The 142,608-nt window shown below is 51.9% G+C and overlaps 1 protein-coding gene across 1 annotated transcript; it reads left to right on the forward strand.

Moving 5' to 3' along the window:
- The first annotated feature begins 1,878 nt into the window (after nucleotides 1–1,878).
- On the forward strand, nucleotides 1,879–69,320 carry DYSF (dysferlin). The gene is given in 63 exon segments (XM_072335666.1): nucleotides 1,879–2,052; nucleotides 7,650–7,705; nucleotides 7,781–7,802; nucleotides 7,805–7,867; nucleotides 9,250–9,284; nucleotides 9,286–9,327; nucleotides 9,329–9,361; nucleotides 11,262–11,376; nucleotides 11,474–11,546; nucleotides 11,548–11,671; nucleotides 11,786–11,815; nucleotides 11,817–11,882; nucleotides 11,884–11,916; nucleotides 12,121–12,183; nucleotides 13,645–13,695; nucleotides 14,003–14,033; nucleotides 14,254–14,369; nucleotides 14,450–14,573; nucleotides 14,695–14,798; nucleotides 15,581–15,649; nucleotides 15,721–15,735; nucleotides 15,737–15,765; nucleotides 17,226–17,308; nucleotides 18,393–18,434; nucleotides 18,867–18,982; nucleotides 19,248–19,361; nucleotides 19,836–20,013; nucleotides 20,904–21,028; nucleotides 21,450–21,556; nucleotides 23,034–23,226; nucleotides 24,271–24,426; nucleotides 24,595–24,726; nucleotides 25,314–25,480; nucleotides 25,748–25,862; nucleotides 25,947–26,052; nucleotides 26,868–27,010; nucleotides 27,770–27,943; nucleotides 28,366–28,459; nucleotides 28,945–29,022; nucleotides 33,966–34,147; nucleotides 34,721–34,861; nucleotides 35,940–35,969; nucleotides 36,100–36,129; nucleotides 37,256–37,357; nucleotides 38,081–38,242; nucleotides 39,626–39,791; nucleotides 39,956–40,029; nucleotides 41,949–42,011; nucleotides 44,916–45,014; nucleotides 45,646–45,774; nucleotides 46,289–46,444; nucleotides 47,096–47,187; nucleotides 48,897–49,067; nucleotides 49,317–49,459; nucleotides 51,394–51,533; nucleotides 52,752–52,840; nucleotides 53,064–53,159; nucleotides 55,090–55,231; nucleotides 61,271–61,370; nucleotides 62,105–62,283; nucleotides 62,759–62,868; nucleotides 63,423–63,570; nucleotides 67,359–69,320. Coding segments are annotated over 63 exon segments (6,288 nt in total). The 5' UTR covers nucleotides 1,879–1,964; the 3' UTR covers nucleotides 67,398–69,320.
- The last annotated feature ends 73,288 nt before the right edge of the window (nucleotides 69,321–142,608 follow it).

Raw genomic sequence — 142,608 nt, forward strand, 5'->3', positions numbered from 1 at the left:
CCCATATATCCCATATATCCCATTATATGCCATTATATCCCATATATCCCATATATCCCATTACATCCCATTATATCCCATATATCCCATAATATCCCATAACATCCCATAATATCCCATTATATCCCATAACATCCCATAATATCCCATAATATCCCATAACATCCCATAATATCCCATTATATCCATAACATCCCATAACATCCCATAATATCCCATAACATCCCATAATATCCCATTATATCCCATCCCACTATATCCCATATATCCCATTATATCCCATATATCCCATATATCCCATTATATCCCATGTATCCCATCCCATTATATCCCATAATATCCCATTATATCCCATTATATCCCATAACATCCCATTATATCCCCATTATATCCCATATATCCCATTATATCCCATCCCATCCCATTATATCCCATAACATCCCATAACATCCCATATATCCCATTATATCCCATCCCATCCATCCTTATTACATCCCATCCCATAATATCCCATCCCATCCCATAACATCTCATAACATCCCATATATCCCATTATATCCCATCCCATCCCATACATCCCATAACATCCCATTATATCCCATCCCATTATATCCTATTCCATTATATCCCATATATCCCATCCCATCCCATCCCATATATCCCATCCCATAACATCCCATTCCATCCCATCCCATCCCATAACATCCCATAACATCCCATAATATCCCATTATATCCCATTCCATCCCATCCCATCCCATTATATCCCATCCCATAATATCTGACCCCATCCCATCCATCCCATAATATCCCATCCCATTATATCCCATCCCATCCCATTATATCCCATCCCATCCCATTATATCCCATATTATCCCATAATATCCCATATTATCCCATAATATCCCATCCCATCCCATTATATCCCATTATATCCCATCCCATTATATCACATAATATCCCATAATATCCCATCCCATTATATCCCATCTGTCCCATAATATCCCATCCCATCCCATCCCATATATCCCATCCCATCCCATTATATCCCATATATCCCATTATATCCCATATATCCCATCCATTATATCCCATATATCCCATCCCACTATATCCCATATATCCCATCCCATTATATCCCATATATCCCATCCCATTATATCCCATATATCCCATCCCATCCCATAACATCCATAACATCCCATAATATCCATAATATCCCATCCATCCCATTATATCCCATCACATATATCCCATAACATCCCATATATCCCATAACATCCCATATATCCCATAACATCCCATATATCCCGTAACATCCCATATATCCCATAACATCCCATATATCCCATAACATCCCATATATCCCATATATCCCATATATCCCATATATCCCATAACATCCCATTATATCCCATAACATCCCATTATATCCCATCCCATTATATCCCATTATATCCCATATATCCCATTATATCCCATATATCCCATCCCATCCCATCCATCCCATCCCATTATATCCCATATATCCCATCCCATTATATCCCATATATCCCATATATCCCATATATCCCATTATATCCCATTATATCCCATCCATCCCATATATCCCATTATATCCCATATATCCCATTATATCCCATATATCCCATATATCCCATATATCCCATTATATCCCATTATATCCCATAACATCCCATATATCCCATATATCCCATTATATCCCATATATCCCATAATATCCCATATATCCCATATATCCCATATATCCCATACATCCCATATATCCCATATATCCCATTATATCCCATTATATCCCATAACATCCCATATATCCCATCCATCCCATCCCATAATCCCCCATCTCCGCTCCGTTCCCCTCCCCCTATTTCCGCCCATTGCTCCGGTCCCGCTGTGTCGCTGTTATTACTGCGCTGCAGTCGTTATTGCGCCGCAGTGATAGCGATGCTGCGCTGCGTGCTGCTCCGCGCCCAACTGCGGCCGCTCCGGGGCGACAAACAGAGCGACCCCGTGAGCAGCGTGAGCTTCAGGGGTGAGATGGGGGGGGATAAATGGGGCCGGGGGGGATGGGCTGGGAATAGGATTAGGGGCTTTGGGATGGGATGGGGGGTTTGGGATGGCAATGGGGGTTTGGGTGCCGTCAGGGCTGAATGCGGCTATGGGGGGCGGCTGGAATGGGGCTGATCCCATAGCTGGGGGCTGATCCCATAGCTGGGGGCTGATCCCATAGCTGGGGGCTGATCCTATAGCTGGGGGCTGATCCCATGGCTGGGAGCTCCATCCCATAGCTGGGGGCTGATCCCATAGCTGGGAGCTGATCCCATAGCTGGGGGCTGATCCCATAGCTGGGGGCTCCATCCCCATAGCTGGGGGCTGATCCCATAGCTGGGAGCTGATCCCATAGCTGGGGGCTGATCCCATAGCTGGGGGCTGATCCCATAGCTGGAGCTCCATCCCATAGCTGGGGGCTGATCCCATAGCTGGGGGCTGATCCCATAGCTGGGGGCTCCATCCCATAGCTGGGGGCTGATCCTATAGCTGGGGACTGATCCCATAGCTGGGGGCTGATCCCATAGCTGGGAGCTCCATCCCATAGCTGGGGGCTGATCCCATAGCTGGGAGCTCCATCCCATAGCTGGGGGCTGATCCCATAGCTGGGGGCTGATCCTATAGCTGGGAGCTAATCCCATAGCTGGGGGCTGATCCTATAGCTGGGGGCTGATCCTATAGCTGGGGGCTGATCCCATAGCTGGGGGCTGATCCCATAGCTGGGGGCTGATCCTATAGCTGGGGGCTAATCCCATAGCTGGGAGCTGATCCCATAGCTGGGGGTTGATCCCATAGCTGGGGGCTGATCCCATAGCTGGGGGCTGATCCTATAGCTGGGAGCTAATCCCATAGCTGGGGGCTGATCCCATAGCTGGGGGCTGATCCCATAGCTGGGGGCTGATCCCATAGCTGGGGGCTGATCCTATAGCTGGGAGCTGATCCCATAGCTGGGGGCTGATCCCATAGCTGGGGGCTCATCCCATAGCTGGGGGGCTGATCCCATAGCTGGGGGCTGATCCCATAGCTGGGGGCTCCATCCCCATAGCTGGGGGCTGATCCCATAGCTGGGGGCTCCATCCCATAGCTGGGGGATGATCCCATAGCTGGGAGCTGATCCCATAGCTGGGAGCTGATCCCATAGCTGGGAGCTCCATCCCATAGCTGGGAGCTGATCCCATAGCTGGGGGCTGATCCTATAGCTGGGGGATGATCCCATAGCTGGGGGATGATCCCATAGCTGGGGGCTGATCCCATAGCTGGGGGCTCCATCCCATAGCTGGGAGCTCCATCCCATAGCTGGGAGCTCCATCCTATAGCTGGGGGCTCCATCCCATAGCTGGGGGCTGATCCCATAGCTGGGGGGCTGATCCCATAGCTGGGGGCTGATCCTATAGCTGGGGGCTGATCCCATAGCTGGGAGCTCCATCCCATAGCTGGGGGCTGATCCATAGATGGGAGCTGATCCCATAGCTGGGGGCTCCATCCCATAGCTGGGGGCTCCATCCCATAGCTGGGGGCTGATCCCATAGCTGGGGGCTGATCCTATAGCTGGGGGCTCATCCCATAGATGGGAGCTGATCCCATAGCTGGGGGCTCATCCCATAGCTGGGAGCTGATCCCATAGCTGGGGGCTGATCCCATAGCTGGGGGCTGATCCTATAGCTGGGGGCTCCATCCCATAGCTGGGGGCTGATCCCATAGCTGGGGGCTCCATCCCATAGCTGGGGGCTGATCCCATAGCTGGGGGCTCTGGGGGGCTGCATGTTCTTTGGGTGGGGGTCCTGCCACCCCATATATTGGGGACCCCATTAAGATATGGAGCCTGAGGACCCCATTGGGGTTTATGACCCCCTAAGGTCCATGTATGGGACCCTATGGGGCTCCATCCCATAGCTCTGGGGGGCTGTGTGTGCTTTGGGGTGGGGGGTCCTGTCACCCCATATATTGGGGACCTCATTAAGATATGGAGCCTGAGGACCCCATTGGGGTTTGTGGCTGAGACCCCATTGGTGTTTATGACCCCCTAAGATCCATGTATGGGACCCTATGGGGCTCCATCCTAGAGCTGTAGGGGGCTGCATGTGCTTTGGGGTGGGGGTCCTGTCACCCATATATTGGGGACCCCATTAAGGTATGGAGCCTGAGGACCCCATTGGGGTTTGTGGCTGAGATCCCATTGGGGTTTATGAAGCCCTAAGATCCATGAATGGGACCCTATGGGGCTGTGGGCTCTGGGGGGCCCACACGCCTTTTGGGGTGGGGGTCCTGTCACCCCATATATTGGGGACCCCATTAAGATATGGAGCCTGAGGACCCCATTGGGGTTTTATGACCCCCTAAGGTCCATGCGTGACCCCTAAGACCCCATAAGACCCCTCCATGATGGGGGCTGAGGACCCCACAGCCCCCCCCCCACCCCCCCATTGCTTTTAGGGGCCGGCTGGTTGTTGCCCTTGGGGTCCCATCCCCCCCCATATTCCAGGTCCCCCCCCCGGCAATAGGGGCAGTGGGGGGGGGGGGGGGGGCATCCATAGGGGAAAAGGAACCGGAGTGAAGGGACAGGAAGGGGTGGGGGGGGGGGGGCGGTGCGGCCCTTCCTGCTGCGTCCCATGGGGGGGGGGTGGGATGGTTATGGGGTCAGTGGGGTCAGTGGCTGCCGGGCGGCCATATAGGGGGGGGTTGGGATATGGGGGGGTTGGGATATGGGGGGGGTTATGGGATATAGGGGTTTATGGGATATGGGGGGGTATGGGTTATAGGGGGGGGTATGGGATATGGGGGGGGTTGGGATATGGGGGGGGGGGTTAGGGATATGGGGGGGGGTTGGGGGGTATGGTTGTAGGGGGGGTATGGGATATGGGGGGGGGTATGGGATATAGGGTGGGGTATGGGATGTAGGGGGGGTTATGGGGATATGGGGGGGGTATGGGATATGGGGGGGGTATGGGATATGGGGGGGGTATGGGATATGGGGGGGGTATGGGATATAGGGGGGGGATGGATTATAGGGGGGGGTATGGGATATGGGGGGGATATGGGATATGGGGGGGGTATGGGATATAGGGGGGGGATGGATTATAGGGGGGGGTATGGGATATGGGGGGGATATGGGATATGGGGGGGGGTATGGGTTATAGGGGGGGATGGGGGTGGGGGGGGGATAGGATATGGGGGGGCATGGGTTATAGTTGGGGTTATGGGATATAGGGGGGGTTATGGGATATGGGGGGGGGTATGGGTTATAGGGGGGGTATGGGATATGGGGGGGGTATGGGATATAGGGGGGGGGCATAGGATATAGGGGGGGGTATAGGATATAGGGGGGGTATGGGGATATGGGGGGGGGTGCGGGGTTTTGGGGTGGTTACGGGATATGGGGGGGGTGCGGTGCCGGATGGGGCTGAGATGGCTGGAAATCCCAAAATAGGTAAAAGATCTTTGGGAGGAACCTTAAAAAAACCCCAAAAACAGGAAAAAGGAAACGTAAATCCCAGCAGTGCCAGCCCGGCCCTACAGGCGGCCCTACAGGCGGCTATGGGATGGGAACTATGGGATGGGGACTATGGGATGGGAACTATGGGATGGGATGGGAACTATGGGATGGGGATGGGAACTATGGGATGGGATGGGAACTATGGGATGGGGATGGGAACTATGGGATGGGAACTATGGGATGGGGATGGGAACTATGGATGGGAACTATGGGATGGGAACTGTGGGATGGGATGGGAACTATGGGATGGGAACTATGGGATGGGAACTATGGGATGGGGATGGGAACTATGGGATGGGATGGGAAATATGGGATGGGGATGGGAACTATGGGATGGGAACTATGGGATGGGAACTATGGGATGGGAATGGGAACTATGGGATGGGAACTATGGGATGGGAACTATGGGATGGGAAATATGGGATGGGAACTATAGGATGGGGATGGGAACTATGGGATGGGATGGGAACTATGGGATGGGATGGGAACTATGGGATGGGGATGGGAACTATGGGATGGGATGGGAACTATGGGAAGGGAACTATGGGATGGGAACTATGGGATGGGATGGGAACTATGGGATGGGAACTATGGGATGGGGATGGGAACTATGGGATGGGAACTATGGGATGGGAACTATGGGATGGGGATGGGAACGCTGTGGGGTCACTGCTATTGGGGCAGCAGGGGGGGGAACCTCTGCCCTACAGGCAGCAATGGGGTGGAACCACCTGCGGGTCAATGGGGGGGATTGGGGGTAATGAGGGACGGTGTAGGGTCAGTGGGGGACATTGAGGGACGACTTATGGGGTCTGTGGGGAGACTGAGGGACAATGTGTAGGGTCTGTGGGGGAACTGAGGCCCAGAGTATGGGATCTATAGGGAAATATGCACGGTGTATAGGATCAATGGGGATGCACAGTGTATAGGATCAATGGGGATGCATGGTGTATAGGATCAATGGGGGAAACAGGTAAATGGGGAGCTGAGGCCCAGCATATGGGGTCAGTGGGGGAACTGGGGCACTGAATATGGGATCTATGGGGAAACAGGCCTGGCATATGGGATCTATGGGGTACAGGCACAGCATATGGGGTCAGTGGGGAACTGAGGTGCAGAATATGGGATCTATGGGTACTGAGGCACAGTGTGTGGGTCTATGGGAACACAGGCCCAGCATATGGGGGTCTATGGGGAACTGAGGCTTGGTATATAGGATCTATGGGGAAACTGAGGCACAGTATATAGGATCTATGGGGAAACTGAGGCATGGTATATAGGATCTGTGGGGAAACAGGGCCAGCATATGGGGTCTATTGGGGAAACTGAGGCTTGGTATATGGGGTCTATGGGGAAACTGAGGCTTGGTATATAGGGTCTATGGGAACACAGGCCCAGCATATGGGGTCAGTGGGGAAACTGAGGCACGGTATATAGGATCTATGGGGAACTGAGGCTTGGTATATAGGATCTATGGGGAAACTGAGGCACAGTATATAGGATCTATGGGAAACTGAGGCATGGTATATAGGATCTGTGGGGAAACAGGGCCAGCATATGGGGTCTATGGGGAAACTGAGGCACGTATATAGGATCAATGGGGAAACTGAGGCATGGTATATAGGATCTGTGGGGAAACAGGGCCAGCATATGGGGTCAGTGGGGAAACTGAGGCACGGTATATAGGATCTATGGGGAAACTGAGGCGTGGTATATAGATTATATGGGAAAACAGGATGAGCATATGGGGGTCTATGGAGAAGTGAAGCATGGTATATAGGATCTGTGGGGAAACAGGGCCGGCATATGGGATCTATGGGAGCAGGCACAGCATATGGGGTCTATGGGGAACTGAAGCATGGTATATAGGATCTGTGGGGAAACAGGGCCAGCATATGGGGCCTATGGGGAAATAGGCCCAGCATATGGGGTCAGTGGGGAAACTGAGGCTTGGTATATAGGGTCTATGGGGGAAACAGGCCCAGCATATGGGGTCACGATGGGAGAACCCCATTGCTTTTCCCACTGGTGCATGGGGTGGGAGCTGAGTTTTAGGGCCGTTCCCATGCAGCCCTTGTGTGTTATAGGGGTGAAGAAGAAGACGAAGGTCATTAAGAACAGCATCAACCCCGTATGGAACGAGGTGAGTCCTCACCCCTATAGGATCGGGGCGACCCTATAAGCGGATCCCGACCTCTGTGCTCCCCTTTCTTTATAGGGTTTCGAATGGGATCTGAAAGGCGTCCGCTGGACCTGGGCTCTGAGCTTTGCGTCGTCGTGAAGGACCATGAGACTGTGGGGCGGAACGGTGAGGATTTGGGGTCAATGGGGTTTTAGGGGGTTGGGATCCTATTAATTTCCCCCCAATCCTATTAATTTCCCCCCAGTCCTATTAATTTCCCCCCAGTCCTATTAATTTCCCCCCAATCCTATTAATTTCCCCCCAGTCCTATTAATTCCCCCAATCCTATTAATTTCCCCCCAGTCCCTATTAATTTCCCCCCAATCCTATTAATTTCCCCCCAGTCCTATTAATTTCCCCCCAATCCCATTAATTTCCCCCCAATCCTATTAATTCCCCCCAATCCTATTATTTCCCCCCAATCCTATTAATTTCCCCCCAATCCTATTAATTTCCCCCCAATCCTATTAATTTGCCCCCAATCCTATTAATTTCCCCCCAATCCTATTAATTTTCCCCCCAATCCTATTAATTTCCCCCCAGTCCTATTAATTTCCTCCCAGTCCTATTAATTGCCCCCAGTCCTATTAATTTCCCCCCAATCCTATTAATTTTCCCCCCAATCCTATTAATTTCCCCCCAGTCCTATTAATTTCCCCCCAATCCCATTAATTTCCCCCCAATCCCATTAATTTCCCCCCAGTCCTATTAGTTTCCCCCCAGTCCTATTAATTTCCCCCCAATCCTATTAATTTCCCCCAATCCTATTATTTTCCCCCAATCCTATTAATTTCCCCCCAATCCTATTAATTTCCCCCCCAGTCCTATTAATTTTCCCCCAATCCTATTAATTTTCCCCCCAATCCTATTAATTTTCCCCCAATCCTATTAATTTCCCCCCAATCCTATTAATTTTCCCCCCAATCCTATTAATTTCCCCCCAATCCTATTAATTTGCCCCCAATCCTATTAATTTCCCCCCAATCCTATTAATTTTCCCCCAATCCTATTAATTTCCCCCCAATCCTATTAATTTCCCCCCAATCCTATTAATTTTCCCCCCAATCCTATTAATTTCCCCCCAGTCCTATTAATTTCCCCCCAATCCCATTAATTTCCCCCCAGTCCTATTAATTTCCCCCCAATCCTATTAATTTCCCCCAGTCCTATTAATTTCCCCCAATCCTATTAATTTCCCCCCAATCCTATTAATTCCCCCCCATCTTGGCTCTGATTTGCAAAGCCTGGGGCGTGCACATTGCAAACCAGAGCCAAGTGGGGCGGGTTGCGGTATTTAGGATCAACGTTGTGGGATGGGAAGGTGGGAGGAGAGTTATAGGGCCAACAACAAAGATCGGGGTTGTTTGCTGCCCTCCATCCCCCTCCTCCTTTTGCTCCTTGTCTGCGGAGGAAATGAAAGGAGACTGGGCTGGGGGGAGGGAAGGAAATGAGGGCGGAATTGCCATTGGGATGAGGGATTTGCAACCCCCCCCTTTTTAACCGCTATAGGTTTTTGGGGGAAGCGCGGGTCCCGTTGCGGGGATGTGTTGGCATCAGCCAACCTGGCGGCCTCCTATGAGGTGCCCTTTGTTGGACAGCAAGAAGCAGAACACTGGGGTGAGGGCACGTGTGGGGTGGGGGACACAATGGGGTGGGCAATGGGATGGGGACGTAATGGGATGGGGATGTAATGGGATGGGGATGTAATGGGATGGGAACATAATGGGATGGGGACATAATGGGATGGGGATGTAATGGGATGGGGATATGGCAATGGGATGGGGATATGGCAATGGGATGGGGACATAATGAGATGGGGATATGGCCATGGGGTGGGGACATAATGGGATGGGGGACATGGCAATGGGATGGGGACACGGCAATGGGATGGGGATATGGCAAGGGGATAGGGACATAATGGGATGGGGATATGGCAATGGGATGGGGGCATAATGGGATGGGGACACGGCAATGGGATGGGGATATGGCAGTGGGATGGGGATGTAATGGGATGGGACCACAATGGGATGGGGAAGTAATGGGATGGGGATATGGCAATGGGATGGGGACACAATGGGATGGGGATATGGCAGTGGGAATGGGATGTAATGGGATGGGGACATGGCAGTGGGGATGGGGGACACAATGGGATGGGGACATAATGGGATGGGGACATAATGGGATGGGGGACATGGCAATAGGATGGAGACTCAGTGGACTGGGGTCATGGCAATGGGGTGGGGACTCAATGGGATGGGGACATGGCAATGGGATGGGAACACAATGGGATGGGGACATGGCCATGGGGTGGGGACGTAATGGGATAGGGACAAAAAGGGATGGGGGACATGGCAATGGGATGGGGATATGGCAATGGGGTGGGGACTCAGTGGGATGGGGATGTGGCACAGGGATGAGGACTCAATGGGATGGGGGACATGGCAATGGGATGGGGACGTAATGGGATGGGGACATAATGGGATGGGGATGTAATGGGATGGGGGATATGGCAATGGGATGGGGACATGGCAATGGGATGGGGACATAATGGGATGGGAAATGGTAATGGGATGGGGACACAATGGGATGGGGACACAATGGGGATGGGGATATGGCAATGGGAATGGGATGTAATGGGATGGGACATGGCAGTGGGATGGGGACACAATGGGATGGGGGACATGGCAATAGGATAGAGACTCAGTGGACTGGGGATATGGCAGTTGGATGGGGACACAATGGGATGGGGATATGGCCATGGGTTGGGGACATAATGGGATAGGGACAAAATGGGATGGGGCACATGGCAATGGGATGGGGATATGGCAATGGGATGGGGAGTCAATGGGATGGGGACATGGCAATGGGATGGGGACGTAATGGGATGGGGACACGGCAATGGGATGGGGACATGGCAATGGGATGGGGGACATGGCAATGGGATGGGGACATAATGGGATGGGATATGGCAATGGGGTGGGGACATAATGGGATGGGGACACAATGGGATGGGGATATGGCACAGGGATGGGGACTCAAAGGATGCGGATGTGGCAATGGGATGGGAACATGGCAAATGGGATGGGGACATAATGGGATGGGAATATGGCAATGGGATGAGGACTTAATGGGATGGGGACATGGCAGTGGGATGGGGACGTAATGGGATAGGGAAATAATGGGATAGGGGACATGGCAATGGGATGGAGACACAATGGGATGGGGACATGGCAATGGGATGGGGACGCAATGGGATGAGGATGTGGCACAGGGATGGGGACTCAATGGGATGGGGACATGGCAATGGGGTGGGGATATAATGGGATGGGGACATGGCAATGGCAATAGGATGTAGTAATGGGATGGGGATGAATTGGGATGGGGATGAATTGGGGTGGGGACACAGTGGGGTGGGGACGCAGCACAGTGATGGGATGTGTGACGGCGATGGGATGTGTGACGGCGATTGGGATGTGTGACGGCGATGGGGACGTGTGACGACTCCCCTTTTGCCCAGGCTTCCCTCATCCTGCAAGTCTCCTACATCCCCCCTCCTGGCGCTGCCCCCCTCTTCCCTCCCCCAGCCCCCCCCGAGGCAGCCCCGGCGGCGGCAGAGCCCGACACGCTGACTGGTAATACGGGGGCTCCCCGGGGGGACGCGCCCCCCCATTGCCCACCCTATGGAGACCCGGGACCCGCAGCAACCTCCCTGCCTCCCACCCCGCGCAGAAGTGGCCACGGAGGAGGAGGGGGAGGACCAGGACCGGGCGGTGCCGGGGGACGAGGTGGAGCCCCCACCCTCGGGGCCCGCCGGGCTCCGAGCCCCCCCAGCTGCCCCACAGAGCGCTGCCCCCCCGCGGCCGTGGGGTGAGGCGCAGGAGGAGCTCGCCCAACAAGCCGCTGTCCAACAAGGCGCAGGACTTCCAGGTGTGGGTCGGGGCTGGCAATGGGGGTCCTCACCGACAGGAGACCCCCAAGGTGTCGTCCCCCCCCTCTCTAGGGCCAGGTCAACCCTTCTCCTCCTCCTTTATGCCCCCCCAGATCCGGGTGCGGGTGCTGGAGGCGCGGCAAGCTGCCCGGCGTCAACATCCGCCCCGTGGTGAAGGTGACGGCGGCGGGACAAACCAAGAGGACCCGCCATCCGCAAAGGGAACAGCCCCCGCTTCGACGAGGTGAGGGGGGGCTGCTGGAACCCACCTGCACACAAACGGCCTCCATCTCCATCACCAGGCCCGGCCTCACCCCCCAACAACCCCAACCACCCCAATGATGTGTGGGGCCGGGGGGGGGCCGCCTCCATGGCACAGCACAGCGCCGTCCTGGCTGTGAGTGCCGAGCCGGGAGTTGCCGCGCTCCATCAGCCCCCCTCCCCACAGACCTTCTTCTTCAATGTCTTCGAGTCGCCGGCCGAGCTGTTTGACATCCCCATCTTCATCACGGTGAGCGCCCCCCCACCATGTCCCCATCTTCATCACGGTGAGCCCCCCCCTGCCATGTCCCCATCTCCATCACGGTGAGCCCCCCCCCCCCCGTGTCCCCATCTCCATCACTGTGAGCCCCCCACCCCATGTCCCCATCTTCATCACGGTGAGCCCCCCCCCCACCAAGTCCCCATCTCCATCATGGTGAGTCCCCCCCCATGTCCCCATCTCCATCATGGTGAGACCCCCCTTGCCATGTCCCCATCTTCATCACAGTGAGCCCCCCCCCACCATGTCCCCCATCTCCATCACGGTGAGCCCCCCTTACCATGTCCCCATCTCCATCATGGTGAGCCCCCCCACCATGTCCCCATCTCCATCATGGTGAGCCCCCCCACCATGTCCCCATCTTCATCTCAGTGAGCCCCCCCCCGCCATGTCCCCATCTCCATCACAGTGAGACCCCCCGCCATGTCCCCATCTCCATCATGTTGAGCCCCCCCCCCCTGTGTCCCCATCTCCATCACGGTGAGCCCCCCCCCCCCGTGTCCCCATCTCCATCACTGTGAGCCCCCCACCCCATGTCCCCATCTTCATCATGGTGAGCCCCTCCCCCATGTCCCCATCTTCATCACTGAGAGTCCCCCCCTATGTCCCCATCTCCATCACTGTGAGCCCCCCCGCCATGTCCCCATCACCATCATGGTGAGCCCCCCCCGTGTCCCCATCTTCATCACGGTGAGCCCCCCCTTACCATGTCCCCATCTCCATCATGGTGAGCCCCCCCCCGCCATGTCCCCGTCTCCATCACGGTGAGCCCCCCCCCGTGTCTCCATCTCCATCACGGTGAGCCCCCCCCGTGTCCGCATCTTCATCATGGTGAGCCCCCCCCCTCCATGTCCCCATCTCCATCACGGTGAGCCCCCCCCGTGTCCCCATCTTCATCACGGTGAGCCCCCCCCCCCGTGTCCCCCATCTCCATCGTGGTGAGCCCCCCCGCCATGTCTCCATCTTCATCATGGTGAGCCCCCCCCCCCATGTCCCCATCTCCATCATGGTGAGCCCCCCCCCACCAAGTCCCCATCTCCATCATGGTGAGGTCCCCCCTCCATGTCCCCATCTTCATCACGGTGAGCCCCCCCCCGCCATGTCCCCGTCTCCATCACGGTGAGCCCCCCCTGTGTCCCCATCTTCATCATGGTGAGCCCCACCTCCATGTCCCCATCTCCATCACGGTGAGCCCCCCCCGTGTCCCCCATCTTCATCATGGTGAGCCCCCCCCCCGTGTCCCCCATCTCCATCGTGTGAGCCCCCCCGCCATGTCTCCATCTTCATCATGGTGAGCCCCCCCACCATGTCCCCATCTTCATCATGGTGAGCCCCCCCCCCCCTCCCCATCTCCATCACTGTGAGCCCCCCCCCCTATGTCCCCATCCCAGCGCTGCTCTGCCCCCACCCTCACTCACTGCCGTCCCTCAGGTCGTGGACTCACGCTCCTTCCGGACGGACGCGGCCATCGGGGAGTTCCGGGTAGGGCTCTGTCCCCCTCCTGATGGGGTGGCGCTGTGTTTGGTGGTTGGGCTCCATCTTCTCCAGGCTCTGATTCCAGGCTGGAGTCCTGGAGGTGCTGGGGGGGCTGGTTGGACTTGGTGACCCCAGGGGGGGGGATCTTCTCCCACCTGTAGGGCTGTGTGGTTTCTGCGGGTGCTGGTGGTGGATCTCAGGGGTCCCTCCCCCCTTTTTCTCCCCTTTTTCCCTCCTTTTTCCCCCTTTTTCTCCCCTTCTTCCCCCATTTCCCCCCCTTTACCAACGCTGCTGCCGCGGTTCTGTCTCCCAGGTGGACGTTGAGAGCATCTACTCGGAGCCAAGTGAGTCCTGCCCCCCCCCACACCTTCCATAGGAAAGGCAGAGCTGTCCCCCCACCCCACACCCCTTCCAGGAGGGGCACCCACACTCATTCAGTGTGGGATGAGGGCCGTAACGAGGGGACAAAGTGACACCCATTAAACATTTCCCCATCCCCCATCCCCTGCTAAGCGTGATGGTGGAGCGCAGCCGCCCCCTCACAGCCCCCCACGTCCCCCCCAGGACACGCCATCCTGCGGCGCTGGCTGCTGCTCTCCGACCCAGAGGACTTTGCTGCGGGGGCAAAGGGGTACCTGAAGGTCAGCCTGCTGGTGCTGGGGCCCGGGGATGAAGCTCCTGTGAGTATCTAGAGCTTGGGGAGGGGGCTTCCAGCTGCTGCCATTGGGGTCGGTGCATTAACCCGTCGGGCATCCCACAGGTGGAGAAGGAGGTGTCTGAGGACAAGGAAGACATCGAGGGGAACCTGCTGCGTCCCACGGGGGTCACCTTGCGAGGGGCTCAGTTCTGCCTCAAGATCTTCAAGGCGGAGGATTTGCCCCAGAGTGAGTGGTGGGGCCGTGCCGTGGCATCGCGTGGGGCTGTTAGTGTTACTCAGTGGGGCAGAGCACCCGTGGGTGCTGCACATCACAGCCCCCATCCATCAGACCTTTTCCCCCCCTGCAGTGGACGACGCCGTCATGGACAACGTGCGTCAGATCTTCGGCTTTGAGAGCAACAAGAAGAACCTGGTCGACCCGTTTGTGGAAGTCAGCTTCGCGGGGAAGACGGTGAGTGGGGCAGAGTGGGGGTGGGGTGGACACTGCGCCGTGGTTGTCCCTAATGGGGTGCAGGGATTCCCAGCACTGGGAGGAGACCCATCCCTGCTCCCCATCCCTGCCCCCCCATCCCTGCCCTCCATCCCTGCCCTCCATCCCTGCCCCCCATCCCTGCCCTCCATCCCTGCCCCCCATCCCTGCCCTCCATCCCTGCCCCCCATCCCTGCCCTCCATCCCTGCCCCCCATCCCTGCCCTCCATCCCTGCCCCCCATCCCTGCCCCCCATCCCTGCCCTCCATCCCTGCCCCCCATCCCTGCCCTCCATCCCTGCCCTCCATCCCTGCCCTCCATCCCTGCCCTCCCATCCCTGCCCCCCATCCCCTGCCCTCTATCCCTGCCCCCCTTCCCTGCCCCCCATCCCTTCCCCCCATCCCTGCCCCCCATCCCTGCCCTCCATCCCTGCCCTCCATCCCTGCTCCCCATCCCTGCCCCCCATCCCTGCCCTCCATCCCTGCCCCCCCATCCCTGCCCCCATCCCCTGCCCTCCATCCCTGCCCCCCATCCCTGCCCTCCATCCCTGATCCCCATCCCTGCCCCCCATCCCTGCCCTCCATCCCTTCCCCCCATCCCTGCCCCCCATCCCTGCCCTCCATCCCTGCCCTCCATCCCTGCCCTCCATCCCTGCCCCCCATCCCTGCCCTCCATCCCTTCCCCCCATCCCTTCCCCCCATCCCTGCCCCCCATCCCTGCCCTCCATCCCTGCCCTCCATCCCTGCCCCTCCATCCCCCTCCAGCTCTACTCGAGGATCCTGGAGAAGAATGCCAACCCGCAGTGGAACCAGTGCCTGACGCTGCCCGTGATGGTGAGCGCCGTGCCCACCCCCTCACCTCCCCGCTGCCCCCGGCGCCGCTCACCACTTCTCTCTGTCCCCAGTTCCCTTCCATGTGCCGAGAAGATGAGGATCCGGGTGACCGACTGGTGAGTCACGGGGAGGGGATGGGGCAGGGACCCTATAGAACAGGAGCTGTGTAGGGGTTGGGGTAGGGACCCCATAGAACAAGAGGAGCTATGGAGGGGATGGGGCAGGAACCCCATAGAACAAGAGGAGCTATGTAGGGGATGGGGCAGGGACCCTATGGGACAGGAGGAGCTATGGAGGGGATGGGGCAGGGACCCCATAGAACAGGAGGAGCTTTGTATGGGATGGGGCAGGAACCCCATAGAACAAGAGGAGCTGTGGAGGGGATGGGGGCAGGGACCCTATGGAACAAGAGGAGCTGTGGAGGGGATGGGGCAGGGACCCCATGGAACAAGAGGAGCTATGTAGGGGATGGGGCAGGGACCCTATGGGGACAGGAGGAGCTATGGAGGGGATGGGGCAGGGACCCCATAGAACAGGAGGAGCTTTGTATGGGATGGGGCAGGAACCCCATAGAACAAGAGGAGCTGTGGAGGGGATGGGGCAGGGACCTATGGAACAAGAGGAGCTGTGGAGGGGATGGGGCAGGGACCCCATGGAACAAGAGGAGCTATGTAGGGGATGGGGCAGGGACCCCATGGAACAGGAGGAGCTATGGAGGGGATGGGGCAGGGACCCCATGGGACAGGAGGAGCTATGGAGGGGATGGGACAGGGGACCCCCTAGAACAAGAGGAGCTGTGGAGTGGATGGGGCAGGGACCCTATGGAACAGGAGGAGCTGTGTAGGGGATGGGGCAGGGACCCTATGGAACAGGAGGAGCTGTGTAGGGGATGGGGCAGGGACCCCCATGGAACAGGAGGAGCTGTGTATGGGATGGGGCAGGGACCCCGTAGAACAGGAGGAGCTGTGGAGGGGATGGGGCAGGAACCCCATAGAACAAGAGGAGCTGTGTATGGGATGGGGCAGGGACCCCGTAGAACAGGAGGAGCTGTGGAGGGGATGGGGCAGGAACCCCATAGAACAAGAGGAGCTGTGGAGGGGATGGGGCAGGGACCCCGTAGAACAGGAGGAGCTGTGGAGGGGATGGGGCAGGAACCCCATAGAACAAGAGGAGCTGTGGAGGGGATGGGGCAGGGACCCTATGGAACAAGAGGAGCTGCAGAGGGGATGGGGCAGGGACCCTATGGAACAAGAGGAGCTGTGTAGGGGATGGGGCAGGGACCCTATGGAACAGGAGGAGCTGTGTAGGGGATGGGGCAGGGACCCCATGGAACAGGAGGAGCTGTGTATGGGATGGGGCAGGGACCCCGTAGAACAGGAGGAGCTGTGGAGGGGATGGGGCAGGAACCCCATAGAACAAGAGGAGCTGTGGAGGGGATGGGGCAGGGACCCTATGGAACAAGAGGAGCTGCAGAGGGGATGGGGCAGGGACCCCATGGAACAAGAGGAGCTGTGTAGGGGATGCGCCTATGGTCGAGGGGCAGCCAGGGTGCGCTGAGACGTGGGCTTTGTTCCAGGGACCGGCTCACACACAACGACGTGGTCGGCACCGCCTACCTCTGCATGTCCAAGATCTCTGCGCCCGGTGGGGAGCTGGAGGGTGAGTGTGCGATGGGCTGGGGCTCTGTGCATGGCCATGAGCGTGCTGTGCTCACGGCTGGAGCTCGGCGCTGGCTGGGAAGGGGGAACAGGCAGGGTGGGCTCTGTCTGGTTCCTGGGGCTGGGGGTGAAATGGGGGCATGGGTGGGGGCATGGTGGTGGCTCTGTTCATCCTACATGGTGGTGGATCTGTCCGTCCCATGGTGCTGTCTCTATCCATCCCATGGTGCTATCTCTATCCATCCCATCATGATGGATCCATCCATCCCATGGTGCTGGCTCTGCCCTTCCCATGGTGGTAGCTCCATCCATCCCATGGAGTTGCCTCTGTTCATCCTACATGGTGGTGGTTCTGTCTATTCCACGGTTGTGGCTCCATCCATCCCATGGTGTTGGATCCATCCATCCCATGGTGTTGGCTCCATCCATCCCATGGTGTTGGATCCATCCATCCCATGGTGTTGGCTCCATCCATCCCATGGTGTTGGATCCATCCATCCCATGGCGTTGGCTCCATCCATCTCGTGCTGGTGGCTCCATCCATCCCTTGATGATGTGTCCATCTCGCATGGTGGTGGCTCTGATTAACCTTCATGGTTGTGGTTCCATCCATCCGGTGCCGGTGGTGGTTCCATCTGTTCTGTATGGTGGTGGCCCCATCCGCCCTGCATGGCAGCTCTGTCCATCCCCTGGTAGTGTCTCCACCTGTCCCGCACGCTGGTGGCTCTGTAAGTCCTATGAGGTCGCTCCACCCACCCTGCATGGTGGTTCCCCACACCCCATGATGGTGACTCCATCCATCCCCATCCCCCTCCTGCCTCGTGGTCCTGCAGACCTTCATTGCTGCTGTGGCCATAGGAGGAAGCTGCAGCAGAGCTGCATTGCACGTCAGGTTTTGCATCCCGTCTCAGTCCGTGTGCGCTCTGCAACCTCCGCAGGGGCTGCATGGTTGCATTGCAGCCTCCCCGCTTCTCTGTTGGCACCAAACCCCCCCAGCAACAGCTTTGCTTTTCCCATCGCCTCCTCCTGTCCCGCAACCTTCCCTGCTCCTCCTCCTCACCTCTCTCCATCTCTTTGTGCTCCAGATGCGTTTCCTGCTCTTGCGAAGCCTCTGAAGGCCTCGGACTGTACGTCCCTTTAGAGCCTCTTGGTTTGTGGGCCCTCGGGTAACTTCTTCAGGGTGTGTTGTGCCCAGGGAAGGGCTGCTCCCCATCACCCCCCGCTGCCTTTGGGGTGTCCCCGTTGGGCAGCGGTGCTGCTGGGGGTCTCAGGGTAATGAGGTGGTGCTCATGGAGCCATCGGGGTCTGCCGTAGTGCTGGCAGCTCAGTGCACACAGGTCTGGCTCTTTGCTGCTCGTCTGCCTTTGTTATCCATTACCGAGTGTTGCTCGTGGCTCGCTCTGCCTCGTGGCTCAGGGCAGCCCCGAATCCGTGCAGCTCCAAACCCAGGGCTGCTCTGCACAGCTGCCAGCGCCTCTCCCTGTTGAGGCAGACGGTGTTTGCAGGACGTGGCTCCGTGCCCACACGGCCCTGACATCCCCCTTCCCCCTGCCCTGCAGTGGACGACGGGCTGGGCTTCCTGCCGACCTTCGGCCCCTGCTACGTCAACCTGTACGGCAGCCCCCGCGAGTTCACCGGCTTCCCCGATCCGTACGAGGCGCTCAATTTAGGAAAGGTGAACTCAGCTTCTTCCCGGCACGGCCCAAAATAAATTAACCTTCCTTCCTTCCTTCCTGCTGCTGCTGCTGCCGCTAACCCGGCCTGGCTTTGTTAGCAGGAGCCCACGCTGCGCTCTCTGTCCCCGCTGGCTTAACCAACCTCCTGCCGGCACCGAAGTCGCGCTCCTGCTCCTGCTCTGCCCTCTGCCGTGAAGCCGACGGGAGCGGAGGCGGATTGGAAGGACGTGGCTGGCTGCTCACCCTGTCCTGCTCTACCCCAAGGGCGAGGGCGTTGCGTACCGCGGCCGCGTGCTGCTGGAGCTGCAGACCAAGCTGGAGGAGCACGGGGAGCTGAAGGTGGAGGACATCTGTGCGGACGACGTGCTGCGGGTGGAGGTAACGGGGCTGCTGTTGGTGCTGGCAGGGGGACGTCTGGCAGCTGATGGGCTCCTGGAGGGCATCTCCTGCTGCGTCTTCATCCCAGCCTTCGTCCGCCTTGCCCTGTGTGAGCAAACCACGCTGGATGTGGATGGGCAGGAGATCTGCCTTTCCAGAACAGCAGGCCCACCTCCAGCAGGCTGGACTCGGTGATCCCCATGGGTCCTTTCCAGCTTGGGTTGTTCTGTGACGCTGCAACCCGGTGCTGTTGCAGATGCACTCCTTCAGAACTCCCCTTTTTCCACACGGGCAGCCCCAGCCTTCTCCTCTGTTCCATTGTCCCTAAGCATCTCACCCAGATTCTGCTGACACGCATCGTGTTCTCCTTCCCTGCATTAATCTCTGCCTCAGAGGCCTTGCCGTGCTGCCACATAGTGGGTCATGGCAGGAGAGCAGCGGTGGCATCTCCTCCCATTCCTGTTCCTCTTGCAGAAGTACCTGCGGCGGAGGAAGTACTCCCTCTTTGCTGCCTTCTACTCAGCCACCATGCTGCAGGACGTGGATGATGCCATCCAGTTTGAGGTCAGCATTGGCAACTACGGCAACAAGTTTGACAACACCTGCCTGCCCTTGGCCTCCACCACGCAGTACAGCCGGGCCGTGTTCGATGGTGAGCAGCACCAAGGGTCTGTCTGTGTGCTGGCGAGGGGTGGCTGTGGGGTCTCCATCCTTGAAGGCCTTCAAAACCCAACTGGGGGTCTTCATACACAACCGGAAACAAAACCGAGCTCATCAGAACCCGACGGGAGGCCTTCGGAACCCAATGGTTCCAACGGAAGACCTTCATATCTCAATTGGATGTCTTCGAAGCCCAACAGGGGGGGCTTCCTCAACCCAACTGGGGGCCTTTAAAACCCAACTGGAGACCTTCATATCTCAATTGGAGGTTCTCAAAATCCGACTAGGGGCCTTCAGAACCCAACGGGGGGCCTTCAAAATCCAACAGGGGGCCTTTAAAACCCAACTGGAGACTTTCAGATCTCAATTGGAGGTTCTCAAAATCCAAGCAGGGGCCTTCAGAACCCAACAGGGGGCCTTCAAAATCCAATGGGGGGCCTTCAAAACCCAACTGGAGCCCCTCAAAACCCAACTGAAGGTCTTCAAGTCTAACCGAAGGCCTTTGGAACCTCAGCCAACATGCAGAGGCACCAGCACATGTGGGAAGAGGTGACTGGAAAGAAGGGAGGCAGCCATGAATTAAGCATTCCTGTGGAGCCCCTTGGCCCTAACAATGCCCCTTTCTTCTCATGGGAGAACTGGTACTTTGGGGTGGCCTTTCCCTGGCTCCTGTGAGGCTCTGGGATCGGATGCCTTCAGCACACGGGGGTTGTGCCGCTGTTTCCCAGCCCACAGGAGCAGCTGCAGATGGGTCCACGTGCACTTTTGGACCTCATTGCTCACAGGGTCTCCAAAAGAGCCAGGCTTTCAGCTCCTGCCCCAGCCAGGTGGTGCCTGCTGCCAGCCTGGTGCCCCGAGCTCAACCAACACGGTGTCCTGCAGGTTGCCAGTATTACTACCTGCCCTGGGGCAACGTGAAGCCCGTGGTGGTGCTGTCCTCCTACTGGGAAGACATCAGCTACCGAACCGACGCTCAGAACCTCCTGCAGCACGCGGCGGACAGGCTGGTGAGTGCCCCAGTGCATCCCTCTGTGTTGTGCATGGGGGCTGGGGGGAGGCAGCCCATCCCCAGTGGGGTTGGGTGTGCTGTTTGGGGTGAGCCAGGTGTTACGTTTGAGGTGCTGGGGGGTGGCAATACCTCTTCCGTGCACCCCCAAAATTGGGCTTCTTCTTCTCCTTCATGGCTTCCAGCCAGCGCGGTGCTGGGTGGGAAACGGGGGGGGGGCACCCTCATCCTGTGGGGTGACAGCAGGATGCTTTACCCAAGTGTGGAAGCAGCGGGGGAAGCATTGCTTCCTTCCCCTTCGGAGCGCTGGCTGGGGTTTCTTGCCAGGCTATGGGAGCTCCAAGAGGAGCCCACCAGGCAGGGCTGGGCTCAGTAGGAGCAGCAGGGAGGTGGGATGTAGCTCTGACCCCCTTGTTGTGCAGGAAACCAACCTGGAGCGGATCCACGTTGCGCTCAAGGCCGGCAGCGCGCCGGACGAGCTGGAGACCCTGGGCAGCCAGCTGCTGGACGACATCATTGCAGACTGCAGGTATTGCTGCCACCCCTCCTATTGCTTCTCAGGGTGATTTGATGCAGGAGTGATTGTTTGTCTTGGAAAGGAATGGCCGCTATCCCCATTTATCCCCCTGGTCTTCATGGTGGGGAGGTGGTGCCTCCTTTTGAGCCTCCATCCCGCTGTGCAGAGCTCTGGGAGGATGCTCTCACCTGGCCGTGTCTGTACTCACAGCCCCCACTGTTTGCTTCTGAGCATCGTAAAGGAGATGTGTTTTGCCACACACACGGTTGGACTTGATGATCCTGGAGGTCTTCCCCAACCTTACAGACTCATATGGTTCTACTAAAGAGCAGCCCTGTGCGGCCTGACCTCTTTGTGGTCCCTGTGTGGGATGCGGGGCTGTGGTGGGACACTTGGGGCTCATTCAGAAAGAGCTTGGGCTGGATTTTGGGGCAGTGGGACAGCTCTTCTGCCCCCAGTGCTTCCCTGTCCTGGTGGAAAGGCTCAAGTGTCCTCCAGACCTTCTAACAAGGAGGTGTCAGAATGTTCCTTCCTGGACAGGAGAAGGGCTGGAAGTGGCACTGCAGTGGGTGCCCCAAGCACTACGTGCACCTGGCTCAGGTAGCTCCCTTGTACCGAGTGGCTTGGATTGGAAGGGTCCTTAAAGAGAGCCATGGGATGGCTCGAGTTTGGGTTGGAAATGTCCTTAAAGATCATGGAACCATGGAATGGTTTGAGCTGGGAATTCTGAAACCTTCCTTCAACCAACAGCTCGAATCAATCAATGATGTGTGTGCGTGGCCTGGGTGACCTGGTGGGCAATGGTTGACCAGCAGTTAACCAATGACTGACCAGCAGTTAACCAATGATTGACCGGCAGTTAACCAATGATTGACCAGCAGTTGATCAATGAGTTGGCCAGCAGTTGGCCAATGGTTGACTCATGATTGACCTGCAGTTGACCAACAGTTGACCAGTGGTTTGCAAAAAGTTGACCAGTAGTTGACTAACGACTGACCAATAGATGACCAGTGGTTGACTAATGATTGACCCGTAGTTGACCAGTAGTTGACCAGTGGTTGACTAATGATTGACCCGTAGTTGACCAGTAGTTGACCAGTGGTTGACTAATGATTGACCCGTAGTTGACCAGTGGTTGACCAGTGGTTGACTAATGATTGACCCATAGTTGACCAATGGTTGACTAATGATTGACCTGTAGTTGACCAATGGTTGACTAATGATTGACCCATAGTTGACCAGTGGTTGACTAATGATTGACCAGTAGTTGACAAATAGTTAGCCAGTGGTTGGCAAAAAGTTGACCAGTAGTTGACTGACGATTGACCAGTCGTTGACCAACAGTTGACCAGTGGTTGACCAACAGAACCTGCGGTAGGGGGCTTGGACTGGGGGCTCTCCAGAGGTCCCTTCCAGCCCCCCATGGTTCTGGATTGTGGGAGGGGGGTGAAGCTCAGGATTGCTGCTCACACCAAACCTCTGCCCGCAGTGTTCCGCTGCCCGACGTGCTGGGGAAGGCGGCCAGCACACACCTGGACCAGAACCTGTTCCGCTTCCGCAGCACCAACCTGGAGCAGGTGGTGCAGGTGGCTCTGAGGCTGAAGCACGAGGAGCTGAGCCTGCAAGCCGTGCTGGAGCAGGCAGAGGACTGGCTGTGCCGGCTGCGTGCCATGGCTGAGGAGGTACCTAGCAGCGGGGTTTCGTGGGGCCGTGGCACTCCATGTAGAGAGGCCAATGGGGTCGGTCTGAAGCTTCACCAAAGAGCTGTTGGTCAAGGCAGAAGGTCTGATTCTGTGATGGTCTTTTAGACCTTGGTCTTTTAGAGGTCTGTTTTGCCTTGGTGTTGAAAGAGAGAGAAAACATGTCGGGTTGAGAGGCATACAGTCATTAAATGCCAGACACCAACAGAACACCCACAACACACACTGTTCTTTATGCATATGGGAGAGACGGGAGACAATAAGTATTGTTTGGGGGATCATCATAGAGTCCTTTGGGTTGGAACGTTCCTCCATAGACCGTCCAGTCCAACTCGCTGCCAAAAGTCATCCACCTCCGACCACAATCGTTACCAAACTGCAGCCACAGATTATCCAGCACCTCACAACGCTGGGTTCTGCTTCCTGGTCCCATTGGCCCACAAAGCTCTTGGCAGGGGGGCTTCTTGTGCAGAATCAGGGTTGGGGGATCTGATAGAAGGCTGAGGGAGGCAACTTAGCGGGGTGGGTTTCAGGTACCTCACTCAGTAATGTGTCTTTGGGGTTCTTTAGCATGACAGATTCGGGTTTCTTGTTACATGGCAGACTCTATGGAGTCCTGAAAGTCAGCGGGGCTTCACGTGCCAAAGAGATCCATGACCACACACAGCAGGGGAGCTGTAGCAGTGAGCAGGATGCCGGCAGTGGTCAGCAATACATGATGTTCACTCGCTCATTTTATTTCCTGAGCTCTCTTTGACACATCCCATCCCACAGCTGGTCTTAAAGCCAGAGGTTGAATTGTGGGTCTCCTGAGATCCCTTCCAGCTGAATGCATGAGAGCTCGGTGAGCCCCGGCGGTGTGGTGGTCCATCCTACTCCCACGTGGCACTCTGCGTGGCATTGATTCCCATTGCAAATAGGGTAGCTGCAGCCTGGGTGGGATGTGGGGCTGGGGCTGGCGGTGGGGCCTGGAATCCATGGGGTCGGGTGCCCCCATTGATGTGTAACACCTGCACCCCTCCGCAGCCCCAGAACAGCCTCCCAGACGTGGTGATCTGGATGCTGCGGGGTGAGAAGCGCGTTGCCTACGCCCGCGTGCCGGCACATCAGGTGCTCTACTCCCGTGGCGGCCCCGGCTGCTGTGGTAGGAACTGTGGGAAGCTGCAGACCATCTTCCTGAAGGTGCGTGGCCATTCTGTGTGCACATACAGACCTCGGTGCGTGGCCATTCTGTGTGCACATACAGACCTCGGTGTGTGGCCGTTCTGTGTGCACAGACCTCGGTGCTGGTGCCCCCCAGGGTGGCTCCCTGCGACCGCTCCCCTGTTTACTGCATGCCTTTTGCTGCAGTACCCCCAGGAGGAGGCGATGGGGCCACGAATCCCAGCCCAGATCCGCGTCCAGCTCTGGTTTGGGCTCTCTGTTGATGAGAAGGAGTTCAACCAATTCGCTGAGGGGAAGCTCTCCGTCTTTGCTGAAACCGTGAGCATCTGGCAGGACCCCTCCGTCCCGGGTTCCTCCTGCTCCGTGGGTCCTCCTGGAGGGGCAGGGTGTGGGGGGGGCCCTGGTCAGGGTGTGGGTGCTGTGGGGCTCCCGGTGGCCCCTTCTGGCCTTGAGAAGAGCTGATTCCACCATCATCTGGGTTCCCATCCTCCTCCCTCCTGTTAGGGGTGGGAGCTGGGGGTGCCTGCAGGGGGGCTGGGGGCTGCTGGGTGGCTCTGCCCAGGAGGTTGGCGCTCAATGTGGTTGTGAGTTCATAGAGTCACAGAGTCCTTTAAAGGTTGGAAAAGCCCTCTGAGGTCAGCAGGGCCAGCAGCTGACCCAGCACTGCCAAGTCTGCCGCGAAACCACGGCCCTAAGCATCACACCTTCGTGCCCTTCAAGTCTTCCTTAGAACTGTGGGGTAGTTTGGGTTGGAAGGGCTCTTAAAGCCCATCCAGCTCCAAGCCCCCCACCGTGGGCAGGGCTGCCACTTGTTAGACCAGCTTGCCCACAGCCCCCCTGTACCCCAGGATCTGCCCCGCCGCTCTCAGCCCACTGCTAACACCAAATCTCTTTTGGGCTCTCAGTACGAGAACCAGACCAAGCTGGCACTGGTGGGGAACTGGGGCACCACCGGCCTGACTTACCCCAAATACTCCGATGTCACCGGCAAGATCAAGCTCCCCAAGGACAGCTTCCGGCCCTCCACGGGCTGGACCTGGGCTGGTGATTGGTTCATCTGCCCGGAGAAGACGTGAGTGATGTCGTTATTGAAAGCCCCTTGCGTTGGGTGGGAGACCCAGAATGTGGAGCTGGGGGTGAGGACAGCGGGTCGCCCGGTGGGAGTTGGGGGGTGAGGATGCTCGGAGCATCTCCAGTGTGCAGCGATGTTGATGGGCAGCGTGTTGGGTTGGTGCTGGGTGGCGACCCAGATTTGTGGCCCCAGGTGGGGGAGCTGGGCTTGGTGCAGGGGCTCTGGGTGCTCGGGGTCCCCCCTGATGGCCATCCCTCCTGGGTGCAGGATGCTGCACGAGGCGGACGCGGGGCACCTCAGCTTCGTGGAGGAGGTGTTTGAGAACCAGGTGCGGCTGCCGGGCGGGCAGTGGATCCACATGGCTGATGCTTACACCGATGTGGTAAGGGCTGAGCGGGTCCCCAAGGTGCTGCGTGGGGAGGGGGGCGATGGATGGATGGATGTTGTTCCTCGTGCTGTCCCACAGAATGGGGAGAAGGTTCTGCCCAAGGATGAGACCGAGTGTCCGCCGGGCTGGAAATGGGAAGACGTGGAGTGGGACACCGACCTCAACAGAGCTGTGGATGAGAAAGGTAGGAGTGGGCAGATCCGGGTGTCCATGTCACTTCACCCTCTGAACTCTGCCCGTAGGGGGTTTCTTTCCATGCTCCCATCTGGGCATGGAGGCGTCCCCCTGTGGCTGTGCCAGCTGCTGTGCTGGCAGCTCAGGACAAGGGCTCAGCCCTGGTTGTTCACCATCCCTGTGGGTCTGGCCCAGTCTGGGTCTGTGGGGCAGCATTTTGCTGCTGGAAAGGCAGCATTCTTTGGGTACATCTGGGAGAGAGGGCTGGAGAGCATCTGAGATCACTGAACTGCTGCACGGGTTGGGGTTGGAAGGGTCCTTAAAGATCACAGGACCATAGGATGGCTTGGGTTTGGGTTGGAGGGATCCTTAAGGACTGTCAAACCATAGAATGGCTTGGATTTGGCTTAGAAAGGTCCTTAAAGATCATAGAACCATAAGATGGCTTGGGTTTGGGTTGGAGGGGTCCTTAAGGATTGTCAAACCATAGAATGGCTTGGGTTTGGCTTGGAAAGGTCCTTAAAGGTCATAGAACTATAGGATGGCTTGGGTTTGGTTTGAAATTGTCCTTAAAGATCATAGAACCATAAGATGGCTTGGGTTTGGGTTGGAGGGGTTCTTAAAGATTATAGAACCGTGGAATGGCTTGGGTTGCGTTGGAAGGGTCCTTAAAGGTCATAGAAGCATAGGAGGACGTGGATTGGGGTTGGAAGGGACCTTAAAATTCACCCGGCCCCCTTCTGATGTGGATGGATGTGAAGAGGGGTGGGAGGCGAGCTGGGGGTTCTCCTCCCACCCTCACCATGCTGTCCCCATGTCCCCCAGGCTGGGAATACGGCATCACCATCCCTCCGGACCGCCGGCCCAAGGCCTGGGTGCCGGCTGAGAAGATGTACCACACCAACCGGCGTCGGCGCTGGGTGCGACTGCGCAGCAGGGACCTGGCACAGATGGAGGCCGTCAGGAAGGTGGGGTGAGAGTGGGGCAACGGGGCCGGGAGCAGCTCGGGGCTGCATCCTCACACTGCAGGACATGCTGGGGGTCACGCAATGGGGGTCTGAAGCGGGGAAGCTCTGCGGTTTCCTCTGTGGGGTCAATGTCTCCTTGGGGTGGTGGCATCTCTGGGTGTTGGTGGTTGTGGGGTGGGAGACGATGGGGCAGAGCTGTGCTGGTTACCTGGGCTCTGCGCCCTGTCCCAGCCCTGCTCCCCTCTAGGTGGTGCCATTGGACTGTGAAAGCCTCCTTGCAGCGAGGTTCCCGGGAACGGTTTCCCTCATTTTCTCTTCTATAAAGTTTGGGATGGAAATGTTTGGGGTCCCCGTCCCGTTTCCCAAAGGGTGCTGGGGTGAGGGCCGACAGAAAAATCCCTTCTTGGTTTTGGGACAGTTAGCCTGGCGAGGAGGTCACAGAATCACACGGCCATGCAGGTTGAAGACCTGTAGGGTCACCAACCCCAACCCACTGAGTACAGCCCCCATCCCACAGCCAAGGATGGTGACCCCACCACCCCCATGGGCAGCTGTGCCAATGAACTGTAGGATCACAGCATGGCCTAAATTGCAAAGGACCTCAATGATCATCTGGTTTCAATCCCCTGCTGTGTGCAGGGTCACCAACCCCAGGCTGCCCAGAGCCACATCCAGCCTGGCCTTGAATGCCTGCAGGGATGGGGCATCCCCATCCCTCCCCTGGCTGTTGCTGAGCCCCCCATCACTCTCCCCCCGCAGCACAAGCAGGAGGAGCAGGATGGGGAGGGCTGGGAATACGCCTCGCTGCTGGGCTGGCGCTTCCACCTGCGGCCGCGTCGCACCGATGCCTTCCGCCGCCGCCGCTGGAGACGCCGCATGGAGCCCCTGGAGCGCACTGGGGCTGCTGCTGTGTTCGCCTTGGAGGGGGCCCTGGTAGGTCCCAACCCCAATAACATTGGGTCGCTAACCAAGCGTGGCAGCACGGAGCTGCTGCTATGGGGGCTTCCTCCCTTAGGGGCTTTCCCTCACCCCACCGTGAGTCGCCATGGGGTGAGGGTTGGGCGGCCCCATGGCACTCGCTCACCTTGCAGCCGTGGGGTGCTGTCCCCACTGGGGGGGTCCCAGCTGTCACCCACCCCCACAGGTCCAGCTGGGACACCTGATGTCACCAACCTGGTCTGAGGTGCTCCGTGTGGGGTGGACCCAATGGGATCCCATACCCTCCCCTCCCAAAGTGAATGGTTTAGGGGCAGGGGATGCTCAGCTCACCCCATGGTGACAGGAGGCGATGCCCCCCAGGTCCCCTGGGCTGCCCCATGGCGTGCAGCCCCCCACCCTGCTGCTCTCTCTTGCAGGGAGGGGTGACGGATGATAGAAGTGATGATGGCAAATCTGTCTCCACTCTGAGCTTCGGCGTCAACAGACCCACCATCTCCTGCATCTTCGACTGTGAGTCGCAGTGGGGGGGGGACAAGATTCAATGGGGGCACCTCATGGCCAGGCATTGCCCCACATCCTCTCTGGGTGCCATTGGGTGCCATGGGGTACCATTGGGCCCCATTGGGTGCTGTGGGGCGCCACTGGGTACCATTGGGCACCATTGGGTGCTGTGGGCTCCATTGGGCTCCATTGGGCTCCATTGGGTGCTGTGGGCTCCATTGGGCTCCATTGGGCTCCATTGGGTGCTGTGGGCTCCATTGGGCTCCATTGGGCTCCATTGGGCACCATTGGGCACCATTGGGTGCTGTGGGCTCCATTGGGCGCCATTGGGCTCCATTGGGTGCTGTGGGCTCCATTGGGCTCCATTGGGCTCCATTGGGTGCCATTGGGCTCCATTGGGCTCCATTGGGCTCCATTGGGTGCCATTGGGTGCCATTGGGCATGGTTGGGGTCACCCTGGGTGCTCCTCTCACCCATTTCTGAATCCATTCCAGATGGGAACCGCTACCACCTCCGCTGCTACATGTACCAGGCACGGGACCTGGCAGCCATGGACAAGGACAGCTTCTCGGGTGAGCCCCCATGGTCAGGCAGGGACAGGAGTGTGGCTGTGGGGAGGGGGACGTGCTGGGACGGTGCTTGGTGGCCCCACAGCGTCATCCCCATGGGCTGTGCTGCTCTTCTGTGCTGCCTTTGTGCACCCCCAGCTGTGCATTGCAGCATCATTGTGAGGCAGGAAAGCAGCAAAGTGGGAACCCCTGCAGCATCCCCTATGGCATCCCCTATAGCATCCCCTATAGCATCCCCTATAGCATCCCCTATGGCATTTCCTATAGCATCTCCAATACCATCCCCTATAGCATCCCCTATAGCATCCCCTATGGCATCCCCTATAGCATCCCCTATAGCATCCCCTATGACATCCCCTATGGCATCCCCTATAGCATCCCCTATAGCATCCCCTATAGCATCCCCTATGGCATCCCCTATAGCATCCCCTATAGCATCCCCTATGACATCCCCTATGGCATCCCCTATAGCATCCCCTATAGCATCCCCTATAGCATCCCCTATGACATCCCCTATGGCATCCCCTATAGCATCCCCTATAGCATCCCCTATAGCATCCCCTATAGCATCCCCTATGGCATCCCCTATAGCATCCCCTATAGCATCCCCTATGACATCCCCTATGGCATCCCCTATAGCATCCCCTATAGCATCCCCTATAGCATCCCCTATGACATCCCCTATGGCATCCCCTATGACATCCCCTATGGCATCCCCTATAGCATCCCCTATAGCATCCCCTATAGCATCCCCTATGACATCCCCTATGGCATCCCCTATAGCATCCCCTATAGCATCCCCTATGGCATCCCCTATAGCATCCCCTATAGCATCCCCTATAGCATCCCCTATGACATCCCCTATAGCATCCCCTATGGCATCCCCTATGGCATCCCCTATTGCATCCCCTATGGCATCCCCTATGGCATCCCCTATGGTATTCCCTATGACATCCCCTATAGCATCCCCTATGACATCCCCTATGGCATCCCCTATTGCATCCCCTATGGCATTTCCTATGGCATCCCCTATGGTATCCCCTATGACATCCCCTATGGCATTCCCTATGGCATCCCCTATGACATCCCCTATAGCATCCCCTATACCATTTCTACAGCATTCCCCACAGGACCCCCATTCCATCCCTGTAGCGTCCTCATACCATCCCTATACCATCCCCACCGCATCCCCTATATCATCCCTGCAGCATTCCCTATAGCACCCCACAGAACCCCCATTCCATCCCTGTAGCCTTCCTGTACTGTCCCCACCACACCCCTATACCATCCCTGCTGCATTCCTGTGTCATCCCTATAGGGTCCCTGCAGCATTCCCTATAGCATCCCTGCAGCGTTCCCTATAGCTTTCCTACTGCATACGTATATCAGCCCCACAGCATCCCCTATAGCATCCCCTATAGCATCCCCTATGGCATCCCCTATGGCATCCCCTATGACATCCCCTATGACATCCCCTATAGCATCCCCTATGGCATCCCCTATGGCATCCCCTATGGCATCCCCTATAGCATCCCCTATAGCATCCCCTATGGCATCCCCTATAGCATCCCCTATAGCATCCCCTATGGCATCCCCTATAGCATCCCCTATAGCATCCCCTATAGCATCCCCTATGGCATCCCCTATAGCATCCCCTATGGCATCCCCTATGGCATCCCCTATTGCATCCCCTATGGCATCCCCTATGGCATCCCCTATGGTATTCCCTATGACATCCCCTATAGCATCCCCTATGGCATCCCCTATGGCATCCCCTATGGTATCCCCTATGACATCCCCTATGGCATCCCCTATTGCATCCCCTATGGCATTTCCTATGGCATCCCCTATGGCATCCCCTATGGCATCCCCTATGACATCCCCTATAGCATCCCCTATACCATTTCTACAGCATTCCCCACAGGACCCCCATTCCATCCCTGTAGCGTCCTCATACCATCCCTATACCATCCCCACCGCATCCCCTATATCATCCCTGCAGCATTCCCTATAGCACCCCACAGAACCCCCATACCATCCCTGTAGCCTTCCTGTACTGTCCCCACCACACCCCTATACCATCCCTGCTGCATTCCTGTGTCATCCCTATAGGGTCCCTGCAGCATTCCCTATAGCATCCCTGCAGCGTTCCCTAGAGCTTTCCTACTACATACTTATATCATCCCCACAGCATCCCCTATAGCATCCTCACTGCATCCCGATGTCATCCCTATAGCACCGCTGCAGCATTACCTATAGTATCCCCACTGCATTCCCCTACCAACCCCATAACATCCCTGTAGTATCCCTGCTGTGTTCCTATAGCATCCTCACAGCATCCCCTACATCATCCCCACTGCACCCCTACATCATATCATCCCTGCTTCATCTCTGTAGCACCACTGCAACCCCAATACCATCCCACCAACGTCCCTATAGCATCCTGCATAGCGGCCTCTATATCATCCCCTATATCATCGCCCATGGCATCTGTATATCATTCCCTATAGCATCCCTATATCATCCCCTATGGTGGATGGTTGCTCATGGAGATGATTGGTGTGGTTCCTTATGGGGTTTGGAGGTGGTTCCTTATGGGGTTTGGAGGTGGTTCCTTATGGGGTTTGGAGGTGGTTCCTCATGGGGTTTGGACGTGGTTCCTCATGGGGTTTGGAGGTGGTTCCTTATGGGGTTTGGAGTGGTTCCAAATGGGGTTTGGAGGTGGTTCCTCATGGGGTTTGGAGTGGTTCCTCATGGGGTTTGGAGGTGGTTCCTTATGGGGTTTGGAGGTGGTTCCTTATGGGGTATGGAGGTGGTTCCTCATGGGGTTTGGAGGTGGTTCCTCATGGGGTTTGGAGGTGGTTCCTTATGGGGTTTGGAGGTGGTTCCTCATGGGGTTTGGAGGTGGTTCCTCATGGGGTTTGGAGGTGGTTCCTTATGGGGTATGGAGGTGGTTCCTCATGGGGTTTGGAGGTGGTTCCTTATGGGGTTTGGAGGTGGTTCCTCATAGATATCAGGGCTGGTTCCTCATGGGGTTTGGAGGTGGTTCCTTATGGGGTTTGGAGGTGGTTCCTTATGGGGTTTGGAGGTGGTTCCTCATGGGGTTTGGAGGTGGTTCCTTATGGGGTTTGGAGGTGGTTCCTCATGGGGTTTGGAGGTGGTTCCTTATGGGGTTTGGAGGTGGTTCCTCATGGGGTTTGGAGGTGGTTCCTTATGGGGTTTGGAGGTGGTTCCTCATGGGGTTTGGAGGTGGTTCCTCATGGGGTTTGGAGGTGGTTCCTATGGGGTTTGGAGGTGGTTCCTTATGGGGTTTGGAGGTGGTTCCTTATGGGGTTTGGAGGTGGTTCCTCATGGGGTTTGGAGGTGGTTCCTTATGGGGTTTGGAGGTGGTTCCTCATGGGGTTTGGAGATGGTTCCTCATGGGGTTTGGAGGTGGTTCCTTATGGGGTTTGGAGGTGGTTCCTTATGGGGTATGGAGGTGGTTCCTCATGGGGTTTGGAGATGGTTCCTCATGGGGTTTGGAGGTGGTTCCTCATGGGGTTTGGAGGTGGTTCCTTATGGGGTATGGAGGTGGTTCCTCATGGGGTTTGGAGGTGGTTCCTTATGGGGTTTGGAGGTGGTTCCTCATAGATATCAGGGCTGGTTCCTCATGGGGTTTGGAGGTGGTTCCTTATGGGGTTTGGAGGTGGTTCCTTATGGGGTTTGGAGGTGGTTCCTCATGGGGTTTGGAGGTGGTTCCTTATGGGGTTTGGAGGTGGTTCCTCATGGGGTTTGGAGGTGGTTCCTCATGGGGTTTGGAGGTGGTTCCTTATGGGGTTTGGAGGTGGTTCCTTATGGGGTTTGGAGGTGGTTCCTTATGGGGTTTGCAGGTGGTTCCTCATGGGGTTTGGAGGTGGTTCCTTATGGGGTTTGGAGGTGGTTCCTTATGGGGTTTGGAGGTGGTTCCTCATGGCGTTTGGAGGTGGTTCCTCATGGGGTTTGGAGGTGGTTCCTCATGGGGTTTGGAGGTGGTTCCTTATGGGGTTTGGAGGTGGTTCCTTATGGGGTTTGGATGTGGTTCCTTATGGGGTTTGGAGGTGGTTCCTCATGGCGTTTGGAGGTGGTTCCTTATGGGATTTGGAGGTGGTTCCTTATGGGGTTTGGAGGTGGTTCCTTATGGGGTTTGGAGGTGGTTCCTCATAGGGTTTGGAGGTGGTTCCTCATGGGGTTTGGAGGTGGTTCCTCATGGGATTTGGAGGTGGTTCCTTATGGGGTTTGGAGGTGGTTCCTCATGGGGTTTGGAGGTGGTTCCTCATAGGGTTTGGAGGTGGTTCCTCATGGGGTTTGGAGGTGGTTCCTTATGGGATTTGGAGGTGGTTCCTCATGGGGTTTGGAGGTGGTTCCTTATGGGGTTTGGAGGTGGTTCCTTATGGGGTTTGGAGGTGGTTCCTCATAGGGTTTGGAGGTGGTTCCTTATGGGGTTTGGAGGTGGTTCCTCATGGGGTTTGGAGGTGGTTCCTTATGGGATTTGGAGGTGGTTCCTTATGGGGTTTGGAGGTGGTTCCTTATGGGGTTTGGAGGTGGTTCCTCATAGGGTTTGGAGGTGGTTCCTCATGGGGTTTGGAGGTGGTTCCTCATGGGGTTTGGAGGTGGTTCCTTATGGGATTTGGAGGTGGTTCCTTATGGGGTTTGGAGGTGGTTCCTTATGGGGTTTGGAGGTGGTTCCTTATGGGGTTTGGAGGTGGTTCCTCATAGGGTTTGGAGGTGGTTCCTTATGGGATTTGGAGGTGGTTCCTCATGGGGTTTGGAGGTGGTTCCTTATGGGGTTTGGAGGTGGTTCCTTATGGGGTTTGGAGGTGGTTCCTTATGGGGTTTGGAGGTGGTTCCTCATGGGGTTTGGAGGTGGTTCCTCATAGATATCAGGGCTGGTTCCTCATGGTGTTTGACCTTCCATGTCCCCCCTGCAGACCCCTACGCCATCGTTTCCTTCCTCCACCAAAGCCAGAAGACGGTGGTGATCAAAAACACCCTGAACCCCACCTGGGACCAGACGCTCATCTTCTACGAGATAGAGATCTTCGGGGACCCCAAGAACGTGTCTGACTGCCCTCCCAGCATCGTGGTGGAGATCTACGACCACGACACCTATGTGAGTGTGTGGGCACCAGATGGGCCCTCCTGGTGGGAGGGGTTGGGGTACCACGGGTGGGCTTGTGTGCTTGGCTTTTAATCCCAGCATTCTGGATGGGGGAGGATGGAGGATAACCCCAACCCTCCCCAGACCAGCTGCTGATAACAGCTCTGGGGTTGGAGCCAATCACAGAACCATCCAGGTTGGAAAAGGCCACCAAGATCCCCAAATCCAACCCCAGCCCACCCCATGGCGCCCACCGACCTGCCCCCTTAGTGCCACATCTCTGGTGCCATCATCACACACCTGCAGGATGACTCCACCCCCACCCCTGTGCCCATAACCCCCCTAAACAAACCCTGTGCATCTCACTGATCCCTATGGATCATCCCTTCCCACTCCCATCTGCTCCGCGGTGCCGCTCCGTATCCCACTTGGAGCTTCTGCTGTGGGACGTGGCAGAGGAACCTCCCCCCTCTCTTTAAGTTAAAGGCACAGAGGTGTGTGTGTTTGTGCTGGGATGGGCAGCGCTGACGGCTCTGCTGACAGCTCTGCTGACAGACAGCTCTGCTGACAGCTCTGTGCCCGCAGGGTGCTGATGAGTTCATGGGGCGCTGCGTGTGCCGGCCCAGCCTGCAGCGCTCCCCGCGTCTCTCCTGGCACCCCGTGCTCAAAGGCGGCAGGAACGTGGGCGAGCTGCTGGCCGCCTTCGAGCTCATCCAGAGGGAAAAGGTGAGCTCTCCTCCTGCTCCAACCCTGCAGGGTGCAGCCCTTCTCAGTGCTGCTGTCCCTGCTGCCATCGGCAGCTTCCAGCACTGGAGCGCAGGGGTGGGGGGATGGTGCTGGTCCAGGTGCTGGCTATGGGGGGCTCAGAGAGCTGCTGTGTGTCTCAGTGCTGCTCCTGCAGGGATGTAAGTCCTGCTGCTCATCCTGCACCAATGCATGTCCCTCCTCTCCTCCTGCAGGGATGCATGTCCTTCTTCTCATCCTGCTGCATGGATGCAGGTCCTGCTGCTCCACCTGCACCAATGCATGTCCCTCCACTCCTCCTGCAGGGATGCATGTCCTGCTGCTGCTCCTGCTGCATGGATGCAGATCCCGCTGCTCCTCCTGCACCAATGCATGTCCCTCCTCTCCTCCTGCAGGGATGCATGTCCTGCTGCTGCTCCTGCTGCATGGATGCAGATACCGCTGCTCCTCCTGCACCAATGCATGTCCCTCCGCTCCCTCTGCAGGGATGCATGTCCTGCTGCTGCTCCTGCTGCATGGATGCAGGTCCTGCTGCTCCTCCTGCACCAATGCACATCCCTCCGCTCCCTCTGCAGGGATGCATGTCCTGCTGCTGCTCCTGCTGCATGGATGCAGATGCTGTTGCTCCTCCTGCACCAATGCATGTCCCTCCGCTCCTCCTGCAGGGATGCAGGTCCAGCTGCTGCTCCTACAGGAGCACCCACACTGCCGGCATGCTGCAGCCATGGGGGATGCTCTGGGTCCCAGCCCTGCTGTGGGGATTGGGGCTGTGCCCCACAGGGATGCTGACGTTGGCTTTGCTATTGCTGGCTGCCTCCATGTGTGTCTGCATTGCTGCTGGGATGTGGGAGCTGATGCCTCCCTCCCCTTCCTCACCCCTTGCAGGACCTGCAGGAGCCGGGGTTGAGCCCTTGGCTGGGGATCCTGCTGTGCTCCCTGCTGCAGGCAGAGCCCTGCCCTCACCCGGGGACTTGGGAGCCCAGTGTTGGGGCTGGGGGGGGGTTCTGCTGTTTGCTGTCCCTGGGAGCCCAAATGGAAAACGTGTTTGTTTCCTCCACAGCCGGCCGTCCACCACATCCCTGGCTTCGAGGTAATGCCCTCCCCCTCAGACTGGGAAGGAAAATGGACCGCATCCTTTTCCCTTTGGTTTAAGAGCGTTAGGATGGGCTCGTGGGTGAGAGCTGCTCTCATTTCCTAACCTCCTTCTGTTCCTCATACAGAACGAGCTGTCCTCCTCTGCTCTGGATGAGGTGAGTCCATCCCATCTCATCATCGTCACAGGGGCAGCCTCTTCCCCAACCCATTGTGCAGGGCTGCAGGAGGGAGGTGGGCTCCGAGGGGGGCTCCCGATGGCACATTGGTGATGGTCAGCCTTGGTGGGATGAGCGTGCAACGAGGTGTTGTGTCCCTCCAAAGGAAGCGTGCCCAAGTAACCATCATCTCTCTGCTCTTTCTCCTCCATTCCTTGCTGCTGCTGTGTGTGGACGGGGCACTGCAGCTCTGTGCTCCTGCCTTGTTCTACGAGGGGCTCCTCCGATGGGTACCTTTGTGCTCAAACTCTTCCTCCCCTTCCTTCCTCTGCCTCGGCCTGGAAACCCCACAGAGGGTCCCACACAGCCTGGCCCTCCTGCCCCACAGGGTCCCCATCAGACTGACCCCCCAGGGCTGCATCTGAAGGCCTGACCCCAACCCCATTGCCACCCTGAGTCCGAGGTGCCCTTTGCAGTAACGAATGAGCCGGGTGATCCATCGGGCTCCTTCCTGATGGAAGGATGCAGAGCCCAACCTCTGTTGGCTGTCAGGGAACTCTGGCTGCCCCTCCCTGCTCAATGGGGGCAAACTTTGAAGCCCTCACCTGCTGGCAAAGTGGTGGGCATGTCCTTCCGCCCACAGCCTGCACAGAGGGCTCTACCTGAGCCCAGTCCCTGCAGGCAGTGGGTACCCCAGGGCTTGAATTACTGGGTGCATGGCTGTGGCATTGAGCTCTGGTAGTTGGACCTCCGTGGTGATGCTGTTGAGTGATGCTGTTGAGTGCCTTCTGTCCCACTGTGGCATGATGGTGGTACTTGGGGGGCTCGTCACAGCATCCCTGCCCTGCTCAAGGAGCTGCTCCGTGCTGCTCCATCCCTGCTGTGCTGCTCCATCCCTGCTGTGCTGCTCCATCCCTGCTGTGCTGCTCCATCCCTGCTGTGCTGCTCCATCCCTGCTCTCCATCCCTCCCAGTAACCGGTGCTGGATAGCTGTGGTTTTGATTCCTCTTCCTCCTCCATCAGGATAGGGATGACTTTTAGCAGACAATGTGGGCTCTTAGGGACCATCGTGGGATGGTGATGGGGATGGTGACCCAACCTGAGGCTCTTACTCTTTGGTTTTTAGTGTGAGGACTCTGACCTGCCCTACCCACCACCCCAACGGGAACCCAACATCTTCATGGTCCCCCAAGGGATCAAACCTGTCCTGCAGCGCACGGCCATCGAGGTGAGCGGCAGGGAATGCGTGGGGCGGCCAGCGAGAGGGTGGCATGGGTAGGGTGGCATCTTTAATGGGAATCCCTGCTGGGGGGTGACACTGAAATGGGTTACAGGGCAGCTCTGTGGGCACAGGGCTGGGAACTGGTCATGAGACACCAACCAGAGATCTCCCTGCACCGTTATAAAACAGCAGATTTGGCTCTAGGTTTGCCCTGCGTGGATAAACCACGTACCTTCCGCTCCTACTGGATGCAGCTGTCTCAATGGACCAACAGGTTCCCATTTATCCTTTCATGCAGCTGGCATTCTTCCTACTTCTGGGGGTGATGAGAGAGGGTTCCAACCAAGCTGGGGATGGGGCAGTGAGCCCCATGGGATGCTCAGGTCCTGGGGCACAGCACAGACTGGGAACACCCTTGCCTTTTAGACCAGGGTTAAACAGTTTACCACTATTTGTACCCTCAGCCAATGACCCACACCGCACATGATGTCATGATGTAGAATATTGACAGCACAAAACCATGACAAATGCAAATCTGCCTCACGTCAGGACGATGCTTACCCCAAACAAAGATGCTTTGTTGGTAGATAAGCAGGTGCTGACCTGGTTCATTGCTCTCCCAGCAGCAGTCTGCCCACCTGGATGGTCTTTAATTGCCGAGAGGCTGAGGGGAGGTGCAGAGGAATGCCTTTGGCTCAGTCTTATTTCCTTGTTCCTCTTGCCCTGCAGATCCTGGCCTGGGGGCTGAGGAACCTCAAGAGCTACCAGCTGGCCAGCGTCACCTCACCCAGCCTGCTGGTGGAGTGTGGGGGGCAGCTGGTGCAGTCCTGTGTCATCAAGAACGTCAAGAAGAACCCCAACTTCGACGTCTGTCTGCTCTTCATGGAAGTGGTGAGGACCTCTTTGTGGGGTTGGCTGGTAGAGTTGGCTTGGACAAGCATTAGAATCACTGGGAGCTGGAGGGAATCATGGAAGGGTTTGGGTTGGAAGGGATCTTCATAGAACCATAGAGTGGTTTGGGTTGGAAAGGACCTTCATAGAACCATAGAGTGGTTTGGGTTGGAAGGGGCCTTCATAGAACCATAGAGTGGTTTGGGTTGGAAGGGACCTTCATAGAGCCATAGAGTGGTTTGGGTTGGAAGGGAACTTCATAGAACCACAGAGTGGTTTGGGTTGGAAGGGACCTTCATAGAACCATAGAGTGGTTTGGGTTGGAAGGGACCTTCATAGAACCACAAAGTGGTTTGGGTTGGAAGGGATCTTCATAGAACCACAAAGTGGTTTGGGTTGGAATGGATCTTCATAGAACCATAGAGTGGTTTGGGTTGGAAGGGACCTTCATAGAACCATAGAGTGGTTTGGGTTGGAAGGGACGTTCATAGAACCATAGAGTGGTTTGGGTTGGAAGGGACCTTCATAGAGCCATAGAGTGGTTTGGGTTGGAAGGGGCCTTCATAGAACCATAGAGTGGTTTGGGTTGGAAGGGGCCTTCATATAACCATAGAGTGGTTTGGGTTGGAAGGGGCCTTCATAGAACCATAGAGTGGTTTGGGTTGGAAGGGGCCTTCATAGAACCATAGAGTGGTTTGGGTTGGAAGGGGCCTTCATATAACCATAGAGTGGTTTGGGTTGGAAGGGGCCTTCATAGAACCATAGAGTGGTTTGGGTTGGAAGGGGCCTTCATAGAACCATAGAGTGGTTTGGGTTGGAAGGGGCCTTCATAGAACCATAGAGTGGTTTGGGTTGGAAGGGGCCTTCATAGAACCATAGAGTGGTTTGGGTTGGAAGGGGCCTTCATAGAACCATAGAGTGGTTTGGGTTGGAAGGGATCTTCATAGAACCATAGAGTGGTTTGGGTTGGAAGGGATCTTCATAGAACCATAGTGTGGTTTGGGTTGGAAGGGACCTTCATAGAACCATAGAGTGGTTTGGGTTGGATTGGAAGGGATCTTCATAGAACCATAGAGTGGTTTGCGTTGGAAGGGGCCTTCATAGAACCATAGAGTGGTTTGGGTTGGAAGGGATCTTCATAGAACCATAGAGTGGTTTGGGTTGGAAGGGATCTTCATAGAACCACAGAGTGGTTTGGGTTGGAAGGGGCCTTCATAGAACCATAGAGTGGTTTGGGTTGGAAGGGGCAGTTCCCGTGCTTCACCACCTTCAGCACGAAGAACTTCTAATAAGTTATAGGGGCTGGCAGGGATTTCTGGAGGTCCCATATAAAACCCCACCCTATGGTGAAGATAATTCTCCCCCTCTGGGGGGGCCCCACAGCGTCTGCCCAGCGAGAGCCTCTACAGTCCCCCCATCATCATCAAAATCATCGACAACCGTCCGTTCGGCCGCAGGCCCGTGGTGGGGCAGTGCACCATCCGCTCCCTGGAGGAGTTCTACTGTGACCCCTATGGGGAGGAGACCGATGGTGCCCAGGAGCATGCAGGTATGTGAGGAGGAGCTCTGGGGGGCTCCGCTGGGCTGTGTCACAGCCAATGTGCCAACGTGAGGCTCTGGGCACGGCTGAGGTTGCTCCTGGAGCTCGACCAGGAGGTGGCTCTGGGGGTCTCTAAGAGCTGGAGCTCATGTTTGTCCTTGCTGCGATTGCAGATGATGTCAGCCTCACACCCAGGGACGATGTTCTCATTGACATTGATGACAAAGAGCCTCTCCTTCCCACCCAGGTATGGAGACAGTCATGATGCTTCCTCACTTTGTGTGCTGTGGATGCAGTGGGACAGCCAGGAGGGCATTCCTGGGCTGTGGGTGCAGAGGATGGAGCACTCTGACTGGAGCAGAGGGGCTGCAGTGGTGCGGGCATTGTGTGGGTCCCCCTGGTCCCACCAAACCCAGGAATATGGGGATGCATTCCTTTCAATGCACACCCAGCCATCTCCATGCCATGCACTGGGATGTGACCCCACGAGCCCTTTTTTTTTGCCTTTGCAAACCTGTTTGGATCACTGAGGAGCATTTAGTTCACTGAGTTGCATTTTGTTCACTGAGGAGCATTTAGTTCACTGAGGAGCATTTAGTTCACTGAGGAGCATTTCGTTCCCTGCTTGCCCTTCTGCAGTATCCTCCTACTCGAGGGTTGGCTCTGCAGCAGCAAAACTGAGGACTTCTGGCACGGTGTTCTTGCAGGCGTTGCAGTGGGACCCCCGGGATGGGGTGGCACGGGGCTGCAGGGAGTCTCCGGCCCCCCATTAGATGCCTTGAGCCCTTGGGCCTCTTGTGAGCCCACTGAAAACATCTGAGCCTTGGGCCAGCCCTGGAGAGGAGGGAGGTGGCCAAAGTTCTCCTTTTCATCACGTTCAGTGTGCAAAGTTTGGGCCTTCTTTACCAAAGCAAACCTTTCCAAATCAGCCCCCCTGCCACCAGCCCAGCATCTCGCTGGGACCCCAGCTGGATTCTCCTCCTTTTCTTTCTTTCAATTCTGCCCTTTGTTTGGGAGCGGGGGAGGAGGCTGCAGTTTGTTCCTGGAAAGACAACCCAGAATTCCCACCATCTCCCTCCCCGACCCCAAATCCTGGCCCTGACCCCACTCGTCCCGTGGTTGGAGGGTGGGTGATGGCCGTGCTGGTGGTCCCACACCCACGGGGGGGGGGTCGGGGGGTGAAGGAGCCCTCAGTTCAGTTTCACGAGGATGGGGACCGTTCCCAGGTGTGCACGGTGTGTGGCTCTGGAGCTGCTCCCTGGCCTCCCCAGCTTGGCCTCCATCCCCCTGCTGGCTGATGGGAACAAAGGGCCGCTGTGTTGTCCCGGTCTGAAAGAGAGAAGACGAGCAGATGCAAAACCCCTCCGCTCCGAGGCTGCTCTGAGGATGCATCGCATCCAAGCGGAGGGAGAGGTTCAGCCCCAGGTCTGCTTAAAGCCAGGCCGTGTGCAGTGCTGCGCTTAGCAAAGAAAAGCAGCTCCTGGGGCTCACACAAAAGCAGTATTTCTGCAGCAGGATCTTCTGGGCCCAGCCTTTCTGCTTTGCTCCTCTGTAGGATGCACACGTGGTTTGGTTGTGCAAGGACTGAGTGCGCACATGCGGGTGGCCTTCCCACGTGCACGGTGTGGGTCAGCCCTGCTCACTCTCTCCTTGTCCTCCACGTTCTCTCCTTGCTCCTCGTCCTTGTGGGAAGCAGAGCAGGAAGGTGCCGAGGTCCCACCCTAAAGTCCCACCCCAAGGTCCACCAGCAGAAGTTCTCGTTGATAAAACCACCGCAGGGTTCACAGAGTCAAGGAACCATTATGGTTGGAGAAGACCATGAAGAGCACCCAGTCCAACCCCAACCCATCCCCAACCCATCCCTGCTCGCGGACTCATAGAAACATTAAGGTTGGAGAAGACCTCTAAGGTCATCCAGTCCAACCATCAACTCATCCCTCTGGGCTCAGCTGTGAGCGCGGTGTTCTCTGCTTGACCCAACCCCCCCCCATGTGCCCAGCTGGACCCCAACCCTTTGTGTTGTGGACGCCCCACTCTGCAGGCTTTTTGCTCATAGGAGGAGGTGCTGTCCTGTGTTGGGACACAAGCACTTCTCCTACAACGTGCTTTTGTCTGTTAACCTTTGTTTCTCTAACCCTGTTGCTAACCAATCATTTTAATTTGTAGCTTGTGGAGGGCATGACCAGCTCAGCGCTCATTAACCCGCCAGCTTCTAGGTCCGAGCCTCAAGTAGGTATTGCTTCATTTCTAACTTGCTTGATTAATCGCTTTAACGAACTGTACATGTATGTAAAGCTCTGCAGAAACAGAGACGTTCCTTTCTGCAGTGGGACCGACACTCGAGCAGACGTAGCACAGTTCTCCCACTGGTCACTCTGGGGGTCCCATGGAAACAGAGGGCAGAGGGGGAGGTGTCTGCACAGCTCCGTGCTTTTGACCTGCTTTGGATGGATGCCTTAAGAGCCATGCTGGAACGGGAACTGTTTGGGGGCAGTTTGGGGGCCGTTTTCCATCCTTCCCTTTCTGTTTTTCTATTGCTTTTACTGAGCGTGGCACAACAGGAGCTGAATCCCCTCAGCTCCCTGTGGCTCGGGGTGCCTCAGTTGTATGAAACACAAAAACCCCATCAGGTTTCAAGTCAGCAAAGCCATCCCAATCAAAGAAAAAAAGAAAAAAAACCCAACCTGAATCTGTAAACTATTTGGAACGATTGGTTATCTGCTGCGTCGGCCAGTTCCAAAATCAAAGCTGATATTTTACAGCTTATCCTGTTCCCGTCGGCTGGAAGGGCTCTTGGTGTTGGGTGTCTCCTGGTGGAAGCGGGTGCCAACGGCCCCTGCTGCAGCCCAGCTGTCCCCAGTGCTCTGGCTGGCTTTGCTCCCCACGCCTGGGGACAGCCCTCGGCAGTGCCATGGGACACGCTCAGGGCAGGTCTCTGCAGTGGGCTGAAGGGTCAGGATAAGCCAAGGATAACCCAGGGGTTAATTCCTCATTGGGAAGAGCCTGAGGTGAGGGACGTGGGGAGGTGGTGAGCATGGAAAAGGCTCCCTCAGCTCCCTGGGTGTAGGGTGACCCATCCACCCCAGCGCTTTGTCTGGGACGCACACTGGAGCAGAGGAGGAGTGCAGATGTGCTGTTCTCCAAGGCTGACACCCAGGCTACAGAAACATGATAACCAACATCAGGGGAGGTGAACCCATAAAGGGCCGAGCTGTTCTGGCAGAGATCTGCTCATCCCAGCTGCTGAGCTTCCTCCCAGCAGGAAATCTGCTGCCCAGATGGGAGCTGTGGGGATGCCTGACTCTGGGGCAGTGGCTCAGCTCCCTTAGAGCAATATTTATTAGTGTTGTAATTATCTATTACTCTGACATAGACGCGTGAAATCATTAGAAAAGCAGAAATAACAATTAGGACTTCAGTTCTGCCACACCTGCTCTGCTCCTGGCTTTGCTGTCCGGCCAGTAACCTGTCCATGCCTCAGTTTCCTCACCTATGATGTAGCTGAGGTTCACCAGCACCCAACACACCCATTCCAAGGCAACTCCTCAGCTTTCCACAGCTCCTTCTGCTCCGGGCTGAAATGACCTGCCCAGTGCATTTTGTGATACATGTTGGGTTGGATTGGGCTGTGTTGTGTTGAGTTGTGTTGGGTTGTGTTGTGTTGAGTTGTGTTGTGTTGGGTTGAGTTGTGATGAGTTGTGTTGGGTTGTGTTAGGCTGAGTTGTGTTGGATTGAGTTGTGTTGTGTTGTGTTGTGTTGTGTTGGGTTGAGTTGTGTTGAGTTGTGTTGTGTTGTGTTGTGTTGGGTTGGGTTGAGATGGATTGAGTTGTGTTGGGTTGAGTTGTGTTGGGTTGAGATGGATTGAGTTGGGTTGTGTTGCAGTGTTGGGTTGTGCTGGGTTGAGTTGTACTGAGTTGAGTTAGGTAGGGTTCTGTTGGACAGCAGGTCTACATTTAGGGGGCTGGAGGAGGAAAGGAGCTTTGTGCCCCCAAACATGCTCAGCCATCCCTGTGCCCCCTGGGTAAAGCCCTGAACTGAGATCCATCACAACTCAACCTCCTCTGGGGAATCTGGAGAGGCATCCAGGATGCTGGATCTTCAAAGGGGTCTGCAGTGTGTTGGTGAAGTTCTAATTGTAAAGGGCTTTGTTTTGGAGATGGCCTATCGGATTGTCACTACAGGGAAACCATGCTGCTGAGGGCTCTCCTGAGACCCTGGGTGCTTGGGGAGGTTCTGGGTTACCCAGATTGGATCCCAATCAGGCTTCCTCTGGCTGAAGCAGCCCCCATCCCTCCTCCATCCCACACCACATCCAAGAGGGAACCCTGGGATGCTGTTGGCTGTCACCCAATGGCTGAACCAAATCCCCAGCCGTTCACTCTCACGGTGCAGCCGTCGTCCCCTGGCTTTTCCATTCGGGTGGGTTTGGATCCCTCACAATTAACATTCCCTGCTGCTCGTTTTCCTTCCATCAGTAGAAATAAGCAACATCATCTAACCCTGCCCTGTCTCAGGCTGCAGAAGATACGGTGGGTGAGGGCTGGATTGGTCTGAGTGCTTTCTTTGTAACTCAGCACCTGTGGAATGTCGCAGTAAAGCCGCGGTGGTCGGAGCGTGGCTTTTTAAACAATAAAAAGGGGGAGGCGATGAAAGGCAGCATTTAAAAGAAAAAGAAAAATAATAATAATAATAATAAAAAAAATAAATAGGGGAGGCGCGGAGGCCTTGGAGTGACTGTACGTAATATTGCTATTACAAACAATGTCTGTTCAAGACACCAATTTAGAGTCTGCACCGCTGGCTTAAAATGCAAAGCCCATAAAGCTCCCTTCGGTTCCTCCATGAGGTCAGCGCGGTGGAATTCTGCCGGCTCCTCAAAACAAGACGTGGTTCTTTTTCAGGAGCCTTTCAGGAATGGCGGTCGGAGCCCCTTCCTCTTTGCCTGCAGGAGCGGGGCTCTCATAAAACCTTCTCTTTGGAGCAGCATCCCCGGGGCTGAAATGCTGTTTGAACAGCAGATGGGGCTGCGGGCATCTCGGAGGGCTCCATCCCTCCTGCTCTGCCATGCTGCTGAGCCCCGCTGGTGGCTTTGAGCTCACGGGGATGTGTCGCTGTGCTCTTCTTTGCCACCAGGAGGAGGAATTCATCGACTGGTGGAGCAAATTCTACGCTTCCACGGGAGAGAGGGAGAAGTGTGGCTCCTACTTGGAGAAAGGCTTCGACACCCTGCAGGTAAGTGGCCTGGGTTGGACCCGGCTTGCTGCGATGTTCGTCCGCTGACTTCGGTTTTGTTTAAGAGTGTTGAGCCTTTCCTTCTTCCAAGGGGAAAAAAAAACCAAACATGGGATGAGTTTCCCCCCAGCGCGGGTGATTTTGTTGTTGAAAGTAACTATTGATGTGTGTTCTGGTAGCTTTCCACTTTGCAGCCATTTGAGATCTTGCTGCTTAGCTAAGTGGTGGAGGAGGGGGGGAATGCTGCCCTTTGGGGAGAACAAGGAAAGGGGGGGATTGCTGAGGGGTGTGTGGGGGGGGGGGGGGTGGATTTAGGTGACCCACTGCAAGGAGTGCCAAAAATAACATGAAACCAAAGTAGGACCAAAGGGGGGTAAACCTTGCCTGGTCTGAAGGGCGGTGCTCCCAGCAAGGAGCAATCTTAGCTCATGGATGACACTTTGGGCCACCTCGGCATGGACTGGAGCTTCTGCCGTGCACTGTTTGTTTTTGTAGGGCTGCCAAAGTTCTGATCTTCACGTGGGGATGGCAGGGATGTCTCTGTCCCTGTGGGTGGTGTTGCCTTCAGGCTTGGGTCCCTCTTGCCCTGGATCCGTTGGGATGCAGCCACCCTTTGCTTCTCCTTCCCCAGGTCTATGAGACGGAGCTGGAGCGCGTGGAGGCCTTCGAGCAGCTCTCTGACTTCTGCCACACCTTCAGGCTGTACCGCGGCCGGGCGCAGGACGCCAGCGACGATCCCTCAGTCGTGGGCGAGTTCAAGGTGGGCAGAGAGGAACCTGGTGGGGTGCTGCAAGGGCAAGCGTAGGGTCCTGCAACTACAGCAGCCGTACAGGTTGGGGACTGAGCTGCTGGAGAGGAGCTGCGTGGAGGAGGACCTGGCAGTCCTGGTGCCAATGGCCAACCATAGGATGATCGTGAACTATCAGTGTGCCCTAATGGCTGAAAAGGTGACACAAATGTTGTCCTGGTTGGCCAGCAGTTGACCAACAGTTGGCTAGCAGTTGGCCATGGAGTGACTGTGAGCCAGCAGGGTGCCCTGGCGGCCAAGAAGGTGACACAAATAGTCTCCTGGTTGACCAGTGGTTGACCATCACTTGACCAATAGTTGACCATGAGCCAGCAGGATGCCTTGGTGGCTAAGAAGGCCAATAATGGGACCCTGGGTGCATTGCAGAGCGTGGCCAACAGGGCAGGGAGGTGCTGTCCCATCCATCTCTGTGAGCTGTCTCACGATCCCCATCCACGGTGTGTTTGAGAACATCTGTCCTTCTCAGGGTTCCTTCAAAATCTACCCTCTGCCCGACGACCCGCGCGTGCCGCTGCCGCCGCGGCAGTTCCACCAGCTGCCAGCCAGGGGTCCCCAGGAATGTCTCGTCAGGGTCTACATCGTCCGTGCCTTTGGTCTGCAGCCCAAGGATGCCAATGGGAAGGTATGCTGCTGTGGGGCTGCTGGGAGCCCCCAGCTCCGAGTGCATCACTGCGATGGGGGACCAAGGTTTGGAAATGAGGGTGGTGGTGGCAGCAAAAGGAACGGTCCCTTCCTTCCTCCCTCCAGTGCAACATCTGGGAATCCCGGCAGCTGACTCTTCCTCCATCCCAAGGAATGATTAAAATGGCCCACGGAGATTTTATTTGGTTTTATCTTATTTTACCTTGGTAGCAAAGGAAGGAAAAATGTTGTCTTTCACGTCTCTGCTTTCTTTGCTGAGCTTTGCCAGTCCAGTGCAAAAAGGAAGTTGGGTTGGTTGGAAAATGCTCTTTTTGTTTCAGTTTGAAACAAACAAACCAACAAACAAAACATACCCCAAAACTCTGAGAAAAAACCTTCTTCACCCTCTTTGCTCCACTGGAAAATAGGGATAAAATCTCAACTTGCACATTCGGGTCCTTTGTGTTTGAAAGTCTGCGTCTGAGTTGACCCCATCCTCATCCCATCCCCTTCCCCATCCCCATCCCCATCCCCATCTCCATCCCCATCCCCATCCCCATCCCCATCCCCATCCCCTTCCCCATTCCCATCCCCATCCCATCCCATTTTCCCATGCAATGACTTGCTCTGATGTTTTCATGCCCACCTTCAGTGCGATCCCTACGTGAAGATTTCCGTGGGAAAGAAATCCATCAATGACCAAGAAAATTACCTCCCCTCTACGCTGGAGCCTGTCTTTGGAAAGTAAGTTCTGGTTCTCTGATTCCATGAAGTTCTGAGGGAACAGAGCTGGGCTGTAGTCAGAGCTGCCCATGCCCTTCCATGCTCTTGGCTCTCAGTCTGACCCACCAAGGTTGATTTAAGAAGGGTATTTCTCAGGGCTGGAAGGCACCATGGCGAGCGGGCAAAGCCTGGTGGTCAGCCTCCATGTGCCCACAGGGTCTCGTTGAAGAGCTGGGATGTTGTGTAGGGCGTTGTGTTTCAGGACAATGGTTCATAGAATCACAGCATGGCCTGGGTTGAAAAGGACTTCAATGCTCACCCAGTTCCAACCCCCTGCTATGTGCAGGGTCACCAACCAGCAGCCCAGGCTGCCCAGAGCCACATCCAGCCTGGCCTTGAATGCCTGCAGGCCCTCTGGTGCATGAGGTCCAGCTGGTCGCCTGGGGGTCTCACCAGCTCAGGCTGTCAGTGCTGTGTCTCCTTTCCCCCCCAAGAAAAAGAAGGAGAGAGGGAGGGGCACCAAAGGCAATGATGGAGCAGAAAGGATAAGGATGGCTGTTGGGATCCTGGTGAGGGCTTGGAGGACTCCATAGGTAGACAGGTTATCTCCTCCTCTTCGACTGCACAGGGAGGGCAGCTCTGTTTTCCCGGGGGGCAGAGAGGGGCACGTCCCCTGTTGCAGCAGCTGGCTCCCAGCCATGGGCCGTCTAGACGGCGGCTCACCTCCCACCCGGCCTTTACAGCACGGTGTAACAGTGAGGTCCTGGCTGCTGGCGGCTGTTAAACCTCCCTTTTCATGAGCTTTCCCCCCTGGCTGCCTTCCAGCTCTCGCTAATTACTTTCTGCTGACCCCCAGCTCCTCCTGCGCTCTTAATTGGTGGCGTAATTGCTCACTTCCCTTCCTTAAAAGCTGCTGTGGGTTGGTTGGGGGCTGCAAGTGGAGGATCCTGGTGGTGCTGGGAGAGACCCCGGCTGTCCTGTCAGCCTGTGTCCTTCCCCATCCCTAACACCCGTGGCCAATGGCTCTGTCTGCGTTGGATGTCATGCTTTGGTAGGGCCTTGGTACTTGGTCTGTATTTGAAGAGGGTTTGCCGTATGTTGTGTTGGAACGTAGACTGTTGTAGTGCTGGTAGAGGAGACAGCACAAAATACAGTGCTTGGGGCCAACAGAAGAGGGTGAGGAGGCTTTGGGGGTGGCCCTTCCCATGCTGATATCATGCTTGGCCCCTTATTTCAGATTGATGCCCTTTGGGCTCAAAGAGCAGATGGTTTTCCAAAGCTGCCGTTTCTCCCCTTTCTCACCCCATGCTGATGAGGGCTCTCAGTGTCTGCTCTTTTCCCCTGGGTGTTGCAGTGGCTGCACCAATTAGCAGATGGAGAAACTCAGGGAGACCAAAGTTAGCTCAGAGTTGCTCTGTAGCATCTCCACCTGCAAAGCCAGTGCAGCGCAGCACCAATGGGGTCACAGAGTCAGCCAGGTTGGAAAAGACCTTCAAGTCCATCCATCGAGCTGACCCATGGGGCAAAGATGTACAGCAGTGGCACCTTCCTGGTGGGGCAGTGCATAGGGTTTGGTTCAGCAGCATGACCCTCATCCCATGGACATGTATGGTCTGATTTTTGGGTGGTGGTCCTACGTGGAGCCAGGATTTGGACCTGATGGTCCTTATGGGTCCTTTCCCACCTGAGATACCCCGCGGTTCTAGGATTTCTCTGTTCCCACTGTGCAGGATGTTTGAGTTGAATTGCACTCTGCCCCTGGAGAAGGACCTGAAGGTCACACTCTACGACTACGACCTCCTTTCCAAGGATGAGAAGATCGGGGAGACCGTCATTGACCTGGAGAACCGGTTCCTGTCCAAATACGGGGCGCGCTGTGGGCTTCCCCAGACCTACTGCATGTAGGTATCTCTGCAGGCTGTGGATCTCCTCAGCTGCTGAGGCTTTGTGGTGCCGGGGCGGCCCTGGGGCAGTTCCTCAGCCCTTGGGGTGATGGGTGCCTTGGTTTCAGCTGGGTTGGGTCTGGTGGCTGTTGGGGCACTCAGCTGACACTGGTGGGACGCGCAGCCCCTCTCACCAATGGGGCCCTTGTTGAGGTTGGAGGTTCTTTGTCCCATGCTGAACTTCTGCTTCCTCCTGTTTGGTTCCAGCTCTGGGCCCAACCAGTGGCGAGACCAGCTCCGGCCCTCCCAGCTGCTCCACCTCTTCTCCCTGCAGCACCACTGCAAGGCTCCCACCTACATGTCCGACCGGCTCATCTTCCGGGAGCAGGAGTACATCCTGTCCGAGCTGGGTATGGGGCTGCTGTGGGGCGGTGGCTGTGGGTGGGTTGCCTTCACCCAGAGCAGGGAGTTTGGGAGTGCATGAACCCAAACCTCCTATTTCTTCACCCAGAAGGTGGTGACGCACTGGAACAGGTTGCCCAAGGAGGCTGTGGGTGCACCATCCCTGCAGGCATTCCAGGCCAGGCTGGATGTGGCTCTGGGCAGCCTGGGCTGCTGGTTGGTGACCCTGCACACAGCAGGGGGTTGGAGCTGGATGAGGATTCTGTGATCCTATGATCCACCATAACCACAGCCTCACCCCTCCCTTGGGGGCTGGGAGCGTCCTGCCCTTGGTGGCAAGCTGTAGCCGAGGTTCCCCCATTGCAGCACGTGTGATTTGGGGCTGGGGTCACCCAGGGGGAGGCAATATCACGCACGATGCCAGCACAGCACAGCTCACACCTTGAAGGATTTATCACTCAATGGCAGCAGGGGCGTTCTTTTGGTTTCCCCCCAAATCCCACCAATATGAACACCTGAAATTCCCCGAGCATCCACTGGTGCCCATCCAATGGCTTCCAGAGGCAGAAAGAGGGGTTAGTTGGGCTCAGGGTGGAGGTGGGACCCCCCCAGCCAGGCCCAGGAGCTGCACTTTGGGCAGCACAGCTCAGGGCTGATGCCCACCTGCACCCCGGGATGGTGTGGGAGGAAGCCAGGGCTCCTTCAGAGCCTTTTGTTATGTGAAAGGCTTTTGGGGAGGGCTGGGGAGGTGTTAAGCGAGCGGGGTCTTCCCCCCCTCTCCCAGCCCCTGCCTTTCACCTTCCTCTGCTTTAATGGCAATCAGTTCAAAAAACCAGAACAAAGTCTGATGCTTGACCTCGAGGAGATCTGGAAACCAGCTGTGTGCGCGCAGCGGTGTCAGATCTGAACCTGGCGGTATGAAGTGGAGCCATTAAACACGAGAGCATGGATTTTTTACAAGCCCTGCAGCCCAACCATTATTCCATAACCCCCACATTTGTTGTTTTCTGAGAGGGGCTTTTTCTTTTCCTGCATGCACACACACGCACACACACACACGCACACGCCAGGTTTCCACTGCTTGGGAAATGGCCCATCTGTCTGAAGTTAACCACTTCAAGATCTTGCCAAGAAAGGAGCTGGGATACATCACCTGAAGGCTGCGGAGCTGCAATAGTATTTGTGGAACGCATTTCATTTCAAAGGTCTTCAAAGGTGCACGGCCTTGAAGTGCTGTGGCTGTGAGCAGCCATCCTGGTGAGGTCCTACAGCTGTCCCAGTATGGCTGTAGGGACCAGGACCCACCATCCTCTCTTTTCTGACTGCCACCCCAAACCCAGCACTGCAAGGAGCTCACCTCATTGCTCTCCTCTCTGCCCAGCCAAAGTTCTTGGCTGCTTTTAGATTGTAGGGCTATGGAGTTGGGAAAGGCTCTATCCATCCATCTGTTGGGTCCAACCATCACCCAATGCTATGCATCCAGCATTGCACCACCTCAAGTGCCACATCCTCATGTCCTGCAGGGATGGGGACTCTACCCCCCAGCCATGGTGTTTCTGTCCCCAAGAGCCCTATCCATGCAGAAATCCCTCCTGATAGCCAACCTACCTGACTGTAGGAAGGCAGCTGAGCCTTCCCTGTCTCTTGGAGGGCTTTAAGCATGCACTGTCAATGCCTGCTGGTGATGGCAGCAGTGTGGGTTGGACTGGGAGTTGTGAGGAGGAAAGGAAACAGAGGGATGGAGATGGAGTGGATATGGGGGTTATGGCAGTGGGGGCTGTGGTGTCACCCCAAGCTGTGATTCTGGGGGGGTTGAACCCCTTGGAAGCACTGCAAGCTGAAGCAGACCCCAGGTCTTTCTGCTTCAATGTGGTCCTTGCAGAGTTTGCAAGGAGAGGGATAGTGCTGCATAACACTGCTGCTCTTGGTTCGCATTTGGCAGAGGATGGGAAACCCCCCAACCCTCACCTGGGGCCGGTGGAGGAGCGGCTGGCCCTGCATGCACTGCGGAAACAAGGGCTGGTTCCGGAGCACGTGGAGACCCGGTCCCTCTACAGCCCCCTGCAGCCAGAGATCGAGCAGGTGAGCAGTGCTGTGGGCTGGGACGTGGCTGGAGCATCCTCTGCTTCCTACCCAGTGCTGGGGCAGCCTCGAGTTCCTCTAGCATGGTCAGGATCCTGCAGGCTCCTTTGGCAGTGCAGTGGGAATGAGACCTCAGGGGGTATAACGTGTTGGTGCCGTTGTAGAGTGGCTGTTTGTAGCCAAACAAAAGCCAAACGGGCTTCTATCCAGAATGAATCAGAAGTCAGGTAGCTGTACTTAGCCTAACCCCTTCCACTAACATGCACGTGTACTTCATGCATTTGGATCAAAACCTGCTGCTTCCCAGAGCACACAGCCATTTCTCCTCATCTCTTACGTGTTCCAGCTGCGCTGCAAAGCTGGTTTATGCAGCCAGTTCTGCAGAACCGCCTTTTTTGGTTCATTTTTAACCAGCCCAGCATGGGAGCAGGAAGCTGCCAGCAGGCATAAATGCCCTGGCAACTGCTCTAACACTTTTCCATCTCAGTTCACCCGCTGAAATTCATGATCAGAGGCAGGAGGTGGCTGCTGTCAGCTGGCCAATGGGTCTGCGCTGTCCTTACAGCTGCCATATGCTGCGGTCGTGCTGGGGCAGCCATGGGGACAAAGAATAACAGAACCGTTAAGGTTGGACGTCCAGCCATCAACCCATCCCCACCATGGCAGCTCAAAGAACCATTAAGGTCGCAAAAGACCTTTAAGATGATCAAGTCCAACCACCGTGCCCATTCATACAGTCATAGATCGGTAAGGTTGGGAAAGACCTCAAGGACCGTCATGTCCAACCATCAACCCATCCCCACCATACCCACTCATGCAATCATAGGTTATTAAGGTTGGAGAAGACCTCTAAAATGATCAAGTCCAACCCTCCGTCCATCCCCACCATGCCCCCCTGTGCAATTGTAGGTCGTTAAGGTTAGGAACGACCTCTAAGACCATCGTGTCCAGCCATCAGCCCATCCCCACCATACCCACTCATGCAGTCATAGAATCAGAATCATTAAGGTTGGAGGAAACCTCTGTTAATGCATTCCCAGGGGTTGCTAAAGTCCTCATGCAGTGCTCAGTGATGCTTTTCTGGTAGAGAAACCATAGTTTTGGTGAAGAAACCAGGGAGCACTTGGTATTTCCTGCACCCACCGCTCAGCCCTGCTGAGGAGTGAAGCTCACCCAGACAGGAGGCTCAGGAAAAGACTTCACTTCTTTTCTTTCCAGGGAAAGCTACAGATGTGGGTGGACCTGTTTCCAAAGTCCTTGGGTCAGCCTGGCCCCCCTTTCAACATCACACCGCGCAAAGCCAAGAGGTGAGCGGTCTTCCATTCCTGGTTGGTGTGGTCCATGGGTGCAGCGTTGGCTTTTTGTTCCCTATCTATCAGAGGGGTGGTGGCTCCTGCACCTTCTCCCTGTGGGGTTGGGAAGAGGAGGGGATGTGGAGATGTCAGGTTAAGCAGCTGCGTAGCACAGCCGGGCTGCTTGGAGGGCTTTAAGTTGAGGTCCCCTCCTTTCTCCCCTCAATCCCATGTCCAGGTTCTACTTGCGCTGTATCATCTGGAACACCAGGGACGTCATCCTCGATGACCTCAGCATCACCGGGGAGAAGATGAGTGACATCTATGTCAAAGGGTGAGCCTCCAAACTGCTGTGTCTTCTGGGTACCTTGGCCTGGAAGCTCAAAGATGGCAGCGATGGGGTTGGAACAGTTGTGCGGCACAGCGTAGTGTGTGCCCCATGGGGTGAAGGGGCTCCTCCAGCATCTGGGTGCTCATAGTAGTTGTGTATGGAAGGAGGAAGTCTGGGGAAGCAGCCTTGCTGTCAGGGCATGGATCTCCTGGGATGTTCCATGTGAATGGGTTGGCTTCATTGCAGGGCTGACTCCATTTCATTTTTTGGAATTCCCCTTGTGTTTTTATGTTTTTAACCTTAAAACGCACAGAATTGTGGCAACCAGCAGTAACTCCCCTGGCTCGTTCCCTTCTCTGCCTGACTCCATTTATGTTTTATCTCGTGTAAAACGGTGCAGTCCCAGCCAAGGGACTTACTGATTGTGTGCATTCTTTGGATTTATGCGCAGGAAGGGGTAGGATTTGGAAACAGACTGCAAATCCCTCTTTTACAATCCTAATTTTCCTCCTGTAAATCCAGAATGGGAGCTGCTCACCTGGAATTCACATCGAGCATGTTGTTATCAGCTCCGGCGATGCTCCCTGTGCACCTTGGGGCTCGGGAGCTCTTGGATTGGGTTATGGCAGGGCGAGAGCATGCAGTGCCTGGTGGGATCCCTCACCCCTGCTGACCCGTCTGCTCTTGCAGTGCTGTAAATGAGTTTAAAAGTCTTGCTTGGCTTCCTAAAGTCTTTTCCCACGTGGCTGCATCGTTTCTGTTACTGGATTCAGCCTTTGTGTTCAGATGCAGCACGTGGGGACGTGGTCATTGGGCGTGGGGTCGAGGTGGTGGTTGGGCTTGGGGATCTTGGAAGTCTTTTCAGACCCTAACGATGCTGTGATTGTATGAGTGGGCATGGCGGCCATGGGCTGGTGATCCTGGAGGTCCTTTCCAACCTTGATGATGCTGTGACTGTGTGAGTGGGCATGGCGGCCATGGGCAGGTAGTTGGGCTTGATCTTAGAGGTCTTTTCCAGCCCTGATGATGATATGATGTCTGTAGGTGGTTGCTTGTCAGTTAGGGTTGGAAATGAAGTAGGTGCTTTGGTATTGTATAAGGAGCCACCTATCTTTTATTTTAATTAGGTGAAGATGTTATTTATGGATAGTCTGGAAAGGCCTCAGCCATTCTTGCTGTCATTGGAGGGGGGTATTTTTGTCTTCCTGCCTTCCTGAATAATAGGATGGCCTCGGTTCTCTGAGAGCTTGTAAGTGAAGTAAAGAGTAGATGTGGCACTGAGGGGCACAGTGGGGATGGGTTGGTGGTTGGAGTAGATGATATCAGTGGTGTTTTCCTACCTTAATGGTCCTGTGAAGTGCGCTGAGCTCAGTGGGAGGATCCCACCAGTGGATGTGCTGCCTTGTTTTGCTTTTTTTGTTGATTGCTGAAGACTGGAAACTCTTGGAGGAGGAAGGAGGGCAGAATGAGAACCCGACGCTTGCAAAACTCACTGCTGGAAAATAGCAGTGGTGGTGGAATGCTTTCAGTTTGTCCCTGGGTGGGCTGAGGATTGGAGGGGGTGGAACTGGGCTGCTGGCACAGCAGGGTGATGCTGTACAATCATAGAATATGTCAGGTTGGAAGAGGCCCATAAGGACCACTGAGTCCATCTCCTATGAGGGTTTCATGGGGAAGGGCTTCTTGGTCATTTGGGATCTCCAGAAAGTCATTCCCAAGAAGCTGAATAGAAGAATAGAAGTTAAAAATGGGCCTTTGCTTCTTCATTGTGTTGCCTCCATCAAGAGGACTGGTGTAGTGCGTTGGGGTGGCTGCAAAGGAGAAGGAGCTTTCACTGATGCAGATTAGAAGCTGAAGTTGGAAAAGACCCCCAGCCCACCCCACCACGTCCCCAGGTGCCGTATCTCCACGGTTCTGTGTTTGCATTTTGCAGCTGGCTGGTTGGCCACGAGGAGAACAAGCAGAAGACAGACGTGCACTACAGGTCGATGGGAGGAGAAGGCAACTTCAACTGGAGATTCATCTTCCCCTTCGACTATCTTCCTGCCGAGCAAATGTGTTGCATTGCAAAGAAGGTGGGTGTCTCTGTGCTGACGTTTGTGCCTTCTCTGGGCTGATCTGCCTGATCAAATGCAAGTCAGTGGCTTACAGGTTATTGTTTGTGTAGAGGAGGGTGTCTGCCCTGTGTGGTTCTGTAGCTTTGCCTCTATGCACAGAGGAACACCGCATTCGTTGGGTCAGAATATGGTATGGAGAGACCAAACCCCCCTCTGGCACGGAGGCAGCTGAGCATTGGTGCAGCAGTGTCAAAGTGTTCTGAGTTGTGTGGGGCCTCAGCAGTGGGGCTGCTCTGCAGATGGACGTGATGTTCCCATTTGGGAGTTGGGTGGTGCCTACCCAACCATGTGCCTACCCAACCATGTGGATGGTACCTACCCATGTGCCTACCCAACCATGTGGATGGTACCTACCCATGTGCCTACCCAACCATGTGCCTACCCAACCACATGGATGGTACCTACCCAACCATGTGCCTACCTAACCACATGGATGGTGCCTACCCAACCATGTGCCTACCCAACCATGTGCCTACCCAACCACATGGATGGTGCCTACCCATGTGCCTATCCAACCATGTGCCTACCCAACCCTGGTTCTGTCCCGATCTCCAGCACTGCAGAGGAGTGGGCTTCGCTCTGTGTGAGCTGGGAGTTGGACTGGATGATCTTTAAACGTCCCTTCCAACTCCAACAATCCTGTGCTAACTTCATAGAAAGGCTAAAAAGGGGGAAAAGAAAGGAGCAGTGTCCTGGAGGGATACTCGGCAGTGGGGTATGCAGAGGAACAGCAGTTGGAATGTGCTGTTGTGCAGAGGTGAGATGGAAATCTTTGGTCTGGAGGTTTGAGGTGAAGATGCTCCTGGACTGAAGAGAGAGCTGGTTCTTCAGGTGGAGAAACTGGGTGTGATTTGGGCCTCCTGGACCCTACGTTGAGCACTGCTTTTGGTGTTTCTTAGGTATGTCAGTGCAACGCTGTGATCAGGTGTGGGTTGGTTGTGGATGCCCCATCCCTGCAGGCATTCAAGGCCAGGCTGGATGTGGCTCTGGGCAGCCTGGGCTGCTGGTTGGTGACCCTGCACACAGCAGGGGGTTGGAACTGAGTGAGCACTGTGGTCCTTTTCAACCCAGGCTGCTCTGTGATTCTGTGACTATGGTTCTATGAGATTGGGGTTGCAAGGAGGAAAGGGACCAGTTGGATGGAAAGGCTGGCTCTTAAGGAACGCATTAGGGGAGGGAGTCCTCCTCACTTCCATCTCCTGCTCAGATCACCCGAAGGTTCACAGGCGTATTGCTGGGGCTGACAGCAGGGATAAGCCCTATGGACATTCTGCATCACCTCCCTGGAAAGCTCAGCCCCTTCCTGCCCCCCAGCCCCCCTCCCTGCCCTCCCACCACCGCCTGGAGTTGGTTCGGCTGTGGGGCACCCAGCGGCACCTCCTTGTAGTGGGACCACCTGCATCCCCAAGTCTCACCTGGGGCACCCCCCAGCTTTTCCTTTTTGGATCCCATTATGGCCTGGGTTGGAAGGGGGGGGAAGATGCCAAGCGAATTCCCCCCCCCCCCCAACCACCTTGAGCCAGACGATCTCTGCAAAGAGGCCTGGCTTCAAAATGACTTGCTGGATAGTTAAAGTGATTGACAGGATCACAGCAGTGCCCATTTCACGCTTCATGTTAAACAAATCAAAAGTACAGTGTGTACTACATTCAATTATCCCCCTTTGAAAAAGCAAAGACCCCCCCCCCCTCCTATAAACCCTTTAAGAAAATACATCCCACTGTGCTGATATTGATTCTCCTCCGACCGCATGTCTGCCAACACCGTATCAGAAAATAAACAGCTTGTAAAACCTCTCTGTAAAGGAACAAAAATAATGAATGAGAAGCCGTGCTTTGTGTTTGCGGGGCGCATTCCGCTCCGGCAATTTTTTGATCTGGCCATGTGCTGTTTGAACTCTGGGTTCATTACTGCTGCTGTAAAAGCCCCGCGCTCCAAACTTTAAACGCAGGCGATGGAAAGTGGAATTTCAATCAATACGGTCAGCTGGCAAACGCCGAGCCGCTAAAAGCCACCTGCAGCCGGCATGGCTGGTGCTGCTCTGCGGGAGGAAAGCAGCCTGCAATCTGCTCTCCTTTGTGTGCTGGGGTTCCCTTTGGGTGCACTGTAGGGATGGGTCAACCCATTCCCAATGGGAAATCATGTCCAAAAAGCGTGAGGATGGCGGTGTGCAGGGCTGGGGGAGAGCCCACCAACCTGGATGACCGAGCTGCTGCCTGCTGCAACCAGGCTTGGGGAGCTTCATCCCCACAGCTTCACAGCTCTGGGGTTTCATAGGACCACAGAATGGCCTGGGTTGCAAAGGATGACAATGCTCATCCAGCTCCAACCCCCTGCTGTGTGCAGGGTCACCAACCAGCAGCCCAGGCTGCCCAGAGCCACATCCAGCCTGGCCTTGAATGCCTGCAGGGATGGGGCATCCACAACCCAATGCACCTCGAGGGAAAGCAGGAGCTGTGGACCATAAGCCATCCATTTCAGCTCGCAGCTGGGAGGTGTGGGCTCCCATCCTCGCTTTCCCAAACATTTTAACCATCTCAGGTCGTTCTCCTTGCTGTGTCTTCTCTTGATGTCAGAAAAATGTTGCCTCTCCTTCTGAACAAGGAGTTCACCTCATTCTGGGCCTCAAAAAAGGTCCCCACAGAAGCTCAGCGGGAGGCGAGGTGTCAGGGATTCCGTAGGAGGACGGGATCAAAGAGTCCTTAAGGTGGGAGAAGACCTCTGGGATCACCAACACCAACCCATCCCACCATGCCCACTGACTATGGCCCGCGGTGCTGCACCCCCAAATCCCAATGTGAACCAAAGAGCCTCTGCACCCCGATGGGTTTTGATATGAACTCATGAGTACCGAGCACTGATTTTTATGAAAAGCAAGGATAGTATTTCATTAGATTGAAATTTCCACTCCTCTTTGGTCTTGGAAAGTGAAAGAAATAGAAGAATTGCTACTTCTGAACACGGGGACATTTTCCCATCCCTTATTGTGCCCCCATCTGAAAGCAAAGCACATAGTGTTCATTCTTGTCACTGCGCAGCCAAAACTCAATGTTTTGATTGTGCTCTGAGTCCCTTTACTTCTTCTATTGGAAGAACTTGTAGTTAGACAAGGTAGTCATGAATAAGGTATTTCAGTAGGGCCAAAACCTGCAGGCAAAATGATGCAGCAATCTTTATCAACACAACGAGGGCAGCAGTGATGACTTATCATGCACAAACAGCCTCTGTGATATTCCAGCAAAGTTCCTGCTCTGATTTCTGCTTTCCAATGTGGAAAGGGATGAGCAAAACATGGCTGAGTGGAGAGCTGAGGGCTGGCAGTGCTGCTGCCAAGACCCAACACTTGGCGCTCCCATGATGGCAATGGGATGGCCCAGCACATGGGGGCTGAGAAAACAGCACTGCATGGAGGGGCTCCAGAGTGTGAGCCCCCAGGCAAAGATGGTGACTGTTGTGCTCAGCTGCTCTCCTGGTTGGGAAGGAGGCAGAGTAGTGAGTAGTGCAGGGAAAAGCACACGGCTGGGCGCTCTGCAAGTGAGCACAGCTGCAGTGTCCCTATGGGAACAGCATCTCTCAGCTCTTCAAAGGATGGCCCTGTAGGAGAAGAGGGTTTCCAATTGCTGTGGGAGCTGATGCTCTCCTGCGGGCACAGCCCAGCACTTCCCCACCTTCCCAAAAACACAGCGCTGCTCCCTACTTTGTGTTTGCAGAACAAAAGCAGCCCAAAAGAATTTCAGCCCTGTCAACACTTTCCAAGTGGTGTGAGCCTTTTTTTTGTCCTGCCTCCCATGCTGAATTGTTCATGACCATAAAATATTCATCAGCCAGCCTTTTCCACCCCAAACTGCAGAACAATCCCCCAGACAATAACTCAAGCCCCCTTCCTTCCCATGGCTTGCAAAAAGTTGGGAAATTAATTTCTTGCTGATGGTTGTTTTTGTAGTGAACCTTTGTAGCGAGGTTTAATTATGGAGGCAGATTTCACACTGCCTCAAAACGAACCCATTAACTTCACCCGTGCATCCATTTCCTCCTCCAGCTCACCCTGCTCTGCTCTGTGTGTCCCAAGCTTCGTGGTTCTTGAAGGATGGAGGTGTCGCAACCAGCCAAACCACAGTCAGAATCAGGGCACCATGGAAGGGTTGGGCTGGAAGGGACCTTAAAGATTGTAGAAGCATGGAACGGTTGGGTTGGGTTGGGTTGGAAGGGATCTTGAAGGTCATAGAACCATGGAAGGGTTGGGTTGGGTTGGGTTAGAAGGGGCCTTAATGATCATAGAGCCATGGAGGGGTTGAGTTGGGTTGGGTTGAGTTGGGTTAGAAGAGATCATAAAGATCTTAGAAGCGTAGAATGACTTGAGTTTGAGTTGGAAGGGACCTTAAAGCCCACCCAGTTGCATCCCCTTCCATGAGCTGATTGAGCCCACCAGATCAGACTGCACACAGACCCATCCATCCTGCTTGAGCATCTCCATTGGTGGTGTTTTTCTACCAAGAAGGCCAGCGCTGTGCAGGGAGCCCCAAGAAGCTCAGTGCTGCCCTTTGCAGTAGAGGTGGCCTAGGGAAAAAGGAGGCTGCTGGGGCAGAGGTTGGGTTTTGTTTGCTTTGAGTGCAAGCAGAACGTTGGGTGTTGTAACAGGAAGGTGGAAAGGCAAAGTTGTGTATGGTTGTGTAGCCAGTCCCAGAGGATGGGAGGCTTAATTCTGTTGTGTTGCATTGCATGGGTGATGGCCATAGCTCCAAACCAGGGCGCAGCATCCTGCTCCTTTCCCTGCTCCCCACTTCCCCACTCACAGGAATGGGTCTTCCTGCAGGGAAAACATCCAGGCACAGAACCACAGGATTGTTTGAGTTGGAAGCGACCTTTAAAAGCCATCTCATCCAACTCAGGGCCGTGGACACCTGGAACCCCTGGCGCCAGGGACTTTAGTGCAGAGAGGCACCTGCAGGACGTGTCGTCCTCTCCCAAGCAGAGCACACGTGGGGAGCCCATATCTCCACCTCTCAGACCCCACAGGAACCTGTCCAACCGCAGCGAGGTCACCTGGCTGAGGGTTCAGTGGCTCCTGGGGGCTTTCTCTGGGTGGTTTACAACAGAGCAGGACCTGACCAGTGCCTGGGAAAGGGAAGAATCACCGTCAGCTCTTTCCCTTTGTAGCAGTTTTAATTTAAGATGAGTTATTAGCTGGGAATACACGGCCTTCCCCCCCAAGCTTGAGTAAACATACACACGTTTTAATACATTTCGTTGAGCAGAGGGGGAGAAGTGGAAGTTTCCAGTGCCTTTGCTTTATTTTTCTGGATTATAAGATATTTTTAAACGCATAAATAAAATGCTCCATCACAAAACTGCTGGCGTGGGGCTGGAAGGGTGTTGGTTTTCCAAAGCAAGGCAGGGAATGGAGCTGAATGGAAATACAGCCGTTCTGGGTGATCTCTGAAAGGGAAACCAGTTTCAGTGGGATTTAAGTGCCTCCTTCCACCCACGCTCTCCTCGCTTGAATATTTCTGTTCCTATGGAGTGTGACGCATTCCTTTCTTGTTTGATCCCTCTTGGTTTTTAATATGCATCAGTACTCCACCGTGCGACGCATCGGTCCCATTGAGTAGAATCAAGGAGGGCATTGGGATCTCAGATGATGAGGATTGAAATGAAGCATCACGGTGCCAGCTCTGGGCTGACGGCACAGGGAGGCACAGGCTTTGGTTTTCCTTTGGCTCTCACCTCGAGCTCGGATGTTGGATGTCAGAGTAGATATGGCAGCTGAGCCACTGGGGTAACGCATCCAGCTCGAGCATCGATGGGTCCTGAGAGCAAAAAGGTGAATGAAGTGCTGTGGGAAGTGAGGAGCTCACACATGGGAGCAGCTCTGTCCCTCTTTGGGAAGGAGACCATCGCCAAGGATAACCCAAGGGATCTCCATTGCTCTGAGGGTCGCCCACTTCTGCTAATAAGCCCTTTATTTTGCCTTCTTTTCCTTTCTGGTGTGATTTCTAGGAGCACTTCTGGAGCTTGGACAAGACAGAAAACAAGATTTCACCACAGCTGATCTTCCAGATCTGGGACAATGACAAGTTCTCCTTCGATGACTATTTGGGTAAGTCAGAAGGGCACGAACGCCACCTGACACGGCTCTTTTTGTGCTCACCTTGTTAACCATCCTTAGAAATCCGGGTTTAGGCCAAGCTAAAGCAAAGCAGAGGCCTGCGGTAGGAAAGATAGCAGAGCCATGCAGTAGATCATCCCTGTTGCTGGAAGTTCCAGCATTATGGGATTCTTCTTTTGGTTGGATGTTGTTCTACTTTTTCCTTTTAGCACCCCAACACCAGAAGCTTCACTGAGGAAGCATGTGATCAAGATATTGGCTTTGATTAATTACAAAGGCTGAGTGCCCAAATAACCTCTTGCAAGGAATGCTTTCCACTTCTAGCTCTGCTCTTCATGAGCTCTTGGTCACCCTCTCCGTATCACTGCCAGCGTTGAGTCCTTTGCAGCACCATAGGCTAAAACCAACGCTAGGCTTAGAAAATGGGGCCACGTTGAGCCTATTTGTCCACGTCAAGGAGGTCAGGAGGTTGCCATGGGGAGCACTTCTTCATGGGAATAGTCTTTGGGGAAGGATGGGCTGCCCAGGGAGAGGTGGGCTCACCGTCCTTGGAGGTATTCCAGAACTGATGAGAAGGGGCACTGAAAGATGTGGTCAGGGAGCGTGGTGGGATGAGTTGGGATTGGGCTTGGGGATCCTCGAGGTCTTCTCCATCCCGAATGGTTTTGTGATTCTATGAGCCTGTGTTACTCTGAGGGGTTTTCCTACCACATTCCTCCCTGCAGGCTCCATCCAGATGGATCTCAACAAGATGCCCAAGCCTGCCAAGACTGCTGAGAAGTGCTCCTTGGAGCTCATAGATGACAGCTTGTCTGCAAGCCGCTTTGTGTCCCTCTTTGAGCAGAAAACTGTCAAGGGCTGGTGGCCCTGCATTGCAGAACAGGATGGGAAGAAGATCCTGGCAGTAAGGCCCTTTGGGTGTCCTCTTTGTGCTGTCCCTTTGGGGTCTCAAAACACTGAGGGGGGGCTGAGCACGCGGAGGATGAGTCACATCTATTCCCAATGCTACTGTGACAAGTACAAGGAGTTCCATTGCAGACACATATATCTAAATGTGGCTCTCTGGGCTCCAGTCTGGGTCAGTGGTGGCCATTTGATAGAAGTAAGGGAGGCCAAGCAGCAAATTAAGCAATTGAACAAAAACCCTGTAGTCAGTTGTCTGAACCTGGGTGCCAACTTCTGAGGTGCTGTGGGCCATCTGCTGAGAGCAGGCAGAGGGCAGGTGAGGGGTTGGCATGAGATCACAGTCACTGAGCTCCTCATGGTCACTGCTTGTAGTGACTGGGCTGCTCTTCCTTTCCTCAGTCAGTATTTTGCATTGAACATTCATTTCTCTGCTTTTTGCTTATTATAGGCTTGGTTTTGTTTCACCCATGCAGGGAAAACTGGAAATGACTTTGGAAATTGTGGCTGAACACGAGCATGAAGAGCGACCAGCTGGCATGGGTCGGGATGAGCCAAACATGAACCCCAGGCTGGAGGACCCCAAGTAAGGGCATCATGAGTGGGAAAGGAACCACTGGGACTGAGGGTTCTCAGGGAGAAAGTTGGAAGGTTGGGTTCGTGGTGGGAGGTCTTCCATGTGGAGATGCGGCACCTGGGGACGTGGTCAGTGGTTGGGGTTGGGGTTGGAATTGGTGATCTTGGAGGTCTTTTTCGACCTTACTGACTCTGTGATTGGGCATGGTGGTGACGGGTTGGTGGTTGGATTGATGGTTTGGAGGTGTTCCCCAGCCTTAACCCCTCTGTGATCCTGAGAGCAGGCAGGGCGGTGCTGGGTTGGTGGTTGGACTTGGTGATCTTACAGGTCTTTTCCAACCTTAGTGATTCTGTGAGTCAGTGATTCTGTCTGCAAGGGGCTTGGTCTGTGGGTGAGCTGAGATAACCCAGGGCAGCTGAAAGGCTGGGGTGGAGCTCCGAGGAGCACAGACCACACAGGAGAATGGATTTCCTCTCTTTCAATGGGGCGTGTTCATGGGATTGTGCATCCTAGAAGGTTGAAAGCACCGTGAAGGTCAGAAGTGACCCCAGCTTTGTCTACAGGCGCCCAGAGACCTCCTTCCTGTGGTTCACCTCCCCATACAAGACCCTGAAGTACATCCTGTGGCGCCGGTACAAGTGGCTGCTCATCCTGGCCATCGTGCTCTTCATTTTGCTGCTCTTCCTTGGGATCTTCATCTACGCCTTCCCGGTACGAGGGGTTTGGCTGGGGGGAGGTGGGATAGGCTGATGGCTGGGGTGTGCCCCAGGTGTGATGGCACCTGAAGAATGGCCTGGTGGGCCATAATGGACCAGAAAGAGAGCACCTGCATCTGCTCTCAGCTCACATCTTTGTGCCTCTGTTTCATCCCTGGAGGTGCCCATGGCAATGGATGGGGCCCTGGGCAGCGTAACCCAGCCCACAGCTTGGGGTGGAAGTGGATATGCTTTGTGGTCCTTCCCATCCCAGCCATTCTGTGGTCCTGTTGTTGACCGTATGATTGGATGACTCATTGATTCTGTGATTGATTCTGTGATTTATTTCGAGTCTAACGTTGCTGAGGTTCAGTGGTCGTTCCCACAGAGTTTTGATGCTGGAAGGGTTGAGTGTTGGTGGGAAAATCTCTAACAAAAACGCAGCCTAATTAGGGGGTACAGCCACATAGCAGGGCTGAACAGTGGTGAGAAATGGATGCTCTGTGACTGTTTTAAGGTGCAGGAGGGTTTGCAGGGTTTATAGGCAGCCCTGTCTCTCACTGCCGAGGCTTGCAGCATGTTACACCATCGCAATGTCTGAAATGAGGTGCGGAGGGTTTTCACCTCACTGATCAAGGAAGTGGCTTTTTCTTGCTTTGCTGTCAGTTCTGCTGGTGCAACAAAACAAAACTAATAAATAAGGAAGCCCCATCCTCCCCATTTGGCTCGGGATGAGGTTCTGCATCCTCCTCTGTTCCTACAGCACCGCCATCATTCATGCTCTTGGACGCCTTCTCCCTTCCTCCCATCCTGATAAGTGAAACGCCCTGCCTCTCCTTCCAGCACATAACAAATTCTGCTCCTTGGGTATGATCTGTGTCCTTGGGGAGGGCTGGGATGCTTCTGCTGAAGAAGCCATTCCCAAGGTGTGAAGTAGCAGGGAAAAGGAAACAACCTTAAGAGAACGGATCTGTGCTGCGCTGCATTGTCCCAACCCTTTGTGGAGAATCCCCTCCATGCTGAGCAGCAGCACCCTGAGCTGTGTGACCCAGAGCTCAGTGTTCCCCCACCGCTGTGAGCAGCTCTGCGTTCAGTCCGGTGGTATCGGATGGAAACAGCGTTGAGAGAAGCAGAATCTCACAAGCTGTAACTATTGATTTACGCTGGTTATTACTGGGGATCTTTCCCTGTTTCCTGGCTGAACGTTGTTGTATTTAATTTCGTTTTGGTCGGGTCCGTTTTTTTAGTCATCTTTTGAAAAGGGAATGGAATTTTTCTGTCTATGCATTTGGCTGGCTTCCCTTGGATTTTTGAGGCCGCCGGTTCTGTATTCAGTTGCCTTCCCCTTCCATCCAACAAGAGACTTGGCAGTCATGCTGGTGGTGGTTTGCTGTGAAGGATGCCCCTGGCGTGCTGAGTGTTGGCAGGGCGCACCGTGGCATCCCTGATTAAAAGCACTGAAATCCAACCCCTCATTGCTTGCTTTCCTGCCTCGCTTGCCAGGAGTGCAGTCATAGCTTTACACGCTGGCCAAGGAGCTTTGAGGTCTCATACCACAGGTTTTTGGGTGCATCCCATCCCATTGCTCTTCAGAGCTGGTCCTTGGCTAAGCAGGAATAGGATGAGAGGTGATGAGGATGAGAGGTGATGCCCTCGTGTTGTGCCAGGGCAGGGTCAGGTTGGATATTAGGAGATATTGGTTCTCCAAAAGAGTGGTCAGACATTGGCAGTTGTTGTCCCATGGAGATGTGGCGCTGAGGGATGTGGTCAGTGGGCATGGTGGGATGGGTTGGGGTTGGCCTTGGGGATCTTAGAGCTCTTCTCCGACTGAAAATGAAAATGCTGAAAATGAACCCGGGGCGTTTCGCTGGCTTTTGGTATAAGAATACAATGTTTAAAAGCTTTTCTTCCTATTTTTTTCCCATTCCCCATGTCATGATGGAAGCACCCAACCACAGCCCCAGCTGTGCTGTGTCAGCCCTGTGCTTCCAGATGAAGCCACTGGCCCAGCAGCAGCCCCCAGAAATGGTGGTTCCCAAAAACTCCGTCTCTTTTTTGGTGGATAAACGCAGGCTGATGCCTCAGTCCTGTTCAGAATAATTATTCAGGAAAAAATGGGATTTCCGTGTTCTACCGAAACGGGAAAAACACTGAAAATCTGATCTTTTGAGGTTCTTCATCTTTTCCTGGGGGCTTTTCCACCCTGCCTCAGTGTTGGGCTCCTCAGCAGCTTTCCTTATCTGTGCTCACAGGGCAGTGTTGGAGCAGGGCATGGCAGCGAGGGTTTTGGTGGTCCCACCATGGGAGGAGGCAGCGCCGCTTCCAGCTGCACTCAGCTCCGCTTCGCGGCACCGTGAAAATGTTTACTACCTTTTAAAGCTCTGTTTGCGTTCCGAGAGCCCAGCGTTGCTTCCACTGCCATTAATTCTAATTACGGCTCGCTTTCTGCGCTGATTGATAATCCTGCTTGGCTTTCAACACTTGGTTAATACAAATTGGTGGCTGGACAGCAAACTCGCGACCCTCCGGAACGCAGCCGTAAAAGAATAGAAGCGTTTTGGAGGACAGACTCTTGAAAGACAAACGGTGGGTAATTAATCCGAAGGTTACGTCCCACTGGAGGCTTTGCTAACGACTTCTGGTAAACTGCCCTAACGTTGCTGGCCTGATTTATGGCATTATTAGAAATCCTCCGCTGGCAAATTGCCCCATAATTTGCTCCACGCCGTAATTTATGGTGACGCTTTTGGGCCGGGCTTTACTTCTCTTGTTTTTATTGTCTCCCCTCCTCCGAAGCAGCATTGTGCTTTGTTTCCAAAGGCTTCTCTTTTTTTTTTTTCCCGGAGCAGCGATGGAACATCCTGTACCAATTAAATCCAATCTGTTTGGGAGAGCCTTCCAAACTGGCTCGTATGTGGTCATGGGTGTTTGAACCGGAGCTACTTTAAGTAGAGCTCTTTCCAACTAGCCTGTCTTTGCCTGTGTTTGCTTTGTGGTCTTGATAAGCAGCGTTGATGCAGCTTATTCTTTTTCACTGGGTTGCCATCTTCTTTCAGGGCAGGAATTGAGTGTAGAATGGGCTGCAGTGCCGTGGGGGAAGGTGGAGATGTGGCACTTGGGGACATGGTTCAATGGGGATGGGCTGATGGCTGGAGCTGATGAATGTAGAGCTCTTCTCCAACTACGCTGGTTCTGTGGCTCTATGAGGGAACGTGGTGGGGATGGGTTGGGGTTGGACTGGATGATCATAGAATCATAGCATTGGAAGGGACCACAAGGATCATCAAGTTCCAACCCTATAGCCATAGGCAGAGCCACCACCCTCCATGTCTGGCACTAGAGTGGGTTGCCCGGGGCCGCATCCAACCTGGTCTTGAGCACCTCCACCACTCTCTCTGCAAAGAGCTTCCCCCAACATCCAATCTGGACTTTTCCTCCCTGACCCTCACAGAGGTCTTGTCCAACTGTAAGGGCTGCCCAGAGAGCTGTGGGTGCCCCATCCCTGGAGGTGCCCAAAGGCCATGGATGGGGCCCTGGGCAGCCTGAGCTGGTGGAAGATGGTGGGGGTTGGACTTAATCATCTTCAGGTCCCTTCCAACCCAAACCATTCCGTGATTCTTAAAAGCAGTGCAAGCCCACCAGTGACTCTTGGTGCTGACTGCTGGGAAGCCTCTACTGGAAGGAGGCAAAACCCCTTTTCCCACATGTCCTGGGCATCCCTGGGAGGGATGCTCTTGCTTTGATCTCCATGTGCCACCATGTCCCAACTCACCACTTCTCTGCCTTCTTTCTCCCTCCTTCCAGAACTACGCTGCTATGAAGCTGGTGAAACCTTTCAACTGAATGCCTGGATTTCAGCAGGATGCTGCAGCCCAGGACACAGCGACGTGCCTTTCCACAATGCAGTGTGCATTGCAGCCCTCGCCTCAGGAGCAGCGCATGAACCAAACCTCCTCTGCAGCAGTTCTTCGGCTTCTTTGTCCTCCTTCTGTTTGGTTTAATTTTGGTCAGTGCTCAGATGCAAAGCCAGGTAGAGCTTTGGGGAGACCTTTTTGTTGGCTGTTTATTAGGGTCCTTATGGAGGAGTGCTGGCTGCAAGGCAGCCACGATGTCTCAGGTCATGAGCAGGTTTTTCTTGGCACCCTGCAGCAGCCTCCCTTTGCCTCTGCTGTGCAACGTGCATTTGTGCATCCCTGCTTTTGGAGCCCATTCTCCCCTGTCCGCAGCCCCACGTGCCCCCATCACCTTCCCAGCCTACGTTGCAGCAACGGAGGGCATGGAGCAGCCCTGGAGCAATGCAATGCAGTGGGGACTTTGCTCCTCTCCTCCTGCTGTGTGCAACCCCTGCACTGCAGCTCGGTGGCTGATTGTTTTCCTCCTTTTGCTTAAGCCAAGCAGTGCAACACCGGAGCACAGTGCATGCTGCTGCTGGGTACTAGCAGAGCAGACCTTCGGAAGCACAGCTGTTTGCATTGTGCTTTGCAAGCAGGGCACTATTAGTGCACATCATGCAAGTTTTGCACAGCCCAGAAGGTGTGAATGGTGTTGCTGGGGCATTGCTGCTTTCTGCTCCTCCTGTCCGTTCTGCAATCACTGATAAGCACCGAGAGAGGGTTCTGCTGCTGCTGCTGCTCAGTGTGACACGTGGGAGGAAGCAGCAGAGCAAGGTGATCCCGGGGGATCTGTTTCTCAGGACAAACAGTGCTGGCGTCAGCTCCAGCGAGGCGCTTAAGCCTGTTCTTAGCGGCAGATGGTGGGAAAAGCAGACGGCTAATTGCTTTGCTGGCGGGGATGTAACATAAATCCTGTGCTGCTCAGTGCTGTGACAGCACCCGGATTGCTCAGGGCAGCTCTGCCAGTGTGAAGACAGCACTGAACATAAGGAACGTGCCCCAAAGCGGCTGGTGCTCAGGTGGGGAGGTTCCCACCCCAGGAACCATGTTGCTGGCAAAATGCTTGGTGTTTACCCCTGTTCACAGTTGTTCCCCCATTCATTAACTAATGCTGACCTACCAGCTGTTGGCCCGAGCTTTGGGGATGCTGTTTCCCCCGAGGAACAGGCAAGCTGAAGGGGAAGGTTGGCTTTGCACCTCCCTGGGTGAGTTACAGCATGGCCAAACAGTGCTGGTGTGGTTGGTCCTCTCCCACTGCAGCCCGGCGTGCCTCGCTGCCTTCCCACGTGCCTTGTCGTGCCATGGGAAGCCGGGCTCCTTTCTTCATTTCTTGCCCCAGTTTGCAGAGTGGGTGAAGTTTCCCATCTTGGTGACCCCCACCTGTTTCAGAAATGCAATCTGAGTGCTGAGAGACCCGAAGAGATGAGCAGCCTAAAGCAGTGCTCCCTTCCAACCATGGATGGTTCACATCTATCCCGTTGCTTCCACCAGAGATGAGCAACCCTACCAAAATAATTTCTACCTGTCACTTCTCCAGAGCCTCTCCCATCACAAAGCTCTGTTTTATTCCTTGATGCTTTCAAGCAGCTCTTCCCTTGCAATCCGGAGTGGGTTGATAGTGATGGAAAGGGAAAGGGCAGCATCACTACATCCAATCCTCTTCTTCCCAGTCCGGGCTGCAGAGCTGTGTTTCATCCGGGGGCTGTGGTGGGCAAAGGCAGTTCTGAGCACCTGCAAACATCAGCCCAGTCTCGTTGTCTCTCCACCAAAGCCAGCCAAGAGGCTGGACCTGTGTAAAGCCTTCTGCTCTCTATGCCTTATATATATATATATATATTTATATATATCACCGTGGTTTACAAATGAAATAGCTCTGAAACCTTCTGCTTCCTGGTGTGTTCTGTTGGGCTGTCGAAGCGTTGGTCCCCACTGTGCCAGGGAGATGCTCCGGGTGAGAGAGCTCCAGGGGATCATTACTGTCTGTGTCCCCAAATGCCTTTCTTTTCCCTGGAAGGGTGCAGAGAAGAATATACAACAGAATCAGAATAGGAGAGGATAGAATGGGATGAAATGGGGCAGGATGGAATAGGAGAGAAATAGTAGAGCATAGGATAGAATTAGAATAGGATAGGACAGGATAGAATAGAATTAGGATAGAATTAGAGTAGGATAGAATAGGATAGAATTAGAATAGGATAGGGACAGGGGTAGAATAGAATTAGAATAGGATAGGATAGGATAGAACAGAATCAAGATAGGATAGACCAGAACAGAATTAGTATAGGATGGGATAGGATAGAATAGGATAGGATAGAACAGAATTAGAATGGGATAAGATGGAAGCCAATGCCCCCATGGTGCCAGCTCTGTCTGGGCACCATCTCCATAGGTTCTCCAGCACCTGCTGTGCCCCTACCCTCAGAGTCCTGCACCCAACATATTGGTCCATCCATCTGCCTCTCACTGTGGTGAAGCTGATGGCTCTCCTCTGCTCGTATTTGCTCCCAGAGCCCTGATTTCTGTATGCTTTCTGCCCACCCTTTAGACTACAGCAGCGGTACACAGAGATAGGATGAACCAGGCTGGTCCACGTCCCAACTGCATCTACCCAAGCTGCAAGCAAGAGCCTGACATGCTCCAAATGTTGTCTTCCCACAGCAGAATGCTCTGGTTTTCAGGCTCAGGCAATATTTTAGCAAGAGCCTGAAGGCTGGGATTGTGGGCAGGGGTTCAACCTGTTCTGAAGGGATGTGTGTTGGGCTGTGGGAATAGAGGGATTTCCATAGAGGAGAGATGCCCCATCCCTGGAGGTTGGATGAGGCTGTGCTCCATCATCATCTCAGTTTCCTCCTGTGGTTTCCCACCAGTTGGCATCCAGACCTCGCCCAAAGGTGCCATCTCATGAGGAGTGGGGAATTATTGCCACATAAGTCAGGAAAGCCCGGCTCTGGCTGTGTTGTCCTCCCTTCCCCATTCATTCTTTGTTTCCTGGAATAAATCCACCTGTTTTCCTACCTCCTGGCACTGGGACCTCTGGGTGGTTTCTCTGGATAGAGACGAGCAGGAGCCCAGGGCACTGAGCTGGACCACGGGGCTGCAGCCCCTTCCTCCTATCTCAACCTCTGTAGAAGGCAGAAGAAAGACAAATAGGAATTGGTGGATATGGAGGGGAGGGGGGAGGAAAAAAAAACCCAACCCAGAACAATCAGGAGATTTATGGCTGGCTTTCTATTTTTGGCCAAGGAAAACACAGAGGGAAGTCATCTGCTCGCAATGGCCGTAGGCTGGAAAACAAAGCCTGGATTGATTGTCTTTCCCCATAGCACACAGAGAACCACTGGCACCTGCCAGGATGAGTCACTGCAGCTGAAGATGTGCTTGTGAGGAAAGGCCATCCCTGTGGCTCTGCCATCCCCCTCTTCTGTGCTGGAAGTTGGTGGAGATGCCTCTGAGCCCAGCCCTGCTGGAGACCCCCCAGTGCAACCCTCTCCATCTCCCAGGAGCCCACGAGCAGCCGGGGGTTGGGACCCTCATAACCATTGGTTGGTTTTGGTTTTTTTATGGGAAAAGAAAGAAAAAAAAAAAAGGAAGAAAAAAACAAAGGCTTCCTTCCTTCCTTCCTTCCTTCCTTCCTTCCTTCCTTCCTTCCTTCCTTCCTTCCTTCCTTCCTTCCTTCCTTCCTTCCTTCCTTCTCTTCCTTCCTTCCTTCCTTCCTTCCTTCCTTCCTTCCTTCCTTCCTTCCTTCCTTCCTTCCTTCCTTCCTTCCTTCCTTCCTTCCTCTGTCCTTCCTTCCTTCCTTCCTTCCTTCCTTCCTTCCTTCCTTCCTTCCTTCCTTCCTTCCTTCCTTCCTTCCTTCCTTCCTTCCTTCCTTCCTTCCTTCCTTCCTTCCTTCCTTCCTTCCTTCCTTCCTTCCTTCCTTCCTTCCTTCCTTCCTTCCTTCTTCCTTCCTTCCTTCCTTCCTTCCTTCCTCCCTCCCTCCCCTCCCTCCCTCCCTCCCTCCCTCCCTCCCTTCTTCCCTCCTTCCTCTCCTTATTTCCCTTCCCTTCCTCCCCTTCCAACTGAACCAATGGGGATTCGAAATTCCGCATTTTTCTTTGCAATACAAAATGCTAAAAACACGTGTTTGTTTTTTGTTTTTTTTTTTTAAATGCACATTTTCATTTCTCTTTCAACTCCAGAAATACCATAAGATAGAAAGCAGCAGAGACAGCTGCTGTCACCTTTCTCACGTCTCAAGGGACACCTCAGCTGATGCCCAGGTTGCTCCAAAGAAATGAGGCCTTGAAGGGTCACCCCCTCATTGCTATCTCCCCCTCCCCTTCTCAGCCATGGGGATTTGGCCATCCAGCCCATCCCAACAACTCCAGCCTTCTCCAGAACTGCAGGGGTGGACTGGGATGGGGACCTGGAGCAAACGCAGGGATCTGGGAAGAGGTTTCCAGAAGAATGGAGACTCCTTATAGGAAGGGGGTGGAAGGCCAAGGCTTACCGAGCCCTCCAAGAAGGAAATTTATTGGACAATGACATAATGCAGTGGAGTAAATCCCAGTTAAGGAGAGGAGGTTAGAAAAAAATCCAACTTTCTCTGTTCCCCCTCCCCCCACTGTTCTGAGCTCTGACTGTGTTTTGTAAGGATAATATTTGTGGCCCCAGCAATGATGGGAGACCCCGCATCACTTTGGTGGCAAAGGAGAGCCCGCTCTGATGAGATATACGGTGATTTCCCCACATAGACACACAAGTGTGGAGGAAGAGCTCAGCATCTGGAAGATGCAGGTGGATGGACCTGAGGGAAGGAGATGCTTGGAGAGGGAGTGGGGGAAGGTTGAAAAGACCCCAAATGTGGGTTGGAAAGAGGCAGAAGGGATGTGTTGTGTCCCCACAGCCCATGTCATGAAGCCATGACAAGCCCATGAAGTCAAAGTTGGCTTGGAAGTGCCTTGGGCATAAGGCAGAGGATGGTGTGGTCCCATGAAGGTCTCCCTCAGCTAATGGGTCATTAATATCGGTGAGGTTTAGGTGGGTTTTGGGGATCCCCAGAGCCTGGATGAATGGGACTTTTCCTGCTGTTTGATCAGTTTGTGCCCCAGTGATGACCCCTGAGCTGCTTGAGTGAGCAGGAAAATCTCTACAAGTCGGATCCATGAGGAATAGCAGTGCTGGGACGTGAGATTTCTTTAGTGGTGGCTTTTAGCCAACCATCTGCCCTTCACATCCAGGACAGGGTGTCCTTTTGTCCCTTTTCCATGAGTGTTAGTGGGGCAGGAGAGCATGGGATTCTATGACTCTACAACTCTGTGAGTCAGCATGGTGGGGGATGGGTTGCTCTTGCCAGTCTTCAGGGTCTTTTCCAACCTTAACCTGTGATTCTGTTTCGCTTACTTCCCACCTTCCTACCAAAACACCCATTGAAACCAAGGGAAAAGCCTACTCTGTCCTGGCAGCAAAACTATGGGAACAAGGAGCCAAGGACAAAGAAGGAAAAGAGAAGTTTGTCACCGATAGAGTTAAATTGAAGACCTTCCCCGCATCCCCACCTCCCCCACCAGATCATTCCAGCACAGTAAATCACCCAAGCCTTGACAGCAGGAGGGCTGCCAACTTGGACACAAGACCAGTGGCCATGACCGGAGTGGAGTCGCTCTGCAGGGAGGTTGGAGGGTAACGGAGCCAGCCCTGGGTTTGCACAAACACTGTGCCAAGTTAACGCACGCGTGAAGGTCTGTTGTCGTGTGTCTGAGGTCGTGGTGCTGCTGATTGCCAGCACTGTTGACACAGCGGAGCTCTGGGGGAGGGCTGGGGGCAAACCCTGGTGTGTTTTACAGTAAAAATAATAAAGAAGTCTTTTCCTTTCCTTTCCTTTCCTTTCCTTTCCTTTCCTTTCCTTTCCTTTCCTTCCTTTCCTTTCCTTTCCTTTCCTTTCCTTTCCTTTCTTTCCTTTCCTTTCCTTTCCTTTCCTTTCCTTTCCTTTCCCTTTCCCTTTCCCTTTCCCTTTCCCTTTCCCTTTCCCTTTCCCTTTCCCTTTCCCTTCCCCTTTCCCTTTCCCTTTCCCTTTCCCTTTCCCTTTCCCTTTTCCTTTCCCTTTCCACACCCATCTGAACACATTGGGCAGCACCTTCCTCATGTCCTCCAGCATCTCCACCGGGGACCCCCCACCACGAGGTACCCCCAGCACCTCCCCCCTCACACACTTGGAAGAGGATTTCCCCACAATAGAGCAGCCTGGCTGCAGGTTACGTGAAACAGTGAAACAGCAAACTAATGACGTGCCAAAGGACAACGGGGTCAGAACCACCTCGTTAACCCTGTCAGGCTGATGAGGGCAGAGGAGCTGATATGGGGCTGGTGGGGTTGGGTTGGGTCCAGCTGTTGTCAGCTGCAATGCCAGTTTGTCCTTTGTAGAAGCAAAGTCTGGTATAATGATGATTGGAAAAGCTGCCCCTCTGTTTGGTCTCTGCAGCCTTAATGCTGCACCCAGGGGATGGCAGCAGGCATGGAGCAGCCTTGGCACTCCTCAGACACATTTTTTCCTGAAAAAAAAACAAAAAACAACAAAAAATAATGACTCTTTTTATAGGAACCCCTTTGGAACTTGGGCCCCTTTATTGCCACCTTAATACATTGCAATGCCTTTGCGCCTCACCTTGTCACCCCTCAGTTGAGTTTCCTTGGAGTCTTCCACCACTTGCAGAGCAGGGCATTGCTTCCCCACCTGCAGGAGCTCAGTCCTCACTTGGTCCCTGCGGGTGCTGGGTGGGGAAATTCAATTCTGCATCAACCGCAGGTGAATTACGAGCGGCCGCGCTCAGCCCGGCAGCCCCTATATATTAGCTGGTGTGATATTAAAGCCAGCACATTTCACACATAACTTTTGGAATGCGTTGCAGACTCTCAGTTTTAATTGGAAATGCAGTGTGAAAAGGTGTGTTCGGGCCCTTGGAAAGGAATGGGAGACAACGTGAGATCTCGGGGGAAGAGATGGGCATTTCTGCCAAAGCCAGCAGTAACGCGTTCAGCGTGGAGCTGAATGTTCTCAGTCGAGTCCCTAGGCAGGGAAACAGGTGTTACTTACATATATATCGTTCTATATGAGGTTATAAATATGGTTTTTAATCCCTAGCTCAGCAGCAAGCGCTGCTTGCTTGGTGGAAGGACAGATTGCTGTGAGCACCGCGTCTGACGGGGGTGGGCGTGCAGGAGGAAGAAGAGGACAAACTGGCAGATCCTTCCAGGGTGGGGGATCTGGTTGGGGAAGTTGCTGAGTTATCCATGAAGCAAATGCAGCACAAATCCCCTCCCCTTTCGACAGCTCCATCCCTCTGCTTCACCTCTTCCATTGTGCCCCCAGAGCAATTGGGCCTCCAGCAGAGCGGGGCATGGAGTATCCCAAGTTGGAACAGACCTTTAAGGTCCAGCACCTTTCCTTCTCTACCCATCCATCTGCTGTAGAAGGACTTTCCCTCTCAGGGAATGGCAGAAGAACCCCTTCATTGTGCACATATCACCTGGATCATGCATCACTTGAAGAGCTGGACTCAGTGATCCTTCCAACTTGGGATATTCTATGGCTCTGCTCTTAAAACGGTGCTCAGAGCTTGCTGGTGCTCTGGATCTAATGAGCTTTGTGCAGGAGTGACTGGGCTCTTCAGAACCACATCTGGGCGCACTTCTTTTCTGCTGGTTGGAGAAGGAGCCCATGGAAATGACTTCACATGGGGCCACCTGTCCTATAGGTGTCCAAGATGGCGTGAGATGAGCTGTGTTTATGGTGCGGAGAGGTCTCTGTGGGACAAACCCAAGTCGCTGCAAGGAGAGACCTTGTAGACCACACATTTTGACGTGAGCTCCCATGTCCTGCATGAGTCCCAGCACACAAACTGGGATGTTCTTTACCTGGGCCATAACATAGCCATGTGTCGGCCTTTGAGTGCCTTCCCCATTATAGCAAAGAAACACCAGCACTTGCAGGGCATTTACAACACTTAGCAATAGCTAAGTGCTCGTGCCCACTGGGTTCCTCCAATGTCATCTCCCATTCAGGCTCTTCCCTGCTCCAAGGAGTGCAGAGTTCCCCTCCCTCCCTTTGGCAATGTCCTTGGAAGAGCACTGTGGCTCTTCTTACAGCTCTGCATCTATTTTTAAGCCTCCTGAGGACAAGCCTGCACGAGGAGGAGAAGCCCAGCTGTAAGGAGAAACCAGAAGAGAAGGGGCCAAGCAGACTTCGGTCTCCCACTGATGCATAACATAATCTCTCAGAAATTGCTTCCAGATAAGGGGTGACCTACTCGGTCTGACAGCTGTGCCTCCAACAGCTGCCACTGCTCCAGCCCCGACTGCATCCAGATGTGCCACCCCTGCACGCTGCTGCCAGCACTGCAAAACTTTCCACAGCGCTGTGCTCGGCAGCCCAGGACCAGACGTGCTGACATGATGGATGACTTTGTTCCTCCATCCCAGCCTCTGGAGAGGTGATATTTTTGGGTGTTGGGAACGTTGTGACAGCTCGGTTCTCAGCGACATCACGCTAATGGCAGCGATCTGGTTGCTCCTGTAGAATGGGTTGGGTTTCTGGGTGACTTACCCCATCTCCAGTGCTAATCATGGTGGTTGATCATTGATACTGGCTGCTCCCCATTGCCCTGGTTCCCTTCCATCTGTCTCCTCTGGGTGCAAGCTCTTAATGCTGGGTGAGCTTTGATTTGGGTTGGAGTGTCTGGGAGCTGCAGTGGAATGAAAGGAACGAACCCATCTGGTGGGCAGATTTCATTGAGAACTGTCCAAATGAAACGCATTGGCCTTGGGGCCAGCCAGTACCAAGTACCATAAGCACAAGACCCTCCTCTCACTCAGAGCTGGTGCTGTGCTGCCCTAAACCACACAACCGGGGGGCAAAGCACAGAGGAGAAAGGCAGAACAAAGCAGCAGATAAGACAGAGCAGTGGCATCAAACCCAGTAGTTTTCCAATACTTCTTCCACCAACCAGCACCGCTTTTATCCCATCCAAAGGCTGGAAGAGGCATCCCACCATTTTATTCCCACTCAAGTGACATCTCATGCCATGGGGAAGATGGTGCCATAGCAGCTTGTACTGCAGGCAGTGACCACACCTGGCAAAGGGATGGGGACTGAATTCCACGTTATCCTGACCATCTTCTGGAGCCTCTGCTGTTATTCTTGTGAGAGGACACTGCTCCACACAGGTGATGGATCTGGCTGGTAAGGTCGTGTGTAGGGTCCCAGCCAAGGCAATTAGAGGTGATCAGCAGAAGGAATGGGTTCTCCAGGCTCAGATATTCCCTGTTTTCTGCATTAATCCTGTGGTATGAGCCCTATGGACCTCAGTCACTCAGTACTTCAGTTTGTGGATTACGTGGCAAGGAAGGTTGGTCAACAAGGGTGGACAAATTTCTGTTTTTAACATGGGGGTTGTAGTGTGATTTGGTGAAACTCATCAGGAATTTGGGTATTTCCTTGCAGACAAGATATCTTCCCAGCTGTTCACCAAATATTCTGGCCAAGAAGTTCACCCATGGTAAGGGAGTGTTAAATAGCCCTCAGAAAGGGGGATCTAACTGAGTACGGGAACACAAAGTGCATAAAGCCTCCGATCTATGCTGCCCAAGGGCTGAGGTTACTTCTCTGCTGGAGCCAGCAGAAGAGCAAGGCTCCTTCAAATTGCTGCTATCCAAGCTGAGAGATTACCAGTCCTTCAGTTGTCCTTGTAAATCTTCTTGCTGTGGAAAAGAGAGCCAAAATCCAGCTGGCATTTGAGTTCTGTGGTTTGGTAGCTATTGCCAGAGGAATGGGAAAAATGGCACCGAGAGAGAAATCCTCTGCTGAGAAACGAGTAACAAACAGATCTCACTGGAACCAAACAGGAGCCCTGTGAGTAGATGTCCCAGGCGAAGCTCCTGGGTGTGCTGATAACATGATGGGAGTCCCAGCAAAGCACAGACCCCTCCCAGTGTCCAACAGGTCACAAGAACAAATAAATAGCTCTGGTGCCACAGCAGGAGTCCTAAAGCCAACTGGAAATAGTTGAGTTTCACCCAGAGGCTCGTTTCAGCTCTTCAGCCTTTGGGACAGCCCCTTGCAGAGCTTCTGAACGTCCGCAGGGTCTACCTGATGTGTTTTCACTGGATCTAATGCAGGTCTAAAGCTCGCATCAGTCTTTGGATGTGCCAACAAGCTTGCAAGTCTTGTAGGTTGCCTTTACATTCAGTGCAAGGAATTTAATTAAGTCCCAATAGATAAAGCAGGGAAGGGTTTCACATTGACCTGTTCCTTATTCCCTTTCTTCATGGAGGTCAAGACCCAACCCGACCCAACCCAACCCCAGGACAACCCAACCCAACTCAACCCCAAGACAACCCAACCCAACCAAGGTCTCTTGGCAGCCACCTGAAGCCCCACAAGAGCATCCACGTTGGCAGCCTACCCAAACCACCTGGAGACAAGTGTTAAGAGGTAAGTGTTTAAGGCCACAAAGCACCCACAGGATTTCTCAGCACAGCTGTGCCCTTGGTTCCATTTGCTCTCTCAAGGGAGAGCTGCTGATTTTAGGTTAAAATGAGGAGCTATAACAATGCCTGCAGAGGCAATGCAACCCCAGGGAGGACACCCTCACTCCCTGCTGCTTTCCCATCTTCTTCTGTTTATGCCTTCCTGATGAAGGCTCATTAGCAGCATTGTTAGCAGCTGTTGGCAGAGGGCATTATTGTCAGTTTGCAGCAGGGACTTAAGACAAGAATGGAAAACAAAGCCTGGCTTTAATTTGAAGCGAGGCTGCGAGGCATCTGGGTACAGTAGGCAGCTGATGGTGTGGAGGACTTAAGTTTCAAAACAGCCTCGTGGTGCTGCAAGTTTTGGAAGCCTGCTTGCAATTCCATCCCACCCCCAAGAAGAAAGAGAAGAATTACTCCCAGTGTAATTGAAATTTCATATTGGAAGGCCAGATTCAGCCCAGACAGTCCGGTATCTTTAATAGTACATGGTGATGAAGTTTGGACCCTCTTTCCTTCTCCCCTTTTCCTTTTTTCCTGAAGGGTCACAGCTTGTGAAAAATCACAGTGGGCTGCTATGGGAGTCTGACCCATCCTGGAGTCTGGGTGCCATTCCCTGCTGCTCCAGTGACTTTGGCCATAGGAAGTGCCACGGACCCCAAGCCCAGCACTCTCAGAGTTAATTTAAGTAATGATGTACCCAACGTAAGCAAAGACCTTTGATAGGAGCACTCTCAAATCCACACGGTGTGCTGAACAAGGCGGCTGTTTTTAGCCCTGTGGTTGCGCATCCATCGCGGAACATCATCTGTTCGTGCTGCGTTCAGCCTCAGGAAACCAGAACCTCCTTCTATCTGTGCTTCTATCTGGAATTGGATTTCTGGCTAAGAAAGCAGCCTTCCTGACAGTGCTGTAACGCTCACTTGACCCAAATCCAGCTTCACTTCATCTTGGCTTCCTCAGTAAGAGTTTCCCCCTCTCTGCTCTGTTTTATGTGCTTTCCGTGCCCTGACACGACCCCCATTAATTTCAACGTAAAAAACGTTTGTCTGAAGACAAGAGTTCCTCTGGCTTTTTTCACCTTTTTTTTTTCTTTTTCCCAAAAGTTCTGTTTCTGGGCTAATAATTTTTTACGAGTTAAGTGATTTCTAGTGACTAATTTGTGAGCCCCATTCATTATTTCCATGTCGGGATTTTACTGGGGAGGGTAAACAAGTAACATTTGTGGCCATGCAGCCCATGGCCCCATTAGGTCCATTTATTTACCCATTACTTCCCAGCCTGGCTTCTGTTTGTCCCATGCCCTGCGGCCATGGAGAAGGGACATCAGTACCTTCCTGATGCCTGCTTTGGTGCTGTGTGCCTGCGCCTGGATGGAAGGAAAAGGGAGGGGAGGTTTAGGTTGGATCTTAGGAGGAAGTTTTTCCCCCAGAGGGTGGTGACACACTGAACAAGTTGCCCAAGGAGGCTGTGGATGCCCCATCCCTGCAGGCATTTAAGGCCAGGCTGGATGTGGCTCTGGGCAGCCTGGGCTGCTGGTTGGTGACCTGCACACAGCAGGGGGTTGTAGCTGGATGAGCACTGTGGGCCTTTGCAACCCAGGCCATTCTAAGATTCCATGATTCTATGAAAAAGGGTGTTTTTAGGTGTGCATGTCTGGATTTGGAGCTTCAGCTGCTTGCTGTGCACATGGAGCCGGGATGAGCTGTGTCACCAGGTCTTGCCTCTTCTCCAACCCATGGCGGCTGAAAGCCAAGCTGGGCTCCTTCTGCCCCCTTCTCTTTTCCTGTGGAATATCTTCATTTTATTTTTTTGGGCACTGAGGTTGTTCTTTCACACAGGAGCTCACCCTGAAAGGTGTTTTTCATCGTCCAGAATCAGAGAGGATCTGGGTTGGCCTTGTGAGGAGCTGGATCCAGCTCCTGGCTGCATTGTCCCTGCTCTTTTCCTGACTCATTTGGCTCCCTTGTACCTAAGCATGACCTAAACATGAAGCCCACGTGAGCCATAGTTTGGTGACACTTAATCCAGTGGAAATATACCCATTTTTTAATCACAGTAAGAGGTGGTTCAGCTCCCATCATGATGCCATCAGAAAGCTTCCAGGCCTGGGCTGAAGAAAAAAAAGAAGGAGGGGGGGGGGGAGAGAGAAGGAAAAATCCATCCCTTGCCACTGCTACAGCATCTTGAACGCATTTTTCAGCATGACTGATACGTCCAAGAATCTTCCACCTAACCACAGCCCTTTCCACATTTCATCTGCCTTCCCATTGCTGCCCTTTCTGCATGGCTTGGCATTTACGCCTCTGCACCGCACTGGGATGAATGCAAACGCTCAGCAGTGATGGCATTAATGGGCTGCACCCATTGTGGGAAATGTGTCACCAAGAGGAGAAATGTGTCCCCCACAGCACCCGAGGGTGCTGAGCCGGGTTCATGTGCTCCCCACTGCTTTGGCAGGGAGGGAAGCTGGCTTTGCTCTCCAGGGAATCCCAACTGAATGGGTCCAGTGGTCTTTGAAACAACCCTGTCCAGAGCTCCACGTGGCCAATAGATCCCAGCTTTCATTGCTATTTGGGGGAGCAAGCAGCAGGCTCAGCTTTTATTGTTATTTGGGGAAGCAAGCAGCAGGCTCAGCTTGGAGCTTGGAGTTCTCTGCAGTGCCCTGAAAAGAGGTTGGAGAGAGGAGAGGGTCGGTGTCTGTTCCCAGGTAACAGCAATAGGATGAGAGGTGATGGCCTCAGGCTGTGACAGGGGGTTTCAGGTTGGATATTAGGAAAAAATTCTTCTCCAAAGAGTGGTGGTGCTCTGGAATGGGGTGCCCAGGGAGTGGTGGGGTCACCAACCCTGGAGGTGATCCAGAGCTGTGGAGATGTGGCACTGAGGGACGTGGCCAGTGGGCATGGTGGGGTGGGTTGAGGTTGGATCTGGGGCTATCAGAGGTCTTCTCCAACCTGAATGGTTCCATGATCCTGTGGGTAGCAGTGGGTTGGCAGATGGACTCAGTGATAGTGGAGGTCTTCTCCAACCTTAACGAGTCCATGATTCTCTGGTTCTGTGAATGCCCTGATTTGCAAATCGCTGGAGACAGGGAGACTGCAGATACCTTGCTATATAAACACCCCGATATTAACCTGGCGTTCACTGATTGGTCTGATCTAATTTGACACTTCTGTCCTTATTCTCCTGGTGATAGGAAACACTACTGAGCCTGACGAATCGGTCTTCCCCATGTGTCTTGTTCCCTGTGTGCCATCCCAGCTGTAACTCTCCCATGTCCAGGAATGGTGATTTATGAGAACCCAGAAACAAGTGGTGACTTGAAGCCTGAGCAATGCATGGTCAGAAAACCAAGGAGCCCAACTTCTTTAACGTAGTCAAGGCAACTGGTAACTTTTCACCTACTTTTAGTCACCAAAAGCATCCAAATTAGCTCTCTGCTCTTCATCTACAGTCCAATGGGAGAGATCAGCAGCCTCAGATCCCCAAAGGCTGAAACCAAACCCGCAGCTCTTGTTCCTACAGCTCCCAGCAGAGAGGAGCCAAGATGGCAGTGGGGTGGCATGGGGTTGGATGCAGAGGTCGGTGCCCCGACCTGAGGCTTCCTGTGCCATAAAAACACTTCTACAGGGGATCACACCCATTTTTAACCAGTTGAAGGTGAGCACCTCCAAGCTGTGCTTTGTCATGGCTGATTAAGTAAAGGTTTTCGAGGAGAACCAACTTGTCCATTGCTCTGTGCTGATGGAGATGACAACCAGGCCAACACCCAGAGAGCAAGTCCGGCTTCGCAGAGCTCTCATGTGCTGAAGGGTGTGCTCAGAAGCTGTAACCAGGAGACCCGTGCAACGTGTGCCACAGTCTTAGACTCTCTGTGCTTCCACGTGTGGATGGCTCCCATAGGAAAATGAATGTTGGGTGGATGGAACAGGTTGCCCAAGGAGGCTGTGGATGCCCCATCCCTGCAGGCATTCAAGGCCAGGCTGGATGTGGCTCTGGGCAGCCTGGGCTGCTGGTTGGTGGCCCTGCACACAGCAGGGGGTTGGAATCAGATGATCCTTGTGGTCCTTTTCAACCCAGGCCATTCTGTGGTTCTATGATTCTATAACGAGCTGGTGTCCAAGCAAGCAGAGACAGAGAGGAAAGACCCCACCTGAAAGCCCCTTCAACTTGCTGAGCACCACCACAAGACATCACCTCACCAGCCACCCTGCACACCTCTTCCCAAGGCAGACGGCAGCCTAGGAACGGCCCCTTGGAGGCTGGAATTAAGTTTGGAATTTATCAGTAAATGCTATTCTTAGAGCCCAGTAGCTGAGCTTCATTTTAATGTTTTTTAATACCCCTGGCGGGTAGCCATGGTTAAATCAGTCTTGATTTGAAGCTAAATAAAATCACTGCGCATACACAGCTGGCTGCTACAAAGCTGTGCTCAGGTTGTTTCTTTTCTTTTCTTTTTTCTTTTTTACCTTTTCATTATAAAAAATAAAAGCAAAGCCACAAAATTGCCCTTATTAGCGCTTTATGGTTTATATAATATAAAAGTCTTTGCTCGTATTTACCCTGGATGGTAAAGGCAATGATTGTGAACCATGATGGAGAGCTGCTTGCACCTGTAGCCTAAACCATCCCAGGGGTTCACAACTCGGTGCTTTGCCTCCTCCTCTCTTGTCATGGGTGGGGGAAACTGAGGCAAAGGCAGCACCTGGGCTATGAGATATGAGGATAAGAGATATGAACACAAGGAGGCATTTATTTGTGCTATTTATTGCTACAGCTCTCGGGGCTGACACCCATCAAACCTAAAAAAGGCATTGGAGCTGCTCTACTGCCAGGTGGGGCAGGTTTAGGAAATGCTTGTCTCTAAAACAAAGCAAACCAGGGGTGGATCTGCTGATGTGCCCCATGACTGGGGGCTGCCCCTGGCCTGTCCATCACCCATTGGCATCAGGTTCCTCCTGTCTTACCTTTGCTGAGCTATCCTCCCATTGCCTCCACTTGCAAAAGTGGAAGTTGAGGTGAGCGAATGTCCACCTGCAATGACAATTTCTTGGCTCTTTGCAGTGCAGTTGAGCTGGAGTCCTCAGTTCCATTTCTATCCCATCCCTTATGGAGAGGGCATCACCATGGCCAGCACTGAGTATCACAGGTGAGTTCCTTGCTGCTAAGAGCACAAGGGCTGAACCTCAGCTGAACGCAGGCACCATTCCCCAGATCCCAGCTCTTCCAGCTGCTCAGGAAGGTCACCCAACCTCAGCCCAACCTGGAGCTTCCCATCTGACAGGTTGTAGGTAGGATTAACACAGGCTGCTGAGCAGGCCCAGCCTCCCCTGGGACCCTCAAGTCATTTCTTCCACTGCTCTCACCCTGTGCTACGAAAATAGAACCTTCCACAATGAACTCAACTTTATCCTACTTGTCTGCAAGCCAGGATTTAGGCCAGGCTATAAATTACGAGCCCAAGTCAGCTTGTGCCAGCCCTTAATTTGCGGTAACTTTATCCCATAAATGCCCCCATTGTTCAGTGAGGTGACACTTTTGCTTTCATTTCTATATTTATAACCTGGTTAATATCCCCTTTTACATATATTTTCTTGGATAACAAAAGTCAGCTTTTGCTGCCCTCATCTTCTCCTTCCCCATCCTACCTCAGCTCTCATCCTGCACTGAAGAGGGAACGAAGATGAGCTGCCAAAGAAGAGGTGACTCCAGCCTTGTGGAGAGCATGGCTTTCCTCCATGGTGATGCAAATAAGTGCCCACTACACATAAATGTCAGCATCACTTGGAGCGTAGTGATCCCACCGGTGATCCTTAAACCAATCCAACCCTTACGTTGGATATTAGGAACATAATATTCACCAAAGAGCTGTCAGGCATTGGCACAGCTGTCCAGGGATGGTGGGGTCACCGTCTATGGAGAACCGTGGAGATGTGACATGGTCAGTGGGCACGGTGGGCATGGTGGGGTGGGTTGGGCTTGGGGATCTTAGGGGTCTTTCCCAACCTGAATGGATCTGTGGTTCAAGGAACCATGAGGACACACCTATGGGGTGCATGCTGGTGCTGAGGGGTGTATCATGGCTGTGATCTCTACTTTATCAGTACTCTACTTTATCATTTCCAGGGCTCAGGAACTGGCTCCAATTGGGAACGGAGAGAGGCTGAGCCTTCACCCTTCAGCCTTGGTGCTGCAGCTGGTTAGGTGAGCTGGCGTGCCTTCCTTGGAGCTTCACGTGGGCTTTGTATGGCTGGCTGGTGACTCAGGGCTGTGGGGGATTGCTGCTGCCCACAGGACCCTTTCCAGAACCTGAGGACTGCCGGGCTGTGGCAGCAGCCAATGTCAATTTGACATTGATTATTTTAATCCCCTAAAGCAGAGGAGTCCAATAACCCCTCCCAGTGCTATGGAGGCCAGGAGAACGCCCAGGAGGCCCAGGACAGAGCCGGGGTGTTCAATAGCACTGCCTCTCCCAGCGTGGGAGGCTTGGATCTCTGCTTGGAAGGCGGGAGGCCTGTAATCCACATGGAGGGAAATGCCAGCATCTTGTGACTGCTGCTTGGATTCTGCCTGCGCCCGCCTCTTATCACCACTCCTTGATTTCTCCTTACGGGACTAAAAGGTTTCTGCATCCCATATGTGAAGCCACACCGGCTGAGGGCTGGCTTGATGCTTGCGGTTGGGTACCGCTCCATCACCCCCTCCAATGCTACAGCCCATCACCATCAGATGGTGTTCTGGAGTTCTGTCTTGGAGAAACAGGGCACGTGCGATGCTGCAGAGCAGGATGCCAAAGGGGGGTGGCAGCTCACCTGCCCCACTCTGGTGTTTTTGCCATGGGGTACATGGAGACACCTCCATGCACCCAACCCTTTGCACAGACACACGCACGGGGACGTGCTGATTTATTTCTTTTCTTGTTTAGCAAAAGAAGATAAAATTTCAGACCCTTCCCCAGGCAGCAGCTGTCAGCCATGGGTGATGCCTGTCTGCATTGCCAGCTTGCATTCTGCTTGCAGAGCACCTTGTGCTGTTGCATCCCAGTCCTTGCTTGTAAGCTTGGACATCGCTTAAGTCTAAGCAATAAATAATGATAAACCTCCCTAAATCAACAAGGTTGTTCTACTGATTCTTAATGGAGATTCTCCTCCTTGCCACAGGGGAAATACTCCTGTGGATGCCAGCTCTATGGGTCGCATGGGTCACTTGTGCCTCGCTTACTCTTTCTTACGAGAGGAGGATGCCTCCTACCAGCTGATCTATTAACAGAAAGCACTGTGGAAGAGCAAAGTACCTTTCCCTTCTCTTCTGCTGCTTGCTCACCGATGGCAGGATGGCACACATCCTTCCTGCCCCATGACTCACCTCGCTAAGCCACCTAACGGAGGTACGAACCTCACCGAGGAAGATAATTGGTAATTAATTCTCTGCAGTGACCCTTATTACTAAACCCTTTCAACGGGCTTTGCACTCATTGCCTCTTCTGGATGCATTTGCAAACAAGAAAACAAGGTTCTTGTTGGGGGAATGAAGAGGGGAAGGAGGAGAGGAAGCTCTGCAGCAGCGCATACAGGAGGGATGCCTCCACTGCCGCTTCCTTTGCTCAAGAGCTGCTTCTTGCTCTGGGTGGGTTCTTATTTTAGTTAAGCTGCAAAGGAGCAAATTGCGGAAAGCTTCATCAGGGCTCAAACATCTGTGAGCTCCCGAGAGCCTTCAGACAACGTTGCCAGAGTTTATTTTTAACCGACTGAGTCAGAGCAGCTCATCACAACTCTCCCCGCTGCATCTCGCTCTGGCTGCCCGCTGCCCGAGGGATGGGCTCCCCATGGGGTCCTGCAGTGCTGAGGGTACATCACCACCTCCTTCCCATTGCTGATAACCACCAGACAGGGAGGATCCCATCCTGGGGTCCTTCCATGGGATGGGTGAGTTCTGTGAGCCCAGGGTCTGCACCCAGCTCTGCGCATGTTTTCTTTGGCTTTCTGACTCTAAATCCCACCTGAAGACATTCAGGTTTAGCTTTGTTCATGTCATCCACCCTCTGCAGGTAGGGGAGGTGAGAGCAGAGGCAGTGGAGCCTGGGGAACAGTTCAGCTCACCAGAGACAAGTGGAGTTCATTGGTGACCCAGATCTTAATCTGCAAGTTGGCCTCTGTTGCCACTTGCCTTTTCTTCCCCTAATTAATCCTGGCAGGTTAAGGAGGTGCTCAAGCTCTCAAGGAAGGCTCTGTGCTTGCAAGCAGCTTCCTTCATGCTGAGAGCAATTCCCTCACTGGAGTATCCCAATGATCCCCCTGAAGGCATCGATGGATTCTCCTTATGATAGATTCTCATAATGGCTCTCATTAGAAATTTGGCCAAACTGGAAGCCCTCAAAACCTCCTGTGGGATGTTGGGCATCTCTCCCATGCTCCGTGTTTCCAGCTTCATCTCACAGACACAGTTTGCTGGAAGGAATTCATTGCTATAATGGTGAAAAGCCATTGAGATCCCAAGCAGAATGGGAAAGGATGGGATGGAATAGCACCTTGGGAATTTGGGAGGCAGTGACAAGGGGATGCCATCCTGCTGTCCTCTCCTATCCCACTTGTCCTGATTTCTGCTCTGCTCTGGCCTCTCTTCTCCCTCTGCCCTTCAGCTCTGCACCCTCCTCCTCCTGAACCCCACAGCCTCCAACACACACAACGTAGTGCCATAGGGTGGTTGTTACCCATCATCGGAAACCCCTTGTACATGGAGTCATGGTCACATGAATCCCATCTCCCCAGGGCTCCCTTAAACACCCCAGACCTCCATCATAGCAGCAAACCCTGCATGCCATCTTCCATCTCTGGCTCTTGGTGGGGAGGCGGTTGGGAACCAAACAGAAACACAACCCAAACCCAATGGAGCAGCCCAAGAGGCAGCAACTCGCTGGCGGAGTTCAGCAGGATATTCTCGGGTAACAGCAAGGTTAGTGGCTCCCCGGGGGCAGGTGGGTTTGCTTTCTTACTATTAGTTTCATACTAGAAAAAACATTTACTGGAATTTTTGGTGAATTATGCTCAGATGTGCCTGTGGTCAGTCCCGCGTCTCACCGGGTCGGTGTTACTGCGGCACAAAGGAAAACAAGCTTTCCAGGGCTTCCTCTGGTCAATAAAATAAGCCATAAATGAAATATATGGAGCAAGACTGATAAGCGTGGAGGAACCATGGCTTTGTTCAGTGACCCATGGTTCAGCTCTCCTCCTCCCTCCTTCCCATTTATGTGATGGAGGTTAGGGTTAGGCTAGCGCAGCACTCCATGGTTGATGGAGTCAATGATGCCATAAGTAACAAAGGTTTGGATGTCCTCGTTTGGGAGCTGATGTCCCCAGGAGCTGCTCAGAATCCAAACAGATTGCTTGGAATGGAGGAATTTGGCAGGTGAGAGGCAGCAGGTCATGGAGTCTACATGCAGACCAGTGGGTGGTTGTCCATGGCTGTAGGGTGGATTTATGGGCGGCCTACCGCAGCGGGGCCCCAGCCCAGATGAAGTTTCTTGAAGCTGGTGTGAAAGATATAAATAACAGAGAAACTCTCAGCTCTAGGTCAGTGGGGTCATAAGAGCCCACCACAAATTCGGTGTGGAGACAAAGCACTTCTCATCTGAACCGACTGTTGGAGCACGGTGCTTGGAGAAGCTCCATCATGTCCTACTGGAAGCCCTCCTGGCAATGAGGCTGTGCTGGACCATGCGATCCCCACAGCCATTGGCTGCCTTGGTGAGGTCACTGCAATGCCCATCAGCTGTTAGTTGGTGGTGGGAGAGGGCTTCAAGGTCCTGCTTGACCACTGCACTCAGTTTAATGTCAGAATTACCCCCAGTACTGATGCCGGTACTGAACATTTGGATCCAATAAATCCCAGGGGCTGAGGATCTGCCTCAGACAGAGCCTGTTTGCTGGCACTCTGCTGAATGGTGCATCATCCCGGTGATGCATTGCTGTCTGGATGTGGTGCCTGACATCCCTTGGGTGGGATGTCACCTTGCTTCCCCCCCATTTTAACACTGAAGAGCTGACAGGGTAAGTCCAAAGTCCCCATCTCTGTGTGTTGGGACTGGGACTGTGGGATCAGATCCCACCTCTTGATCTTCCAGTCTGAAAAGCCAATCCCTGCATGAAGGGGATGGAGAGACCTTTCCCTGCTCACTGCAGGGTGAAACAGATGCAGAACACAAAAGCTCAGGCACTTCACTCTGCTACTGACTTCCTGAGTGGCTGTGGTTAAATCTCTTCACTTTTTCCATGCCCTCATGAAAAGTGAATCATAGAAACCTTGGAAGAGGAGGAGGAGGAATGAAGTGGGGGGTCAGGGAACTCAGATTCCTTTTGCTTTATTACTTATTTATTTCAGTTTTACTTCATCTTGACTTGTGTATCATATCCTATATCTTATATTTTACATTTTATATCTGTCATGGAATCATACCTTACCTTATTTGATCATCCTTTTTTCTTTTACTACTATGCTCCCCTGCTCAGATCTTACTGCTCCTCTGTTTCCTGCACTGTGGGGGCTGGTGATGGCACTGTCCTTGGTGGATGGGGTAAGTGAAGGTGACTTCTGGCCCAACATCTTCCACCATGGCTGCAGAGCTTCCTAGTGAGAAGAGATTCCTTTCCTTTCCCTTCCCTTCCCTTCCCTTCCCTTCCCTTCCCTTCCCTTCCCTTCCCTTCCCTTCCCTTCCCTTCCCTTCCCTTCCCTTCCCTTCCCTTCCCTTCCCTTCCCTTCCCTTCCCTTCCCTTCCCTTCCCTTCCCTTCCCTTCCCTTCCCTTCCCTTCCCTTCCCTTCCCTTCCCTTCCCTTCCCTTCCCTTCCCTTCCCTTCCCTTCCCTTCCCTTCCCTTCCCTTCCCTTCCCTTCCCATCCCTTCCCATCCCATCCCTCTTCCTCTCCCTTCCCTATCAATGGGGATTATTCTGCTCCTGTATTTTAAATCATGGTGCCACCTATGGCCACAGTCAATCCATGCAACTTGTTCCCATCCAGCACATTTTCACACTGCACAAGTGAGACAGGAATTATATTACTGTCGGGAGCTTTCGGAGTGCTCCCTTCCCTGGGGCTCTTTGGACTTTTGCAGGTATTTTTTACATTTGGTTTTGCAATCAAGAGAAACTTAATTAAAAAATAATAATAATAAATAAATAGAAGAAAGAAAGGGAGAAGATGCAATGAAGAAAACAATCTGTGTGTGAATTTTCAGTCCCTCCCTCAGCAGGCCGGCTGTGTGAACACAAGATAAATTAGCCCTGTATGCAACCGTGCCCCTCCACATCTGTAACACATCCATGGGTGCCCCTTTGGTCCCGAGGGCTGGTTCATGATGCTGTGCAGTGGCTCTCCAGGAGCATGGAAGGAAGGAACAGCCCCAACGTCCTGACGGGTGGAAGCCCTGGTAGCATGAAGGAGCTGCATGGGAGAAGTCCTGAGCGCTGCTGCCTGCCCAGCTGGTGGTGATGGGTTGATGGTTGGAGTTGATCTTAGAGCTCTCCTCCAACCGTAATGGTTCTGTGATTCTATGATTGGGTGGGTGTGTTGGGGATGGGTTGGCAGTTGGACTTGATCATCTTGGAGATCTCTTCCAACCTTATTGATTCGATGGTTTTATTCCAATAATGAGGACAGTGATATGTGCAGCATAGAACAGGGGCTGGTCGATAGCTGTGACTGCTTCCGGCTCTTTCTAACCCCACAGACTCTTCTGGGCTCATCTATTTGATGCTCTCTTGCAAGACCCAGGGAAGCACAGCTCAGAACTTCCCTTTTGTTGCTCTTCCAGCAGGAAACTGCTCACACCTTGAGCAGGAGACAGCTGTTGGTGGTCTCCTGTCTAATAATCACTGCACCATAAAAACACTGAGGTTGGAAAAGACCTTTAAGACCATCAAGTCCAACCATGGAATCATTCCCCACCGTGCCCACTCAGTCACAGAACCACTGATGTTGGAGAAGGCCTCCAAGATCCTTGGGTCCTACCACCAATGCATCACCCCCCATGCAGCAGGAAGCAGCTCTGCCCTTGCTCCATCCCAAATCTCCTCTTGGGATTGTTCTCCCACTTTGCCAAGGGGAACAAGGTCTGTTTAGAAACAGGATTGGAATAGAGAGCAATAAAGGGATGCTGGGTTTGGTACCAGGCACTGGGACATTGCCTAACTCACGGAGAGTGGAGCAGGATGCCTGGCGACACAGAGGCTTGCTGGCCTCCTTGTGCCATTGCAGGGGGTTGGCTCCACCAGTAAGATGACCACAAAGAGCTCTGTGGTTTCAAAGCATGGAGATGAGTCTCTGCCCTGCCCTTATGGGGAAGGTTACCTGGGATTTTAGTCTTTCACAGGGTGGCCGTGGATATCTCAGAGGTGGTTAGGATTCTCCTGGCTCTGAAGAAGAGGTAAGGGTGGGCTCAGTGCTTTTCACAGGGCATACACGTGTGTGATGGCAGAGACACCTTTTCCAGAGGAGAAAAGACATAAAGCAAAAGAGGAAAAAGGGGAAAAAAAAAAAGAAGTGGAGAGGATTTCTGGGTACACCAGAGGGAGCCCTTCCATTGCAGATGAGACAGAAATCCAGCTCAGGCTGCAGCCGGAGGCTAAACCCTATTTACTCCCTGCAGCCTTGGGTTCTCCTTCCAGGGTCAGGCAGAGCCCTGCCCTTGGGCAGCTCTGTCACCAGCAGCCTGGTACCCAGCACCTGGCGGTGAGGCAGCTCCTGGTGATGTTATCCTCACCCCCAGCCTGTGGCCTGACTGGAAAATCCACCCCTCAGCTCAGCTCCAGCATCCCCTCTCCATTTCACCCCCTCTCAGGACTATTTCCACCCCTGTAGGACACTCTCAGCTCACTTGCCAGACTGGAAGGGACTGCTGGAAAAAGGTCCAGAGGCTGATAGGAGAAGAGAAGCCCCCCCAGTTACCTCTGGAAAAAAAACCAACACCTATCCAGGATGGCAAATGGAGCCAGGGGGTCTCTGATGCCCGAATTCTCATTCCCTGATGGGAATGTGGCTGTGTCTTGAAGATCCCATGTCAGGAATGGGCACAGATGAGGTTGTTTGGCTTTCAAGGAGCCAAAGCAAAGGCAGATGTAAAAAAAAGACAGGCGAGAAGATGCCACAATTTTGTGCCCAATTTTGGGGCTGGGGTCAGTTTTCCAGTGTGCTCAGGCACTCAAGTCCATCTCATAGGCTTGCCTATGAGTCTTTTAAGGACGATCCTTGGGAGGACGGAGCACCCTGACCATTCCCTCTTGTCCTCACCACAGTGTCCCTGCCATCACCTGGCAGACATATGGAATCACAGAAATACAGAATTATTCGGGTTGGAATTATCTCTTCATGATCCTTAAGCCCAACCCATCCCACCATGGCCACTAACCACGTCTCTCAGTGCCATAGCTCCATGGTTTTTGAACACCTCCAGGGATGGTGACTCCACTGATCATCCCAAACCTGCTTTGTTAGAACACATTCAGACACACCTCTCCTCTTGGAAACATCTATTTTTCCTGGCTCATTTTCTGTCACTCTCACTGTGACCATTCCAGGACCTGCTTTCCAGCCTTTGGGTCACCTCTGTGCCTGAAAGCACCATCCACCCTTGTCTAGAAGCCATTTTCCTTCTGTTCCCTGCCCCGGTGTCCTCAGCCTGTCATTTCATCATCATCCCTCCTCTTCCCCGTGTTTTTGGTTACGCAGTTCACATATGATGACATGGCGGCTGCTGAATGGGACCACGCAACCATTCAGTCCCATCTTAAACCTTCCCCTGATGAACTTCCCATGAACTTCTTCCTCTGCAGACTGAGATCTGGCTTTCCATCCTACCTACACCATATAAACCGTTCCACTTTTATTTTCAAATACAATCAAATCTCATTTTTTTTTTCCTCTTCCAAACTCTACTCCTCACCTACTTTAACCCTCCTCAGACCCAGTTGTCCTCTACCCTTTCATCCTCCATTGGGAACACTGGGAGCAACAGTTGTCCATCTCTACAGGCAAGTGGGCTTGGGCAGCACCCAGGGAAGCCCTGCAAGCTGCGGTGCCCTGATTTGGGGTGTCATTAATTTGGGGCACAGGCTTTAAGCAGGATTGAATGGATATTTATAACCCATCCATCTCGAACCTGTCTTTGAGCTGTTTCTCTCCAGCTGGAATTTCTCAGCTGTAAGATCTTCCTTCTCCAAGCGTGCCAGGTAGATTATTTTTAGGGAATGTGATTTTCGGAAATGGCAGAACCACTTTTGCTGGAACTTATCGAGAAAAGTGCTGCTCTTGGCAGACACAACACGAAAAAGTTTAGACCAGAGAGCCGGAAAATGGCAAGTTCATGGTAGGTTAAAGTGTGCACAGAGGGCTTTCAGCTCTGCCTTAAAACCCAACCGAATGCGGCCACCTCTCTGGACAGGCTGTTGGAAGATAGATTACAAGAAATATTTGTCCTCTTTCCAAAGGAGCTGGCCTTCACTTGCTGTTATTGGATCTGGCACCACATAGGACCAGTGTAGAAAAGGTTTTATGACTGTTCACTGCTCTCTTATAGAAGTGAGGGTGGTCAGACAGAGCTGGAGCTTCACAATGCCCTGTGGAAGTGATGCTGCAGATGTAAATTCGAAGGATCATAGAATGGTTTGCATTGGAAGGGACCTTAAAGACCACCCAGATCCAGCCTCCGCCATGAAGGTGTCAATGTGAGGTGGGTCAGTGGGACCTCTCATTGACCAGGTGCTCAAGACCCCATCTAACTTGTCCTTCTCATTTTGGTCTTGGATTCCTAAGGGCGGGTATCAGGGACTGGCCCACCTCTGGAGAAACCAGGTGAACTGATGTGATCTTTCCTCATCTTCATAGAATCACAGAATGGCCTGGGTTGAAAAGGACCACAATAATCATCTCTTTTCAACCCCCCTGCCATATGCGGGGCCACCAACCAGCAGCCCAGGCTGCCCAGAGCCACATCCAGCCTGGCCTTGAATGCCTGCAGGGATGGGGCATCCACAGCCTCCTTGGGCAACCTGTTCCAGAAAGGTTCTGAATAGAAAGAACAGGAACCTGTTCAAGAAACGTGCAGATGTGGTACTAAGGGGCACGGCTTAGTGGGGAGATACAGGTGGTAGGTGGGCAGTTGGACTGGATGATCTTGGAGGTCTTTTCTAACCCTGGTGATTCAATGGTTCTGTGACTCTATGATTGATTTGGGGTGCAGTGGTCTTCAGGCTGCCGCTGGCAGCAGGACGGTGGAGTCGTTTGCCATTGGTATAACTGACAAAGGGCATCATGGTCACCAGCTAAATGCTGCCTTAAAAGAACAAAGAAATGCCCAGTTTGCCACATCAAGACAGGGACGCAGCCCTCCCCTCCCTGCAGTGCTGCCAGCAGGAGCAGAAGCCTTGCTGGCCAGTGTGTGCCTGCACTGCGGGGCTGGGAGCGCCGAACCCCAGACATATGGTTTAAATATTCTAATAGATGTGGTAATCCTTTTGGTTTCCAAATAATGTTATGGTCGAGTCGATTTATGGTAACGCTATCTTAAGCAATGAGGGCAATAAAAAGAGTTTTAAATGTGAAGAATTTTTCTTTTTTTTTTTTCTTTTTTCCCCCCCCACTCTCTTTCTTTCCTTTCCTTTTCTTTCTTTCATTCTTTTTTTTTTTTTTTTTTTTTTTTTTTAAATTTATTTATTTATTTCTTTTTTAAACAGCCTTTTCTTTGTGCAGGAGACAGGAGTTGAGGCCCTGCCAAGTGCTCATGCAATAGATGCACACCTTGCTGGGGGACGGCCCATTGCAGAGCTGTCTCCATCCCCATGATGGCCAACCAGCCCGGTGACCCAACCTCTGCTTGGGGAGCAGCGGGGTTGTTCCATCCTCATTTATTTGCTCTCATCAATCATTTCCATTGGCTGGAGCTCTTGGCTGGCTTGTTGCCCCTCACCACCAGCTCCTGTAGCATGATGGAGGTCTCATGTGCCCATGTGGTCTTGAAGGGGAGGTCATGTCCACCTCACATGCTGTACCCAAGGCTTCACCTCCTCCAGCTGCTCGGAACGAGCTGTGAAGAAGAGACCTGAGCCCCCAGGGCAGACATCACCATCACTATGTGCCAGATGTTGGAACAGCCCGATGGGCAGAAGGAAACTCTTCATGCCATGAGAGGAAAGCTGTCCACGCTGCTCCCACTTGGGTGAAGACAATGACCTCATTCTTTGTGTCAGGCCCCACCTACTCTGTTTGGTCTCCAAGATGTAGAGAAGAAGTTGTAAAACTCAGATGCCAGACCAGCCCCATCCCACCAGGCAGTGACTTCAGGTTTTCCCAAGGCCCACCTCGGCCACAAGGCACTGCTGTGAGTTCCAGGCCCATCTGCTGACACATGAGCCTTCGAGACCGCTTTGAAAAAGTACCTCTTTAAACAAAAGCCCTTTTAGTCTTCATTATGGAGTCAAAGGCTGCTTTCACGTTAGGCTAGGGCAGGTCAGGTTTCACGTGCTTAGAGATAAATGGCTTTGTCAGCAAACATCTTTTGTGGATTTTTTCCTTAAATAATTTGAATTATTGGATTTCCTAGGAACTCTCAGCAAGCAAAGAGGTTAAAATGTGAAGTTATTCATAGGAAACCTAAATGTTCAATTTCTGTTTTTTAGCGAACGTTATTACCCCTACTAGAGAACACTAACCTTAACAGGACTTAAAGATAATTCCTTTTGTTTGTGAACAAGAATAGAAAGTTTGGTCTGATTGATGGCAAAAAGTTTTCAGGTTATGTTTTTTTATTGGGCAGATCCACTCTGAAATCATTCATATTAATACGCGCCCAAGGGAATTTGCTTCAAGATTCTCGAAGAAGAAATTAGGAGGCACAAAGAGACCTCAGATTGGCCCCTGGGAGGAACTAGAAAAGGCAAACAGAAGTGCAGCTTCACGCTACGTCCATGAGTCAGCTCAGAATTTAGAGAATAGCCATGAAATGTTCGTCACGGGGCTCCCCATCCCCTGTAGTTAGACAAGGCACTGGGTTGTGTTTTTGCCGTACAGCCTTCAAAGCTTTTGTCTCAGTGTCCGTGGGTGGCTAAGACAACACTGGCTCCTTGTCAGGAGTCCTTTGCTGCACTGAAGGGGTGAGCTTTGTGCTCAGTGCACTGGTAACCGTGCCCTCCTGGAGCCAACGGTCTCCAGAAGCCACCCATGCATTCAAGGCCAGGCTGGATGTGACTCTGGGCAGCCTGATCTGCTGGCTGGTGACCCTGCACATAGCAGGGGGTTGGAAGCTGGTCATTGTGGGCCTTTTCGACCCAGGCCATTCTATGATTCCATCATTCTATGGTTGGGAGGGAGCAACCACTTCTTGATGGCATCACCCCCTTGCTCTTAGCTGGGTGATACAGAAGTAAGAGGTGCGTGATGCGGTCACGAAAAACTTACCCACAGTAGTGGTGGAAGCAAAGCAAACTTGGTTCAAGCCCATTGGAGCACAGCTCATGCTCCAGGACGGATGGCTCCAAGCTCCTGCAGCATCCAGACTGCCTGCCTGCCTCAGCCATTCTGGGAAAGGTTCATGGCAGCCAATGAAGGAAACATCCATCCTCCCAGCCTGCACACAGCACCCCAGCCTTCGCTCCCAGCCACAACAGCTCCTGCACGGACCTTACACGGTAAGCACGTTCCAGAAGGCCAAGGAGGAGACGCATGGGACCCCACCTGCTTTTCTGTTCCTCTCTTTGCCAGCTCCCATGCACAGCTTTCGGCTCCATGTTTTTTTTATTGAGCCAGAAGTTTCTGGAGTGCAAAGAACAGGGAGTTCCTTGGAGCTGGAAGAAGAATTTAAAAAAAAAAAAAAAAAAAAAAAAAAAAAGCTAAAAAAAACCCAGACAAACCCAAAAAACCCCGTTAGCTGAACGTTGTCAGCAAGTTGCTTTTTCTCCGCTAGCCTTGCCACCTCCAGCTGAGTTCTCAGCAGCTCCGACAGAGATTTGGCCTCTTTGCCACTTCTTGGGCAGCCGACCTCCACGGAGAGCCCGCAGTGCTGCAGGGGAAGAGGGGACGGCCTGGCGGGGGCCGTTCTCTTTCCCCAAGTCAGCATGAGGCAAAACGCTGCCGGGGGAAGGAATGAGGGGGGACGTGCCATATTTCCAGTGAGACGTGAAACCAAACCCCTGACCCCTTCCCTGCTCATAAGGCTCCTGCAGAGCTCTGTGCCAGAGTCTGTGGGTGAGCCTGGTTTGCTTTCCAGAATGAAAAGAGGCATTTCTCCTCCAAGTACCAAATTCCCCTTGCAGATGCCATTGGAACTAAGGTTTCTCTTCACTGTCTGTGCCGCTGCAGAGCAAAAGACATTTCCCCATGCAGGTTAATCCCAGGATTCCCAAGGAACCGCATCTTGCAGGAAGGGTGGTCACTGTTAAACAGCCCTGGAAACATTTTTCCCCGCTCTCTTCCAAGCTTACATCTCTCCTGTAGATACTCACTGCCAAGCACTGCTCAAGGACTCCTTCCACGCATCCTTCCGGGGAGCTCACCCTCTTCCTGGGTCCGTTCTCTCATACTTGGGCTGGAGTTGGCAAGAATACCCACCCTACTCATCACAGACTAATGGAGGTTGGAAAAGACCCCTACGACTTGTGCTGGCTCACTTGTGTCTCACATTGGTCAGGGTGGGAAAGTAGAGGAGAGAGGAAGGAGAGAGGGACTACCTCCAGAAAACTACATTTTCCCTTTTTTTCCTATCAGGTGGGATCATCCACACTGATGACGAAGCAATGCAGTGCTTGGTGTGAGGTTCTCATTTCTTTGCTCCTGATGAACTCGGGCTGGCTGCACAGCCAATACCCAGCCCAGAAGTGAGAGGCTTCTCCAAGAAACTGCTCAGTTCCAGTCCATCCCTCCTGGAAGCTGAAGCAGCTGCTGAGAATAAAATAAAACGATACTACAGAGTGATACGAGGCTGGAATCGGGGGTGCTGGCCAAGCCTGAGAAAATACTGGCCTGAAGAAGTAGTAAAAACAGCACCGATTCCAGCAGCCTCTGTCCAAAAGTCAGGGCTGCCTGCATATGGTATCAGGCCTGCAGACCCAGGGCTGGATGCTGACCGTGGTCAGTCTGTAGGTGGGCTGTGGTGGTGAATTGGCTGAATTATCCACCACCGAGAGAGGAATGAGGGGTTGGATTGCAGCAGCGCACCAAGCAGAACCCACGGGAAGGTGCTGAGGTTGCCGAAGCTCTCATCCCAAACTCAGCCCCCCATGGCCAGCACTGAACCTTGCTAATCACCAAGAGGCATTCTGGATGGGTATTCCTATGTCAATCTGCCTCCCAGACTTGGGAGGGAGGACGGCTTTTCCCCCAGTGCTCTGTGGCCACGGTTAGTGGGGATGGGTGGTGATGGGCTGATGGTCGGACATGATGTGGTCTTCTCCAACCTTAATGATTCTACGATTCAGATGGTTCCTTTCCCCCCTGGGCTCTGGGCTTCTCTCCAGCCCTGGAAATAGGACTGCCCATGCAATGCTCTTGTGCTTTCTCCAGCAAGACTCAGATCAGCGAGGGATGAATGACGAAACTAAGGCTTGCTTATTTCTGCTCACACGCTCCAGCTCCAGGCTATCGCAGAAGCCTACTTTGCCATAGGCTATGTTGCTCATGGTTATTATTCAGCATTACAGGAACTCACTCATCTGTTTGAATCCCCTTTCCTTGGGAAAGCAAGCCGGCTTAGAACACTGCACTGTGCTCCAGTTAAGCAACTGCTGGCGGACCACTGTTCCTTGATATAAAAGATTTAATGAAAGATTGTCGTTTTTTGCAGGAAATCTCATAACAAGCAGTAGCGGATATTTCAAGACCATCTTCGTTGGATTCATTTCTACCTTGTACTGGTGCCATTTCTCTACTGGAACGGGCCAGCATGTCTTATTACGGAAGAAATTCATTTCATTTGTGGATCTGGGAGTTAGAGAAGAACCCAATCTTCCTGCTGAGGGGAATCATAAAATCCTGCCTGGACTGCATACGTTTCTGAGCCACTCCTGACCCCTGGCGTGCTCCTTCCACAGCACAGAAAGGGAAAAGAATTAGAATGAGGAAACAAAGCTTGACTCCAACAGGGACAACGTTATTCATTTGCTTCTGTTTTTACACGGCAGAACCAAAAATAGAGATTTCATCCATGTAAAACATTTAATGGAAGCTTGAGATTTCTCATCCCTCTTCAGGTCTGGCTCAGAGCAAGAAACGAAGGAGCCGGGTTTCTTTTTTCCTCTTTTTTCTTACTTTTTCTTTTGCCACATCTGTCAAGGGAATTAGATAAGCTGATAGAAGCATATTTGTAGGTTTACCTTGGCCATGAGCTGCGTGCTCATCGTTAACACCTAGAACTGCAGCATCTGAAGTCATTTCTAGCTTCTCTTTTCTGCCATTTTATATATATAAAAAAAAAAACGTTATTATTATTATTTTTTAATGCTCAGTATTTTGGGGAATAATTCAGGTTATTTATTGGGTTTGCAGAAGAACAGAGAGGGTGAATGGGAACTCATCTTAGGGCAGAGGAATTCTCGGAACGCGGGTGAGGAAGGAGGGAAGTCAGCAGATTCACCTCCTTGGGAAGAGCCAGGCCAGGCAGTGCTGGAGCTGTCCAAAGTCAACAGCCTCCGAGTCAAAGCCCCGGGGGAGTCATAGAATGAATCACAGAATCATAGAATGGCCTGCGTTGAAAAGGATCACAATGATCAACCACTTCCAACCCCCTGCTATGTGCAGGGTCACCCACCACCAGACCAGGCTGCCCAGAGCCACATCCAGCCTAGGCTATGGTCTGCACGCTGCTCCCAACCCTTATGAACAGCCAATGGCAACGGGACAGTGACAGCAATGAGGAGTGAAGACAAAATTGGCTTTGTTGGGATTGCTGTCCTCTGTGCTCACCCAGCAGAGTGCCTGGGGATGGGTTTGAGGATACAGCACCAAAGGAGGGGTGTCCTGTGTGCGGGCTTCCCTATGGAAGAGCTTTCTGAAGGGATTAAACGGAATTGTATCTTGCAACTGTATCCTTGGGTCAGAATACAGCTCCCCTTCAGCACTGTAATTCTGGGTGAAAACACGCAGAAAAACCTGAGATCTTCTGTTGGAATCATAGAATCATAGAATTACACAGGTTGGAAAAGACCTTGAAGATCATCAGGTCCAACCGCAGCCTAATCGTAGTACCCTAAGGAAGGAGGACCCAGTGTGTAAAAAGCGTTATAATGAGAAGACCTTTAAGAGCAATATGGCATATATTTTAAAATGATGAAAATACTGGCACTTCCAAGAAAAAAAAAAAAGGGATAGGAGGGAGGGGAAGAGCAGAACCACTATCACACAACAGGAAAGAAGTGCCTTCTTCCACAGCTGAAATCAATAAACCACTAATTGCCTACACATAATGGGAGTGCCAGGACAGCTCTATAGGGTAAGGCTGTAAGCATAGCCTATAAAAAGAGTTTGGAAAGGAGCAGAGTGGGGATGGAGAGGTTTTGGTGAAGAGCAGGAAGGTAGGAGATATTTTTTAATTTATATTTTTCCATGGTTGTTCTCTGGGTAAATAATGTGCCAATGGGGTTTTATGCTTTGGCTGCTGTGCAAAGGTGCAAGGAGATGGGATCTCCTTTTCTAGAGAGTAGATGATAGCTACAGTGCCTTCCTTGTTGTCTGGAATGGAGTCTTATCCTGAAGGGCTTTTCCAGTGGTGTAGTATTATTACCTGGTAGTGATAGATGCTGGCTTGTAGGGGATCCCAGCTGCTCTGTTATTCATCATTGGGTCCTCTGCTCTTGTACAGAAAACTGCTGCACCTCCTGTTTTCCTTCCTCTGCTTGAAAGCCCCTTTCATTTGTCAGCTTCTGCTCCCTGAAATCTGTTTTCTAAGCTGTGCTGCTTCACAGAATCACCAAAGTTGGAAGAGGCCTCCAGCCAAGGTCATCATCCAGTCCAACTATCCACCTATCACCAGTATTTCCCCACTAAACCACATCTCCCAGTACAACATCTGAAGGTTTCTTTAACGCCTTTGGGGACAGTGACTCAGCCACTTCCCTGGGCCTATTCCAGTGTCTGATCACGATTTGACCACTCTTATAGAGAAGAAATATTTCCTGATGTCCAACCTGAACTTTTCTGGTGCAAACTAAGGCCATTCCCTCTAGTCCCGCCTTCCTCGATGGTCTTCTATTCATGTCTGTCCCCTCTGTTTCTTCTCTGCAGTTATGGGGATTTGTGAATGGTCAGCTTGTTTTCTTAGGTAGCTGTCTGAACAGGATGCTACTGACTTGTTTCAGGGATGGATGGTGACCCCTTGGGGTTTAGGGGGCAAGAGGTTCAGCCTGCAGAAGAGGATGCAGTGTCTTACTCTCAGCATCCAGCTCCTTAAGCACATCAGTGATCCTCCCTGCATGTGCTGTGGGGCTGCTGTTCATGGCTGGCTGTGGATGGAATCTTGTCCCATGGAGGAGCAGGCAGACTCTGGGATTTGTGCTGTGTCCCCTGGTGGTGGGTTTTGCCTTGAGGTTCCCTCTTTGGCTGCTGGATAAAGCTGTCTGATGTAGCTGAGGAGGCCTGGAGGAAGGCTGAGTTTAGCTTGCTGCCTGAGGTCAAGGCGAGCAGATCAATGGAGTGGCTGAATCCTGGGAGAAGTAAGCTGGAGTCATCAATCAGTAACTTAATAAAATGAAATAATTTCCCTATTAAGTTCAGCTCAAGCACATTAAAGTTGTTATCCTAAATGAAGAGAATGAATATTGGAAACATACTTTTGAGGTCTGTAACTACTCTCAGCCCATTCTTAAGATACTGTTCAAAATCTAAGTCGCTGCCAGGGCATTCCATTGTCAGAAACAATGTCCTGCCAGGAGAGCAGAGCAAATGGCTTGGTTGAGTTTTTGGCCTGGCGAGGAGCAGGAAGAAATATGAAGTACCTTTTAAGGCTGACCTATGGTGCGAGTCTCTCTGCTGAAGAATTGGTTTACCCCCTCGGCCCTCCCCATCATCAGACGTTAAGGGTTTTCTGAAAGACTTGAACCCATTTGGTTAAAGGGAAGAAAAAGCTGCCTGAACATTCTGTCTGGATGTGACAAAATGAAACACTTTTTCTTCCCATATATATAACGTGCTCAAACAATTCGGGGCTGGTCTTTCTTATGATGGTTCTGCAATACTTGGCCAAGAATGCACTCGAAACCTATTTTTCAGGCTGCCCTGACACAACTAAGACAACATGGCTGGGCTGCTATAATCCCACCTCATGGATGAGGTAAGCTCGGTCAGGAGTTGTGCCTCTTGGCAGGGACAAATCAGTGGGGAAATGACTTTGTTTTCTAACTCTGAATATTCGTGCTGCTGTAGCCCATGTCCCAGGGCTGGAATGGGGAATCAGAATGGCTGAGCTGGTGCTATTCAGGTGTGTAGTGAAGACATCACTCCTTCCCTAAAAAGCTGGTGGTTATTATGACCTTCCTGCCCTATACTTGGAGTTGGAGTAGTTGGGTTTAGGATCTGAGTGGAGAAAGGAACGTACCTGAACCACCCATGCATGGCTTCTAAAGGAGCATTACTCTTTGCTGGCTCCTGCTCTTCTTTGGTCACCAAGCAGTAGTGAGTCTTGTCTCCATAGAACCATTGATGCTGGTGAAGGTCTTCAAGATCATCAACACAGGCCATCCCCACCTGCCATATCCCCATGGTTCTTGAATGGGATGGTGACCCCACCACCTCCCTGGGCAGCCTATTGTGTTGCCTGATTGCTTCCTTTGGGGAAGAAATATTTTCTGTTACCTAACCTGCATCTCCCCTGTTGCAACATAAAGCTGCTACTTCTCTTTCCGATTTGCACAACAACAAAGGCTGGAGATCGTCTGTGGATGTGGACCCAACTGCATGCATTGAGTTGGACCCTGAGCTGCAAGTAGGAGTTACGGGTTAGCTGCCATGTTTCTTGACCATCTGCTACGCCTTCCTCCTGTCAGTGTGTTCTGTAGCCCCATCTACATACACGCTGCCTTCCCAGGTCTAGTTCCTTCCTATCATGGCAGGATCGTCTCCATGTGAGATTACTCCCAAAGACTGAACTTCAGGAGGCAGAGATGCTGCTCAGCTGATTGGCAATGGAAAAACACTCCGCAGCCAACTCTGGTGGGTAGCTGGATCAAAACGTGTTTGATTTTTTTAAGAAGTCTACACTTGTGTTAGAAAATATAATCCTGGTCTTTTTAGTGAAAAACCCGTATTTCTCACACCTGAAAAATCAGCCGGTATGCTGCAGTTAAACACCCTCAAGGCAGAACACAATACACTGTAAAGCAGTGCAGGAGAGGCAGACCTGTCCCTGTGCACCTGTTGGGCGTTAATACCTACAGTGTATGCACACTCCATCTATTGTAGAGCTGATGGGAACCATCAGGGGGTAAGGGAGGGAGGGGGAAGAGTGAGAGAACAGCTTCTCTGTCTTCAAATGGTCCAAATATGCTCCATATTAAGGGGAGCGTTTTGGGAATGAACCCATTCCCTGGTTCTGGAGGTGACGTCTTAATGGCCATCTGCAGCCAGGCCAGGGATGACTGCAGGGGCTGCAGACGTTCCTTCTCCACCACGGCCCATTTTCCACTGCTGAGGAGGCACCTAAGGCTTGGTTTATTGCTGCAGCGTATGTGCACCAACCCAACCGATTTTAATTAAGAGCGCCGCAAAAAAGTGCTAAAGTTCAGGAAATTTAAAGATTAAGGCCAAGGGTTTGTTTTCACACGTTCTTAAAATGAATGGATTGGACCTCTCTTAGAAGTAATTTCCCTTTCAAAAGGAAAAAAAAAAAAAAAGAAAAAAAAAAAGATATTTATTGGAAAGTGATTAACTCTTTCCCCAATACGCTGATTTCATTCCAGCTCTGTTAGGAACGGGCTGAGCACCCCTTATGTATGAAACTGAGGATTAGGAGAGATGCACAGCAAAAGCTTCTCACCTGCTCATTGCCCGTGGGCCACGAGGGAGATTTCTCCCTTGGGAAATGAACCTGTGCTTCAAAGGCCCAACCAGTGAATGGTCCAGCTGGAAAACAACCTGCTGCTCCGTTCTTGGCAGTGAGCAATTGCGCTGCTAGCTTTTCTGTGATCAGAATTTGGCTTGCAATTGGAATAGGTTCATTTTTCTTCTAATTACAGAAAACTAAAAACAATTTTAAAAGTGGGGGTCTGTATGTTAACAGGGTGATTAAGCAAAGACCAGTGCCAAAAGAAGCAGCTGGGGTGGATAAGACCCAGAGCAGCGGGTGACTTGCTCCTAACATCTTGTTATCTGCCTGTTGCTTTGCCATGCTGATAAGCATCTTGGGGCAACCCCTCTTCCTTGCACCCAGCCAGGACTGAGCACTCATTTAAAGCATGTTGTTAACTTTTAACTGGGAGGGACGTGATGCTGCTTCAGTCTCAGCCAAGCCCAAACCAAGACTTAACCAGAGATGCATTTAAAGCCAGGCTGGATGTGGCTCTGGTGGTTGGTGACCCTGCACATAGTAGGGGGTTGAAACCAGATGATCATTGTGGTCCTTTTCAACCCAGGCCATTCTAGGGTTCTCTATACTGGTTCAAATCCAGTGGGGTTTGGCCTCTGCTCCCAAGTAACAGCAATATTACAAGAGGTGATGGCTTCAAGTTGCCCCATAGTAGATCAGGTTGGATATCAGAAACTCCTTCCTCAGGAGAGCAGTCAAGCAGTGGTGGAGCTGCACAGGGAATGGTGGGGTCACCCAGCCGGGAGGTGCTCCAGAGCTGTGCAGATGTGGCACTGAGAGACGTGGTCAGTGGGCACGGTGGGATGAGTTGGGTTTGGCTTTGGTAGACTGAGAGCTCTTTGCCAACCTGAATGACTCTGTGATTCCCTGTGCTCTCCTAGGTGACGTTTTCTTTTAATCCTAGAAGTGTTTTGGGTGATAAGTCTGCATCTGAGCCACTGCTAGGAGGTGACGTCTGAGAGATGGACTCACCCAACAGGGGTGCTCGTTCTTCCTTTGCTTTTCAGCAGTGCAGTGTCTGGCCTCTTCCAAACCAGGTGGATGCTTCTGTTCCTTCTAGTAACTCTTAGCACTTCAAGCAGATGTGTTCCACCTTTTTCCACCCTGATTTCTTGACCACACTGATAGGAAGCTGCCTGGTGTCTTGTGTTGGGCTTACCAAGAATTCCAGATCCCTATGGAGCACTTTTGTGTTGAGTCATGTGCCTTAAAACCTCTATCAGCCATGTGATGTCTCTCAGATCTTGCGTTTTGTCACTTCTTTAACCCCCAGAGGTTTGTTGTCTGACATCATTTCATGCTCCGAAACAGACTGCAAAAGAATTGCTTCTAGATGCAAATTTGCCCCAGGCCCATTGAACTTTATGCCACGGCTTCAAGTTTAATAAGAAACCATCTTCATTAAGACTGAAAATGACTTCCAGTTTCTCCCAGTCCAACAGCTGCTTAGCTTCACTCTGGCTGCCAGTTGCACACACCTGCATGTTGCAGCTGTGCGAGCTGCTAAAACGCACTATGGACAGCCTAGGGTAGCCAACACCTGGAAAACATAAAGTATTTACAATTCGGAACAAGAACAAAACTCCCTCAATAAAAATACTTGTAGGTGATCTGTGGTCTTTCAAGTGGTTGATGCAGAAAACATTATTTTTTTCTTCTGATCACCGGGTTGGGGTGGGGGGGGAGGAGATGGAAAGCTAATTTGTTAGCACGTCTGATGCGTGTTTGGGGGTGGCGGAGGTAAGCGCCCACCAGATCTGTGCTTGGGAGAACAGCAGACAGAGCTGTTTTGGCACACAGGAGTTCATTAGGCTGGGAGCTCAAAAAGCAGTTGTGAAAAGAACTGCGAAAGGAAACGTTGCTCGGGGAATGTCTTCATGGTGAGGTCGGATGGCTCCGGGGTAGCTGAGGAAGGGAGTTTGCTTTAACAGGAGCATCACTTTGCTGGGCCGTGCACAATGGCCCTCGTGCCAAAGTGTTTGCAATGTGAGAGTGAGGCTTTGCAGAGTCTGTGTGTGGGATGCCTGGCTTCTGTTGGCTGTCCTTGGGAATCAACCTTGTCCTGAAAAACAGGGCTTAAATAGACGAGAGGATGATTTCATGGCTTGGATTTGTAGGTGAGGAAAGTGAATGCCTGAATTTTGCCATGGCAGAGCAGGGAGTGGAGCAGGCTCCTGGTCTAAGAGGACAACAACAGGCTGCAAACTGGCTGCAGTTTGCCCTGGGATGATCCTGTATGGATAGCAAGGCTGTGGGTTACAGGTTGTGTCCTGTGTAACTGTTCTTTGTTGACTTGGACCCTAGTTAAAGCACCAAGAAAGGGGCACATCTGTAAAGTAAAGTTGGTACCTCACCCTGGTGGAGCAAAGCACCTGGGCTGGCTTGAGAGCTGTCAGTGTTCCTCTTCCTGGGGCCGTTGGATGCAATGAGTTGGTGTGTGACCTCTGTTGGAGCCGGGCAGCAGTCAGATGTCACTTTGGAAACAGAGGCTGGGGAGTTCTTTTATGAAGGAGTGGTGATGTAGTGGCACAGCTGCCCAGGGAGGTGATGGAGTTGCCATCCCTGGAGGTGAACAAGAACCATGGAGGGTTGTGGGGGGTGGGTTGGGTTGGATTGGGGTTCCCAGAGGTCTTCAACCTGAATGATTCTGTGATTCTTCGTGTCAAAGAAGGTGAAGTTGACCCTTGTCCTCTGCAGAGTTTCAAAGGAATAAGGAAGAGCAAAAGCATAAGCAAAGCCAGCAAATTCTTCTGTAATTATGGGACTTAATCTGATAGGGGAGATGTTTCTCACTCCTGTCACTCACTGGAGTTTAGGTTTTGTAAGCAGAGAAGGAAGAAGAACACGTCCCATCTGTGCTGCAGTGATGATGACTTCAGGAACAGTAACTCATTGTAGGAAGCTTGCAGTGGTGACTGAATGTGGTCTGGATGGGGCTCTCCTGCCATCACCTCCTTGGTGCCTGCAGCCATGAGCTTGGCTGCTGTTTCCACTTTCTAGCATTAAATGTCTTTAAATAAAAGGGCAGAGGGGGGGCGTGGGGTGAAACTGAGCCCTGATGTAATTTTTCCACCCATTTCCCTTCCTGGAGAGGCAGCAGGAGTGCTGCAAGTTTTCAGTGCGAGCAAAAGAGCATGGGTGGGATTTCTATGTGTTGAAATTGGCCTGGGCAGTGGAAGAGAAACTCCACCCTTCTGTTTTCTGGAGTGGATTTTCTTAGCCTCCTTTCCTTGGGCTATGAGGCTAATGAAATTACAGTGTCTTTCTCTCACCCTCCCTAATAACTTTTGGTCCAGTTAGACCTTTTCACTAGGATTTCATGAGGAAAAAGATGTTCCAAAGGGTTTAGGGTGGGATTCTTCCAGAGATGAGTCTCACACTGGAGGCGCTTCTTTCCATTGGCCATTAAGAAAGAAATTGGCCCTCCAGTCTGAAACGCAGACAGATACACAGTAGATGGCAATGAGAATCCCACGTCCTATGGGTTCTGCAGGAAGAAAAGCATCATTGTTCTCATTCTGGCGTTGGGTTTTGTGTTTGAATCTGTACAGAACTGTCATGGTTAACCATCATCACCATCAGTCTCCCTGATGAGAAACTACGGTGCAGCAGCAAAAGTGCCCATGAAAGCAGGTTAACAGAATGTAAAGAGGTAAAGGTGCATCCGGGGACCCCTTTTCATCACAACAGACTGTGGGTTCATCTGAGCAGGAGTTCTCTGCTTAATTACTCCACCAACCAGATGCAAGGTGGGAAAGAATGAGTGTGATGAAGAAGTGAAGTGAGATAGTCCCATTCAGCCTAATAAGGCATTGTCTTGGGTGCTCTCTGTCCTTATTCAGTGATTTATTTTTGTGGTTTTAGTATGGGGATGGCATATGGGGAAACTGAGTGTTAGTGTTGGACTGATATGGTTTAGGCCTCTTCCAACCTAAGCCATTCTATGATTCTATAACATCCCAGACACACAGTGGATGGGAGAGGACAGCTTGGAAGGAACACTCCGTTACTGTGCCCTGTACATCAGATCAAGGGGTAATAGCCTAAAGTTGTACCAGGAGAGGTTCAGGTTGGATATTAGGAAAAGATTCTTCTCCAAAAGGGTGGTCAGGCACTGAAACTGGCTGCCCATAGAACAAGGGGTCACCGTTGCTGGGAGTGTTCAGGACTGCAGAGATGTGGCACTGAGGGACGCAGCCGATGGACATGGTGGGGATGGGAGACCTCAGAGGTCTTTTCCAGGCTGGACAAGTCAATGATTCAATCCCTCTGAACACTGACTGCTTCCTGGAGGCCGTTCAGGCAGGAGCAGGCAGCCAGACCTGTGTGCAGCATTTAACGCAAGAGGTACCGCGAGGAAATGGGGCGAGCGCGGATGTGAAATCTCAATGATGGGAGAAAAGATGGCCTGCTTTCCTGGAAAAGGCTGCCTTCTGTTCAGAACTCACATTTTCTCTTCATCACAACAGCTCAGATTTTTCCTCCCCCCCCCCCCCCAGAAAGAAATGGCAGTGGAAAATGTTCTGCCTGCTGTAATCCCAATTCTGCACGGGTGCCGTCATGGAGCTCCATTGAGGTGACTGGTCTGCGCCTCCTGTTTGTTTCTGAACATCCCATTTCAAATGCCTCTCATGCATTTCTATTATAGGTAAGTCTGTTAGATGGATAAACTATTTCTGATCTTCCAGAGCAGTAAACCTCACAGCTCCCCTGACTCGGTCTGAGAAATTTCCACTGCTTGACATATTAAAAATATATGGAAGTCTGCAACGAGAGCAGATTAAGCTTTATGCCGGTGGAAATTCATTTAGATAACTCCAGATCAGCTGGTGCATGGAAAAGTCATTTGAAGAAAGAATAAAAAAAATCACCCCTGAAAAGCCCAGCTGATGCTGTACGTTAAGGAGGAGGAGGACTTTATTATAAAGCATCTTTCATTCTCAGAGCACTTACCAACCTATATATAGAAATCATTTCCCTCTTCCCTTAAGAGCAGCCAACTCTGGGGCGGAACGCTACAGTTGATTAACTGGACTCAGCATTACCATCTGAGAGCTCAGCAGAAGACAAAACGGAGTCCAGCTGGCTCCAGCTGACCATAGACTTCTCCTTTACGCAGTGCTGAGGCCCAAATTGGCACAGCCTCCATGGCTTGGTGATTGTGGGGTGACCACAATGGCTTTCCAAGGGACTTTTTGTTGTGGAGTGTTGAGCATGGCCCCTAAACATGGTGTTGGGCATTGGCTGCATCAAGGGGACAGCACTGGGGGGCATTCTTTGGTTGTTGCCTTCTTCATGTACTTGTTAGGCACCACAAATCCTCCCAGGGTGTCTCAGTCTGCTCCGTTGTGCAGAAATAACTCTGTCCTGTAGCTGTGCATAGGATCATAGAATGGCCTGGCTTGCAAAGGCCCACAGTGTTCATCCAGCTCCAACCCCCTTCTATGTGCAGGGCTGCCAACCAGCAGCTCAGGCTGCCCAGAGCCACATCCAGCCTGGCCTTGAATGCCTGCAGGGATGGGGAATCCACAGCCTGCTTGGGCAACCTGTTCCCGTGCTTCATCACCTTCTGAGTGCACGGCAGACTGAGGGACAGAGCCAATGCCAAGAAGTCATGTGGAGCTTTGAGCAAGCAGCAAGGGTTTGGTTTGGGTGTTTTTTCCCCCCTTGGATTTCCCATCTTTATGGGCTGCTCTCAGCTTGCTGTAGTGGTTGGTGAATGGGGTGGAGTGAAGGGTGTGGGGACAGATGATGACTTGGTGGCCCCTCGAGTCCATTCTGTTCTGGAAAAGGCACAAAGGAAAGCCTGTTTCAGAGCTGGGTTGTGATGGATTCCCAGTGCCACCAAGATCTGGGAGGTTCAGTTAATGCTTAAACGTCCTTTTCTGTTTCTCCCCTCCTGGGTGGAGTCCTTCTCCAGTGACACATTATAGGACTTGCTCGCTCCTGTGGTCCTGCTTCTCTCCCTGTCATTTCCACTCCTGGCTCAGTCTGTGTGAGAGCTTTTCTTTCCTGGCTCATCCTGCACGCTCACCAGCCGTGGGAGCCATCAGTCTGGTCATTAAGTCCTGTGCTAAGGGCCCTCCCTCGCTGTCTGAATAAAACACTTGGGATGCGTTTTCTCCCTGCAGAGTTTTGCTGGCTGAACGATGTCTCTAACTCTGCTCCTGGACATCCAGCACTTTCCAGAACTGCAGTGTGAAATATGGAAGCTTTGGCAGTGATATAGGTCCAGGTCTGATGCCAGAGAGAAGTACTTGTGAGCTGCTCTGGGTTGTACCTCTGCTCTGAAGGGCTCCCAGTTGTTTTTAGACTGTTACCTATGTCCCAAATACTGGAGCTGCTCTCTTAGAATAGGATCATTAAGGTTAGAAAGGACCTCTAAGGTCACCAAGTCCAACCACCAACCCATTACCAGCATGCCTGCTGAGCCATATCACTCTTCCTTGCTCGGAACTCATCCCATGTGCTTTCCTGAGTGGTGTCGGGTGGTGATACCTTGCTTTAGGAAGAAGGACAGTGCTGAGGTTATGCCTGTATAGATTGCCCCATGATGGCTGGTGGATGCTGCAGTCAGGTAGAAAGGGGGAGGATGGAAGGTTGTTGGTCTGATGTTGCTTTTCTGACACCCCAGATTTCATGGCAGAGCAGCCAAATATCCATTGGATCCAGGTGGGTAGCAAGGCTCTTTGCAATAAGCCACAGTCCCTTATCCTTGGCTGCCTTTCAAATCTCATTAGAAGGGGGTTTGTATTCCTCTCCAACTCATAACAGATCACGTCCAAATGCTTTCCATAGAATCACGGAATCAATCAGGTTGGAAGAGACCTTTAAGTTGGCCAGCCCCAACCCATCCCTCCATGATGGTGATTCCCCCACCTCCCTGGGCATCCTCTTCCAGTGTCTGACTGCTCCTTTGGAGAACAAATTCTCCCTAATATCCAACCTGCCTCTCCCCTACTCCAGCTTAAAGCCATTACCCCTATTCCTTTTGCTCCTGTCTACTTCTGCACGGCCATCTCCACAGATGAAAAAGAGATGATAATGAAAAAAAAAACCTCTTGGGTTCCTGTGCTTTTCAGCCTTGGCTCCTTCCAATTGCCTTCACTACTTTATGAGTTATAATGACAAGCCTTGCTGCTCCTCTGTCCTCAGCCCATCACAGCTGAAACCTCACAGCTGCTCCTGGGAAACCTTTATTTCTCCCTAGCTCTGCTGGTTGCTGATGCAGTGTTGTGGGCCCTGCCTTGTCCCAGGTGCTTGCCTACAAGCTCTTTTCCTCCTAACAAGGACCTCCTGGACCCTGGGAATGGCAATGACTGCTGGCAGACTGTTGTAGGGTGTAAAACTTCAAGCTTTCTTTGAGAAGAACCCAAGAGGTGTCGTGTCTGTTCTTGATTTCACTTAATCCCTGGGAACAGGGAACAAAGAAAAGGTCTTAACTCCTCTGGTTAGCTACAGGAGTGCTGCAGGGAGGGATGGTTGTGGGGAGAGCCCAAGCTCTGTGGATGCGTGGTCCTTTGGGGGCGCACCAGCACGGGGCTGGGGGCTGTGTAACATGGGTGAAAGCAGCTCTCTGAGCTCACCATCTGGGAGCAGAGCTGCCTGCAGGTAGCTGGTAGTGCTGGTTTGCAGCTTGCTTGCAGCAGCCTCTGTAGAAACAGTGCAGGGTGTTTTCCAGAGGAAAGCTCCCTGAATGGCAGCATGATGGGATGCCTGTGCATGCGGATGCAGATGAGTTTTGCTGATGTTTCAACCAAAAAGCTTTATTTCTGGCTCATTTGACAGGGCTGCCGTTGCCTGCTCTCCTCCTTATGCTGTTTCTGCACAGTGGGCTCAGCATCCCAAAAAGCAGAGGTGGCATCCATCGTGTTACCTCCTTGCCCTCTTACTCAGTGTCCCTTCCATTCTCTGCTGTGAAACCGAGGGGGAGGGCAGGAAAGCAGAGGAAGTTTACTACATGGCTACCTACCATGAGACCTGATAAATCTGCCAGACAATTTATTTGATCTTTGAACCCTGGGGTCCCTCGGAGGCAAGCTCAGAGGCCTGCAAAAGCAATCAGAAAGAATATAAAAACCTAATGAGGCCTGGACTTCATTCCCCCCCTCCCTGCTTCTCCCCCTTTCTCCAGGTGAAATTTACGGCAGTTGGCAGAGAATCAGAGCAGTTTAAAAATTATAAAATGCGTGTGCATAGATAGCATAGGGGAATGCATGGGGTCGTGTGGGCTCTCTGCTGAGAGCACCATCCTCCGAGCTCGTGGCATTTCATTTTAGCAGTCGCCCCTTGTCTGGGTTTCACAATATCCCGCTGCAAAGGATTTGTTTAAAAGGGGAAAGAAAAAAAAAAGAACAACAACCCAACAACTCGGAGTGTTTCTCTGCATCTTGTTCCAGACCTGGCTTTGAATGAGATTCAGGCCATCCCTCAAGCAGGAAGAAAGATGTTAAAATGTCCCTATCTGACTTTGGAGCGTGAGTCTCATTAACTCTGCTGCATTACTCTGGAGGCAGATGGGACTGAGAATATTTACCCTGTGCCCGTGCCTTGGTTTAGCGTGGCTGGAGATGGGCTTTTCAGAACCTTCCCTGTTGTTGTAATGCATGCACAGTGCTTCTTGAGCATTGCCATTCCCCTACTGCAGCTCTGCAGCCTGAGATGGGGCTGGCTGTTGTGTGTACAGACCGGTGGCCTGATGCACTGTGTCCTCTCTGGTGTTATGGGCAGGTCCTGGGTGCATTGCCTTCAGGTCAGTTCTGATGGCAGCAACTGTCCTCTTCTGGGACTTGTATATTTCACTTTGCTTCCTCATCCTTGGGACTCCTGGTGTTCTCCTCCTGGGTTAGGCTAACTGCTGCACAGAGCAATGAGGAGGTGAGAGGAGGAGGCTGATAAAGTGACAGTGTCACCTGGTCCTAAAGCTGTATGGAAATAGCTGCGTGACAAGACACCTCACTACTTGTTAGAAGTTACTAGTTAGAAGTACTTGTATAAGTTAGAAACTTATTCCCAGTGGCAATCATTGTTCAATGGGAGGTCATTTCCCTGTGCCTTCCTTGCTTTTTTTCCCCCGAAGAATGGTCCTTGTCGTCTCATCTTAGTCTTTTGTACTAATTAAAGTATTGGAAGCCTGAAGAGAAGGGCTGTAATCTCTCTGAAGTGGTCAGCACCTGAGATTTTTTTTCCTTGGAGCTTCTTTTGCCTTTGTCAGAAAACTTTCAGCTGTTCAAAGCAAATTTCCTTTTGCTGCTGTGGAAGCCCAGATCTTAAATGGAAAGGGTTCCCCAGGATCGTGGCAATGCCATTAAGTGGACAGCATCTGAATGTGGTGGAACAGCTGATAGCCCTGTGGGCTCTGAGAGGTGTGTGGGGGGGTCCTGAGCAGGTGATAAGAGGCCTCAGAGTCCAATATTCAGCCAAAGGACACCCAGAGGTCTGGGTGGCTCCTTGAATTGAATGCTGAAAGTTCTCCTATTTGTGAGCATGGTGGCATGTAGCATGAATCAATGAATGGATTGGAGATGAGCATGGAACTGATGGCAGATTGGGTTGACCCCATTGGAAATGGTGACATGTCCATCAGTGGCCATCAGGTAGGAGTAGGACAAGCATCCAATTCTGCTCCTGTCTCCGTCTGTGCCAACCCCAAGTGCTCACCAGTCCCTCTTCCTCAGGGTTGTGGCACCCACTCTGCCTTGCCTGCAGAATGATTCGCAGGGATGCTTCCTAGATTGCTCCAGCTGTCAGCCAAGTGATGTGCAAGCTCAGACTTCCCCTTGTTGATGAGTTAATCCCGTCTGCCTGCTTGATGAAGGTTGGGAGCTCTCATGCGGCACCTTGTTCTGTTGTGTCAGAAATGGAACAGCCTTCTTTGGGAGCTGCCTCCTGGCTGGATGCTCAGCTGCAGCTTTGTTTTCCACTGAAAAATGCACAGTGGGTTCAAAGGAAGCATTTCTGGAATCTGTGTTGATTTTGGACAAATTGTTCTGATGGAAAGATCCAGTGCTTTAAATAACACTTTGGGGGAGGGGAGGGAGGAGAGGGGAAGAACTCGGAATGGCTCATTTCAATCTTTTCAGCCCCAAAGATTTTACTTTGGACTGGAAGCGAAGTGCTGCTCTCAAAATTTATGTTCATTTTTATTTTTAATAAAAGCTTTTAATAAGCTCAAGGAGGAAACGAGACATTTCATTTTGACTCCGGCGATGGGCTGCGTTCAGCCCCACGCTGACACTTTTATGGCTCTTTGGTTTGCTGAAAATTTTCAGATATTTCAGTTTTTTGCTCCGACCTGAGGCAGATCTCTTTTCCAGTTTCTCAGATCTGCTCTGGGAAATCGGAGATCTGCAGAAAACAGCAGCCGTGGCTCTGCTCGGTGCCAGCGGTGTCAGGATGAACCCAAGGCTCTTGTTGGCACCCATCGCTCTGCAGTGAGACAGCAATTCCTCCTGCATGACACAACAGGGACTAATCCAGCACCCGGAAAGGTCAACTGAGTCACTGCACTTTGCCCTGAGGGAGCAGTTCCAAACACCAGCTCTTTGCTGGACTGTTCGCATTGTAACTGGATTGGGGTCCAACCCCTTAACTTGGAGAAAAAAACTGGATTTTCCGGCATCCAGGAGTGTTTGGGTTTCATGCATGCTTGAAGCATGGCTTAATGCTACCTCCTTAGCCTACAGGATGAGCATACAGCAGGAAATGGGGCTCTGAGTATGAAGGTTGTGAGGAATCAGAGGAAACTGAGTCACTCGGCCAACTTTGAGTGGTGGTGTTGGAGGCCTTTGTTTCACTGAGGACCTCGTGGGCTCCAGCTGGGCTGGCTTACTCTCCCAGAGTCATAGGGAGCTGCTTTTTACATGGGCTGTCTTAACCTTGAATGGTTCCCTCTTTTCTCTTGCTCTCTGCTGCTCTTCCAGTGTAGCAGATGGTGGGTTTGTACAGTGGGAATCTTCCAGGCTGGAGGTGGCTACAAGGTGTGATAGCTCCTTGATCAGTCTTTCCTTGCTTCCATAGACAGTGAGTACTAGTACTAGAATAGTGAGTGGGGAGAGCTGTGAGTGCTCAGTATGTGAGCCCCTCTGGGGAGATTGGGATGAGGACAGGACACACATCTTGCTCTAGAGCTGGGTAATGGAGCCAGGTGGGGCAATTCCACCTAATTTTGGAGAATGAGATGGATTCAAGTAAGCAGGGAGCTTCAGTCCTCTAAAAGGATTGCTCACTTAAGGGAGGAGAGAAGTGAAGGCAGGACTGAGCAGACACGAGGCAGGAAATCAGCTACAAAGAAGGAGTTTCTCTAAAATAAAACAAAACAAAATAAAAAAGCCCAACAAAAAAACTCACAGCCTGATATTTCTATGGAAACTGTAAAACTCCAAGGAGTCCCCGAGCAACAATTGTGCTGTCTGCTGTTGTGTTTCAGAAACATGCCCTGGAAAGTCTACTGTCTCCTAATAGCTTACTGGCTACTAAACGTAAATGGCCAAGATTTATTTGGGGTGAGGGAGATGAAAGGGAGTCAGGTTTATTGGTCTCACTTTGCGTTTTGGTTTGTAACAACCTCAGGCAAACGGAGCTGCCTGCACGGCCGTCCTGCTCGGGATAAGCCTGCAAAGCCAGAACCTCAGTGAGGAAGGGCAGCTCTTTGTTCTCTGGATACCATTTACTGACGTTCCCAGGTGCTCATCTGTCTGCTCTTACGGCCCTTGGCGCTGCAGTGTTTGAGTGCCTCTCAAGCACTAATTAAGGAATGAATCCTCTCGACATCCCAGCCACTGTGCAGAGCCCTTGGCTACGGCGGATGGATGCTGGTTTGACTCGGGGGATGCTCGTGCTGTTCATTAAGCTGCTGACTGCATCCAGGCTTCAGCCCTTGCTTGGAAATGATCTGTGCTACCGAGGCTCCTGCCCTCCCTTGACACCTTCTTGGAGCGTGCTCGCCGGTCCAGGAGGAGCTGGATGAGACCATTGCTTGAGCCTTCCCGTAAATGCAGTTTGGCCTGCAAACTGTGTGGATGTTCCCAGAACTAGCAGCGGTGGTTCACATATCTCAGGTTGCTTTTGTGCTGGAAGGTTTGCTCCTGCACTCACATCTGTGTTTGAGAGTGGGGGAACAGGCCATCCCCCCTGATTATCGGTGTATTATCTTTAGTGCTGATGGGGTGTCATTACTGAGGGGCAGCAGTGGCAGACTGGGAAGTTCCGTGGCCTGTGAGCCATAAAACCCTTTCACAAAAGCAAGTCTGCATGTACACGTCCTGTCTTGTGTCTGCTTCTGGGCACCAAAAAGTGGGGATCTCCTAGAAGGAGTGCAGCAGAGGGCCACCAAGATAGTGAAGGGCCTGGAGCATCTCCTGTGTGAGGAAAGGCAGAGTAACCTGGGTCCATTCAGCCTAGGGAAAAGATGACCAATATATCTAAATATCTGCAGGGAGATGAGAGGCAAATGGATGAGGCCAGGCTCTTCTTGGTGGTGTGTAGCAATAAAACAAGGAGCAATGGCCTGAAACTGGAAGATAGGGAGTTCCATCCTAACATGCAGAAGGGGTTCTATGCAATCAGGGTGATGGAGCACTGGGACAGGTTGCCCTGAGAGGTGGTGGAGTCTCCTTCTATGGGATATTCAGGACCCTTCTGGATGCCAAACTGTGTGACCCATTGTAGGGAATTACTTTGCAGGGGGGTTGGACCCATTGGTCTCTTGAGGTCCCTTCCAACCCCTGCAATTCTGTGATCCCACTGGTTTTATGTTTTTGTTGCTCTCTAAAATGCATATATTGCATATATGCATTAACTTAAATGCATTAACTCTATTATATATTACATATTTTGTGAAGGATTCTCTGAATGCCTCCTATTTTATGATGTTGGCCCATGATGTCAGAGGAGGATATTGGTGGGGTGGCAGTAGAGGTGGAACCTTCCCACCGATATTCCATGACATTTTGTTGCTGTGTGATGGCAGATGGCAGAAGAGGGGCAGCCTGGCAAATCGGCACCTGAAGCAAAGGGGTGTCGTTGAAAAAATGGCACCTACTGAAACTCATCAGCACTTGGTGAACGTGTACAGAGAGCAGAGAGTGGATGTGAGCACAGCGAGGCACTGGGTGGTGCATTGCAGCAGTAGTGACAGTGGGTCAGCTCTGCTGGTGCGGATTGTTACGAGCAGAGCATGCAGGTTGTTCACTACTGGTGAGAATGCTCAGCTAATGGTGGTGATGGCTGAGAAATAGTGTTTTGTAGCTGAGAGTTTGCTCTATTTATTAAACACTGTTGTTGCTCTCTTTGCATCGGTTGTAGTTTCCATTGAAATAATTAGGAGTTGTCACTTTTGGAGTGACTATCATAGATGTGGCTTTAGGCAATTCCTCTTGACTCAGTGTGGCCCAAGCAAACCAGAAGGTTGGTGCCCATGTCCTGGTTGTTGCCTCATGAGGAGTGGGAAAGGCCTACTGTTATCCCTCTGCCATTAAATAGTGCACTTTGCAGGAGGGGAAGCCCTGGTAGACGCCCGTAACATGGGGCATGCTGACTTCTGGAGATGCCCCTCTCTAGAGATTGTGAGCTCACATCTGGGCTCTGTCCCAGCTGCAGAGAGAAAAAGAGGTGATGTGAATCCCACCCAGAGTCCTGAAAGGCAAGATCTCTGATTTAAAGCTCTGAGCAACCAAAAGCCTGGGGTGCCTTGAGGTGCACAATTTCAGCAGTTAATTCCTCGCACTGTCAGAAAACCTCCATTTCATTTCAGGGCTGACTGTGCCTCCTTTTGGCTTCTGACTCTTGGATTTCATTATTCAGTCATCAGCTGGCTGATTAAGGAGCTGTCTCCTATCAAAATTCTCTTTTCTATGCAGGTACTTGTGGGCTGTGATCAAGTCACCTCTTAACCTTCTCCTGGATAAGCTATTAGCTCGAGATGCTCATGGCAGCTTTCCCAGACCTCAATCTGTACTTATAGCTCTTTCCTGAACCACTTCCAATTTTCCTTCTTTTTTTTTTTTTCTCCCCTTACTCCAGTGTCTCTTCTGAAATGGGGACAGCAGAATGCGACGGTCTCTGTTCTGGTCTCAAATGCCATATGTGAAGGAAATGCCATCTTCTTTCCCATACCATCTTGTTTCATGCACTTGAGGGCTGGTGTTGGGAATCCTCCCGTTGGCCGTGACTCCAAGCACGTCTTGGGATTTAAGGCTCTCTGGGTACGTTCTCACTGTGACCTACTTTCCTTGTTTGTGGAATTTCAGTCCAGTAAGAGGAATGCCAGCCCCTGGTCAGGGCAGATTTGACCCATCTTGGAGCAAGGCTGGCCGAGCCCCTTGGGAGCCAAACTTTGAGGTGCTCATGTGATATTAGCAAGCCTGGGTGTGATCAACCCACTGAGACTCTTCCAGTCCAATTAATGTTAATCTCACCTACTCCCTTGTTTTCTGACTGGAAAAGGTTTCTTGGGATGACACAAGTGCAGTGATGTGGTTGAAGGCAATGGGGCTTGCAGTGTTATCCACTCATCACAGATATGAAGTGGGTACGTAGACAGCGCTGCAGTAGCCTTTCGCTTGCGTGCTTTAAGTGGAGTTTTCAGAAGAATAATGCAATATCTCTCTTCACTCCATTTTCTCATCTTTAGATTTCAACAGCATTAAGTTCTTATTATTTTACACTGTGTTGGATTGGATGGTGAGCAGATTCCCTTTGGAGATGACAGCAAAAGCACGTGTGTATGGCATCGTCTCTCCCTGACCGCAGTTACTAAGGGAGGGGGGTGGCTTCACTGGCAGCGTTGTTTGTTTTCAATCAGAGGGGGCGTGCATGCAGGGCTGCTCTTCTGGCATACTTAATGCCGGTGCTATTGGCTCACAGTCTTGTTTGTGGTCCTATAAAAAAGGCTCAGTGTGTAAATATATACATAAAATGTTATCTAATAGGCAGTAGTTGATGTTGTGCGTAATTAATGTAATAAACTTCTGCATGTTGGGCAAGACTTGTGGTCCAGAAGTCTGTTAAGCGTTATGGTTTATGCTATGCTGTGTACTGCTCTCCGCTCTTACACGGGGGCTATGGAATAGAAGGAGAAGGGAAAAGGCTGTTGTTTAGCAATTGCTGTCTAGGGGGTAGTTGAGGGAAATGTAAATTATTGTAATTACATATGTGAATGTTTTCAAGGTTGCCTAAAAACCACAGCTTCAGAAGAGTAGAGCTGGGTAATAATTCTGAAGAGAGCTAAATCCATCCTGGAAAATGCTGTTTTGCAACAGACTAGGATTATTTCAGGTGGAAATCAGGAACGAGAGGAAAGAAACGTAGAAGTCAAAGCCCTTTCATCTTCTCCAAGAGCAAGTGGCCCTCTTAAAACAAGCAACCCCTTCCCTCCCAACCCTGCAACAAAACAAAAAGCTGTACCAAAAACCCACCAACATAACAGTACGAACAAAACGATTAAACAAAACACCCAACAAGAGAATGAGGAACAAAAAAAACCAACCCACCATAAACCCAACTCTACAAGAAAAAAATATTCCCCAAAATTTAAAGAACAGCATTGAAGCCCTACTACAAAACCCTACAACTAAAGAAACAAACAGAAAAAAAACACTGCATATTTTGGCCCCACCTAAGGTGACCAGCCAACAAAGTGAGACTGTGGTGTTTTCAGCTGTCTAGTGGGACAGAGTGAAGTGAATGAGCATTTTTCCTTGGCAGAGGCCACACCACCTCGATCAGAAACCCCTGTGAGATTGCAGCTAATGGTTGCAGGTTCCCCTCTTCTAGCTTTGTACCACAGTGCATCTGCATGGATCTGCTGAGTATGCCTGCTCTCCTGTGAATAGGTTATTGTAGGGTGGAAACAGCATCATAGAGTCATAGGATCGTCAAGGTTGGAAAAGACCTACAAGATCATCCAATCCAACCATCCACCCATCATCGGTAGTTCTCGTTAACCACATCCCTCAACACAACGTTTAAAAGTTCTTCTCTTTTCTCTGCTGCTATTAAATATGTACTGCATGTGTCTTATCCAAGATCCCATCCCTTCAGCCTGGATATGGGTTGGCTTCTGCTCCCAGGTGACAGCAATAGGATGAGAGGTGGCCTCAATCTGTGCCAAGGGAGGGTCAGGTTGGATACTCCTCTCTGAAAGGATGGCACTTGGGGATGTGGTCAGAGGGGATGGGTTGGGGGTGAACTTGATGACCTTAGAGGTCTTCTCCAATGATTCTCTGATTTGCCGTTCCCTACCTGATGCATGACACTGGTGCACACGTGTTCCCTCTTTGCTTTGGTCCAGCCAAATGAAATGGAGGGTATGGCACCCTTGGGAAAGGTTTGCCACCTTCAAGCTACCTTGGCCTAAAATGGGGTGAATCCTTCAGTCAATGAGACTTTCTGTGTTTGCTCTTGCTTAACACGTGCCTGGAATCAAACTAGAGTTAAGAGAAGCAGTGATAAGAGCTCATTTTAAGAGGAAAGATTTAAAGTACAACACCCTGCTCTCAGATCATCTGCTCCAGGGCCTTTGATTAATGGTAGGGAGAGGAGTTGGGACCTGATAATGGTTTAACAATAGCGAAGATGTCAGCACCAAGGAGGGTAATGCACTCCTTAACGTGGTCTAATGAGGCTATAATGATGAGGTAATAGGATGAGATGAAGATGATCATTTAGACCATCAGCAAAATCTACTTGGCTTGGAAGCGTCCTTGGGGTGTGTGTGGAACTCACGTTGGCTTCAGCTTTTAATAGTAAAACAGACAGGGTAATTAAAGCTTTAATTAAAGCTAACGTATTGTCTGGAAGACAGAAGAAGTGGTCCAGCAGCTCCCTGGGCTCTGAATGTTATTATTTTTCAAAGCAGGGAATTACTGCAGGCAATTGGTGGAAATTTATTCCGTGACTCTCAGAGTGAGTTCATTCCATATGAAGCTCTCAGCTCTTTTCGTTTTCACTCTCATCTCTTTTCCAGGTGCAAATGTTTGAGACAATTCTAGCGCAAAAGTGTGCACTCTTTTTGGGTGACAAATGCAATCAAAAATCTAAACTTTGATTTCAGCACCATCCATCGAAAGGGGGGAAAATCCCAAAGAGCCACCATCTCAGTTCCTCTCAAGATCCAGATGGCAGCATCCCTTTACTCTTGGTGGGGAAGTTGTCATAAGAGGAACGACCCCAGTTCTTTCCTGAAAGACCAATGGTGCCAGGGTCAGAGAGAGAACCCTATGGGGTCTGAGGACTGGATGCAGTGGGTGGTTGGGCACCCATACGTTTCACATCCCCTTTCTTTTGGCAGTGCCTTTGTGCAGTCGGACAGGTGCATTGTATTTCGAACATATTTTTTCCATTATCTGCTGGGGTAGCTTCAACTTATCACCGAGATTCATAGGAATGGGATGGCTTTTGCAAGGGAGTTTCTGGATGGAACGCATTAGCTGCAGACTGGGGTTACTGCCAGTGGCCTCCCCGTGAACTTGTAATCCTGGCCTTTGAGTAACAACTGTGAAAAATCAATGACGAGCGCTTCCATTTTTCATGCTGCTGCTGCTGGCTCGCAGGGCCCGTTTTCCTCTTCCCTCTTTCTCTTTTTTTTTTTTGTTTTCTTAGTGGCAAGGGAAGAAACAAGGCTCAGGGATTAGACAGCAAGCAGTCACTGAGATGACACACAGCTGGGGTTCCCCTTCGAAGGCTCTTTTAAAGTCATGCTAAGCTGGAGGAGTCTCTCTGAGCTCATTCACTACCCTCTGACCATGCAATCCCAAAGCAGTGATAATCTAGCATGATCTGGATTGGAAGTTAGTGCAATTGGCCTAGATTTACAGCTCCTGAAGGGTGAGTGGGATCGGGGTTGGTTGGCTGAATTTTTGCCAGGTCAGCTCTCGATGTCCCATGCAATTCCAAAAGCGGTTTCTTGTACAGGTGGTCGATAAATTGTTGGACTGGATGACCTTGGAGGTCTTTTCCAACCTTGGTGACTCTATGACTCTGTGCTCTTAAGGGCCTCAACACTGGACAGGTCCCGATTTGAGGTTAGATACAGGCTTAGAACAAAAGACATTCCCAGCATGAGTTAGAAGGTAGCTCATGGAGGGAGGAGCTGGGAGAATTTAAACCTACTTGCTGGTGGAATATGAACATTTAAAATAATGCTGGTTTCTCACGAGAAGGAAGTACCCCTTCTTGGAGACTGCTGGCAATCTCAGAGGTAGCTCTGTGTCTCCATCTGCTGATGGAGAACATCTTGGATGGCGCCTTGAGGCTGTGCCTCCAGCAAGAGAAGACTCTTGGATGGTGCCTTGAGGCTTTGACAGTTGTAAATGTAAGTAAGTTACCTTGCTCCCCCTGCTTCATGATCTGGCCCCCCTTCTTTGCCAAGTAACAAGCAAAACAGTCAATGTGTTTCAGCCCTTAAAGATGATTGAGGGACTGGCACATAGATTATATAGCTATAAAATGAGATCATCCCATCAAGATTTTCTGTGGTTCAGAAAAGTTCAATGAACTTTTCTTGCTCAGTCTTCTCCTTTCCCCCCACCTCCTGTTTTGTGGCTTCTTTGGTGTTTCCTGGCTCCAGCTGAGATCAAAAGCAGAAGAGCAGGGTATTGTAAGAATGGCTGTTTTAGCAGAACCCACTGTGCCTGCAGAAAGCAGGATGGGAAAAAAAAGTGGGCTTGGTTTGGTTTTGTAAATGTCAGTCAATCCTTTTCCCAGCTCAAAATCAAAACCAGGAATGTTTTGGAGCAAGTGATCCTTGTTGTTTGGGGAAGGTACAGAAATGCAACAATATCGTATCACTCACTGATGAACTTGTATTAGATGGGGATTAAGTTAATCTGTTCCAGCCTGACTGAAACAACATGCTTGCAGGTTAGGGTATCTCTCTTCTTAGTTCTAGAGGCACTGAGGGACTTGGTAGCACTTGACCAGTTTGGAATGCAGAATCTGGAACAAGACACCCTGGCAGTTTCTCTTTGCAGTTAAGTGAAGGGAGTCTAAAAACTGAACTTGGATGTGCAGGTCTCCACACTGCTAGTGGGAATCTGCTGACTAAGCAGCAGAGACGGAGCTAAGCTGTGAGGTATGGGGAATGTAAGCTAAATGTCCATTGCTACAGAAAGCAGTGCAGGTTTTCAAGTAGGGCTGTGACACAGAGCCCACCCCCACTTTAATGGCAAAGTCCATGTTGCCCTCAGTGTGCAATTGGAAGACCAGTTCTGGAAGGAGTACTGTGGGATGGGGAAGAACTGAAATAAACACATTTCAAACTCACTTTGGCTCTTGATTTTTCTCTGTGTTGGACATTCAAACCTTCTTCAACTGAAGTGGTGGTTATGCCAGTGTCAGGGGTTGGACAGGCTGAAGAAGGCAGGAAGCCCTTTCTGCAGGGCCATGTTGCTGGGGCTCATGTCTTCTTGGGATTTATTTATGCTAGAGTTGCTCGGAAATACTTTAATGCACGGACTGTCATGTCAGATGATTTAATTCTGTCCTAAATGCTATGTGGAGCTGTTGATTTCTGTAGCTTCTAATCTCAGGAATGTTGGACTTGGCTTTTTGAATGGAATGTCTGTGCACTTATTGCTTTTAATTTTGTTACGTATTATGTTAAACGCTAATTTAAATATCTCTAGCTTTTGTGTCCTAGCGACACAGGGGAGAAGCACATCTGCTCCGCCGTTTCCTTATCTGTTGCCAAAGTGCCTCCTTAGCAATAAGAACTATTGCTATTCACATGGAGATGAGATTTAGTCCTGCTGGTGGATTCTCCCTTGCCTCCTTCAGCTTCTGAGGAATAGCAGATAATCTGATTGTCCATCTCAGGATGGAATGAGCAGTCCTGGGGCTATCTGCCTTCTGCTCTCCTGGGGGCCATGAAGGGGATAGGCACAGAGGCTGGAATCCAAGGGAGGTGAGTATCCCAGAAATACCAAGCACTCCACCAGACGTGGCATACAGAGGAACCACTTGTTCCCACTGGCTGCCCATTTTGCCACAGGCTTGAAGGGTTTCTGCTTTGTGTCAGGAGATGGTTTCCTCAGCGCCTTTCCCCATCTCAGGGCTGACTGTTGGTTAAGGGCTGTTGTGCCTGTGTGTCACAGAAGCATAGAACCATAGAATCAGCAAGGTTGGGAAAGACCTCCAAGGTCATCCAGTCCAACTGTCCACCCACCACCAATATTTCCCCACTAAACCATGCTCCTTAGTACCACATCTACATGTTTCTTGAACACAAGCAGCTGCAGACCATCCTGTTGCACATTCTGGAGTAGGGAGGATGCTACAAAGGCAGGAACATGAAGTGTCATCTTAGCAGCACATCACACCCAAACGGTTCATGTTGAGTAATTCCTTCCTTTCCTTTTTAATACGTTTCCCCTCCCTTCCAAGGGTTATTCAGCACCTTGGGCTGGGCAGGGAAGTGCTGAGAGCATGTCCAGCCTTGGCTGCTCTCAGAGCTTTTGAGTCAGTGGTGTCTGCTCTGGTTGAGGAGATGCCTTCGGCTCCATGACTTCCTCCCTCCTGGATTTTCACTTACTCTGTCACTTGCTGGGCCAAGTGGCAGCAAAAGCCATGGCTGGGGTGGGGCTGTCGCTGGAGGAAGAGGTGGGTAGGAGGACTTGGAGAGCCATGAATGCAACGTCAATGAGCCAAAGCCAATAGCGTTCACAGGGATGCAAGCACTGGGGCCTGGGAGCCTGACTCCTTCTTTGTGTGCTCCTTGGAGATGCTGATGGCTGAGTTTTCCCATCAAAGGGGAATGGTGGTTGTAGACCAGACCCAGGCTCTACCACATAGCCTGGTTGTGCTGGTGGTCCAAAGCAAACTCTTCAGCAGCAATACAAGAAACATCAAACAAGGCTGATTTGAGGATGATTTGTAGGTCATGGTGCAGTTATGGAGCAGCTTCTGGGACTTTAGGTCCTTTTTCAGAGCTTTTCTGAACAATCAATTAAGCCCTGAAACTTTTAGCATCTCCATCCCATCTAGATGTTCCTTTCATTCATATCCAGCATCTAACTCATTTCTTTGGGTCTCTTACATTCCTGTCCTTTGTGACATAGGATGATTATTTCCATTGTCTGGTAGTGCTTCAGGTAAACATGTGTACGGAGGGGATCTTTCCCTCTAGTTCTGGGTTAGTTTTAGTTGCAGAGAGATTGATCAGAACTGCAATGTTCTACCTACCCTTGTATGTGACCACTGCAGCAGCCACAGCTGGTTGTGGAACTGGTGGGTTTATTTGTGAAGTTATGGAACCTCCTGGGCAGCAAAATTTTGATTGATAGAGCCATTGGATTAAGAACTGCTTCATTGCCCACATGGTATTTTACTCTGTTCTTAAGGAGATTGAAGTGCTACCTTTTCTGCCCAGAATCTTCCAACTGCCCAAACTTGGGTATCTGTGAAGATAAATGTTTATCTGAATGCAAAATGTAAATACCATGCAGGGAAGAGTTAAAACATCAATGGCTTAATGAAACAACGGAGAAGAATTATGGGGACCTTCGCATCTGCTTTGCTTCAGCTACAGTTTTCTGTCAAGTTTCCCACTGCTCTAGACTGTAAAGATGGAGATGCCGGAGTTGTGACTGGTCACCTACTTTCTAGTTCATTTCCAGACTGAAGCTTCTCCAAACTGAATCCGTATTTACAGCTTCTGGGCTGCTTTTATTTCCAGACTTCTTATGAAAAGCTTTCTATGCATGATTAGCTAATAGGAATCAATGCACTTCAAGAATATTACAGTTCTGGGCAGGCCACCACCCCAAAGTTCAGCTACCTGCCAGAGGATGTACATGTACTTGGAAACAGGGTGGCTGCGCACTTATTTGGCAGCACCAGCTTCCATGCGGGACAAGCATGCCAGGACAGCTGTGTTTAATAACTTTGTTTGGCCCTTTCCACTTTAGTTCCAGACAAAGCTTGGGTTGAAGCAAGGAACAGTCCAAAAAATTGATCAGTCTCACTTGCATCTGTGGCCTCACCCTTGCCAGTCAGAGCTGAGTGTCCTCTGGGGTTATTGGGCTGAGGTCTCTGTGGCTGAGAGATGCTGGGTTACATGAGGGAGAAATGATCCAGCTCTCTTATAGCTCTGAGAGCGTTTTGGCCTTTCTCTGCTACTTAAAATGCTGCTTCAGAGCCTTCTTGTCTCAGTGGCTGGAAATCTGCTGGTAATTCTCTTCCTAAAATGACTAAGAAGCCATACATCCCCATTCTTTTCTAAACAAGTGGTATTCTCCCATCTCTTCCATTACTTGTCCCTTAAACCCGGGTGGCGTGTCCTCAGAACCCCATTTTTTTGTACAAAAGACATCACAGACTTTGTCTGCATGCCTTACGGCATCAAAGCATCCCACGAGCTCTCAGCAGGATGAAGCAGCACCCTGTGACAGAATGGTGGCATTTTGCAGTGGGACAAAAGGAACGTGGAGGTCTATTGGCTACAGGTATCTTCTATGGTGGTCTGTGCATTTTCTCATGTTAAGGTAGACTTGTTTTCTGTCTTTTTGCTTGTGTTTTACATGCGTGACTTTACCATCAGATGCTTCCTCAGACTGCTGTTCTGCAGAACTGATGTCACCTCATTCATGGTATGAAGGTGCACCTGCTCTGGGATGGCACTGCTGAAAGTACAGTGGCCCTTCTGTGGACCTACCCTTGGTGATCTGCCCAAAGGCATAAAGAAAGCATTTAGTAGAGCAGAAACAGATCCAGGGTATGGCAGATCAGAAGTTGTACTGCCATTCAACAAGACCTGAGCAGGGTGAGAGTTGGGAGGAGAAGAACTTGATGGGGCTTAATGTGGGCAAATACTGAGCCCTGCGCCTGGGGAGGAACAGCCACAGTGACAAGTTGGGCTGCTGGAGAGGAGCCTTGTGGAGAAGGACCTGAGGGTCCTGGTGGCCAAGAGTTGACTGATGGTTGACCAGAGGTTGACCATGAGCCAGTAGGGTGCCCTGATGGCCAAGAACCTGTTTTCAGGGAGGTTGGACCAGATGATATCCAAAGGTCCCTTCCAACCCCAATGATTCTGGGATTCTATCTTGCAGAGACCCCTCTCCTGCTTAACTTTGCCTCCCATAAGAAAGCACCCTCTCCCGAGGCCATTCCTTGTAAGATCTCTGTCCAGTGGGGCAAGTGTAAGTGCAAACACCCTCCAAAGTTGTGCGCGGCCAACCTTGCAGCAATCAGTGACTTTCTGCATGTACAGAAACCGAGGAATGGGAGAGTGGAAAAAATTAACTGCAGGTTCCACAAGTTTGCAGTTGTCAAAAGTGAGACCGAATCATGTGCCTTGGCTGGGAGACGTTACTCCTTTAAATTCTCCTTCGACATTAATTAGGAGCCCCTTACATGACCTTGGAGATGATAGTTTTCCCCCTTCCAAACTCTATTTAATGAAAAAGCCTGGCTTGCCAGGTGGGTGACTTTTCCCAGGATCTCGCAGCACTCGGATTCATGCTGATGAAAACCTCTTAAGCTTCACGAGAGTTTAGATCCAAGCCGTGCTCTTTTTTTTTTTTTCTCTTTTCTTTAATTTCCCATGATTTTCCATTCCGAGAACTATCCTTCTGAACATATTTATTCCAGCTTGCTCAGTTCAAGGGCCCAGAATTTGACAAAACCCCTTCTACCTTCCAGATGCTTGTCAGAAAGGGGCTGCTATTCTACCTCCTGAGGGTTGTATTTTACAGCACAGGGTGTGCCTCCCCATACAATTTAAATCAGCAATAATTAGGGGAGACTGAGAGCTCTGCATATACCAAAGCAGGGCGAAAAGGGCTGTCCTTGCCTTTTACTCTCTGAAATGAGGCATTTTCCCTGTCAGCCGTTGCCTGGGTTCTCGGTGCTTCTCTATGCAGCACTCAGATTCAGGGGGAGAAAGAGGAAATTGAAGTATATGTCGAGTCTCCGTGAACGCCAGCCAATGTCTGCATCCTACCTAAAATGAGCAGTCTCGAAAGCGTGACGCCAAATCTGCTCTTTTTCCTGCCTCTGCCACTCTTGCTCTCTAAGATGGCTTGGCTGAGAGACAAATTTTCCTTGCAGTCAGGAAAGAAAAAAGGAAAATCAGCAACAGGAGCAGTTCAGAATGAGCAGCACAGGGCCCTACTGGGCTTGGGGCAGTGCATCACCGCATGGGTGAGCTCCCATCCTTGGGCCCTCCAGCAGTGGGGATCAGCCCTATGGAGTGTGGGGCTTTGGACAATGCCAGGAGGGGGAGAGATCTTTGGGGGTACTTCTGTTTGCTGCAGAGCTCTGATAGCACTGTTGGCTGTTTGCACGAGCTGGAGAGGTGCCCAGAGATGGGGGAGGGAAACTGGTGGAGAAACAGAGCTGTAAAATACCCCATGCTTCAGATTGCGGCGGTAAAATTATTAATATTTAAGATTTGAGAGGTCTGGCCCAATGGAAAGAACATTGCTACTAAAAGCCAGCAGCCTGCGATTGCTTCCAGCCCCCACTTCTGAGCTGCGATAGCACTGGAAGTGTCACTGTGGGTTCCATTGAAAGCCATCCATTGATGGAACCACAGCACCAAACATTGGAATGACCATATTCTTCATATTTTTCTTGTCTTTTTTACTTTTTTTTTTGGTAAAGTTTATCCTGAAGGTCCAGTCTTTGCAGCCACCAAGCATAGACTCATAGAATCATTAAGGTTGGAAAGACCACTAAGATCATCTAGTCCAACTATTAACGCAGCGTCACCATGAAACCGTGTCCACATCTCCATCTGAATGTTCTCTAATTGTGACTGTAGTTAGTAAATCATCCATCTGACCTGTCCTAAATTGTGCTTTCTTCCCTCTTGGAGTCTTCCTGCTCTCTGCCAAGATCCAACTGGGTCTTCTTTGCTGAGCTGCAGCGCTGCCCATGCTCTGTAAGCAAACACATCCGCAAACACATCCCCTCCTAAACTATCATAAAATTCTACTTGGCCAACACTCATTATTCTGTTGCTTTCTTCCCTGGGGATTATGTACAGGTCAAGTGTTAGGTCTGATTTCCTCAAGATGTAAAGCCTGGGTGAGTTAAGCCTTGTGTGTAGGTCATTCTGTCTGATTATGCATTTATGTTGAAATTTGATTTGCTCATCTTCATCATGCTGGATTTTGGGCAGATGTGTCAATTTTGTGGTTTTGGACCATTTTAGGGAAAAAAAAAAAAAGCCCCCAACAAAGTAGAATTACAAGTTGCCTCTATAAACATCTGATCTAAGGAAGGTTGTTCTGGTGTAGAAGTAAGTGCTATTAATTAGTGGAGAAGCAATTAAAGGGGAGGCTTCATTAAAGAGTGGGCTGGAAGTGAGGGCTGCCTGCATGGGGATGTGCACTGTGTGATCACAGAATATTGAGCAGCTTGAGTTGGAAGGGATCTCAAAGAACATGTAGTGCCAACCACAGTGCTATAGGCTGGTTGCCATACATTCCATCAAGCACTAGGTCAGGTTGACCTTGAGTTGTCTGCAGTGGGTCTCCAACACGAAGCACCCTTCTGATGTCACACCCAAAAGGGATTTTTCTTGCCTGCACCTTCACTGCTAAGAGAGGAGACCTGGAAGGTACTTCTCTGGTCACTGTTAAGCTGATGGAAAAGTTGAGTTTGCTTTGGAATGGAACAGAGCTGTGATGGGGGAAAGTTGAGACTGGATATCAGGAAAAGGTTTTACACTGGGAGAGTGGTCAGGCACTGGAAGGGCCTTCCCAGGGCAGCGGTCATGGCACCACGTTGCTGGAATTCAAGAAGTGTCTGGACAATGCTCTAAGACATAGGGTCTGATTTTTGTGTGATCCTGTGTGGAGCCAGGAGTTGGACTCCATGATCCTTTTGGTCCCTTCCCGCTTGGGATGTTCTAAGATTCCACGATTTCCGTTGCTTCTAGCATAATCCACTAGTCTATTTCACCCATCTGATTATTAAACTCTATTAGTTTTATTAAGAAAGGAAACACCTAAAGGTAGCAACGCTACTTATGTCTGTGCCATGAAAAGCAAGGACAGCCTGAGAGCCTTCAGACTCATTTGACACTGATCAAAGTGAAGCCCCTAGAAGCCCACATCCATCCAAATACGATCTCTGATAGGCCACTGAACCTCATTGTTGGCCAGAGGTCACAGGGCTTGGATGCCAGAAGGACTAGGTCAGAGTGTGCAGAAGCAGAGCCTAAATAAGCATTAAATAGGAACAAACATTAACAACCTTTCTGGTCTTTTACTTTAGAAAGAATCCTGAAGCAGTCCTTTGAGTTGCAAACATAAGCAACGGAGATTTTCCCTCTCCATGTTCTGGCCAGTATTGAGAGTAGCCAAAAAGATACCTCCAAGAGAATTAATTCCTGGATCTGCTTAAGACCTTGTGCATCGTGGAAAGGGCCCAGTGGAGAGATTTACGGCGAACAAGTCACTTTCGTCTTCTCAATGCCAATTTCAGAGCTTTAGTACTGGAGAGTTGTGTTATTCGCAGCTTCCTTGGAGCTCGTGGCTGAACTGCCACTGTAATGGCTTTGCTCCTTTTAATGGCCTATGGCTGGGAGTGTTGCGAGAGTGAGAAGCAGAGATTTCAGGCCCGGAATTATTGCTCTGGCAACAAAGTGACCACCAGCAACAACTGGAATTGCAAAATGAGCATTTCTAGGAAAAAAAAACCAAACAACTACATAAAATAAAAGATCTGTCACATTGTCAGCTCAGGTTGCGCTGTTATAATTAAAACTAAAATCCTATTTGTCGGAACCCCCCAGAAAAAAAAACAACAATACCAACCCACCAACAGACCCCCAAAAACCTTTTGGAAGATGGACATTTCCAGGCAGGAATGCCTCTTCTGTCTCATGTAAGAGTTGTCCTCTGGAGGCTGGTTTTCTTGTTTTTCTCTCTACTGTTTTGCATCTCCTATCTCTTTTTGCTGCTGGAGAACACCAGCAGAGCACTATTAAGGAGGAGGGACTCTTGGACAGTTGTAGACCCTCTGAGGAATCAGACTTGTGGGGAGACTGCAGCAGCTATAGAGCACTGCTGCTGCCTCTTTGAATCCAGTGTTGCAAACATGAGTTAAGAATGTTTTGGTTTGCAAACCTGAATCATTTTATGCATCCATAATAAAAGAGACTCTTGACATGTGGAGCTGGGATGTTCAGGGCTGGGAGCCGAGGCCTGAGTTACTGAATGGGAGGTGCACAACCAGGTGTGATCCATTGTGAGCATCTCCATGGATGGGGTGATGATGGCCATGGGGTTCTACGTTAGGGAATAAAATGTGCTCTATGGAGCAGAGATGTGCTGCAAAAGGGGCTGAGCTATTTACCACAGTGGGAAAACTTTCTGGAGAAGGAAAGAAAAACAAAAGCAAGATGATAGCATGCCAAAGCCTCCCAAGTACCCAGGCTGGGATGATACCTTGATCTGCCCCCTGCTGTGCCCACGCACTGTCCTGTTCATGGCCAGGCCCAACCATGGGAGGTGGAAACCTGCCACCCCTTGAGCCACTTGCCTATTTTTCCTGTCTCCTAATCAGCCAATAAATTCACGAATGCCTTTCTGTCATCCCAGGGCTGTGTGACAGCCACACGTTTGCAACGTGTCTGTATGCACGGCGGCACTGCCAGCTGCTGGGCTCAGGGCAGGCAAAGGCACCCAGCCAAAACCACAGAAAGGCTTCAGTGAAAAAGAATGCGCTCCGAGTGTGAACAAAACGGTGTGCTCTATTGGAGGTGATGGTAGCTGCTTCCTACACAGGGGCTGCTGGATAAAGTAAAAAGGAGTATTTTCTGTGCTCTTTGTGTCTGTGGGCATGCAGGCTTTAAGGGCAGCTCTGGGGTTTGTGCATCACCCACAGATGGAAAACTCAAGTCCCATCTCTTCCTATCCAGTGGCTGCAGCTCAGGCAAGGTCCCTTTTTCAAGCATCCTTCTCTACTCTGCCAAAAAGAAGCTGAGTGCCTTGAGTTTGTTGTATCTTGGCTGCTGTACAAGCAAGGAGTTTGGGTCATAGAACACTTGGGAGTGTAGCTACAGGGACTGGCTTAAGTATCCCAGCAGCAAATAAGGCACCCAAGTGACTTGTGAGTGGAAGGACAGGTATGAATGCAAGAAAGGGAGAGAGAGACGCAACCATACCTACAAAGTCTTTACAGAATCATTAAGATTGGAAGAGACCTCTAAGACCATGGAATCCAACCCATTCCACCACACTCACTCATAGAATCATGAAGGTTGGAGATCTCTAGGATCACTGAGTCTAATCCCAACTCACCCCCACCATGCCCATTGAGCGTGTCCCTCGGTGCCACATCTCCGTGGTCCTTGAATGCCTCCAGGGGATGGTGATTCCACCACTGTGGAATGGTGTTTCCTGGACAAAGAAGGTGCTGTGGTTGTAGATTTTGTGTATAAGGACCCATCTTCATTAACACAAAAGGAGAGCCCAGGTGCAGCCATCCCATCGCTTTGTGCCAAGAGGAAATGGGCTCCAGAGCTTCTCACAGACCAAGGGACTTTCTGTCTAGGGCATGGGGCACCCGATGAGACACACGGAACAGCATTTCAGGATTGTCAAAACTTACTATAGGATTTATTACAGGGTTTATGATATACAGAAAGAAAATAAAGGCAGGGAATGGGAGAGATCAAGGTGGCCTTGAGAAAAACAAGTGAGGAAAATAGAGCAATAAGGGGACAAAAAGGTCAGGGTTTATGCAGACAAGTGGCAGACTGGTCCATAGGCCTGACCATGCCCTATGCCTGGTTGGTGCAGTCTGTCCTATCGTTAATCTCTGTTCCTCATTCTTATATGAGTGAGAGGCTCTCTATTCTGGTTGTGTGTGTGTGTGTATGGAGGTCCAAGGGCAAGCAGATGAAGCGAGACCAGAGGTCACAGCTCAGCTGCTGGAGAGATGTGGGGCCTGGGGTTGGCTGCTAGTTAAGGACATAGCAGCTGTAAGGGAGAACTATGTGCATGTTCCTGCGTGGCTGCAAGACCAGAACATCTTGGGCCAGCTACTGGGAAGACTGCTAGACAAGCAGAAGTCCAAGTGTTGTTCGTTTATGTATGTATGTATTCTCACTCATGGGCTTTCATCCTGGTTGCTGAGCAATGCTGAACAGCCCGAGGATCTGACATCCCCGGGAGATGCATCCTGGAGTCAGGTGTGGGATGTTCTTAGCCAGTATTGCCACAGAGCAAGGTATAAAGGTCAGGAGGTGCTGGATGGAGGCAGGGTGAGGATCTGAAACCTCAGAGCCAAAATGCAGCAGGATGCTGGATACCCCTCAAAAGGACAGCATGGCCTTCCCACCCCCTCTCCTCTCATGCTTTTATTTCATCTGAAGGCATTTATAGCAGGAACGTTTCTTTTTATAAACACTTCCATCAGCTGGATGTGCTTCTGCGGGGCACGTTGACACATCAAATTAGGCTGTGGTTTGGGTGGCGGCCGCCGTGGGGCCAAGGATATGAAGATGTGAGGGGGAATGGCGCAGAGGGGAAGGAAGGAGGAAGGCTCCTCGCAGCTCAAACCTGCGGTTGAGAGCTGGCACTCAGCAAAAACTGCCTCCATCAAAGCTTGCTGTTGAGCAAGGCATTGGGATGCTCACGGTCTGCACGTCTCTGTGTTCCATGGGTGCGTGCAGGAGGGCAGTGGGGACACTGAGAAGTGGCCCCGTGCTTCAGCCCACGTCCCGTCCTGCCTTTGCGGGTGCTTTGAGACGTTCTCTCGCTTCTCTCCTCTTCCTCCACTATTTTCATGTCTCTGTGTTTCCCCGTTTTGGCTGGAAATGCTGAGGTCTGTGCCAGGAAAGGCTGCTTTCATGGCGTCGTGCGACTGGCTGGCCCGGCCCTGTGAGATTCCCACTTCCATCCAAGAGCTTGTCCTACTTTCAGACTGGGCTGTGGAGATCATGGTGTGAACTGCCTTCCCCCTCCTCTCCTGCTCTTGGGACCCACTGCAGCTCCCACCTCTCCACCTGCAGCGTTCCCAATGACACCAGTTTACTGCTGCTCCCCACTTCTCCGCCACCTCCTCAGCACGTCCTCAGCTGGGGCTTACTGAGATGGTGATGGTTGCAAGATGCATGGCCAGAAAGGGGAATAGGATGAAAGAGAGGGATCTTGGGACAGTGGGGCAGAGTGGAGACAAAGGAATGTAATGAGATCTTAAAAACTTTTTGCCAGTTTTCGGTTATCTCAAAATCCAGCCTTTCAGCGCATCTCTTTTGTGGATAGAAGCTTCCTGAAACTTAGCCAGATCATGTGTTTAATGTGAGAGATTCATCCAGTTCAGTCCCGTCTCCTCCTCCTCCTCATCCCTGTTTTGCATTTTCTCACCCATCCTTGAAGCCAGGGAGCAGCTCATCAGCTTGCAGAACAGTGGTGTTGGGGTTGCACAGTCTGGAAATGTGTGTTCTTGAGTCTGGCTGCAGCCTCTTGGGCTATCATCTGGACTGAGGCATGCTTGGAAATGGAGAATGCAGGTCTCTGCCCCATGGACAGACTGTGAGCTCTTAAATACTGCAAATATTGGCAGCTGGACCTGCTGGCTACCTCTCAGCAGCAGCTCAGACATGGGGAGCTGTGTCAAGGAGCACCCAAAGCTTTATCATGGCTTGGCTTCAATCCCATCGCGGCGGTGTGTGATCCAACCTCTGAAAGAATACGGATTCAAGGCCAGTAATGGAGATAATATGGAAATGTCTTATAAGCCGATCTGCTGTTCCCACCTCTCCCTTCACTGAGACCTAATTAAGTTGGAGGAAGAAGTGAAATATTGAATTTTAGATCTGAAATACCTCAGTGCTAAAGAAAGGCCCCAAACCAATGCCAATGAGAAAAATAAATTGCAACTGTTGACTGGCAATTCCTTGCTTCTCAGCAAAAACAAATAAAGGAAAGCAGTGAGATCCTATGGCTTGAATTATGTGCAAGTTGGTGGATCTGCCAAAAAGAAATCGGCAGGTTTGATGTGGGAGATACCTCACTGTGTGTAGCCTTGTGAGAGGAACCAAGGCACTTCCATGGTGGTGGTTGCTCTGGAGGGTCCAACAGAGAAAAAAAAACACATCAGAGAATAATCAGTTCCTCAAAGAGGGAGACTTTACACGGTTGCTTCAAAACGAAGCAGGGTGAAGGAAAAAGGCAGCGTGATGAGACAGGGCTAGTGCTGAAGTCAATGGTGGTGTCCTCTGCCTATCAGGAAAGGGTTCAGAAAAGGCAAAAGAAAATCTGAAATGGATTGGTAGACTGAAGGAATCCTGCTGGTCATTAAATCACTTGAAACACAGCCTTCCAGAGAGGAAAAGGATCCAACTCCTGTAGCAAACGGTACATTCATCGAATGTAAGACAAGAAAAGATCTCTGACCTCCCACGTAAATCCTGCCGCCTGCCCCAGAGTTCCTTACCATAACTCATGGGGGGAGAGCACTCGTGCTTCAGAAATACATCCCGTCTTCATTTCAAAGGGAAAAACCACACCAGCCTTAGGTAAGTCGTTCCTGTAGTTAATTATCATACTGAAAGAGAAAGAAGTGTGCTTTATTCCAGATTGAATCTGTCTGGCTTCAGTTTCCAGCCATTGGATCTTGTTAAACTGTTGTCTGCTGGATTAAAGAGCCCTCTGCTGAATACAGACAAATTGGCAATCTGGAAGCGAGGAGGTCCAAGGCCAAGTCCTGCTCTTCGTTAGGAGGGGGAGCACAGTGCTCAGGGTCACCCAGGACGTCCTTCTTTGCCATTTCACAGCTGTGCCAGCTGTGAAATCCCCCTAACGTTTGGCTGCCAGCCCAAGACAATGCCCTTGGATTCTAAGGGAGGAGAAAAAGCAAACAAACCTTCATCCCACACGCCCTTTGTTTGCCATTGGCAAAGTGGGCTCAAAGTAAGATGAGAAATGCTTGGCACCACGGCACGCTTGTTGTGCAGAGCTGAGCCATGCTTCAGCTCCACTGTGTTGGTTTGGATGCCTGTTGGCTTCATTGTGTTGGGTTGGATGCCTGTTGGCTCCATTGTTTTGGGTTGGATGCCTGAGTCCCATGGTGAAATACATGGGCCATAGAGGATCAGCTTGCACGGACATCACGCCTCTCCTCTGGTGACGATGCTGGCAGGCCAGGATGTCTCCCAGTGGCTTTGGCAGCACAGTAAAAAAGAAATCGTCATCTTAAAATAATAATAATATTAATAAAAAGGAATCCAGCTAATCAATGAAGACAAAATCCCGTTTAATGTGAAACAGGCTGTGCCAGCACTCCCACGGATGCTCCTGGCCTGGGTAGAGCAGGAGGCCTTGAGGTCATCCCGGTCCCCACATCGTGGTTTCCTATAGAGGTGGGGACTCGGACAAGGTCTCCAGCAGCCTGACAACTGACTCTGGAGGGAAACCAGAGAGGAGACATCCAAGGAAGAACCTGGAGTGACAGAGGCCAAGGATGGAGCAAAGGGCCCCAAATTGGACGGCGAAAAGAACAGTCGTCCCTCTCCACCCCCTACCCCCCCTTTCCTCCTCCTCCCAGGCTGACGCTGAGCACGAGCTTCCCCTCCCACAAAATAAAGGCCTTGATGACAGGCTGCCTTCCCCCGAACGGAGTGTCAAGTTGAAATCTGGCCCTGAGGATTTGTGGTGGCTCAGGGCAAAAGTCAAAACAAACACAAACACATTCCCCAGTGCCGACGTCGACGCAGCCCTGAAGAGGCGACGGCAAAGCAGAGTTAATAAGCAGGAGAGATTTTGTTTGGATGTGCCGAGGGGACACGGAGGACAGCCAGGAAAGCAATAGGGCAAAGCGTGACTTTCCTTCTGGTTTATGGGGCGGGGGGCTCCTGCCATCACCTTCTGGAGAACATTGGTTGATCGCCTTCTTTCCGGACACAACACTGAAGTTTTGCTTCTCCCCTTCCCTCCAAGCAGCATTTGCCACTCTGGTTTGGTGGCAGCAAGATCTTGCTGGCTTTGCCAAGAGGTGGCAGTGCTGGAGCTCCACAGCTCAGATAGGCAAGGGCCCACGCCAAGTGCCTACGTGTGGCTGAGCACAGAGCGTGTGATGCTCCGGGGCTGGGAGTGAAGATTCTGTGTTGCAGCCCAACCAGAGCAGTACTTATTTAAGACAGGATGGAGTCAAGTACAAAAGGCTTTTCCTTTAATAAGCGGAGAGGCTGGTCAAGTGTTGGCTCCAAGAGCTCTTGCCAGCATCAGCCGAGGTCTCTGGATTTTTAGACTCTTCTAATATGTAATTCTCTCACTCTGCTTTTCAATCAAAGGGTTTTGCAATGGTAAACGAATGACAGCATGTTCCCTATTGCATAGAAGGTGGAAACAAAAATATCCCTTCATCCCACCCGGAGAAGAACCCATTTGGGTTCCTGGCCTATGAGGGGAAATGAAATTCAAGAGAACCTTCAGGAGAGCTCAGAGAAGTTGAAGTCTGAGCAGATGTCAGCTGGGGCTGCGGGCAATGTTTGCTTCGGAGCATCATTACTGTACAAGGATTTGGGTTGAGAACAGGGGCACAAACAGCCTTGGGCACCACCCGGATAACTCATATCCCTTCAGCCAAACACGGGCTCAAGCTGGGATGGTCACAATCTGCCTTGTGATCTCCAGGAGTGGCAGGCTGAGCAGTCAGTTATAGTGTGCACACTTCACCTGTCTGCAGAGCCACTTAGATCTCACACAATTACAGTATACAGATATACGGAATATCAAACATTTTACCCAAGATTCACGTGGAATATTTGGGTTAGCACTGGAACTCTGTAGGATGGGACAGAGAAGCTGTCTCCTTCCAGCTAACTCCCCTAACATAGATTTTGCAGAGCTCTCTGTTAAAGCGCAGCTTGGAAGCAGGCAAAGAGGCTTGTAATATTTTCTGTGTAATCAAGTGATTAATATAAGCCATGTGGTCTAATGATCTGTCATCTCCGATGTTACCCTGTGCCACTTAAGATGCTGTGGTTTGACAGAGCACCAAGCAGAGCTCCGCTCTCCCCTTCCCAACGTTGATGGGGCTTTGCTGGGTAATGCGTTTCAGTGGGTTTGTGCTGCGCTAGCTGTGATGGATGAGAAGCTGTGAGATCTTGTAATAACAAGCAGTGTTTGCACACCCATCCAGCTCCTGTGGCAGCTCCCCAGCGAAAGCAAAAAAGGCTTTCCTCATGGTTTCTGTTTGTTCGTTGTCAGGATGGCTTTGGATCCTTTGGCACTTGGGTTGAGCAAAAGGAACAAAAGCACCCTTGATTTTTATTTTATTTTATTTTTTTCCCTCTATTCCTGTTTTTATTTTATTTTATTTATTTTTTAAACTGTCACAGCACCTGGGATTTTGCCAGGCTGTGGATGCCCCATCCCTGCAGGCATTCAAGGCCAGGCTGGATGTGGATCTGGGCAGCCTGGGCTGCTGGTTGGTGACCCTGCACATAGCAGGGGGTTGGGACTGGATGAGCACTGTGGGCCTTTGCAATCCAGGCCATTCTAGGATTCCGTGATCCTCAATGAATGAATGAAGTGTTCCCTCTCAGAGTACCCCAGGAGGAAAGAAACTGCAGCCATGGGGAGGCAGTGTGTCCCAACAGCAAAACCATACAGTCTTAAAATGGCTGGAATTGGAGGGGACCTACCTACCTACCTACAGGGTGACTTCCCCTACCAGCCCAGCCCTGCTTTGACCCAAACCTCTTCTTTGGTCACAGGTACTTTTCTTCATGGCTACTGAAAATTAATTCTCTTCCTCCCCTTATGAGTGCTTTGGACCACATATTAGGACCATTGGGCCAACGACAGCAAGCAGAGATCTCTGAGATGAGGGATAGTTTGGAGTTCTGAGGGATACTATGAAACCTTTAGGAACGTTTTAAAGTATTTTTCAGGTTTTGAGAAGGAAGAATGACTGCTTCCAGGCTCCTGGGGGCATTTTGATAGGAAATCATCATAGAATGGCTTGGGCTGGAAGGGACCTCAAGGATCATCAAGCTCCAACCCCCTGGAAATGATTGCTTTTGAAACCATGCATGAACATGTAATCGTAAACTGGTCCCCACATTTTATTTGCTTGATGAATTAAGATAGCTGTAGAACGACGCAGAGTGTCTGATCTTTGTTCCTCCTTTTGGGACAAACCTTCATCTTTAAAACTTAACTCTCTGTCTTGCCTTCCCTTCGTGTGAAGCTGTCTGCACACCGGGCAACCTGGGGTTATGTGGTCATTTAATCTGTCCCCAGACTAACAAGGCTTGTAGCACATTTGCAAACCAAGTGGGTCAATGGGGGGATTTGTTTCGTTTCACTTTAAGCCATCTAGCAGTTATTCATCTTGCCCAAATCACCTGGGCTTCCTCCAAGGGAAGAAATCCACTGAAAAGTGGAGGTCTGGGGTAGAAGAGATGAGTAACCCAATGGCAGAATGAGCTCTGCCTGCAGCAGTAATGAGGTTTCCACAGGTCAGATCAACACTTACCTTTTAGACAGCAGTGGTTGTTGAATTAATCTCACATTGTCCTGAAAATCTGAAAGTCAGTCACCTTTAACCAGAACCCATGAGTCCTGCCTTTATTTCTGACCTTACCTACCAGACCTTGTTTCAGGGCTGTGGTACCTTGGTCATCTCTTCCATATGGCAAGGTCAACTCCATGCAAATCCTGACTGATGTTCAAAGCAGGGAAGGGTGAAGTAACACATACGCAAGGACTTTCGTTGTCTTCTGCAAAGGGAAAACATACAGTCTATCTTCTGGGGGAAACTGGAGCTCACGAACAAGTCTGTCCTTCTCCCATCCTTTGTCACCCTCGGAGTACAGCTGGAGGCCTCTCTCAGCCCGAGCTGTTGTGTGTTGGTGAAAGGCTGTGGTTCCTCTCAATGGGAACATGGAGATGTGAGCTCTTTGCCAGCAGCATAAGGTACTCCTATTTGCATACAGGCTGAAACTGCTCGGAAGTAGGTTATAATGAGATTGTCGATCTCGTCACCGCAAGACGCTGCTGAGGCCAAGAGTTTTGCAGAAAGTATTTCAGCTGATGGCTTTGAACAGTCTTGCAAGGCATAGTAAAGGACCTGCTTTATAAGGGGAGTTGGACAGAGGGATCTCCAGAGGATATTTAACACAGAGGGACAACACTCCCGCATATCTTTTCTGCATATGTTCTACACCTTCCTATCCAAATCGCTGGTGCTTTGCAGCTGTCAGAGACAGGACATTGGTCTGACTGGACCTCTTGACCCATTTGGCTTGGCGTCCCCCTCCATCCTTCCCAGTTGGATGATGCATTTGATTCCTCCACCGGCTGTGCCTGGAGCATCTGGCCAAGCAGAGGTCAAGAAGGTTCAGTAGTCTGTGTGTGGGGAAAACCAGGTTCTCCTCCTCTGTGCAGGATGGAAAGCATCCTGTCTGTCTCCACTCTTCCCCTACCCCAAAGTCAAGAGGACTTCTTGCAGCATTCCTGAGACCAGTCCCTGCAGCTTATAGTCATATATTTAGCATTTTAAACACTGTGTTTTGCCCTGAACTTTAAATTGTCCTTCTCCTCTCTGCTTCTGTCCTTTCCCATCAGTGACAGTCGTAGTCTATTTGATACAGGCCAGGTTACTGAGCCATGACCGTGTAATTATGGTTGGAGCCGCAGAGCTATTTTTATGCCCTGCCAGAGATTATTCACTTATCAGGAATGTATATTTAAGTGGCAGGCTCTGATCTGGCCGCTATAAATAGGCAAACCCAGCACCCTCTGTGTTTTCTTTCAACTCTGTCATCCATCACGCCTTCAATTTCCGCAACCACATCAACTTCTGTGCAGGGCAGGACAAGTCGGAGTGGAGTGGAGCAGCTGGTGAACTCACTTGGAAAGAAAAAGGAGGGCAAAGGGAATGTGTAATGCCACCTCTGCTCAAGTGTGGTGGCAGCCTGGGACTGGAATAAGGGCTGCACAGGTTGGCTTCCCTTCCAGGGTGGTTATTGCTTGACCCCAGGCACCCTGCTGCTCCAGGTGACAACTTCTGCCCACTGCCATTGGCAGATTGGGGTTGGCAGGGGACACTGGTGCTGGGATAAATGGGACAGGAGATGACTGCATCTCGCACAGGGCATTAGTGTTATAAAAGGTAACAGGGAGAAGACAATAAAAATGCATCCTAGCAGGATTCATAGAATCACAGAATGGCTTAGATTGGACCTTAGGATGACCTTAAAGATCACTGAGTTCCAACCTCTGCTGGGGGCTGGTTGCCTCCCACTGGCCCATCCGTGGCCATGGACACCTTCACAGATGGGACACCCAGAGATTTCTGGGCAATCTGAGAAGATGTGAAGTAGAAGAAAGGCTCCCAGGAGAGGGGACATGGGAGCATGGGCAGTGGGCCTCTCCCCTTGGCCCAACTCAGCTTTCATTGATTAGAACCATAGGATCATTGCCCATACAGGTTGTGGGTGCCCCATGGAGACATTCAAGGTCAGGTTGGACAGGGCTCTGAAAACCTGGTGGAGCTATGGGTATCCCTGTTCATTGCAGGAGAGTGGGGCCAGACAGCCTTCAAGTGTCCCTTCCAAACTGTTCTACAGCCCAGACATAAAATCTGTATTTCTTCTAGAGAAGGATTTAGTGTGGGACCACATCACAGGCCTTGCACAAGTCTATGTAGATGACATCAGTTGCCCTTCCCTTGTCCACTGATGCTGTTGCTCCATCATAGAAGGCCACCAGATTGGTCAAGCAAGAGGGAAGGGCTTTCCAGGTTTAATACCTGCAGCCTACCTGGAGTGTTGTCTGCTTCTTTTAAACACAGGTCTGGTGTCACCAAGGCTGTTCACAGTCTCTCCAAGGAGTGGCCCTCAGGTGCCAATATTTTCCACTAATTGAAGGCTGTTCTGTGGCTGTGTTGCACCGCCCTGGTCATTTCCCCTCATTAGCAGCTGGCAGCACAGATACTTCATGCTGGCATTTCTTATGCGTGAGTCGAGTGCTTCTGTGGGAAGTCTAACACCTTGAAATGGAAATCCCAGATATCGTGGTTCACTTCAGACAGTATCTGATTAGCAAGCTGTATGCATTCTTTTTTTGGCTGTTCTCCTGGTTTCTGGGCAAGATGGGATGTTGGTATGCATGGGAAGTAGCAATTATTTTCAAAGCTTCACAGATTCTGGGGTGCACGCTGCTGCCCATGGCCTGAATGAAGGGTTTGGGCAGCAGTTGTATCTGGGGCAGACTCACTGCGGGAACAAGGATGTGGAAGTTGGCAGTATCCCTTTAAAATAAACAAAAAACCCCACATCTAAACACTGGAAAGCAGCAGGGTGCATCTCACAGTTTGTTCAGCATTCAAAGGCCTCCACGTCTCCTCTGTGTATCACACGAGGAAAGAAAGCCTCCTTGCTTTCCCACCTTGGATTCTCAGCCCACGAGCAGCCATGCAGACCACTTCTCCAACCTGTGGATGTACTGAAGCTGATAAAGCAGGCTGCTCCCTCCTGTCTTTGCACAGCACATCGTGTCCATACTGACTCTTTCTCAGAATTCCTGGCTGCACATTCCTTGGCCTCGCCGTGCAGTCCCCTTTCAGCACAGCTGATACTGTACAGTTACTCTGGTGTTCGTTCCCTTCCAGAGCAATCCATGTGCCAGAGGAACTTGTGGTTTTATGCAGGCCGTTGTGACTCTGTTAAGAAGTAGGGCTGGCTGTATCATCGCTGAGCTGATCTCATTATTGCTGATAATGCATTTCTTGATGCTGGTGGGAGCAATGGCACTGCATGCTCCTATGCATCTCCCTGCAGGTTTGCACTTTGGCTCTGTCCAAAAGAGGGATCACTTGGGAGATTTTGCTTACATTTTCCCCACTTGTTTTCCCCGAGGAGCAGAGAGCTCAAACGTGGAGTCTCGGAGGTGTGAATTTGGGATTGGTATTGATTGCTGTGATGCAGCCCTTTGTTTGTCATGATGGAATTCATGGCATCCTGGGACAAAGGCAAACCCCTTCCCTTTGCCATAAAAAACCTCACAGCCCAAGCTCTTCCTCCTTATCACACTGTGCATTCAAATTCTGCACCCTGAGCACCTTCTGGCAGTGTTATCTCTTATTATCCACCCCACATTTCTGTTTTGTTTTGAGGGCTTTGTGGTCTTTTCTGCTTTGAAAGGTCCTATCTAGACAGCAGTCCCAGCACAGCCTGCTGCTTTCTGTCTCTGTTCTCATCAAGGCCTTGTGACCAATGCTTAGATGTGAAATATCCTTCTCTAATCTGGCAGTTTTTATGGGACATGCATTCATTCACCTTGGATTCTGCCCAAAACATCCCTTTCTGGAGATATTTCTAAGCTAAAACTGTTGTTCTGTGTTACTTGGCTACTTTCCTGTGCTTTTAGGTTACACACCCTGCCTCTCAGAAATGCCACTATCAGGCTTTTGTCACGACCCTTCTGCTGATGTCATGTTTCTGACGGGGATTTCTGACACTTATCAGTCCCACATGCCTTTTTTTCCCCCCTGGAAGGGTCTCTTGCACCAATTTTGCATCAAAAGGGATATTTTTTTTTCACACCACATTCCAAAACAGATGCCGAAAAGAATGAACTTGTTGCTGCTTTTCTTGACCTTGAGATTTGGAAATGCAGACGGAGAATGAAGTTTCACCTAAAC

This window comes from Excalfactoria chinensis, chromosome 4 (assembly GCF_039878825.1).
Source record: "Excalfactoria chinensis isolate bCotChi1 chromosome 4, bCotChi1.hap2, whole genome shotgun sequence".
Classification (NCBI taxonomy): domain Eukaryota; kingdom Metazoa; phylum Chordata; class Aves; order Galliformes; family Phasianidae; genus Excalfactoria; species Excalfactoria chinensis.